Source organism: Phalacrocorax aristotelis, chromosome 2 (genome assembly GCF_949628215.1).
Source record: "Phalacrocorax aristotelis chromosome 2, bGulAri2.1, whole genome shotgun sequence".
Classification (NCBI taxonomy): Eukaryota; Metazoa; Chordata; class Aves; order Suliformes; family Phalacrocoracidae; genus Phalacrocorax; species Phalacrocorax aristotelis.
The window spans coordinates 36,039,332-36,183,510 of record NC_134277.1 but is presented as its reverse complement, the minus strand read 5'-3'; the positions used below and the strand labels follow the sequence as shown (position 1 = coordinate 36,183,510).

General features: G+C 40.3%; 4 protein-coding genes across 11 annotated transcripts; 1 reads left to right on the top strand and 3 right to left on the bottom strand.

Moving 5' to 3' along the window:
• Positions 1-24,597: 24,597 nt before the first annotated feature.
• Positions 24,598-66,758, bottom strand: STK31 (serine/threonine kinase 31). The gene is made up of 23 exons (XM_075083045.1): positions 66,649-66,758; positions 66,512-66,564; positions 65,005-65,103; positions 63,954-64,028; positions 63,031-63,189; positions 60,962-61,317; positions 58,951-59,119; positions 56,808-56,923; positions 55,830-55,989; positions 50,077-50,199; positions 44,230-44,409; positions 41,593-41,712; positions 40,413-40,532; positions 39,795-39,926; positions 38,651-38,752; positions 37,625-37,705; positions 37,139-37,264; positions 36,311-36,436; positions 35,982-36,068; positions 34,521-34,670; positions 33,324-33,449; positions 31,261-31,329; positions 24,598-26,614 (listed from the first exon to the last, which is right to left on the bottom strand). Exons 1-23 carry the CDS (start codon positions 66,674-66,676, stop codon positions 26,396-26,398), a joined length of 2,976 nt encoding a protein of 991 aa, XP_074939146.1. The 5' UTR covers positions 66,677-66,758; the 3' UTR covers positions 24,598-26,395.
• A 4,340-nt stretch (positions 66,759-71,098) lies between these two features.
• FAM221A (family with sequence similarity 221 member A) lies at positions 71,099-80,725 on the bottom strand. The gene is made up of 7 exons (XM_075083043.1): positions 80,581-80,725; positions 78,228-78,401; positions 77,568-77,758; positions 74,754-74,960; positions 73,815-73,925; positions 73,073-73,161; positions 71,099-71,326 (listed from the first exon to the last, which is right to left on the bottom strand). Exons 1-7 carry the CDS (start codon positions 80,634-80,636, stop codon positions 71,270-71,272), a joined length of 885 nt encoding a protein of 294 aa, XP_074939144.1. The 5' UTR covers positions 80,637-80,725; the 3' UTR covers positions 71,099-71,269.
• A 1,473-nt stretch (positions 80,726-82,198) lies between these two features.
• CCDC126 (coiled-coil domain containing 126) lies at positions 82,199-105,189 on the bottom strand. Of its 4 annotated transcripts, XR_012658924.1 has the most exons (7): positions 105,090-105,189; positions 94,114-94,252; positions 93,081-93,484; positions 89,490-90,667; positions 87,468-87,532; positions 86,497-86,564; positions 82,199-83,030 (listed from the first exon to the last, which is right to left on the bottom strand). XR_012658924.1 is itself a non-coding variant. In XM_075083041.1 (4 exons), exons 3-4 carry the CDS (start codon positions 93,316-93,318, stop codon positions 90,486-90,488), a joined length of 420 nt encoding a protein of 139 aa, XP_074939142.1. In that variant the 5' UTR covers positions 93,319-93,484; positions 94,114-94,247; positions 105,090-105,162; the 3' UTR covers positions 89,038-90,485. The 4 variants fall into 4 exon arrangements, 3 of the variants coding, with proteins under 3 accessions (XP_074939142.1, XP_074939141.1, XP_074939143.1); XM_075083041.1 differs by lacking the exons at positions 82,199-83,030; positions 86,497-86,564; positions 87,468-87,532 and having other exon boundaries at positions 89,038-90,667; positions 94,114-94,247; positions 105,090-105,162; XM_075083040.1 differs by lacking the exons at positions 82,199-83,030; positions 86,497-86,564; positions 87,468-87,532; positions 105,090-105,189 and adding an exon at positions 100,666-101,402 and having other exon boundaries at positions 89,038-90,667.
• A 9,414-nt stretch (positions 105,190-114,603) lies between these two features.
• Positions 114,604-141,191, top strand: TRA2A (transformer 2 alpha homolog). 5 transcript variants are annotated; one of them, XM_075083037.1, is made up of 9 exons: positions 114,742-115,007; positions 123,646-123,957; positions 124,237-124,370; positions 126,028-126,199; positions 129,239-129,427; positions 138,510-138,625; positions 139,134-139,241; positions 139,963-140,030; positions 140,204-141,191. In XM_075083037.1, the coding sequence occupies exons 4-9, from the start codon at positions 126,167-126,169 to the stop codon at positions 140,212-140,214; spliced, it is 525 nt and encodes a 174-aa protein (XP_074939138.1). In that variant the 5' UTR covers positions 114,742-115,007; positions 123,646-123,957; positions 124,237-124,370; positions 126,028-126,166; the 3' UTR covers positions 140,215-141,191. The 5 variants fall into 5 exon arrangements, with proteins under 5 accessions (XP_074939136.1, XP_074939138.1, XP_074939137.1 ...); XM_075083039.1 differs by having other exon boundaries at positions 114,783-115,007; positions 126,100-126,199; XM_075083038.1 differs by lacking the exon at positions 114,742-115,007 and adding an exon at positions 121,464-121,591.
• The last annotated feature ends 2,988 nt before the right edge of the window (positions 141,192-144,179 follow it).

Genomic DNA, 144,179 nt, shown 5'->3' with positions numbered 1-144,179 from the left:
TACCCACAGAGCTTATGCTGTCCATGGAGAAGACTGAGAGGAGCAGTATCAGACACAATTTGCCTGAAAATTGCTTTCCATTGCAATAAGCTGCACCACACAAAGATATTTACTGATGGAGTGCAGTGGGAAATCTGAGCTGTCAAAGGGCTGAGCAAGGCTCACCCAGACAACCTCTCATCCATGTACATGGTCACTTCTTTAACGTAAGGATTTTACATGACCTCTGCCTCTCCTGATGAAAGCAACATCTCTATCCAGAAAGCAGGACCCTTGTTTATATTCATCAAGATTTCAGAAACAAAAATACATGTCTGAGCAATTATCCTTGGAGAGAAAGCAACAGCAAAACTGGAATGCATTAGCCATAAATGAGGCAATTAAGTCTAACCTTTGCTAACCTGGCAGGTCAATGGTACGAACAGTATACCAGGAGTTATTTGGGTCCTATAGATGCCCTTTAAAAAGCCAATTATCTGGAAATGAGTGACTCGGTCAGATGACAATATAGCAGTCCTTCAGAAGTGCTGGGAGGGTGGCGGGGGGGGTCTCTCCACCTGACCCACATGCAGCTTTCCAGTATAATTGAACCGCTCTCACTGTTCAGAGGAAGGCAAAGGTTTCTTTCAGTGGAAGGTCTTTGGAATTAAATACACTACCTCTTACCAGGGAACGGTAGGGCTTGCTTGCTTGGATGCTATGTCGACATATGAGTAGGTTTTTAAGAGGTATGAAAAAAAGTACAAAAGCAAAACAAAACAGAGAGGGGATGCAGCAAGACATATAAGACTGCCAATTCTTTCAAAAATGCCAGGATGAGATGAAACACAAATAACTAAGCTTGAGTTACTGAAAAAAAAAAAGAAAACACTGAAATGGCTGTCTGGGCACATACACAGACCGCAGTTACAAGCAGGTAGGACAGGCATGTCCATGCTCGGACAAGTTGGGAGGGGAAAAGGAGGGCATTGACTTCAGTTTGGCTTTCAAAACTAAAATACCCATCTACATGCTATTTTAGAAAGAGCCAGCACATCAGTCCCACCCCAGGGACTTCTCCAGGTGACATGACATGGCTGGCCTCACAGCAGGTGTCTTAATCAAGGGGTTCCAGGCCCAAACATAGATTTGGGTTCAGTTATTTTGCCTTGGCTCTAGTTTTTTTTTAAAGTCTGTGAAACAAACTAAACCTAGGGAAATGTTATGAATGATCGTTCCACTACAGCCCTGACCCAAAACTACACCACCCCTCTCAGACTCAGCAAGACAGAATGAGGAAAACCTGAAACAAAGGCAAAGAAGGGCATTTACCTGCCATCTTATAACCTATCTACTGCTCCCTCTTCTCTCTGCTGTCTGACTTACTTCCATCTTGCCCCATTGCCTTGAAGATCCATCCCATTTGTCCTTCACTTCCCTTTTCCAGCATCCCTAAGCAGCAGACTCTATAAAAGTGCACCAGAATGACCATGAAACGCACGCACCAGCAGAAAAGGAACAGGACAAGAATCACTACCTGCATCCCCTGCCAGCAGGAAGCAAAACCCTGGAGGATGAGCCAAAGCCTTGCAGAGAGAGCTTCCTAAAGCTCAGTCTTCAGGGTGGCCTGGCAAAATGCTCTGGAAGGCAGATCTCTCAATATTACATCTGTGAATCAAGATAAGCCCTAGGGCCCACCCAGGCAAGCACTATTTCCACTGGACTGATGAGGCTGCTCACAGTCATAAGCACTACAGTTATTCACACCGTGGCTGCCCACCATCCTGCACCTTCCCAGCAACAAAGGGTTAACAGTCTATAGACTACGTTCTCCCCCAGGTATTCATCCTTGCTGCTCTGATTACATCACTGTAGCGTCTAAAAATCAGCACTATTTTTAACCATTGCAATACAAAAGGGATCTGCAAATGAGCAGGATAGATACTACCTGCAGGACATCGGCTACTCCAATGCAATACGCAAACACTGCAGGAACAGCAACACGCCTTCTGCATGTGTGCCATCGGGAACTACACTGCTGCTGTTCTCTGCTGTAGCACTGGGATGCAAACCAGCCAGGCCAGGGCACATATCCATAGGACACTGCTGCTGCTTGTTATGAGACAGGCCCTGGCTACCTGTATTACACACTGCTTTTGAGGACTCATCTTCTCCAGGCCATTTCTTTCCTGTTTGTACAGAATGACAGGCTGGTTCACACCAGCTGCAGTGACAAACAAGACTCATCACACAGGAAAAGCCTCTGGAACAAGAAAAGCATGATGCTGTCTGGGGCTAGGAAATTATGTACAAAAGCACTGTTGCTAGTGTAGGCTTCTGCCCTTGTGTGTACTTGTCTTCACAGGCCAGCAAGAGAGAATATGAAAATCCATAAAACATCAGCAGAGAGTAGGGAGCAATTGGAAAACATGAGATCATAAAACAGCAAAGTACTGCAAAATCATTAGGTGCTCAACTTTGACACACAGACTGTATGACTCCAGCTTTGGAAAACAAAACACAGCTATCACAGTACCCAAAGAAAGTAAAACAAGCAGAAAAATCAACCACATCCATCAGCTCTGTAACTATCCTATGCAGCCCTGCCCCTCAAAACCCTTTAATAAGCATTTATTAGTTTCTCACCCCAAATTCAGATTTACAACAGGAGACTATTTTCTCCCAGGAGTCCTTTACAGCATACTTCACTCACCCCCGAACAGCTACGGGTCTGTAACAGCAACTGTTACACAGGTGAGGGGAACACAAAGCATCTCCTGGGGTGTTGCACATGTAATGAGCTGGGATCTCTTAACAGAAGTAAATTTACAAATTTTATATTTATTACCGCTCTCAATATAAGCAACCGAAATGCACGGACCATTAGTTAAGCTGCTTTTTTGGTTGATTACTCTATATTATCAGAACTCCCTATGGTGATCTGACTACACATTACCCTATGTTTAATGGCAGTAACTGTTGGTGTACCTGATCTGACAATCATACAGCTTTATAGCCCCTTTTCTAAGAAAAAATATATCCAGAAAAAGTGACCCTGTGGTCCTTTCAATGAATCGTAAGACAAAGAGCACACTGAGCTCTTCTCGGCAACACCAGCCTCCTCTGTTATTAACTTCCCACTCAGTCCACTTAATGCATGCCCCACTGACACTGGACCTAGCAGCTTGTTTCTTAAAAGTGCTTAAACAAAGTCCTACCAATTCATCTCTGTTCCCATTGCTATTTTCTTCCATTTCATTTACTGCTTAGGTCTGTTTTTTCCACCCATTTATGTTATCACGGCGGTAGTTTTCATACACCTCAAGCCACCTCCTGTTCCATAATCACCAAGGTCTCAATGCTGCTACCGGTTCTGTGTTGACTCAGTCCTGCTGAGACCGCCTAGGATTGAGTCTGCTCACACTGCAGCCTGGACATGTGGTGCCATCAACTTATAATGGGAAAAGCATTAGTACGGAGGGTAAAAAAACCTAAGATCTCTACTTAGCACTTTCGAAATCAATAAGAGCTCTCACTCAGATCTGACCTTTAATCAAGCAATACAGGATAAGAAAGAAAAAAAACACCAAAGCCCTAAGATTACTAACAAGCAGTACTAGCAAATCTCAAAAGCCTACAAGATGCTCTTTGGAAAACAACAGAAAATGTGGAGGGTAGACCTAACCTAAGCATTTGGCATCACTATAGCACTGTGTTGCAAGCTCAGCAACTTTCTTATTTGCAGATGACACGTAGAGTCAGCTCCTTCTGCCATTTAAGCTTTACCCACTTCAAGGAACTGGCTGAAGCAGGAAACCTGAGATGAAAGGAAGAAGGTTCATGGGTTTTCCTTGGAAAATAAAAATTGTGTTTGATTCTACCTCAAATTAGTTGCTTCTTCAACACCTGGGAACAAATCCTGACCTCCTGAAGTCATGGCAAGGGTTTTACTGACAAGCACCATAAGGATGGCATTCATAGGGCTGTCTTTACACACATACTATCTAGTCTGAGATTTCTCCTCTTCCCTCTATTCTGCATCTGGTTCAGCTTTACTTCACATGGCAAAAGTAACCACAACAATTTAGACATGCAGTGGTCTTGTAGTTACACATTACTGTCCAGCCACAGTTCTCACTAGATACTGCATAGAGATAAGCTTGGTCTCTGCCTCTTCCAAAGACTAACTTTTCAGCCTTCATACCACTGCTTCCTGAAGACAATCTTTGTCCACAGCACATGCCTCCGCTCCTATTTTTGTGGTGCTTCATGTGATGTTCAGGACCTTGCAGACACTCAGCATCCTGTCTCTCTGCTGATTCTACCCACGCGCAACCAGTGCCTGCTGCCCCCCCTTTCAGAGCCTGCTCAGAGACATTGCTTCAGCACTGCTGTCCATCCAAAATTACAGTATCTTGTTTCACCATCTCAATTCCCTCAAAACATCCTCTATGCTATTTTTATTTACAGTTTACTATGAACATTTTTCTCCCATTTTATGCAGTTCCTTGGTCTGGCCACCAGATCTACGCTGACCATACTCTGGTTGCAGCCCTTACGAGCCCAAATCAGGTTTTTTCCTCCTCCTTTTAAAGGTTTAAAATATTTCTTTCTTGATAATTACATGTTGTTCCGAGTTGCTTTTGGCCAAAGACTCAAATAACATCTCAGAATCAACACATTGTAATATCGTAGCCTACCCCCTCTTTCCTAGCTTGTTAACAGGACTTCTCACCACTGCCCTTTCAGCGTGCCAACCCCATTCCCCACAGTAATTAATGCCCATTTGTCAAGTACTCCTGCTGCTTAAATCCCATTGAGGACCACGTTTGAAGTCAGTGCAAATGAATCCTTCAACTGCCAGAAGATGCATGGACACTTAGTGTTAAACACTCTCACAAGTGAACAGTTTTGACCTCTCCATGGAAATCCCTCAGCTTCAGGGGAACAGGTACCACACAGTCCTGTCACCTGAAAGTGTTAAACACATACAGAGATGGGTAGCAGGAGGTTCTTCAAGTACCAGGAGGGAGAAAATTGTTGCAAAGAGGAACAGCATCAAAAATAGAAAACACTTTATCTGAAAGACTCTTCATCAAAAGAAACCCTTAACAGCAATCCCCACAAATCACAATATTCCTTCAATATAATGTCCATGGTGACAATTAGACTGAAGGGAAATTCTTGATACACCATTTGAGTCTGGAATTGTGATAAAGCTTTTTTTTAGGTCTATGCTAAACCCAGGTTTTCTGCGTTCATACAGAAAAGGTAATCAAGGAATTACTTCTATTCATCTGTTTGGGTTATTCTTGCCTCACAGTGCTGGAACAGACACTGAACTCCCTAACCATTTTCCCCAACAAAATCAAATGATTGCAGTTTGTTTCCACACTCAAACCTGAAATAAAAAACAAGAATCCTTGTGCAATCTCTACAAAGCAACTGTTCTCAGAACAAGTTACAGTAATATGGACATTCTTAGGTGGAGACTCAGCAAACAAAAAAAGCAAGAATTATGATCTCCTTTTCTTTTTTATGTCCTGGAAAGGCAGCCCAAAGGGCATGTTTTCTTCACTGTAAGACTTCTTTTTATTTAGGACTTTTGTCAAAAAAATCAGGGATGACAGAAACGTTTCATGTTTTCTCCAAAACAACCCAGAAATACTGGGTAGGAAATAGGGTTATGAATGTTTAGCATCAACAGCTTTTCTTCCATTTGCCAGGATTTTAAGATAAATCTATTTTACAGACAACTTAGAAAAGAGAACAGTAAACAGTCTTAAAACAAAGAATCATACTGCCTCAGTTAAGCAGATTCATTTGCTTATAATGCATGATCCTACTAATACTATAGTCCTTCAGAAAAAATGGGGTAGGCAAGATAATTTTGTAATATGAATGCAAACAGAAGCAAAATTTCTAGATGACATTCTAATACATCTTAGAATAGTAACAAAAAGTACAACTCTCCTTCCCTTTTGCAAATGATTACATCAGTCACTTAGGAGCTGCAACATCATTTCTAAATGCCTTCTCTACCACAGAAGTTTCAATTAAATTAGTTATTAAACCCAATTAATTAAAGTTGCACGATTTCTATACACATGCACTTGTTTTTGTTCAAGGGAATCTTACTTGCTCACAGTCCTCTTTCTAATCAACCTAAGCAAAATCTATACATCAGAGTTGATAAAGCCTGTTGGAAGTTCAGGGATGAATTCCAAGTCATTTAGTTACAGTTAATTTGGAAAAACTTTCTCTGCCACATAAGGCCTACCCAAATTGCAATTTTCTCTTATCTGAGAATTGATCATTTGACTTGATGTTGGGGAGGGGTGAGAGGATACATCCCTTCACTCTACAGTATTAAATCACTAATTAATGTTTACCAGGTAACTTCTAAAGTGAGGAAAATGAGAACTTCGATGATAACAACTTGTCAAAGCTGAAGGAAATCCTCCTGTCACACAAAATGGCCGCAGCTGTTTAGCCAACACCATGAGCTCCCACGATCTGCTCCACACAAGGCCTAACACGAAGAGGTTTGCCGTAGTTTTGACTCACCTTCCCTCTCTTCCTACTCACATCCCACTAGCTTTTCTAAGTGTTTTGCATTTGGTTATTCCACTCAACAGTTCCTTCATGTTTATCTTGTGTCTCCTACATTCATTCCTTATCACCTTAAAATCTTCTCCTGTCCTTCTCTCCCTTATGTCTCCTACCTTCTCCCAGTTCACTCCCTGCTTTTTCCTCTCCAAGTCCATTCCCAGGCACCTGTAAATGTGACTGCTCAGCAGTCAAGCAAAAAGGGAAAACCCAGGCATCAAGGAAACCTTATTGCCTAGGCCTAACCTGAAATAGACTGACACAGGAGTAATTAGAATGCAATTTTATGTAATAAGATGATTTATTCATTATTACAAGGCAGGGATAAAAGCTTACAGCTGATGAGAGAAGCAGGTTTGTTACAGCTGTCAGTTCCACCAGCAAAAAGTATTAGTCATTTAATTTTCTTTTTTTTTAAAGCACCAAAACCATCCTATAATTACATGTGTGTGCCCTTCCTTACAGAAGGCGGCTTTGCAGAGTTCTTTATTTTCATAATGAAACAGCAACAATTAAAGTGTCATGAGATGACTGGTCTGTCAGTGAGTTTGATTGACCCATGTATTACCAAAAACCTTATTTAAAAAAATATATAATAGTAAGATATTGGACTCAAAATACCTATCTACTCCTCTATAGTAGGAAGGCTAATAAGCATCAGGCACTTCAAGCACACTCTTAGCTAAGAGATCTACACAAAAATTCATAGGGCTTCTTTTCAAGGACAGCTGAATTAACAGGAGTCAGCTCTCATTTCTTTCCTGCTTTCAAAGCAATTTCAGCACACAAGTCTGAGTACCGACATCTGAAGCACTTCTGACATTGGCCTTCCAACCAATACTTGTTATTCCCCGCAAAAGATCACCATGAGTAACATCTGCACCATTCATGGCAATGTGGAAGAGAATGAGAACCTCAAGGCTTTGGTTCATCATTTCACACAGTAGACACAAAGCCTGAGTCTCTGTAGAAAGTACAGAGCACTCTGCTTTATTTCTCAGAGATTGTGACAGGAGAGCATGCTTCCCCCTTTGCAGTATCTCCTAGGTAGAATTCACGTTGGATTGCAGCACTCAAAGCCTGTCCCATTCGTATCTGATGGACATCAACGGGAACACTTAGACCTCACCAAAACCATACCTGAACACAAACCCAGCACTTAGTGGGACTGAACTGGCAAGAAAAACGGGGAGAGAGGACCCTTGCCCATCTGCTCTCTGAGGACTTTGTGCTCTTCAGAATGTGAAATTATGGACTAAGCACCAAAGAAGGGTGCTGATCGCATAAATGCTGGTGATGGTTCACTTTAAGCAAGATTCTCAACCTCTATGACCCAGACCCTGCTCCTGCTATTCACCACCCAGCAGTGGAGGGATCATGAGCACCACCATTGCACTATTAGGGTTTTTTTTGTTTGGTTTTACATGTCAGACCTCAGTAATTATACTAGCATGCATAGCCCTGTTAATATTTCAGACAGTGAGATTAAACCCCTAAGACCCAACTTGTTATAGAAAGGAAGGCAACTGGCGATTTGTGGTATCAACTAAGGCCAGTAGAAAGACATCATACACTGAACAGAGTGAGGCTTCAGACCAAAAAAAAATGAGGTGTGACAACAGGAAGGTCCCCTGGGAAACAAGGAAAACCAAGGAAGACTATGTACTGTCCATGGATTTCTCAGTGCAAGAAGACCAAGTTGGTAACCCCATCTTGGATGGTTTTTGGACTGCAGTGATGCCTGAGCTAGGTAAATTGCTAAGAACATAATCTCATCTTCAAAAGAAGAGTGTGAAGTCTAACTTTATCTGCAGAGCAGGTGCTGTGTTTGCAAGAATAGCTGTGATAGGTAGGTTATATCTAAAAAAAATCTGTAAAGAACTTAAAACACCTCCTTGATTTTGTTTAAAACAGCTCAGATGATTATTGAGTTCTGTCACTAGACATGCTTTCTTCATGCTCCTTTTGAGAAAGGAAGGTGTCAGAAACACTTTTAAAAAACATACTAACATCTTCCCAGTGTTACAAATCCCATTCATAGCAGCCTGTCCTGCAAGGACACCTCATTCCTCACTGGAAGGAAATAGTCCACCACTGTAACATACTGACCTTGCGACACTATTCAAGCAGGAGGTACACACAACAGTGGAAGGGGTGTGTGCCTCTATTTAAACTGCATAAGCACTGCATAGAAAGAAATAATGAGAACTAGTCATACAGCACAGAAGACACTCTGTTCTGTACTTTATGAGAAAGCATCAATTACAGAAGGGAAGGCAGCAGTATAACATGGGAATAGACCCAAGCTTTGCACAGGCTACAGTGAGTGATGTGACCAATAGCTCAGCCAGGCTACAGGGAAGAGATTTCTCAGAAAAATTCCCACTCACTTCCATTTGGACCTACATTTCATTGTGACTAACTCTACACTCATCACTTCGGACAGCACATCCAATGCACTCTTACAGTGCATTGTACAAATGGAAAAGTGTTCATTCATGTAGCTCATCACAAGCTTTGTCCTGAAACAAGTTACACTTCCTAGAGATTCATCCAGGCACGTCCTAAAACCCCCTGCCAATGGATAGCTGACATTTCCCTTGCAGCAGCTGTGTCAGGTGTCTTCCACTCTGCTGTGCAGACTCTACACCAGTCTCCCAGTTACAATTAGAAGAGTGGCTCCTTCTCAGTAAATAGGTGATGAGATTTTAACTTTAAAATAATAGCAGGTCTGCCCTCCGTTTCAACAGCACAGCTACTTGCTTACACTCTCTAACTAGCTTTAATCTCTCATTTTTCCTCCCCATTTGCTTGGTTTTAGCTTACAGTGACACACCTTTCTAGGCAATTCCCAAATACATTTCCTAGTTCCTACATTCTTCTCCAAAAACCTCTACTTGACACTAAGTCTCACAATGTGCTGGCCGGGTCAGAATACTACCATCCAGAAGTGATTATACATGGCCCATACACAAACACACCCACATTCCCATCCCTCAAATACTAAATTACAAGTTCTGTACCTTAATTTCACTTTCAGATCCTCCTTAGCACACGCTCTTCACCTTCTAGAGAGGAAAGCACGAAGGATGCGTGCAGGCTGGAAGAGTGGAAAGGCTGAGGCTCTTCACCTGAGAACACTAGCTGACAGCTGTAGAAAACATACTACAGAAAATACAAGTGGGAAGGATCTGCTCCACTGTCTCAGCAGACAGTAAAGGATGGATGGATTCAAACTCGAAAGCTAGAACCTCAGAAGCTATAAAAAGCAGACAACTTTTTCCATCTAATCTCAGCTTTTACCAAAGATAACTGAAACTAGATATAGAACTACACACAATTCCTCGTGATATGGAAACCAGGAATTCAGTGCCTGCAGTTACCATAACTCCTGAATAAGTTTCATTAGGATGCCATGGGATTCCCATTCCATAAGCAGTTATGACTTTGGGGTTTTTGCTCTTTCCTTTAAGACAAGGGCTCTAGATTCAAGGTTTATCACCTGAGAGTTGCGTGTCTCAACTGGAAGCCACTGTGTTTCCACTGTTTGGTACAGAAATAAGATACGCCTTCAAAGCTGTCCCTTTGGCAAAAGCATTCTGCTTCCCAAAATATTTCAGAAACAATCGTCTGCTCTATGAGGTGCAAAGCATCTGGCTTCTAAGTCAGCAGGTTCTATGGCAATAAACTGACAAAACAAGTCATCTCCAGGGTCAGCAGTGCTGGTGCCTTTTTGCACACTTGACGGTGTCATAACTAAGGACAAATGGAGAGTTTACAGCAGCCTTCACCATGTTAGCCTGAAGGTACAGATGCATGAGTCATAAACAGGCTCTCTCAGGAAAACATCAGTAAAAACATTTCTGCTTTCTATATAAAAAGCACCGCTGTTTAAAGGTTTAAGGTGCTGATACACACCTGAAGAAGTGACAGAATGCTGCACTGAGGGTGTACTGTAAGAAACAGAAAAGATACTCTGCAAACCTTTGTGCCAAAACATTCAAAAGTCAAAATAAAAAACAACAAAAGTAGGACCATGTCATGCTGGTTCCATAAACAAATTAATAAAGAGAATTAAGTGATACACACCTTTGGAGAGACTTGGTTTATTAGAAATCTTTGCTCCAGAGTAGTGATATAGCCTGAAAATTTTATCTTCACTTCTCTCACAGGTAGAAGGAACCAGCGTGAAAGCAAACACTGTTCTTAAAGCAAACAGGTGACATGCTGAATTACACTGAGAATGGACAGCCTCCTCCAGCCAGCAGGCAAAAGTACTGTACAGTTACTGATTCAACTGCACAGAGGTACTTGTACAGCAGGAAAGTGACTGCCCGGAATGAGGCAGTGTCAAGAGGCTCCTCTCAGGCTCCGGCCTTTGTTATGCCACAGAATAAGTTCACACATTAAAACCTTCTGCTCTGATTTTTTCTAAACCAGATTAAACAAATGGGTAACAAACAGTAAGCAAAGGGAGAAGGAAGACTGAAAACAAGAGATATGTGACTGCAGGGTCTTACTGTGTATAAAGCAATAGCAGCTCCAGACTGGACCTAAAATGCACACAAGAACGCCATCACCTGTAGCTGCTGCTCAGTCTGGCCATTAGCCTGATTTCTCACTGATATGACAGAAAAATGTTACTGTAAATCTCTGCACTCGGATCCATTACAAACACCCAAACCTCCCACTGGAACGCCTACATCAGTGCCCATACATCATCCTTTGTCATTCAGGTGACAAAATAGCTTCCCTTCAGTTTAACTACTTCAAGTATTTTCAGACGCCTCCATCATAGCCTGCAGTTACCAAGATCACACCACGTGCACATGCAAAGTACTTACACATCCACAGAGCTCTGCAGGTGCACAGCAGCATTCAAACACCTTGTCCTAGGCATCTCATCAGAGATCTTCCCTTTACTGGGGCAGGGGTAGAGGGACCTGCCTGTGCCAGCTGAAAGACCATCGCCAGCAGATTGAGGGAGGTGATCCGTCCCCTCTGCTCAGCACCGCTGAGTTCTGTGGAGCACTGTGTCCAGTTCTTGACTCTCCAGTACAAAAAGGACATGGACATACTGGAGTGAGTGCAGCAAAGAGTAACAAAGATGGCTACACGGACTTGCGAATTGGCCACATGAAGACAGGCTGAAAGCTCAGCCTATAGACCAGAAGGCTCAGGTGTGATCTTATCAAAGTGTTTAAGTATCCGATGAGAGACTGTAAAGAAGATTGACCAGACTCTTCTCACTGGTGTCCAGCGAAAGGATAAGAAAGAAAGGACACAAACTGAAATACAGGAAATTCCATTTAAACATAAGAAAAATCTTTTTTTAACTGCCACTAAAGCAAGGTTAATAATGAATGTAGCCCATTTGTGAATATACACTTTGCAAAGGTGGTCAAAACCTTATCAGAGGAGAGGTTTGCAGTGTCCATCCTTGGAGACATTCAACACCCGACTGGACAAGGTCCTGAGCAACCTGCTGTAGCTGATAGTGCTTTGGGTGGGAGGTAGGGCTAGACAATCTCCAGAGGCCCCTTCCAACATCATCCACTCTGTGATTCTGTGATATGCTGGCTCTTAAGTGTCTGTTGTCAGCCCAATATTCAACCAAGCAAGCAGCACCTAAGTCAGGGAGAGTAAGCACATAGACTGATACACAGGCGAAATCACTTTGTCACAAACCTCTTTTTTTTTTAATTCTTTTTTCCTTTTCATAGCATGTGTGCATCATATATCTGTCTACCCGCATACTTGTGACAGTTGTGAGGTCTGCTTTGGCATGCCCCAAGTTGTTTACATCATCTTGGGGAATATTAAATTAAAATGTCCGCTTTCAGATTAGATACATTTAAGTGCCTTTCTATATCTTTGTCAGCAGCAGAGTTAGGAGACGAAGATCTTGGATGCGAACAGGCTTTGCCCTAACATTTACTGACTCCCAAAGAAGTGTAACTAAGTTGAGTCACAGCACACAAAAGAAGTGAATGCAAGCGCACGTGCACACACATACACTGGTTTTTTAATCATCACTCCCAGGTTGCACCTATTTCACACAGCAATACTTCAATAAAGTATGGGGATGCAAACCCTTCCTCCTGCCTGAAAATCAACAACTACAAATACAGTTTCCACTGGGCTTTTTACACTTTTGTTATAGAAAAAGTTTTAAAGGCTTCAGCATCTGAAGAAATTGAATCTCTGACAAACGTTGCAGGTAAACCATGGACCAGAATGGTAAGCTAAAGCCCTGATGCTGCAATGAGAATGTTCTGCATCCTTTAAATGACCTGTTAAAGAAAGTAAGGTTTGAGCAGACACCTGAACATGAACAGAGAACCCTTCTGTGCCACTAGCTAGCATATGAAGTGATGCAGCCTGGTAAAGCTGCACTCAGAGGAAAAACACCCAAAAGACATGCAGTGGGGGCAACGTATTCAATGCAGAGAAAGACAAGATTAAGCAACACAAGGATGCGCGATTTGCAGATTGAAAATCAGATGGAGATAATCACTACGTTAGTGAAACTGGAACAACTCTTTTTCCTTCAAGGGGCAGAATGTTCCTTGGCATGGAAGAAACTGCATGGATGATGTGAACTGATTTATTAACTTCATCTGAAAAGGACACTGAAACTTATCCAAAATATGTCCATGCCAACACCAACTCCTTTCACACCCATAGATGGTCAAGGGACACACATCAAATCTAAGTGGTGTTAATGAATTAACCTAATCTGCAGAACACACTGACACTGATCTCTCGATGATCACTTTCTATGCCAGTATGGAACAGTTTTAATGGGAAAAGACAAACCTTGAAATTAAAAAGGCATCAGTAATAAATGGAAACTCCTTCCAAACGAACTCATTCCCAATGCATTTGGATATTTTGGCATGGTACTGCAATATGAAACTCGGCATCTCACTCTGGAATTCAGAGGAATTTTCTCCTTCTTTCCACATTTAAACCAACCCAGGAAAAGAATACTGAAAATGTTAAAAAAAACCCCAACCCACTGTCAAAACATCAGCAACTTTCTACATCATTTTAAGTGATTTAAGGTGAGATTATACACCTAACAAATTCTGACAGGGAGACCCTTCCACTTCTACTGCCAAGGTTCAGAGTTACGTATCACAGTTTGGAGAAGTTCTCCACAAGCAATGGGCTCACTTGTATTGAAGGGAAGTTTGGCTTCCAGCAATCATTTGCATTGCACTTTGCTACCTACAGTTAGCACTTCTTCACATTTAGTCATCGTCACACTTCAGATATTTACTGCCATACAGCTTAGTCCTGGCCCTCAGTACTGCAGTCCAATAAAATGCAAGAAGGTAGATCTTGGCAACTGTTGTTTGTCAGGCCTATTGCAGGAACACCAACTCTCAAGAATTTCTCCAGACACTGAAGAAAAATTCTACTTCAGATCCAGGTCCACTGTACCTATGTGAAACTCCGAAGAAACCAAAACTGAGCCTACCATAGAGATGTGCTACAGCTCTCCCTGGAAGCGGAGTGGCCTCTATTCTGCAGCAAAAACCTTAGTAGTATGTACTTGCAAGGACTGCACTCCTGTTCCCTTTAACTTTGTCACTGGTCCATTAAGCTGCAGTTTCTCAAAGAGCAAACTCCCAGGAATCTGGCCCAAATTAAAAGTAGCTTCATGTTTCCTTCTTCCCTTTGATTTTCGATGCATTTCTTCAAATGCTTGGCTTATCACAAAAGATCTTTTTTCGCACCGTGTAATAATCCAGACCTCCTCTCTGTGCCTGATGAAGGCTATCTTATGTCAACACATACCCCATCATAACAGTTAGATCAGTGGTAACTTCAGAGAAGGAGGCTTTCAGCGCCCTGCCTCTCACTCCAAACACATAATTTTCCTTCTGTTTTCCATTAATGGCATATAAATTTCCATCACCATTTCAGTTAAACGTTTTTTAAGAAGACTACAAGAAACTTTAGAATAATATAATTTCAGCTTTAGTTCCCACCAAGAACCACTGGATGACTAACAAAAAGCCACCTAATTCACATGACACACGGCCCAGATATTGCCCAGATAAGTCTATGCCAGACCTACATCTTTCCTATATATTCAGGAGAAATTTATTTTAATATTTTCCAGGAAACAAAAGAATCTTCCTAGTGAATATGTAATTTGGGAATTACTACAGCAGCCATATATTAATGCTATAGCCTAAAAGAAAACACACATGCTTTCATCCATACTGTTCCACTCTGGGTAAGCAACACAACATGCATACCACTCTTGTGAAGAAATCAAAACAATCCAAACACCTTTATCCTCAACCAACATTACACGTCCTAGGCCAACACTTTGATTTAAAAAGCAGAAGAACAGAAGCTAGCTAGGCATTAGAACTTCTCATCACACAGGAGTTCAAAGCTTTGAGTTCACAGCAAAGGAAACAGTGCTACTAGTCCAAGTTCACCAAACCGCTCAAGACAGCTGTTTCAATCCACCCCCTCTCAACAAAGCATTTAGACACAGACTTAAGCACTTTCTTGATGCAAAATCTTTCTGATGAGGTAGGAAAATATAGCACATTCAGAATGCAAGAGCTGGGAGACATCGGAGAGATTATTCTATACCCTGAGCTCACTGACTGCAGTGGACTTAGAGCTGTGGCACATACTCTTAACTAAACCCATCACAATTTCCAGGGTCACGTCATATGACTGAAAACACTTCCAAGATAAACACTGCTCTGACTGCAGTGAACAGAAGAACGCTCATTGCCAAGACTGTCTAAACAAGTGAACTGTGAGAGAAGAGACACTTCAGTTTCTATGTGAGGTGGGTTTCCTTACCTTCTCCTGCTTCAGGATTCCCCCTCAACCTTTGATTTTCAGGCTTCCTGAGAAAGAGGCTAATAGCAAAAATTCACTATGAGCTAACGGTCTAAGACATTCTGTGAACTGAACGTCTTCTGGAATGCTTCGCACATGGCTCCCTTCAAAAAACAAGTCTGCTTGCATCATATTCTATGTGTTATTACTTTTTTAATACTACTCCTACCAGGGGCAGCTGAACAAAATGCAGGAGGTACATTTCTCAGAAGTTCACCTCTTTCTGCTGCGTATTCCCCTGCCTAAAGGCAACTGTGACTAGATGATCATAACTATCTCTGCAGCAAGGTACACCAAACAAGCACAGCAGATGGGAAATGAACAGCAGATGACGACCTGCATAGAAAGAGATCCTGTTGTCATCATCAGGTACGATTTGTAAAATAAACTGAAGAGATATAAAAACCAGATAGGATTTTGGTAACCTCTCCCAAGGGACAAAGTCAGTCCCACTTTGAAGCAATTTTTTTGGGAGGCAGGGAGGTCCCATATGAATACTGATGTAAATGCAGCCTCCTGCCCAGCCTGATGACAATTTACCAGCAGGCGGTGTGTCATCTGGCAATTCTTCCCCTATGGCAGATTAGACATATAGGCAGTATACTCTAAATAGAATGTTTCCCGACAGGATGAGACATCCGTGGGTGTTTTCAGCCTTGTATCCAAACAAAGCTCAGTATCTTACTAATCATATATCCATAAAATTCTGTCCACAAAAGAGTGCTACTGCTTGCAGCAATGCATTTGACAACTAGCTAAGGACAACTGGCCTCCATATAAAATAAATTAAAATGCTTTAAAATTGATTTAGAGATGTACCAAACAAGACTTTACAATTGATAAAGCCTTTGCTGAAGTCATCCTTGCAGGCAGAACCTATTACTTTGAGTGCTGCAGGTCTCTGCAAATGTCAAACTGCCTCTGGTACAGAGCCATTCATGTGCGCAGCTTCCAATAAAGAGAAAAGGCCAGTTTAAGCTTCCTAGGGCTGGAACTGCAGATGCATCTCGATTGCATGCAGTTAACCTAGGTCTCCTTTCCCACCATCTGCAAAAGAGATTCTGACCAGGTTTCTACCTTTTAATTTACCCAATTCAAGGTACTCCAAGTTCACAATTTTTTTCTTGATGAAACCAACCTATGTAACAGTGACGGCTTAAGGCAAAGTGATATGTTTTAAACAAACAAAAAAAAAAAAAACCAAAGACAGAGCCAAGAAGAACACAGAAAGACTTATCTAGCCCATCTTCCACCCCACAGTATTTATGCATATCTATGTCATTCCTGCCAGACAGTTGCCTTATCTTACTACAATACTAGAGGCTTCAAGCCTCCCTAAGCCATACATTCCAGTGTTTAACTATGGTGAATTAGAATGTTTCTTTCCCTCATGCCTAACCTTAACTTACTTTGCTGTAAAAAACATTAGTCCCCAAAGGGCAGAAGTAGTAATAACTCCATTTTGTTCATCTCTGTTCTAGGCTTTTACCTCTTTGAAGATTTAAACCCACCCTTTCTTTACCCAAGTCTTTTTTATAGCTCATAGATCTGGGTTTGTAAGCCTCTGACCTTCTCATACTCTTCCCTGCACCGTCTCTGATGGCCTCGTACTCTTCTTTCATACGTGATGTCCAAGTCTGGAAAGAGTACCTCAGCCAAGAAAAAAGGTATCAAGGAATCCCCATTACTTTTCAGTAGAGACAAATAGTAGCATTGAGTCACTGGAGATTAAGTCTCAAAAAATCCTGTCTTCTCCAGTTGACTTACTCTGAAGTTGCTTGGCATTTAACTTGCTAAAGCTAGCTTAACCTACTTTTGAGGCTACTAGGATGATTAGTGCATGGTCAAAAGGCATAATTTTGCCTATTCTTTAGAAGCGACGCAATCCTGCACAGCAACTTATGCAAATGAAAGTGAGTTACCATACTAAGATTTTATTTATCAAAACAATGGAAAAGGCATAGATATTAAACTGCGGCTGACAATTAAGGGATCAGAATTAACACAGCTATTCTAATGGCTCAGTTGAACCACTTATTCACAGAGCCCTCAGGAAAGAGGCATGAGTGAATGAAATGAAAGCTGGGAAGCAGAAATGCTAGAGGAATCTAATACAAACACCAGAATGCATCCACGTATTCGTATGTGTACAGAATAGTCTCATCTTTCCTAAACACTGGCAGACGTGGCAGAATGGGAGCCTGCAAGCATCTTCTAAAAACAAGGCTTGTTTCAGTGAAAAGTGCCACCTCTCAGCAGCACACTATGATTATATTGTTACTTTGTCAAGCCTGTGCCTAGAGCCAATAGTGCAGCACTTATAAGCTTATATGACATTTACCTTAGCATAAGCTCAGAAGCTTAACAAAAACCGAGGATGCTGACTTTTATAATGAACTACCATTGGTACAAAGATGTTGGTCATATATTTATATGCCCATAACTTGTTTGTCCTCACTGCACTGGTTCCTGAAAAAAAAAAAAAGAACACTACTAGAGCAAAATCATTCTCCTGAATAATGCAAGTTCTTATTTAGTAATGTATCTCTACCTACCTATCTATCTGAAGACTGATCGTTTCTGTAGAGCTTTTCAAACTTCAAAATGAAATTAGCAGGTGGCAGGTACTGTGGCTGGCACAGCACCTGAAAACAGGGGACACTCCAAAACAAATCAAACCACTTGAGGATTTTAAACTGAAAGTGAACCCACGGAGAGTAGTGAGACAATTACATTTTCTCTAATTAAATTTGAGACATCAACCATTCAAGAGCCTGAGAGTACTTCTGTAGTAGCACTGACTTAACATTAAGCAAATGCTGATTGCTTCCTGCTCAAGTCAGCCCAGGATAGCTCTGTGAGTGCCTGTGCACTGATCTATGGTTGTAGGTCACCTTTTGCAAATGAACAAATGCACTTCAAAACAATTTGAACAAAGTTCAGATTTTAGGTTGAGGTAGCGGTCATTTGATAATCTGAATGGCTTAATCAGCAAGTGCTCCACTGAAGCACGGGAAATTGTTTCACAGATTTAAGAGGTCAGAGGGAGAGATTTACTACGTATACACAGGAACAATCAAACCTGCATTCTCTCCTACCACTGGGGTGAGACAAGACAATTCTGCCACCTTACTGTTGAGCTGTTTATCTGATGACACACTAAAAAAAGAAATGAATAGACTTATGAATCATAAAATGGTGCTAACTGCAGCGGATGATGAAATTAATGACTCAGGCTACTAAGATTACCATGTTCCAAATTATACTACTTGCATTTCTTTTATGTATTCCTTTGCAGCTAGTATAATTTGTAGTTACCATCAATTAAATGACAGTCATAAATGGAGCTTCTAAAAGATAAAAATGAATCGTGATGCTGAGCCAAAAAGCAAATAAAAATGTCAAAAGATTAACTTTATAAATACCCTGAGGCATAGTATTAAGATATCAACACAACATGCTGGTCTGTCAGTAGGCTCTGTCTAGAAAAATGTTTTACATTTTCAACGAACCAAGTTCAGCATTTTGGCCCTTCTGACAGCACTGACAGGTTGTTTCCTGCCACTGTGTTCTTGCAAAGGACAGAAGCAGTAACTTCTGGTAGAGTTAGGACCGTCAGAAATTAAAACTGACATCTATGCTTTGAAATAGCATATGGGTGGTATGTATAGACACTATCAAGTATTCTTCAGACATACTGTTTAGAACAAGTTCCAGTGCACATTTCTTAAGCTTCCTGTGAAAACCTCCCTTCTTTTAAAGACTTTCACTGAAACACAAACACCCACGAAGGAAAAAGTGACATTCAAAAGCCAAGTCATTGGTATCCAGTATCTCCTTCAGTTCCCCACACCACTTCTGTCTCCAGCAGAGGGAGCGGATGACTATAAATAGGAGCAAGGGTTTTGATCCTATCTTTAAAGATTAGCTGCTTTCCTAGTAAAACAGTGGGACAACATGCAGCATACATCCAGATGAGGCTGGAAGTCTATTATTAAGTTGGAGGAAAAAAGGCTGCTCTGTGACAAATCACTACAGCATACCCAAATGATCAGTCTCACAGTTTATGCACAATAGGAGTCACATTACTTGCAAATGGCACCATGAAGTAAATAACAGTGTCTCAAAGAGAACACCAGCACCAAACCATTCTCACCATCTACAACAATGATGTTTGTAGAGGCAACATAAGGAATTAAGTACTGAAATACAAAGGCTGTTGACTCATAGTGACTGAACTATGACGCCCTGATAGCAAAAGACATCCTAAGAATTTAACAGCTTGGCAGATATATCACTGTAATACAACAAAGTCAAGTTCTGGTTAACAAAATATTTCAAAAGATATTAGGAAAAGGCCATTAATGTAAATATACTGTCGTACAACAACAACAACGTTGAGATGTTTCTTTCTTTCATGTGAGGTGTTGGAAACTGCAGCCCTAGCTGTGCCTGCAAGCCACACACACACTTTCTCCTGCTCCCTGAGCATCCTACATGACCACACACAAATGGCAGAACCTGCCCAAAAAAGCCTCAGTTTTTCAGTGCTCTCTAGTATTAAAAGGAGGAGCAGCCGCCTCTGGAAAGGCAATGACTGTGCATGTCCTTTCCAGAGGAGAAGTTCACACACCATCCTAGTCAAAAAAACTTGCATATGCGCTGTGTGAAACCATTGCAAAACGATGGCACACAAGAACTGTGGGAGGCTTGCCTCTCCCTCACTCCCTCGACAGAAGTTATTACTATCAAGAAATATCTTGCATGGATAACAGCTGGTAGAGTTGAGCAGCCCTGTGGAGAAGGTCTTAGGGATACTGGCAGATGAAAAACTGGGACATGAGCTGGCAATGTGTGCTTGCAGCCCAGAAAGCCAACCGTATCCTGGGCCACATAAGAAGAAGCAAGGCCAGCAGGTCGAGGGAGGTGATTCTGCCCCTTTACTCCACTCTGATGAGACCACACCTGGAGTACTGCATTCAGCTCTGGAGTTCTCAGCATAAGACAGACCTGTTGGAGTGGATTCAGAGAAGGGCCACAAAAATGATCAGAAGGATGGAGCACCTCTCCTGTGAAGAAAGGCTGAGAGAGTTGGGGTTGTTCAGCCAGGAGAAGAGAAGACTCCAGGGAGACCTTATTGCAGCCTTCCAGTACTTAAGAGAGGGCTTATAAGAAAGGTGGGGACAGACTTTTTGCAGGTCATGTTGCGATAGGAGAAGGGATAATGGTTTTAAACTAAAGGAGGGTAGATTCAGACTAGATATAAAGAAGAATTTTTTTTGCAATGAGGGTGGTGACACACTGGAACAGGTTGCCCAGAGAGGTGGTAGGTGCCTCATTCCTGGCAACATTCAAGGTCAGGTTGGGCAGGGCTCTGAGCAACCTGATCTAGTTGAAGATTTCTCTGCTCACTGCAGGGGGGTTGGACTAGATGACCTTTAATGGTCCCTTCCAACCCAAACCATTCTATGATTCTATGATAATTTGAAACTTATCCAGATGCTACGAAATTCAAGATGCAAGTACAAGATTTGATCTTTTCACCACAAAATTTACACAAAGGTACAGAGAAACCAGGTAGCCACAGTAGCCAATCCTTGGGCCAACGGAGAAGCTGAAAACAGACATACAAAATGTTCCAATTATGTTTAAATAAAAAAAGAAAGAAAACAAAAAAAAACCCCAACTTTACAGAAGAAAGGTGACAGCTGGAAGAACAAATGAACAGCTCCACCTCTTGCTGACAAGGACAGAGGATAAAAATTACAGGCAGATTGACGAGCTTACGACAACTGCACACCCGGAACATGAACATTGGCAACAACCAGCCTGCAAAAGAGGTTGGCATTGCTTTTGTAGAATCACAATTTTGACAGTTATCTTAAATTAGGAGAAGGAAGAAGAGTTGCTATGGAACAGATCTGCATTTCCCAACAGCAGACTTCAAACATTAAACAAAGTCCTATTGGGCGGGGGGGGTAGTTTTTCAAATAAAAACACTTCCAATTCCAGCAGCCTCCACCTGCATCTCCTGATATTGAGGTCAGCAGGCTTCCACTTCACAGTATTCATCCAGCTGTCATCACAGTAACTGGACCAAAGCATCTTCAATCTATTTACTCTAAAGGAATTCTCCTGGTTTCTCTCCTGAGGAAGACTGAATCAATTCTGTAAACTGGAAGTGAGATACATGAAGAAATCCTCTGAGTTGTGCTGTCTATACACACTTATATTGTACTTGACTTTTACGCTACACAAAGCTTCACAGGTTTGTTCAGTGTTTCAGCAGGTAGGACCTGCACAGGTTGCAATTTACCACAGTTCATGCAAACACAGCATAAAAATTTGAAGTCTGCTAGTTACCACTTAAAAGCCTTCTACTGAACCTCAACACACCCAGAAGACCATCTACTGGGTAAACAGCTCTTTTATTCTCCTTCAAGAGAATATATTTCTTTTCCCGTCAACCCTATTCCCACCTTGACAGGGCAAGGTGGGCGAGCGGGCAATAACTTAACCTGTGACAAGGTACGTAAAGTAACACCATGAAGAACTCACAGATTTTCAGGTTCTGGTAACACCACAACAGACTGCCTTTGAGAGCAACCGAGAAACCTTATTACCAGAGCGAGGACAGGGAACAGAAGTTCCCAGGAAGTAGGTTAGAAAGAGAAGCTGCAGCAGCACAGCTAGGACTTGGTGAGTGACAGAGAGGACATTATAAATGTTCCCTCAGCCCTTGAGTCCAACTACATGCAACCATGTACTGATTGCAGGGCCATAACATCTGGGAGAACAGACAATCCAAGATACACCTGGAAAGGGCAAAACCTGCTGTTGAGTCATCTAGAGGAATGATATCTTGCATCTCAAAGCCCCATGGCTCACATCCACCATCATCTTCCACTTCAAACAAAGACTCTTTCTCCAGAGCTGTCAAGTCTGCCAGTATTCAGCGTACTGATGCCAGGTGCTACAGCTCTTGGCTTCGCTGAAACACCAGGCCATCAAGTTGAAAAAGGAGATCATAAAGAAGCCAGAGGGCTGCTAAACTGACAGATTAAAATCATAATACCATACTCAGGATACCAAAAACTTCTGGTCCACACTAGCACTGTTGAGATGAGACAGAACAGATCCAGTCTGCTTGACCATGCTATCAGTTGTAAAGATTGCAGGCAAGTTGAACAGCTGGGAGTTTGCAACTGAAGAAACACATCAGGGAGTTTTGGCAAGCTTTCCCAGCTCTGCTGTACAGCAAGTGGAAGGGGGTCCCACCCATAGGCCACAGGCAGCTAACTAGCTACTGGCAACACAGTGGGGAAAAAAACACAAACCAACATCGCTTCTACACACAGCAGGGTAAATCTTGTTTCTCCCCATTTATTGGTAACACGCAGCTGTAACACGCAGATGCCAGACAAAAGGGATAATAAAATATATTTAAAAATGCATTCCAGTTCCAATGGTTTTAACTTACTGAAGATGTTTCTACATAGTGTGATCTTGATGTACTGCAGGCCCTGAATCTAAAGCTGCCAAAACCCAATTCCAACACCTGAGCCCATGTGCCCCAAGTACAGTGCAGGCTGGCACTGACAGAACAGAATTTCATGTTGTAATAGCAGATCCATCCACAACCCTAAAGCACAGGACAATCTGACAGTTGTTTTCAGTCTATCTAGCCATGGTGTGCCCGCTGTGAAAAACGCCTGTTTCAAGACAAGTGCTGCAGGAGCTGCAAGTGAAGTGTGGCACAGTGCATAATCTTAGTGCCTGTCAGCACACAGCCAGAAATCTCAGGAAAGTTTTCACCAGCATTTTAAATCATATGAATGAAGAAGATCTGGCTCTCAAACATCAACCATGGTCTAGAAAGCCATCAACTTGCAGGCTACTAGACTCCTGTTTTAAAATTGGGGTGAATTCATACCAATTTCCTTATGAGCTGGGGAAATGAAGTGACTGTGGAGGAAATAAATCTTTGCCCATTCAGGGGAAGTCCTTGAGGCAGTTGCCTATGAAGGAATATAATTTGACCTGCAGGTTGTACAAATTCGCAGCCACCATCAGGAAAACCATTGTTAAAATAAGAGCGAGTGCTGGTAAGGACAGACCACCTATAAGCAGAAAGCTATTTTGATGTGCAAAAATCCCCACCCTTCTCTAAACTACACAGGCAGAAGTGCTAAATACTAATGAAGATTAAGAGGTAGTAAATACAACAGCAGGAGTCTCCAGAAGTGAGCAAACAAAGGAGGAGTAGTTCCCACAGCTCCACCCAAACCATGGAGATAAGGAATGCTGATATTCTACCAATCTGCTGAAAGAAGCCCTCTTCCCAAAGAAAACCAGCTCTACCCCAGGTCTGCAGGCTAGGTTAGGTAGTGCCAGAGGAAATGGTTGGTTGCAGGTGCCTGAAGAAAGCATTTCCTCTTTGGTGACTTTGTGACCAGATCTACAGCCTAGAAGGTGATTGCACTAGCTGACTTGGGTATGATGTCCTGAGCAAAAGCTAAGATTGATGCTGACATGGCTGGTGGACACCGAGGTGAGGAGTGCACAGAGAACACAAATCTAAACAAGTAACAAAGGTAACAGTCCTCACGAAAGGAAGGTGTCAGCACCAAGACTTAGAAGTGCAGGCTTACCATTAGGGGACATAAGATATGAATGTCTTGGGCCCATAATAGCAACTGAACTCCTCACTTCCCCCAGAAGTAATACTCAGCCCCTGAAGGTCCTCCACCAATCTGGTCTGTGCAAGGACACTGCTCAAAATCACAGAATGCTGACACAAAGGAACAGCATTGCTTAGTTTGGGCTTCTTGAAAGCAGCAGCGAATAAGGAGACAGACCATTCCTACAGGATCATTTCAACCTCCCTTCTCTATACTCCAAGTACCCATCTTCTAGCCAGAAGAGAGGCAGTTGAAAAAGGTGTGTGTCAAACTAAACAGCAGGCAGTCCATTACCACAGATTAGTATTCAGCTTTGGCAGGACAGCTGTGCAACATGACCCTAAATCAACCTATTTTCTTGAGGCCTCCGGCAAGAAAGAAATGAAAAGAAAACCAGAGCTACAAAATTACCATAGAAAAGGTCAAAGTAGAAACAAACAGAACTGGTGACACTAAGACTATAATCAACATTTAATTGAAATGGAAAGGCTGTCTCATAGCCTGACACTCATATGTACCAAAAGGTTTCAAAAGTTTTATTGCAGTTTAAAAAAAAAAATGCATCCCATGTGCTAGGTTCCACATGTAAAAAACATAATACTCACAGCTGGTAAAGATATTTTGAAGACACTGCAATTTTTTTAATCAAGCATACACAGAGACTTCTGGTTTCAGAAAACCTAGAAGGTTAGCAATTTGGAGATTTAAGTAGTACACTTGCGGTTGCATGGACTCTGTAGCAGGAAAACTGGGCAGAAATTTATTCTAATGTACATGACAGCACAACACAAACCATCAGGTTAGTCTTCCAACCTCCATTCAGTGTTTAACATTGATTAAAATTGAAGTTAGCCTTTTATTAACAGTGAAAGACTGCGATCAGTATTTGGAAAGCAATCCACAAAACCACTAAACTGTTTATTTTCATTGACAAAAACCAAGGTAGTATTCTTCTGTGATTTCTGTAATGAAAATATTTACCACACTAACCAAAAATTCTACATTTTTAATGAAGGTTTTGCTATCACTGGTTATATACACATTACAGAATTAAAAAATCATTATCATTTAATGAAAAAGGGATGAAGCATGCTATTCCATACAAAAAACTTATTGGTTTAAGTACAGAAAAATCAAGTCTAATATCAGAGGTGGATCTGCCAAGGTGGTATCTTCTATCCACTGTGGACTGTAATGTTGTACCTGAGGGCTCCCCAGTTTCCCTGGTGCTGCTTCTTGCCCATTACATACTGTATCTTTACATTCTTCATCCAACAACATGCAGCTTCAAATATTCCTCTACAAAATACTAGTCTGCCAACAGCACTGTCCAAGAGCAACACCCAGAGGCTAAATATATTGCTACAGCAACTCTGCATATTTTGACCTGTTTCTTTCTAAGAAGAAAGGAAAACCTTCATAAAGATAAGCAACAATTTCCTGTAAAAATAAAGAGCTGACAAAATTCTTTCAACGGTAATGTTAACAACAAAGGGTTGCAGGCAAACAAACCTGCTCATGAAAATCACACCTCTATAGCTATTGTGAACAATATTCCAGAACAGATGATATATGGACACACTTACGCAGAGCAAATAAGCAGTAGTTTTTGCAAATGCATGTGTATTTTATTTTGGTTCACAGCAGCACTGCAAAGGAACAACTAGAAGGAAGCCTGCTCTCAAGAAATCCAATTGCATTTTTCAAACACAGAAAGACAGAAAAGAGGCAGGCCACTCTCCTATTCCTTTACCAGTTGTCAAAGCAGTACTTTTTCTTTTTTTTCTTAAATCTTGAAGGCAGTTGCTGTAGGAACAACTTGGCTATGCAATAACAAAACATCTCCAGTAAAAAGGTAACACCCTAGAGCATCTTTAAGAGGAACATGTTATCTGGAATCACAGCAAGAAGAGAGAGAGAAAACTGGATACAAAAACAAGTCACAGAAGCTTCATCTTAAAGATCTCTGGCATCTAACAAGACTATCCTCTGTAAATTTAAAACCTACCTAACGGACAAAGAAAAAGGCTGACAAACTAAGAACGCAATCAGTAACACCACCATACCTGAACACTTATTTAGAATAAAAGGTACTTAAAAGAAAACACAGTGAAGATGGTGTAATCACAAAACGTGACTGCACCTACCAAACCTTTTATATATTGAGATTTCAGATCAGGGCAATGATTTCTAAACCAAACAAAACTAGAAGTCTCAGTCAAGCACCTGATGGGAAAGTTCCTCATCTATTGAGTAGGGCTTGCTCCACTCTCCTCAGTTAATCTCATTTTTTCTTCATCTGTCTTCTCAGAATCATGTTCTTCATGTGGGTCATGCTCTTCAGCTGGTTGTGGTGAAACTGGAATTGCATCAACTACAAGGAAGCAATCATCCCTCAGCACCTGCTCAGCTGTCAGTCTGTTACTGCAGAACAAATTCCGGAGAAGAGATTTAACTTTATCATCCTACAAACAGAGGGAGAAGGACTTCATCAGTAAGCAAAACAAACTCAATTACAAATAACAACCAAGTATTTGATGAACACATCTTGTAAGTGTTTAGGGCCCAAAGCCCTCACAAAAGGTTGTGCCATAGCATTCCCAATGGTCAGCAACACTTGACAGTCATAGTACTCATTGACAGCAAAATAACAGCAAGCCTTCAGCATCAGGTCTGCCAACCTGGTGCCAGCAGATTTCACAGAAGAGCGTGAGTTGGTATATTTTAAAATACCAATTCACTGTACTACTATAAATCAGAGAAATACTCAAGTTGGTCTTTCTACTGAGAAGGAACAGAACAGGTTCTACATTCTACAACTTCATCTTTTAACTTTTGTCATATTGCTTTATCTAGCTATAAGAGCACAGGGGAAAAAAAAAGAAAACTGAAGTAATCAGCTCTAAATCAACAGGAGCTCTTTTGCTATTAACCCATCACTTACACTTAGGCTCTTCGGATTTATCAGAAGGGATTACGTGCCTAAATTCTTACCACATTAACCGAACTAAACTCCATACACGAAACATAAAAACACAGCTGCTACACATATGCATAAACATCAGGGAGGAAGAGCACACACTGGATTTGGACAAGAGGACTGCATGAAAGACAATCTCAAATGCTGATCTAGAGATCTAGATTACTAAAACTCATCAGGAACAGAGTCTCTCCATAAGAAGGCTTGCTTGTTCACCGTCTCCAAGCCAGCAACACCTCTGACCAGGGCCAATAAAACAGCAAAGCACTAGACACCCGTACACCTCTCACCTATCTCCATTTCACCCAGACAGAAAAATAACTGTGACACAAAGGAATCATAGAATCATAAAATGGTTTGGGTTGGAAGAGACCTTAGAGATCATCTAGTTCCAACTCCCCTGACATGGACAGAGACACCTTCCATTAGATCAGTTTGCTCAAAGCCCCATCCAACATGGCCTTGAACGCTTCAGGGATGGGGCATCCACACATAGTCAAAAACTTGAAGACAGAAACAAGCAGACAATTTCCAACTCTTCTACTAATCATCAGAGTGACTCTGGAGAATTAAACACTCACCAAATAATCTGAAATCTGGGTGAAAAGATGAGATCTGAAAACTGTTGATCTTACAGGCATGAAGGATTGTTAAATGCTTATAAAACATTTTAAATGCTCAAAGGAAAATCTCTAGTTAAGAAGATCCAAACATGTGCAATGAAATACAGGAGTGAACCATGACTACACAATTCCTCTGCAAAATTCAAAGTGAAGAAAATCTGAGCATTTAAAAAGCTTGAAAAGCTTTGTACTTGTATATTTGCATTTCATGATACTATCAAATGTCTGTCAATAACAAATATCCCCTCCTCACCATCTTCTCACACTAAGGAAACTGAAAATTGATTCCACAAGGAATATTGCTGTAGGACAATATTTCATCATGTTTACTCCCTTTAGTTGTGTTTGTTCTTATTTACTTTTTTTAAAATATGCAAAACTGTATTCTGAAACACACTGAACACTAAAGCTTGGCATGGCGAAATGAGTGACTACAAGATCTTTGCTTTTCCTCAACAGCTAGCTAACATTAATATATTTGTTTTAAAGCTTAACATTATTTTCCTGTGGCAATATTACATTGCTGAAAACAACAAAAATTTTACTAGTTGCAAGTGTGCAGTTCCTCTGGGCACGAGACTGAGATGGAAGGGAAATTACCAGCCTGTCAAGAGCCTGCAGATGGGCATGGAGATTAATTCTGAATAAGCTGATTATAGATAAAGCACTTAAAAGCAAAATAGATTTTCCCCAAGAACTGGGACAAGGATTAACAGCCAGAGGTCTAAAAGATTCCCCAAGAAACAGCTGACAGATATTTCTTAGTATTACATTTCTTAGTAAAACCCTCATATGTGTTCTTGTGCACTGCAGGCAGCACACATTGCTTTCCAGCAGGCTTTGGTGGTTGGTGCACATGCATGCACATGCATCCAAGATGAATCCTTAGAAACTGCTAACAATGATATATTGATTAGGATTGTATCACCTGACAAGGTTAAAACCAAATGCTGCTTCTTTTCACCAGGGAAAAAGTTAAAGAATCTCACTCTATATAAAAGCTGTAAAATGAATTAATGCCTGCTAAGAACAATAATGGCAGAATTCGTTAACTGTCCTTGAGATACAGGCAGCTGTTTGCACTTCAGAAGTTACCGGCTACAGAAGAACACAGAAGTACAACACCCTGAAAGTGGCCATTCAAACTTTTATTTACATATTTCAGACCTTATTTGTAAAACATTATCACAGCAGATATTTTATGGAAAACAGAAGGGAACCAACTACTATTTTTTAATGTCCCAAGAAATCTTTTCTACTTCCTTGGACAATTATGTTCCCCTCATGTATGAGAGAAAGTTAGGGTTTTCAGTATCTAAAGATTATTACACATAATCCTGAATGACGCACTGGGCAGACAGTTCTGTACAATTTTCGTGGAATACACTTAAAACCCCTACTTAGCCCTAATGGTGAATCATGAAGTACTGAATCTTTTTTCATTTAGTACTGCGCATTTCATGATATTCATTTAATTTTCAGTAAGAAAGCAAGCAACTAAAATGAGAGATAAGAAACACTATTTACAGGATCACCTCCCTGCTCAAATGCTGCATATTTTTTTCTTTTATTTTCCATGGTAGCGTCACACTAGAAATAGTTTTGCAGAGGGCTTTGGTAGACAGTCCTGTACTTTATCAGTAATGCTTCCATCACTGGAGGACACTCTTGAAGTGAAGTTATTAGAAGACATACGGTAGAGGAGAAGAGACATCTTCTAAAACAAGCTTATTTACAGTACAGTGTTATGTGGTGATACACAAGCTACTCTGCCTGGACACTAGAACCACTAGAGCTGTGTTGTCTTGGTACAGTACCATGACAGTTTCTTAACATAAACACAGTAAACAGGATACACTAAGCTCAGTATGAACACAACTCTAGCAAGTCTAGACCAGTTGTAAACCCATGCTTTCCTAGGTATCTCTGCAAAGCAGGCAAATCATTAATGCACAAGTATAACCAACAAAGCGGGATTTATTATTAGGGTTTCTTTTGCCCTTGACAAAACAACCCAGATTTATCTGACCAACAGCAACTCCACTGCTTTGTTTTCTACCTTTCCCTTTAAAGTATTTTTCTACTTTTCTGGAATATATGGTTATATATATATAACCTCTAACTCTTCCCTATATTCCATAGAAAATTCTACCCATAGCCTAAGACTTCACTTAAAAGCCAAAGTCACCTGCTTGCAGGCTTTTTAATAACAGTCTAAGGCTTGATTTAAGGAGTTTCATGGCCTTCTCCAATCTAGATGAAGCAGTAAGCTCTCAAAGTAAGATCAACAGAATAAGAACGATATGAGAAGTAGTCCATACAGATTAAAAAATACGAGCGTAATCCACTCAAGGGACATGGAAGGGACACAGGACAAGAACCAAGCAGTCAGTAACTACACAAGCAGAAGTACAGCAAAAAGTATGAAGCAGAAACTAGTCTGGGAAGGCCAGTAATTTGAAAAAGGTCCATAAACCTCCCAGTGAATTTCTTTAAGCTGTATATGGTGGCACGTCTTCTGTTATTCCAACTTTTGTAAGGAGGAAAAGGAATCACCTGTAGCAAGGGCAGAAGAGGTTGAAAGCAGGCAAGAAAAAAGGTCTTTACTCTTGGCCAGAAGACTGAAAGCTTATGGGAAAGCAAGTTACACAAGAAAATAAGCCCAAGGAAAGACAGGTGCTCAGGTAACTAAGGCACACAGAGAGAAGGGCAAAAATTATCTGCTTATGATTAACATCCAAGACATGGTAAGTTAGCGAAGGATTGACTTCGAAGTGGAGACCTAAATTGGGGAACATGAAGGCACACAGTCTACTTATTCTCAAAGAGTCACTAAGACACTGGGCAAGGATAAGTTTCAAAAAAAGGACTGAAAACAGAGTTCAGGGTGACAACAGTTGCTGGCACAGAGTAGACAGAGAACAAGAGTTAGTGGTAGAAAGAATGAAAGCAGTAACACAAATTCCTGTCATGCAGGGTCCACTTATATCTCTGCATTTGTTTCAGAGGCATAGGAAAGTTTACGTTTCACACAAAAAACTCCCACAGAATAAAGGGCACAATACACTTTTACAACTGCATTTAAGTGATTAAACTGGAAGTTGGCTGTTTTATTAACACTCAAGCATCGTACAATCATTATACAGGAAGGCAGATGAACAAAGTCAACTTCCCTGACTTCAAAAGTTGACAGGTTCCTAATTCAAATACCTACTTTGAGGCTGAATCTCAAGACTTATTCCCCAAGTCTGTAACTTGGTGCAATTCAATTAACAACTTCTGTGAAGTTACTCCTTCTGAGCTCAGAGTTAAATATTAAGAAAACTCTGGGGTTTTCTACCTTCTCAAACATAATTTTATTTGTGCATGCTATTCAGAAATAACCAATTAAGAACATTTTTCTCAACCCAGCACTTAAAATCAAATATTTGCCTTAAAAAAAAATCCTATTGATTAACCACCTCTAAACAAGAGCAGTCTAATCTTCCCCATCTGAAAATAAACATACCATGACAACCACATCCACATCAGGCGTTCCATCTTCTTTTATGCCAAACTCGTGGTTTTGAATGCAAAGCTGTAAATTAAAAGATACATAGTGCATAACACTGGTGATTTTTTTCCTTTTAGTTTAACAAAACCAAATATCAGTCAAGGAGATGCCAGGTTTCAAGTGAAAATGGATTGTTATGGAAAAATGGCAGGGAAAGGCTTTTTTCCTAATTTCACAGTAGGGAAAAGCACGCAAAGGGCCTAAGTTCCCCTTACACAGAGGGGAAAAAATTTAGTGTCAGAAGAAACTTTCAGAGGTCAAAAGAAATAGACTTTTAAAAATATGACTCTAAGTTTGTGCCCAAGCTGTACATTTAATTATATAATCCTCTTTAAGAAATGCTACGGGGTAAGTGCACTCCAACAAACGTGAACCCTGTACCCATAAACAAAGTAAAATTTCCCCAGTCTTTACTACTGCCTAGAACCATGCCTGAGTACAGCATTTTTCAAAACTCTGCCTGCAGGTTAAGCTGAAAATGGTTCTATTCTGAACAATTACAAAGACAGCAAAAGGAAGCATGTGTTTAGTCAGTGCTGGGCTCTTGTGAGATAGGTCAGCAGAGAATTCGGAAAACCACTGTCTCAGTTTTAGACATGACACTGCTGTTTAATGAGGGAGAGCACAATTTCAGATGCCCAATGTGAAACTGGCAATTGTTGAACATAGTACTAACACTTGAGCTAAAATTTTTCATCAAGTGATCAATACAACACCAAGTCTGATATGGACATTAGTTATAAAGGGATTAACCTGAAATTCAGTTGACAAATTTGGATGAGGTTTCAAAAGAATGCTGATCTTGCTGCATCCCAGATGTCCTCTTTAAGAGCCAGTCATTAATAGAATTGCTTTTGCATTTGGGGTTTTTTTACCGTTGGTTGGGGTTTTTTGTGGGTTTTTTTTTTTTTTTAACTCACTTCTACTTGTAAAAACCTTTTTTATAAAACAGATTAAGATCTGAATGGTGGTACTGAAAGTGTTTAACCAAACTGTACCACAGTAATGTATTATAAACATCTGTGATATTAAACTACACTTTAGTTCATCTATCTCAGTAGAAAAAATACTTAATTTTAAGCTACTGCTTCCTGAATTAGGAATAAAACATAACAAAGAGTGACTTTTATATGAACCAGCTTCATCTTCTCAGCAGAGATAACTGACAGTGGTTACCTATCAACTTGCAGTTTACAACTCTGTTACGAAGTGTTTTTAAGATGCTACGGCACAGAAGAGATTACTGAAGCCATCACTGCGCAGCTGATGGAACTGCCAGTGTTTCCCAGGAAGACCCCCATGTACCTGGAGCTCCAACTGGTACTCAGTGAACCAGTTCTAATATACTGAGTGCTCACGCAAAATCACTGCCTGGGAGCATCAACACTTGCTGGGCAGCTTGTGGCTTTTCAAGTCTGGGGGATTTTAAGTTTTCCTATTCAGAACACACGGCACTGACACCCTGAGTTGGGGAGGCAGCAATACAGCAACATAAGACAAAAAGGAGATGGAGGAGATGCTGTGCAACGTAACACCTAACACAGGAAAGTAGATTGTTTTCTCCTCCCTGACGTGACACACACTACGGAACAAAACACTTATCTAAGCACTGTTGCCAGCAACAAAACATATGACAGTCCCATCCTTGCCTTCATCTTTCCTCTCTTTTGATTTCTGTAATTCCTCAGGGGCAAGGTCACAGAAAGAGAAGAAAAAGACTCATAAGGAATGAATGGGAAGTGTAGTAAGAACCAACAATCCACAGCATGAGGAACAAAGCACACTTTTGGTTCATATTATTATACAAATTACATTGTGTATTTTACAGAAAAAAAAATACTGTCTTCTGCCCATAATCATAACTCCATTCATTCTACACTCACCACTCGGTTGAAAATATGGTACGTATTTTGCCAAAACAGTTCAAATAAGAAGTTGGAGATAACACTTATTGCTCTTTATAAGCCTGCTAAAGTTCCAAAATATTACTAGAAACTCTCCCACAAGCCATAACCTACCCAGAACAGGAGGCAGCCATAAGCATACATGTCAGAGGCTGGAGAAGCTGGCTGTCCCATTTTCAGTTCAGGAGAAACTAAGCTCAGGGTACTGATAACCATAGTGTTTGCAGCAGCGCGTTGTTCCTATGGGGGAAAAAAAAAAATATGTACCCATAATTTCAAGCAAGACCAACGGCACTTTGAAGCAGATGTATCTCCTTCTCTCTTTTAATGCATTAGACAACTTTCCATAGAGTTCTGTGCTGACCCAGACTGAAATGTAAAATCCTCCTTTACTAATTAAAAAAAAGTGGTGCGTAAAGGAAAAGAGATAACACATATCTATCATCTGTAATTGTAACAGAAGAATAGGGATGGCAGATTTTACTCCATACTAAAACTATTAAAGCTCATAAGGTAGTAAAGAATACAAATTGCAAAACTTCTCAAATTAGGAAAAAAATCAGAAATATTAAAAAACATTAAGCACCATTTTGGAGAACTTTAGTTCTAAAGCACAGTTCTGCCAGTTTTCTTATTTTTTCTTCTCTGCCTTTCCAGTCTTCACCTGAAACTAGCTGCTTCCTCCCTCCTGGTTTCCAGCATATTGTAGGACTGTCTACTGTCAAAATAAAAGCTAGACCCTGAGTTTCTATTCCCCTCCATGGCAGCAGCCAGCACCAGCTACAGCCAGATGGGAAAAGATTAGTCTCCAGATTGCCAAGAGCACTCGGTAACACATCAGTTACTATCTCCACTCATGCATTTGTGATCATGCAGAAAGAACAAGCACTGAGCAGTACTGACACCCCTATAGAGAAGGCACAAAGTGTATCCAGGCTGTGAACCATGGGTAGAACTTTCCTGCTTTATCACACAAGCTGCTCATTTCAGCACAGCCCGTACCTGCAGGGAAGAGTAAAGAGAGGGATAGTCTTCCTCACCTCTTGCAATTTTCACAATGATACCATCTGCACTGAGTATGACCTTTCAGAAAATTCAGCTGTCACACCCAGTAATCTTTTTTTTCCCCTCCAAAATTAGACTGTGTTTACAAAAATTTTATCAAGACTCACTGCCCAGCCCTATTCAGAATATGACACAGAAGTCTCACTGCTAAGCACAATGTGTATCAATAAATCTTTTAAATTGCAAACACAGTTGTCTGGTTTAATATGTAATTATGACAAAGTCGCTGAAGGATTTTCTTTTTACCTCTGATTTTGTGAAATCAAAGTCTCCAACAATTCCTTGTTTTCGATTCAGAGCAAAAACATTATTTCCATGCAGAGATCCATGTACTATATTAGCTCCATGCAACGTCTGTAGACCTCGGGCCACTCCTTTCATCACTTTTAATGCCTCCTAATGATTTAATTTGGGTATTTATTACAAAGATAGACATGGAAAAAACAAAGCACAGTATCAAGTAAGTTTCTATCCAGAACTAAGGTTTGTACACATTCAAAGTTCATGCTAATCCTGTTTTATGAAGTATGGATTAATTTCCAGTAAGATTATTATGACTGGCACAGCCAGGCGGGGGGGGAAGAAATGCAGTGATATGTTAATCAGTGACTAACATGAAAAAATATGCGGTGAGGGGGGAACCCAAAAACCAACCAACCTTGGACCTTTACAAGTAGGTCCAAGTCAGCAAACAGAAGCTTCAAGTCATCAAACAGAACTAGAGAAAAGACTGGCCTGGCTTCTAGCAACTGCTTCTTTGAGAAGGGATGATGATGTGGTTTAGCCCCAGTTGGCAACCAAGTACCACAGAGCCACTCGCTTACCCTCCCCACAAAGTGGGATGGGGGAGAGAATCAGAAGAGCAAAAGTAAGAAAACTCATCAGTTGAGATAAGAACAGTTTAATAATTGAAATAAAATAATAACAACAAATTGTAGTGAAAAGGAAAACAACAAAAAAAGAGAGGAACAAAACTCAGGAAAAAACAAGTGATGCAACTGCTCACCATCCTCTGACCTATGCCCAGTCTCCAAGCAGCCATCGCTGCTCCCCAGCCAACTCCCCCCAGTTCATACACTGAGCATGACATCGTCATATGGTATGGAAGAGCCCTTTGGCCAGTTGGGGTCAGCTGTCCTGGATGTGCCCCTCTCAGCTTCTCACTGGCAAGGCATGGGAAGCTGAAAAGGCCTTGAGTTAGTATAAGCACTAGAAACAACCAAAATATCAGTGTGTGTGTTACCAACGTTATTCTCATGCTAAATCCAAAACACAGCACTGTAGCAGCTATTAGGAAGAAAATTAACTCTATCTCAGCCAAAACCAGGACAGATGACTATCCAAATGGCCTATACCCTGTGCGGGAGGAGGGAAAGAAAAAGGAGGGAGATGAAATGGGGGGGGGGGAATTACACACGCACAGGAGCCTCCTATAAACTTAAATACAGAAATGTGTACCCCATAGCACCTAACATGTTCAACTCCAGCTGCATCCATGCAAAATCTCTTCTAGAAAGTTACAAACTGCCTGACCAAGCTAAGAATGCTAATCAGGCTATCCTGTACAACTTTGTACAATCACTATCAGCCACCAAAGGAAATACACTGGTGAAACACCATCAGCACCATAAGATACAGCAAAACAATAAGATTTAAGTTCAAAAACACACAAAATAAAATGCTGATAGTCTAAGTAGTTATACTTACTTCTAAAGTTAAAGGTGTATCAGCCTGTAAAGCTCCCAGACTTGCTCTTGGGTAGTACGGGACCATTAAATATACCAAAGGATCAGACTTCAACAACAACAAAAGGAAAAATATATTGTTTCAAAGATCAAGAATATGAGGAAGTTTAACAAGCACTAGATGTGTGATAGATCAATTCACTATGTTTACGAAGTAGACAGTTTATCTAAACTCAGAAAGGAAATATTTTTCGGATTCAATGATCCAACTTAAATATGTTAAAGCTTTAAGGTCCAACTACAAGTCTCTTAGCTTAAACCAGAAATCAAAATCATCAATCTGAATCTTGCCTTGCAGAAAAGAAGGAACAACAGTTGTAACAATCCAGATTTCTCCTTCTGCTGATCCCAAGCTCTGTGATACTTGGCAACCCTTTCTATCACTTTGGCTTCTGAGGTTATATCTACAGAGTATCCCTTAAAAACAAAACACATACAAGCATTAGGAGTAATAGGTTGGGTAACATTATTGCATTAAACTTTTCTTTTTAATTGAAGAAATGCATATTGTTAGATGCTATCAATTAACTTCCTCCTCTACTTAACACAAAATTCAATTACAACTCTCATAGACTGTTCCCGTATTTTCTTATTATATCTTGGAAAGTCTGTACCAACAAAACAGGGAGCATGCCTCTAATTTAAGATTTAAATAAGCCAAGTCAAAAGCAAGAAGAATATTTACAACTATGCCTCTAGTAATACTACATCCCCTGGTTTCCCAGCTGCTAGCAGATTGACAAAGAAGCAGAGCAAGGGAAAAGCAGCAGTGAAACCATCAGGAAGACAAACCAGCACCTGCAAAAAGAGACACAAGTAATGAACAGGAAAAAAGGTCCAGCAGATACCAGAAAGAACAGACAGTAGAGGGGAAGCACAGTTCACTATAGCAGTCCTCAGAAGAAGTGAAAAAAACCAAAACAGTAAGGAACACGGAAGCAATCCAAAAGGAAAATAATGCTTTATGCTCTACAGGCCCTGACAAAAAAAAACCTGCCATCAGAAAAGGGCTGTTAAACACAGGGATATGAAAGGAACAGCAGAGTTCATTCAGAATCAGCATGTTAATAAGCCAAGGCCTCACCTGCAGTGGTAACTGAAAGCCAGTGCCAACATTACCTTTAAAAGAACCTTCTGGCCCTGAATTTCTGAACACACTAAAGGTCGCTTCGTGCTCAGTTCCTTCATGGGCTCAGCATCCAAAAGATCTCGCTCCAGGCTGTGTGTCAGAAGTCCACCAGAGTTCTGAAGCACATCCACACACAGATATCCAGGGTAAGCGCACAGCATTTAACAGCTGGTAAGATTCAGAGGCTTCGACTGCCTGCCCTCTTCCTCAATCAACATAGCAAAGCACAAACCAGCTGTAACTTTTTATTGTGTCCCAGCATCTGTTACCAAGAGGCTGAACACGAAGAAGCAGCTAATGAAATGCATCCCTTGAACATCGCCCAGAAGAGGGCGAGAAAGAAGACGACCAGAACAAACAATGCTCAGGGTATCTGTCCCCCAAATGGACAGCGACTGAGCAGAGCATCGTTGGTGCAAAGCCTTGATAGTGCCCAACACAGTAACTGACGGCACATTCAGACAGTCTCTGCTTACCATATAGTTTAGAATTCCTGCTTCTGGATAAAGAAGCGGTAACTCAGGGAACCATTTCTGTACCAAATATGTAAGCTTCTCCTAAACAAAAGAAAAAAGGCCCACAGCTTCAGGTCTCTAGTTTCTGACATATATAAATGTACACTAACATTTGCGATGTATAACTAGGACACTCAAACGTACATTGACCATGACAGTACCTTCTCCAACAACATCATCCAAAGTAATAGACAACCACACGCCACATGAATACAGCAGTTCAATATTGACAGATTTCTGAAAGCCTGGAGGGTGGGTAGTGTTAAGGCCCCAAACAGCTCATGCATTATCATGGAAAACATTTCATGTTTTCCACAAGAGGCTTTAGTAGGCCTAAACAAAGGAAAACACCTTCACTACAGGTAAGTGGAAGAAGATAGAAATCTAGTAGTAACACAGACCAGACCAGCATCTCATGCATCTCCAGACCACGCATAGCTGTAACACTGCAAAGTAACTATTACACACAAATGCTACGTCTGCAGAGGTAGGTATACCACCACCACAAATCCTGGTGCCCCTCTACTCACTCACAAGGCAATGGTTTCCAATTCTTCCCTCCACACAGAGGACTTAAGGGAAAGGGGGATCTCCACTTCAGGATAAAATCCTGTTTTAGCCCAGTCATAAGGAAACAGTCCCCCTTCTTGCAAGAAATACAGTCTTTCTTCAGCAACTGAGCTTACACTTTCACCTGCAGCTCTTCTGGATTGAGAACTACAGCTCACATTTTTCTTCCTCACCTCAGCCGCTTATGGCAGGGGGAAGGGGGAGAAGGTCTGAAGAAACTATGTTCAAATAGAGATAAAACTGATCAGCCTCCATGCCTTCTCCCACACGTTTCACCAAAAGAGGGCCATCTTAACATTCAACACTATAAAAATAACTTTTTTTTTTTAACTTACCTAAGGTACACATTAAAGCAACTGAAACACAGATGTGCCTGATACAGGTTTGTTTTAGTTGCCTAAGTAGTTTAATACTTACATATTCTTCTTGTTCCTTGGATACCTCCTGAAGAACCCTATTTCGCAGATCAGCGATTTCCTCTTTTATTCCTGTCATTTTAAACTCACTGTAATCATCAGACTGCATTAGGAATAACAAAGTTAGTGTATAATTCTCATTCTGCTATTATACCAAACAACAGTAGCCTACTATATAAGGATTAAAAAACAGCTTCCATATCAGAGTTGAATGTATTCTCAAATGCATATTTTACTCAGTCTCCTTCCTGGAAATCCAAGAGAACCTCTTAAAACCTAATCACTGAGAAAGATGTTCCCTTTATTTGACAGACAAAATGTTCTAGCCCTTTGCCTACTTGTTTCCTAAGTCAAAGAGCACTTTTTAAAATTAGCTGATCACATATAATCATAACAGCAACATCATTCATCTACCAGCAATGCCAGGTTCCATAATTCATTCACTCTTTTCTCCCATAAGCAGGCACTTTTCTCATGTCACCTCGTTATTCAAGAATCCTTTCCCAATGGGTTTCATTAGTATGTCTCATTTTAAATCCTTCTTGGAAGCTTACTCCCCTTTACAATGCTTACAGAGGGACAAATGCAGATTCTTTTTTCCCTTAAGCATCACCAGAATAATAAATGTATGATCAAACAAACAGCACTGAAGCTGGAGTAATATTTACATTCTTTGGACTTCTCAGAGGGGTAGTGGGGAACCCTGAAAACTAGAACAGATGTTGACTTCTGTCACCAAAGGGGAGGTACACGCATTACTAGAAGTAAAAACTTGAAGTAATCACACAACCAGCACAGTAAAAAGAGCTGGACAAAACTGTTCACGTTGTGAACAGCAACTGTTAGAACAGCGACCATCACCAGAGGGACATAGTTAAAAGCACAGTGCCATGGCTGGGGACTGAAACAGAAAAGTGGCTATGTACCGATGATCGATTTTTTTTTTAAAAAAAAAAAAAAAGCCTTTGAGGCTTGGTCTCAGAAGCCTGTAAAACTTCCACAGTTAAAGGCAAAAATCAGGTCAGAAAACAGAAACTGTTCTATATAATTACCACTTACTTGGGACAAAATTAATGTTTCTAAACCAATTTAAAAAAAAAAAAAAACAACATACAAAACACACCAACACTGCAACATTTTCATACTTCCTCAAAGTTGTTCTTTTCAACCAGCTTCCACCTTAACTGGGCCTTTAAGCTTTTCACAGTTTTCTTAATGGATAGTAAGTTGTTAATATTGGGTCTTCTATTCAGCCATTCCTCTGTCTGTTTTTTGAACTAGGAGGAAAAGAAAAGAAAAAAACAAACCACTCAAAGTGTCCAAGCATTCTATTTTAATATGCTTTAATCCAATGCATTAGAGAAACTGCCTGAAGTCTATTTGAATTCAGCTTTTCAGGGTCTTTCCCCACAGAAGAGGGTTTTTATTGTGTTTCATTTTAACTACATTAACAATCTTCTGGAAAACCAACATTCTACTAAGAGCTTCATCCCCTTAAATTAGATACTACCCATTTGTAATGAATCCAGAGATTCCAGCTTCTACTGCTTTATTTTTTAAAATAAGTATCTTTTTATTTAACTGAAATGAAGCACTGGCATAGGTAATGCACCAGTGCAATTCTCAAGTTTTAACCCAACCAATCTCTCATCTCCAATATACTCCCAGAATTTCCTTATAAAAAGATAAGAGGACATCTTTCAAAAAGAAACTAGGTCAGAAAGGGTTACAGTGTGACAGAAATAAATAAGGCATAAACTCACCTCAACACTGGCCAAGTATCTGTTCTGTATGACAGTGATCATACTTTGCTCCTGACGAATGTTATGTACAACTTTATTGTAAGCATTCATAATTATTCCCTTCTCTGCCTCATCATGCTCCTGGGATTGAATTACACAGAGGGAGATTGAAGACTGAAAGTCATTCTTCATTCGTACACACTGTTTAAGTTGTAAAACTTTTACTGACAAATTCCATTGTTAATGGAAAAAATAATTTATCAGATTTTTCTCTCTCCCCTTTTAGAATCTCTTCTAGAAAAGTTAGCAAGTCTAAGCATTCATCCAATAGTTTCAATAGAATAAAACTGACTGGCACTTCCATGCAGAAGTCCAATTTCATATTCCACAGGCTATGAAAGAATTCAGCATGGTTAAATATATACGAAGCATTAAAGCATACAACCATTCTTCCAAAACAGAGTCACTGGTTCTGTCACAGAGAGGTGTCACAAGCACACTACACCACTGTTTTTTTTTAGGATGATGCTACATTAGAGGACAGGTTTAACCTTTGCTGACAGAACCATTCTCTGGCACAGTAGTGACTCTCATTGCAGATACAATGCAAGTACCTCAATCAAAGAATTAGCAAAAGAGAATAGAGGAAATGCTTATCAGAAAAGGTAAATAACTGGGGAAAAGGCTCACACAAGCATAGAAGACGACTACCAGTAAGGCAAGAAAACTCATCCCATGCAAAATTAAAGTGATGAAAACCTATTCATCCCTTAAGACTGGAAACAGTAAATTTATCCATACGCATTCACCCAGGGAGGCAAACCCATTATTTTAAACAGAAACCTACTTTTCATCACCTGTTTTCAATACAAGCACCAAAACTCAGTACAGCTCAGAGAAAGTTTCTCTGCACATAGAGAGGGTAGAACCAGTGTTCCCAGTATTTTTTAGTTAAGCCAGTCATACATACATCTAAGTTCCTGTAACCCAAAGCTGTCTGTTCCCTGGAAAACACATTCTCTTCTCTCTGGGGAGCAACTTGAGTGACTTTATCACATTTCCACAAAAAAAAAAAAAAAAAAAAGATGCTGCCTTGCAGTGAATAATCTCATCTGACACATTTAAAAAATCTTTAAACTGAAATAAAAAGATGTATAAAATGCATAGAAGTCATGACACAGTAGGCATGATTAGAACTTACATTTAAGTCAGTATCCAGTTCTTCACAAATGGCCAACTCTACCTTTTCGAGAATTTCATCTGCATTGCCAACCACTTCCTCTAAATCTGAACATGCTTCTGCTGACATCAGGTCAAAACACTGCAAAGGTGGGGGGGGGATATCAGCCTTGGAATTGACAGTAGATTAGCAAGCAGACAGCAAAAACAAGCAACAAATACAATGTTATAGAACTACTGGAAATCTAATCAGGACTTGTGTCAGATCTTACCTTTAACTGCCTCAGACTTGACCGTTACAATGATTTCTAGAACTAATAGAGTTAAGATTCACCAGGCAAGAAGGAAGTTGATCTGGTTTTATTCTCCTAATCTCATTTTGATTTTTACCAAAAATTAAACAGTAAAAGAATTTCAATCCTTCTCCTACTGATTTTTATGCCAAAAACCAACATGTGTGTTGCCCACACAGTGATATACAAGATGCTCAATATGGCAGTTTCACTATCAAGTGGGCTTTTCATTCCTATACTGTACTACCTGACATAAAGACTCATCTGGGATCTATTTCAGTTTATCAAGTGTGAAATAAGGTTAAAGATTTCACCAAGAAACCCCAAGCATTTTCATAGAAGTTGGAAATAACCTAGCTTCAAGATATAAGATACAGAAGGTGCCAGAGGACAATCTGTAGAGATCAGCTTATGATTACATGGAAAGTTCTTATCAGCAAAGTTTTGTTACATCTGCAGAAGAAGAGATATTACACTGGCAACCAGAACTAAAATGAAATATGGTCCTGTATTTAACATGCATAATACACAGTCATAATAGAAACCTGCAAACTCTACATCCCTCATTTACTTATCAACCATGTGTATTCCACTAAAGATTGTGAAAATATTTTATTGCCTTAACCTTAAAGGAACTAAAAATAAAAACTTTAACAGTGCAAGTTCAAACAGTATGTTACTGCCCGAAGTCCGGAGCTGCATACTGGAAAGAAGCCATCCAGCATCTGAAAGTTTCCTTGTCTGTCATTGACCCTTTTGCTATTGTAGATTCTGGTCTATGCACATTAATCTTGTGTAGCATTCAGAAAGAGAGGACAAGGAGTATCTCTTTAAAATAAGGGGAGGGGAACATTTCGAAGAAATACTTGCTTTACATGATTGCTCACACTTTTTTTAGAAAAGGAGCTAGAAGTTAAATTGCAACAGAATAATTGCATATCAAAAGATGAAATTATTAAGATGGATAAATGAAAATGTCTTCCTGGGTCTACCTACCAGTGCTTTACCAACATATGCCAAAAGTCTGTATACTTCCTGTGTCTCTAAACTGTTTGCAGGAAAGTTCAGATTTGAAACAGGTAAATCAAAGTCCATCATTACACTAACAAACTTTAGTCACTTTCATATATGCAGAATAGCACCCTAAATTGCATCCAGCAATCACAGAAACCCACCTGCAGGTTTGTTTGCCCCTTCTAATAACTGACATGATTATAAACATCTGCAAGTAATTATATTCATTAACTGCACATGACATGCACCAAGTCTACACTGCTGCTGAACAGCATTTATTGTCAGGTCAAGGAACACTTATTCTTAACAGCATCTGGCCACAGTAAATGCTCTGGGTACAATGAAATGCAAGGGCAGAAAACCTATTCACTATGAAAGGGCACGACCCTTGTGGATTATGTACAATTCACATGGACAGAAAGGTTATGCTGACACAAACTGAGAACATTTACACACGAGTGCAACAAGAAGGGAATGAAGGAAGCTGGGCCTACAGGAATGGAGGGAGAGCAGCTTACAGTCTTCCCAGAAGATTAAGAATCCTAAACTGAGCAAGGACATAGATAGTAACCACAAAGACAGGAAAGCCACAAAGCTACCTCCCTACTTTGCAGTTTCTTTACAAGCAGAACTCAATGGATGGTAGCCTACTTCCACCATCCATCTCCTTCTAAGATAAATAACACACACAACTTCAATGCTCCAAACCTACAACTCAGACAGAGACACACAGCATCAGAATGGTATTCCAGAAATATTGCAGGACATGCAAATAGAAGTGGACAATTCATTTGCATAAATTCTCCACACTCAGCATTTCAATGAGGAAAAAAATTCTATTATATATTTGTCTGCAACTAGATCATATTTGTCTGTATCTAGATCATGCCAAGTCAGACCAGCTTCTTATTTGCAGTGATCTTTCATCCCCTCTTTCAGCAGCATTTATGAACTAAAACGTTTTAAAATCTGAAGCCTTTCTATCCAAAGGCCACTTGAAAGGATTAATTAAAGCATTTCAGTCACACAATGAACAGACAGAGCACACCCATACAAAAGTTACACTTGCATAAAAGTACTGATCTTTATATAAAGGATGTCCCTTCATAAGAAAGCATGAACTCTGGCTCACCACAAAGGTACACTAAGAATAAAGGTAAATTAACACTCCGTTCCTCAACGCATTACCTTTCCCTCTGTATTGAGGCACTGTCATTGAGTGCCGCTGTCATATGCACAATCTCGCTGCCATAGGTAGTTGACCCTACTAATGCCTACTCCTCACAAGCTTGGTTAGACAGTGTCATACTTCATCTTTTTCACCAACAGGAAAGACTGACTGTTCACCTTACCTTTAAGATGCCACTGAACCAGCCAGCAAGAATTTGCAGAGCTGCATCCGTTTCATTTCTGACAGAAATTAATTTCTTCATTTTAGCACTCTTCCACTTAAAGAACTCTAGAAATACCTCCTCAGAGTGACCTGTTTCAGAACCTTGACCATACACCTTCTCCAGAGAAGCAGACAGTTCCTGTGCATCAAGTGAATCAAACAAACAGATTTGCAAACCAGAAGAATTTTGTGACAGTATAGTACCTATAAAAATCAAGACATTTAACACAGAGAAAGTTAGCACTACCTGCTGGCATAAAATTATTTCTACTATAAAGGCCTCTTTCTACATCCAGTGAAGTATATTTTATAGTCCACTTTCCTCTCAGATCTAGTGGCAGTATGTCTACCAGAAACTGCAATACAGAAAAGGATCACACAGAGATCAGGGAGTCTGATTTCTCCCTTCAAAACATGGAAGGAAAAGAGCCCACAAAAAGCTTAACTGCTCATAAGAAGTTGTTTGTATTCTAGTTTCTTCTTCCCTATGGACTAGACTTTGAAGTCATACTCATCAGGATAAAGAACAAAATGGGGTTCATTTTATAATGCTCCTCACAGAATTGCTCAAATTCAGAAAACAAAGTGAACTTGTACTAAGAAACAAGGTGAGTGGCCAGACACCCAAGGAATGCTTCTGGACTGATCCCTCCCTTCAAAAGTCACTAGTCAAATCTCTTCTGATGCACCTTTGTTGTCAGACTGGTTCCTAGATGGAACAGCAATTTCCTATGTGTCTGACCCATGAAGGCCTCTGAAATGAGTTTTACAGCCTGGGAACTTCTATTTCCATCTAAAAGGCAAGTATTCTGCAAATATATGAAGCACAGTATTCTGCAAATATATGAAGTCTTTTTGACTTGTATTGGAAAACAAACTGAAATTCTACCTGTAAGGGAAAGGCATCGATGCTAAAGCCCAGGGCAAACAGAAATCACTTTTAAACAAAGGGCAGTCTGTCAAATGACCTGAAGAACAAGCGGGGTCAGGGGGGAATGTATGAGCCAATTACCAGTGGAGACAACATCCTGACAGAAAACAGCCTTCCTTGCACCTGGGTGGAAAGTCCCATGTTGAAAAATACTTAAGAGCTACACTGGTGTTTGCAGGCAATTTACTGTAGTTTGAAAGAGGAAATTCTCCCTCAACAGTGGGATTTGACTGAATAAACCTGTGCTTGTGTAATAAATAGCATCCCTCAGCTTTCAAAATCCATCATTTTACCTATCCACATCATTCCCAACAAGATGACTAAAGAAACCCTGAGAAAGGCTGCTGACAGTTTGCTTATATATAGCATTTCACTTTTTTTCTCTTCTCAGATCCCAGATCATTTGAGTTAAATATCACACACCTTCCCAAACAACATCTAGGTCATATAGATGAAGAAAACCACCAAAACACCTCTCCTCTTGAGGGAGGTTTTCATTTTGCATCCTTTCAGACTCAACAGCCTATACTATGGAAAAAGCAATATGACAGAACTTGAAGTCACTTGTCAGGACCCTTTCAGACACTGGAAACATAGAGGTCATATAAGCAACGAAATATAACCTGAAGTGAAACAGATTGCCTGACACTACCACCACAGGCCAGAACGCGGCGGCAGTGAACTCCCTGTGCTGAGGGCTGCAGGTACTGTGGAAATGAGAAAGTGAACTTGACCAATTTTGTAGACCTACACATGATGATGCCACAGCCAGGCCCCAGCTCCACAGACACAGTACAGCAGAAGTTCAAACTGGGGCCAAAAGCACAAGAATTTCCTCATGTAACAACTAACTAAAGACAATGACCACAAAAATCTCAGAAGAAAACAAAAAACCCACCATGACCACACACACAACCAAAAAAAAAACCCAAACAAAAAAAATCACACCACCAAACAGTATCTTAAGAAATTCTAAGACTGATTTTAAAATAATAATTACTATAATGAACAGCACTCATTTAGTACAACAGATTATTTAAAACTGCAATTGCCAGCTGAGCCGGGTCACATGAGCTTTGTACAAATATGCTTCTCTATAAGCAAATACAAAAAGTAGGTTGTGCTAAATTTACCAAAGCTATTTAAAACACTCAAGTGCACAACATATTTTTCTCACATTCTTTTTTGAAAAGCTGGATTTTAATATACCAGGATACACATGGACAGAAAATGGCATAGCAAGGGAGAAGCCAGGTTCAAATGGAACAGTCTGAAGGAGGAAGAAAAAAAAAAAATCAGCCCATTTAACAGCAGCCAAAAGTGGGTAATAGAATGGAGAAAAGTGCTCAGTAACAGTTTCATATCCAACCTCTCATCCTGTTTACAGAAATAGGAGCACTAGCTACATCAGAGGAGCATCTGCATGCATTCCATCAGACTGTCCTCAAGGAAAGAATCCAGTAAGTTACATCCTATTTCGACCCATTTATTTTTCATACTATAAACATACTTCCCTAAAACATCAGCAGCTTCACCGGCATATGGATACAGAAACAGGCTCCAGAAGAATAACAAGTCACCATATTAAGATGGCTCAGTGGCCTACATGCACTTGTCCCAGTCACAATCTCTAAGCACTGTAACTCAAAGGGAGCAAAGAACAAGCTACTAAATGCTATGCATGGGGCAGAGGAAACAAGCTGTCCTGGTTTCAGGTGGGATAGAGTTAATTTTCTTCCTAGTAGCTGCTATAGTGTTGTGTTTTGGATTTAGCATGAGAATAACATTGGTAACACACACACTGATATTTTAGTCATTGCTAGGTAGTGTTTACACTACATCAAGGCCTTTTCAGCTTCCCATGCCCTGCCATGTACACAGGAAGCTGGGAGGGGGCACATCCAGGACAGCTGACCCCAACTGGCCAAAGGGGTATTGCATACCATATGACGATGTCATGCTCCCTGTATAAACCAGGGGCAGTTGGCTGGGGGACAGCAATCGCTGCTCGGGGACAGGCTGGGCATCAGTCAGTGGGTGGTGAGCGGTTACATCACTTGTTTTTTCCTGGGTTTTGTTCCTATCTCTCTCATTGCCTTCCTTTTCATTACCATTTATTATTATTATTTTATTTCAATTATTAAACTGTTCCTATCTCAACCAATGAGTTTTCTTACTTTTGCTCTTCAGATTCTCTCCCCCATCCCACTTTGTGGGGTTGGGAAGGCAAGTGAGCAGCTGTGTGGTGCTTGGTTGCTGACTGGGGCTAAACCACAGCACATGCTTACAGACAGCTAATACACAACAGCTGACAACTGCTCAGATGATACCCTAGCTTGCTTTAGAGTAACTTAGGTGTATGCCCACACTCTCAGCCTTCCTCTTTCATAATGCAGCATTATCCTTGAAAAGCATGGAGCTCACCAACTGTTTATTTCAGTCCTGGCCAGTTGGAGCCAGCTGTGGCTGAAGACGAATTTTTCTATAGTTCAGGCCAACAACAGCTCACTGGAAGGTATAAAACACAAGACAGAAGAGATGTGTGATCCAGAAGAGAGGGTTGCAATATACAGCCTCAGCGAGAGGGGCATTAGCTCCCACACTCCTGTTCTTCTGAGACATTGGAAAACTACTTGTTTCTCCAGGACAGCACAGGGTGACCTCTTCAACACTATAAAATTGCAACCAAGATTCTCACTGATATTTGGCAAAAACTTATTTCCATTTCCTTACTTGGGAAAAGTATTTCGATCTTCTTCAAGGCAATCCTAACTATAAATACAGGCTACGTGGAGAATGGATTGAAAGCAGCCCTAAGGAGAAGGAATTGGGGATGTTGGTTGATGAGAAGCTCAGCATGACCCAGCAATGTGCACTTGCAGCCCACAAGGCCAACCGTATCCTGGGCTGCATCAAAAGAAGTGTGACCAGCAGGTCAAGGGAGGTGATTCTGCCCCTTTACTCCACTCTGGTGAGATCCCACCTGGAGTACTGCATTCAGCACTGGGGCCCCCAACATAAGAAGGACACAGACCTGTTGGAGCCAGTTCAGAGAAGGGCCACAAAAATGATCACAGGGCTGGAGCACCTCTCCTGTGAAGGCAGGCTAAGAGAGTTGGGGTCGTTCATCCTGGAGAAGAGCAGGCTCCAGGGAGACCTTATAGCAGCCTTCCAGTATCTGAAGGGTGCCTACAAGAAAGCTGGAGAGAGACTTTTTACAAGGGCATGTAGTGACAGGACAAGGGCTAATGGCTTTACACTGAAAGAGGATAGATTTAGATTAGCTATAAGGAAGAAATTCTTCACTCTGAGGGTGGTGAGGCACTGGAACAGGTTGCCCAGAGAAGTTGTGGGTACCCCATCCCTGGAAGTGTTCATGGCCAGGTTGGATGGGGCTTTGAGTAATCTGGTCTAGTGGAAGGTGTCCCTGTCCATGGCAGGGGGGTTGGAAGCAGATGATCTTTAAGGTCCCTTCCAACCCAAACCATTTTATGATTCTATCATTTTAGCTCCTAACACAAGAGAGGACCATCAACACAGTTAAGCTAAAGCCCAAAATTCACTTAACACACCTAGCAGCATTCCAGCACCCCTTCAAATATTTTCAAAAAAACTTAGAATTTCACTGCAGTACAGCTATCTAGAAGATGCTTAATGCCTACCACCTAGTGGATTAGCACAGCATAATCTTTAAACCAACACCAGAAAAAAAACCAAAACACCCCACCCTGAAAACAAACAAACAAACAAAAAAAAACCAAACCAAACCAACTGCAAAAGAGAAAAGCCCCACACAACACCACAACTTTCCTCTGGCTGAAGGAGCAGGATCCGCACAGGGCCTCCAATGACAGAAATGCTACCCATCCAATATCTTTTCTAATTAGACACCAATAGCTGTATCAGACTAGAAATAAAAAATAAGTGTATCAAAACATTTTTTGAATGGCATTGAAAAATAATTCAACTAGAAACTAAGTAATTCCACAAAAATTTGAATGCTTCAGTTTATTATTGCTGCTCCAACATTATACAAACTTATGTGCAGCCTGTAGTCCTGGTGATTTTTCATAAGAACCCAATCTCATACACATGTGGTCTAATACATCTCTGGAATTTGTACAGGCAAGATGTCAAACTACCGTCAACCTTTTTCCCCTCTCCATACATACCTGCACAGTCAAAATAAAAGCAAGTAATATTTCTAATAACAAAGGCCTGAAAGACTAGCTTGGTAATATTTCTATTGGTAAAGTCCTCTTCAAAAGTTCTTACTGCCTCTACAGAGCTTATTTCCCTGTCTGCTTCCCTCACTTTCTGTTGTTGGTTTGGGTGGGAGGGACAGAGGTTTTGGCATAAACAGGTGCTTCTGTAGTGTTTAACTCTCACCTTCAGAGAAAAAAAAAAAAAGGCACTTTAAATATTTTACACTTCGCTACACTAGTCCATCCTACACAGCCATCTTAACAGAAAGGGCTAGGAAAGCGTATAATCCAACCACAAAACCCACTGCCAAAATTTGCAAGATAACTTTTTAATTGTAGGTTCTCTCATTAACATCTGCCTTCTACTAAGTATTCCATGCTTTGTGAAGTCTATTAGTCATCAAACACAGTACCATAAAAGAAAAGCTATTGCTCAAATCCAGCATCTAGATAACAATTTCCCTCCAGAAACAATGCATCTAGGAGACCAGGAACACAAGTAACACTGAGAACTACAGCTGTCAGATGTACAACTTATCTCAGAAGTGTTACCTAAAGCTTCATCTGCTGCTGCCAAGGTCTCCAACTACAAAACGTTTAACATTTAAGAAACACTATCCACAGGTTCTCAGTGTTTCAGAATCAAGACTGGCAAAAGCAACCTCCTTACCTGCAACGTTCTTGAGCGCTCAGAGAGAGGCAAGTGATCCACTTCCAAAATTAATTCTTCCGCTGCTGAATACAAGTTCTGCTGCACCTCATCTCTCTTGCTGATCAATGCATCCCTTTCATCCTATGCAGAAGGAAAAGCAAGTCAGCAACTCGCACCCAGGTACCACATACACAACATGTTAAGTGATACAAAAAAAGCATTCATCCCTGCAGAGTATGAAGAGTACAATACATGCCTATCTAGGAATGAGTGAGAAGGCAAATTTTGTTTTTAACCTCTACTCCTATGACATGACCACCATGCACAAATACAGCATCCTATTACAGTGTAAAAATATGACTATATTATCAGACCACTAAAGAAACAGTTTCTGCATGCTGTTGGTAACAGTGGGAGTCCTAACTGGCACTGCAAACTTAAAATGTCCTAGTTGCCCTGCAATTTTTTATTGTATTACAGAAATTATAATGTGGATTTTCCACACTTCTGTACATGCCAAGTTCCATCCACAAAGTCAGATGCAAAAGATTTCTTTCCAGAGAAGAGTACTCCAGAATAAAAAAAATCCTTTTACCAACTTTTTCCTTGTCTTCTAGCAGGAAGGAGAGGTGACCTGTAAACTCCCTTCTGATTATCTGCAGGAAGATCATTAAACTACAGATAATTTTCTAGAAATGAAAAAAGTTTCCTTTGGATGACTGACAGGATTAGTTCTGCTAATGAGAGAGGAACTGCACATTCATATCGGACAAGGTACTTAACAGACTTACCAGAACCAAACCTTTCAAAAACGGATGAAGCAAGTTACGCAGAAACATGTTTGCAGTGTTCTTTTCACAGCGATTTAACCCAAAATGCCCAGAGAAATATGAATATATATATGAACATGGAAGACCAAACTACTGCTTTACAGACCTGCTGTAAAGATTTGCTATTCCCTTCTACATCCATCTCCAAAAATAAAAAGTAAGTAAAATTACTCAAGTAGCTATTACACACTGTCCTGACACACATTCCCTTCCCCACCCCGGGGAAAAAACAATCTTGGGAAGTCTAGTGTGGAAGGCAATTAGTAAAGAAACAGGAAACACAAGAGCTAACCATGGTAACTAATACCAGTTTCACATGGGGCCAAAGAACAGTCAAATGAACACCTCCTACTGACAAGCAATACATAATATATCTGTAATACACAAATGTATACAAAGACACAGGTTCTCAGAGTTTTTACATTTCGTGTATCCAGTGAAAGCTTAGAAGTTGACTTAATCAGGAGTTTGTAAGTATCCACAGAAGACAGACTAGAAGCCGTTTGTCTGTAACGGACAAGGACAGAATGGGATCCAACGGTTGGAAATTGAAAGACAGACAAACTCCAAGTAAAACTAAAACCCCAAGTTGCAGCATACACTGCTTTAAAACTTAGATTAGCAATTGAACAGATGTAATTCACCTAGACATTAGAGGGCTGAATAATAAAAATCAGCTGATCAAGGGGTCAGCACTACTACCTTCCTAACTGGACACAGGTTTTACATCAAATTCTATGATTAGTTTTGAACTTTTTTTTTAAGCATTTCCACTCCAGAAGAACCATCTTTGTTATTTTCATACACGCCATACCCCAGTACTACTTCAGTTCACTGATTATCTTCTTATGTTTCCAAGACATAGGTTACATAAATACCTTATTAAGAACAAATGCTCCAGTTGCTCATCTTCATTTTTGGGACTGTATCCAGGCGAGACCCGGTTAAACCAGCACAAACCAAGAAATCATAGACAACGAAAACTAAAATAATACCATTTAATCTGCACTCAAACTTTATTGGGTTTACTTAGGCCTGTGATATTTGTTTAAGATGCATCAGGTTTCCCCCAAACAAAGCAAGATGTTCACTCCCAAGAGCTTACAAACAGGGCTTGTGACAGTAAGAGAGGGCATCAGCACCCCAGGGAGGTTAAAGGAAAAGCGCATTGCTTAGCCAACTGAATAGCAAGATTAAACTTTGTAAAACTAATTTTGACAGCTAAGTGGACAGATTAAGCAGAGTTAAACAGCCTACTATAGTTTAATAGCCAGCCATTTCATCCGTTTGGGCTTCCTCCACACACATGTACCTCATTTTAACTGAGCAAGAACCAAAAGTTAGTGACATCAACATCCTCAGCTTCACTATCAAAAATATTTGTTAGCCTATCTAGTCAGTATAATTTAAGTAGGGATGTCAGCCAGAGTAACAAGTGCACCCTTTTACTGTGTGCACCCTGGACATTTCTTGTATTTGAAAATACAGTAGCCAAGGTTCTGTGGTATGTTACAGCACACGAAACAGATCTTTAAAAACCAAAATGATTCTCAGAAAAAAAAAAGTCACTACACTGCATATTAAAACAGGACAACATTTGTCGTACCATAGCTCTAGCATGATGCAACCAAAACCCTTTTTTTACACCCTTCATTTACCAAAGTCTTCAAAATACTTAAGACAAGTTCCACAAGATCCTTGAGGTGTCCTGCTTCCAGCTGATACCAATTCATCTTGAAAACTAAATTAATTCTTCAGGGAGCTCTACATTTCCACACACATTCCCACTTGCATACCTTTTGCAGCACTCAGGGATACCTGACATCTAGCAGAACTCACATCTTTATTTTTCCCCATTTAAAATACCAGAGACACTACCGTGACAAACTTCCCCTCTTCAGATAGCAAGAATTCTTTTTTTTCCAGTGGCATGCTCTTGAAAAGTCCGAAAGTTTCAAGCCACCTTTCATTTACACCTTAGCTTAGGCAACCAGGAACAATGTCAGAATGGGGTGGACAGGGGGAACCAGAGGGGCACTGTTGATTTCTGAACAAAACTAGTTTTTAGGCCATGTGCGGGGCCACACCTTGTCAACACAAAACAGGCGGCCACACAAACACATGTGCAGCTACAGAAGCAGCAGAGTGCTGTAAGTTCATTTCAACAGTATTTCAAATATTTTGGCAGTGTAATTCACTATAACACATCATGCAGACATGACTTCGCTGTTAGCCATTCACAACTGAAACAGATAACAATGTCCAGACTGTCTAACATATTCCAACAAATCAGGCCATCAGAAAAGCCTCAAGCACTCTTCAGGGATTAAACCTCTTTTCATTATGTTTCTCATGGAAGAATGCTGCTTGCTGGCATTCGCAACTGTGGAATAATTGCTGGAGGCAACTTAGAAATTAAACTTATGTTTTTAGAGAAGGTACAGCGTGGAAGAAGCTTCCAGGGTAGACTACAGCTGACATGCGAGAAATCCGTTCCACAGAAGTTCCCTAGGCCCGTAACCTTAGATGCCAGCAATGCCAGGAGAACTTGCGGTACTGACTCTACGAGGCATTGTCCAGAGGGTGGAGCGGTGTAGAGGCACCGTGGCCAGGCGCTGTGATAAATGGGAACTCGAGGTACCATAGAGCTGGTACGCTGCACATTTGCCACCCTGAGCCAACTGCCTGTCATGCTTTTGACAAAATGCAGTCTTTCGGTGAACTTTGCTCATTATAATATAATACCAAACCACACCTCCATCCCAAAAGCTACCCGCCTCTAAAGTGCGACCACCCCTCACTGGGCATGTGCTTTGAATTTTTCTAGTCTACGCCTTTAAAAGCAAAGCGAGGAAATTTTATACCAATTATAATAAAGGTGTGTATGACTAGAGTCACTCAAGCTCCACCTGACAGGTAAAAAAAAAGTATAAAATAGTTTAAGAGAAAGAGGGTGTTAGGGAAGATACCATCATGTACAACTCTGACTTCTGGGGCCAGTCAACAGGCTGAGCCTCTCTTCCCCCCAACTGGGAGGCCTTTGGGTAAGAACTTGAACACTTGGTTATACCAAGTGTTTCCCCAGGAAAACTTAGAAGCCTCTACATAGAGTCACTTCATATTTGTTTAACACACTTGTAGCCTAGCAGTGTTACTCATTTTCTTGGTATTTATGTGTGCCTTGTAATCAGCAAATTTATCACTGGTAATCCAAAGAACCTGTGTATCAGTTGCTTTAATAAATCATACTATTCATTAATATAGCCACGATAGTTCTCATTGAACATGACCAGCCTTAAAACATTAAATTGGGCATCTGCCAAATTAGTTACTAACAACAAATACTCTGATGGGTGGTTACATGTACAATCCTTAGAAAATAACCTGTTGACCAAGGCCAAGACTAAGACTGGACTTAGCCGCACCTAGACTCCTCTTGGAGAAGGAGTTTAGAAAGCAAGGGGGTCCTGTCTGAACCTCATGACTCAATGGGAGGGCGTCCCCCTAGCCACTCCTCAGACTCCTACTATTAATGCAACAGCAACTCAAAAAAAAAAAAAATCCCCGAAAAACAACCCCCACATGCTGCCACCTGACTGACAACAAAGTACCCATCTCCTCTATTGAATAAACACTTTGAGACTCCCCAGTCACACCACAGTGTCTCCATCTGTCCTAACTCTTGTCCACATTAACAGTTTTCTTTCTCGCTATCCCAAGCCCAACTGAGTCAAAGCAAAACTGGACAAGGGACGTGAAAACAAGTTATAAGATGGCTTTGCTTTACTTGTCTGCCGATGTTCAACAAGGCTTACGGACCTGCTTGAGGTCAACCATCCCATGTAATCTCCAGAAAATTGCAACTGCTACTATTTCACATGGGATTAGGAATTCACCCACGGAAAGCTTGTGCAAGTGAATCCCTAAGCAGCCTTGGCTCCTGTGTACCTCACAGTCTAGCTTTCTTCTACACATTGCTCCCCTACACAAGATGCGACACTAAAATGTCAACTGCTTATTACTGCCTATCTTAATGCTGTCAAGTTTAAATATTTGACTTTCTTTTGTTTACTAAAATCTATTTCTTTTCACCTAGCAATCAAATGTATGCCGTGCCATAGATGTTTTAATACCTTTCCCTGCACAAGCAACAACAGAACTCACTGGGGTTCACCTCAAGGTTCATTATTTTCTAGTCCATTTCACGAGCTGTTAAATTCAGTGTAACACAGCCATACTGCTTAACCAGGCAGGCTTAAAATGTTTTAGGTTATACTTGGAAATAGTCAGAACACATTTGCTGTCATTCTCCCTGACACACAACTACCACCCCTCCCCTGCCTTACCACAACGCCTGCCACAGACCAGGGAACCTTCCGTTCCCAAAAGCAGCACCGCTGCACATGAGAGAGAGTACATAACCATCCTTATCAACACAGCCATGTCTAGTACCCAGGCAGACTTTTTCAGATCTGTGGTTGCAGAGAAGTTGCACTAGATGGCAGCTTTCCTCTATACAAGTCTACCTTCCTATACAACATCATTTGCATACTGCTCTCCCTACGCCTCCCCATACAAGGGATGCATTTATTAAGCAGTGGCATGCTGCTTTAACAAAAGGTTTTAAAGACAGATACTGCAGCTGCACAGCTGAAGCAGTTTCTAACTATTACAGAACAGAAACCTTTTAGCTACAGTGTTCTGATTTCCTTATACTTCTTTACAAAATCAAGAGTGTCAAAAAGTCTAGGTTTAACACAAAAAATAACACTGCACAAATAATGTCAGTTGTGGCAAAGGTAGCAAAGCCTCTGATGTTACCTAGCAAAGGACAGATGTTTCTGTGCTGTGCTCATGCTGCCCAGCTACACTTATAAGGCTAAAATAACCTGTCCGTAGCTGTCAAATTATAGCTCAAGAAAAAAAAAAATTCCAGCCTACCACATTTCTGCATAACTGAATCCTCTCTTGAGCCAAGTCATACTCTGTCCAAATCTTCTGCAATTTTTCCAAGGAACACGGAACAGTGAGACATCCTTCTGTAACTATTTTTATGGCTTGTGAGAGCTGCTCCCCAAAACGACTGTTCTTATTTGTGTGCCTAAGTTGTAAGGAGGAAACAATATTTTATCAGGATTTTTTTTCCAGAACTTAAGCAGTTTAAAAATCAATGCTATTCAGACCCCTTGAACATACAAATTTTGAGATAGCACCTGCCATGTTAACAACCTAGTTTCTTTCAAAAGGCAGCAGCAGCAATTGGTCTCATTCAGCTATTACATCTTTTTTTGAGGAAGAACCACCAAGAATACATTCACTTTACCTCAGCATTGACAAGGCTATACATGGAAATCCTCTCCTGCTTTTCATTTCCCTTTTGACCTACTTCTTCCCTATATTTTTTTAACTCGTTTTCCACAAACAGACACACCAATATATCTATTCCTTCTTAAAGGAGCCAACAGTCATTTCTATTTCAAGTCTTCTTCCCACTGCAGTTTTGTCCCTTCTTTTAAAACGAGAAGGGCAATTTACAATACCCTGTCACAGCAATACGGATACCCAAGGAACTCTGACTACCCAGTTACTTTTAACAACTAGCTGCATTTACTAATCAGCGTCTTGCTTAAAGATGGAATTGAAAGCTCTTCTTGCAATAGCTACAGTAAAGGAACAGAAGTGAACCAAAGTCATCTGATAAACATTGAGAAGAAGCAGGCAATGCAAATTCCAATGCAAGCTTCCAAAAAGCTCAGGTTTCAGCCTTGCTTTTGGGAAATACTCCCCTCTGCTTACAGCACTACATTTTTCTTAGAAAACTAACATAAAAGAACTTTTGAGAAACAAAAAAGTATGCATGACTTCAAGAGGTAAACAGGGCAATGATAAATAAGACTATTTTAGAAAAAAAATACATACCTTACTTCTTTCAATGTCTTCACCTTAGCAGCCAAACTTCTCATTTTCGTTCCAATGTAAGTACGTAGAGTTTCCTCACAAATTTCAGCAGTCTTCCTGGATGCTTCCTTCTCTTTCTGAATTATTTATCATTTTTGGAGCAGTGTTTCAACAAAGAGAGTTATAAATAGATCAACAGCCACAACAGCCAGCCAGGGTTACTAACATGCAGACTGTAATTTAGACTTTTGAAAACTAGAGATAAACACACACATGCACGCGTACACGCACACACAGAGTTGCCCCTCTTCAAAACACTAACAAAATGCCTAGGAAGACATATAAACCAATGAGAAAAATTTTATTTTCTTTAATAGCTTCTTAAAGGTTGATGGTTCATTTCCTTCCTCTCATTTCAGTAATGATGCATTCAAGTGTAATTCTTCAATTACTCCCCATTTGTTAACAAGTTTTCAGACAACATGGAATTTTTTCTTCCTTGCTAAAAAATTCCTACCCATTTGTTCGGGAAATCAAGTCCAGGACCTCATTAAACTCCTTACTCTTGTCACTATTGCACCCCAAAATGGTGCAGCAAAACAAGAACTCTCACTGTACATACAACTTCCTACAAGGAGTATTCTTAAAGACAAAATAAGAAATATTCTTGACCCAAAAAAAGCCCACACACCACATCAGGCTATATTCCTCAAGGGGCAACCTAAATTTAAAAGCTCTTGCTCTCATACCACAGAGATGCTTTTATAAACTCCACTATAGGTAACGAAACACAGACTTTTAAAGTTGTTAGCCTTTCAGACTTGGTAAATATTATATAAAAAAAACAAAACAAAACAAAACCACCAAACAAAAAAACAAACATAGAAGGATTTAAATAGTTATGTATTTGCAGACAAGCATCCAAAGTCTCATGACTGCAGGGTGTTTTTTTTAAGTACTCCTCAAAGCCACCACCACGCATCACCCTTCTAGAACAAATCATTGCCTACCGTACTGTTTTTAGCAGGCAGCAAATATTTTCTTACTTAGAAGAATATCCACAACCTTTTCTTTTAAAGCAGTTTACTTGCATTCAACACAAATGAGTAACTAATTTGCAGAAAACAGTTTTTTTTAAAAAAAAAAAAATCACACTATAGGTAAGAAATGCTTCTAAGAATTCCTTGCATTCAAGTATTTTTTTTTAGCTGCAGACATGTATTCTGCTGCTTCTTAATTTAGTTGTGCACTTCTGTGCAAAACATCGTATCTTCAGTTGATGGAGAATCTCTGCAATGACAGGTTAGTATATGCAGAAACACAAGTGTTCTAGGTAGAGGTAACTCAGCAGCAAAGCTGGTTATGAGTAGTTTTATTCCTCAAGAAAGAAAAAGGAAACAGCTTTGTGCATGTTCAGGTTTGGGGATGCCAAAGGGATTCACACAATAGCAGATTTTCCTTTCGTATCTGTAGAGGTAAGAGTGTAAGAGTTTGCACAACATTCTTCTGAATTCATGCAAATGTAACATCCTTTCATACAATCTCTTCTTAGTACTGCTGTTTATCACACTTAAAACCATTCACAGCATTTTTAAGCCTATCAGTAACTATTACTAAGTACTGTGCTTCTCAGATAGTGCTAGGAACTTCCCCTGGAAAGAAACATAAGCATCTTTTCTATTAAGCAGCAATTAAGGAAATAATTATTTTTATCCAGTTCTAAAATTCCACAGCTGCTACAACTCTAGGATGCTTAGGAATTTTCAGCACAACAAACAGAAAGCTGTTTTTCCCTCCAGAGTGAGTGAAAAAAAGGCAAGGATTACATCCTTATACACAACACATGTTTTCCATCACAAAGTACAAAACTCCACGTTGAAGCTGAACACCTACATCCAAACCAGCTGCTGCATCAAGCGTGGTGGCAAGCCAGTATGTACACCAAGGAGAGCTGGGGTCCAGCCTGGACTGCAAAATGCAGGCTCACACACATTGACAGCATCTCCCTGCACCATGGCAAGACAAGTCTTCACTCAACCAGTTTAATCCTTCCGTATGCCAAACGGCAGCATTACTGGACCACAGTATGATGAAACCTTAAGGCAGAAGCATTGTCAGAAACACTCAACGAGAAGAGAAGCATCCTCTCTGCATTTCCACATACCTGAAGTTCACGTTTCAGCTGTTGAACCTTCAGTTCTAGTTCCTTCTGCCTTTGGAAGAGATCTACATTCTCCCTTCTGACAACTTCTTTGTCTTTGGACAGCCTCTGATCTGGTCTTATTTGTGCCACGGTAGTGTCTGGCACTGAGGTAGAAGCTAGCATTTTTTCCCTTTTAAAAAATAATTACAAGTCAGTAATGAAAAAAAAAACACTATAGAAGACTATAGACTACAGAAGCAACTACACAACCATGCTTTACTTCTTCAGAATTTGTATCCTCTTCACGCCAGCCTGTAAAGACTGTTACATAACACCGAGAGGAAAAAAACAATACATCATTTGAAGACAACCTGTTATATGTTTTCACAGTCACTAACTGGAAAGTCTTTCCCATCCAAAAAACATCTTACAATACCACACTGCAGATTCAGAAAAGTCAAGGTCCATTGTAATACAAGTCTTCTATCTCCTAAACAAGCCAAAGCACTTAAGGTCAGTGGTTTGGATCTATACCCTAAAAGTTATTTTTGTAACAAAGACGACTGATGTGAAGCGATCTGTCTCAGAGTACGGTGACAGTACAGTACAGTACCAGTGTCCACTAGACACCGCATCAGCTTCATCCTCACCTGCACGGCTTTGGTTACACCCTAGCTTCTCTCTTTCTCAATTTCCTCTGCAGGCATACCACCCCAAAAATGCCTGCAACGTGCAAAAAGTTAGAGGACACCAGACCATACATCAATGGAATAGAGAATCTGCTGGCTACTCAGGCCAGTCAGGATAGCTCTGTACACAAAAGTGTCTCCACGCTGCATGCCACAAAAAAAAAGATTTAAAAGGGCTATTTATTTTTAAAAATCAGATTCAGACCCTATCTGTAATTCAAAAAACAGGGCAGATCAGAGTATCAAAACAAGTCAGGATGAGGCACTTTACTATAAATGGAGACTTTTTTGAAGAGCACCTCACTTCATATTAGTATTTGTTAACAGCATAGACTTGCCTAAACAATCTAATTGTAAAACAGATTTGGATACCATGCTTGTCTGTGGAAGGGTGTGCCCTCAGGTGACTCATTCAAATGTTCAAGAAGCTAAATTATGGAACATTAGAAAATTCTAAACAAGTGTTTTTGGAGAACATCACTTATTACACCATCTCAACTTTCTGAATGCCAAGTACCATCTTTCCCACCCACAAACATTCTTCTCAGCAGCCTGTTGCCATGGCAATCCTAGCAACTGTAGGAAAAATTTCTTTAAAAAAAGGTTTCTGACAACAACTGTAACTGCCAACTTAGCACCACCTCTTGTCAATGTAATTACAAGTTGCAGAGACGCTGTTATCCCCTAAAGCTTACTTCAAACTGTGATCGCTGGCTTTATGTTTTGTAAGCACACACTGTTACATTCCTACACAAACAAGTCACCAAAACATGTTTGTCCTGCTAGGTAAGTGTACTTTTACATTCCACATTTGTGTCCCGTGAGTCTTTAATAGAGGTAAATAAGTCGGGGATAGCTGAAAAAGTCTCAAGGACAAGCCTATGGCAATTACAGATGCTACAATATCATTGCATTGCCTATCACTGCAAAACCTGCTAAAGGCCTAATGTCCTCCAACCTTCGGTTTCATCTAAGCTTTCTGGTATCTTCTCTGCTTACTAGCTGCTATGGCTTCCTTCTTTTTCAAAATCTGTTCTTGAACATAAGAACAGTCTGTCTCTGGAAATCAAATGAGGAAGAACGAGGTATCCAACCAGCAACATCACCAGCAAACAGCTGTCTACAGATTAATGCCCTAATTCCCACCACCACAGCGCGCACACAGACTCATACATACTTCGCTTCCATTGAGCACCAGTATTACTTGATGCTGGAAGGACAGAAATTGAATTCTGTATTTTAGATATTCACTTCCCCTTCCATTTTCTCATATACCCACATCCCAGCAAGTAAGCTACTCAGATCACTCATACAAAGTTTTCTATGACACCCCATTGCCTTACTTTGGGGCAAACGTACGGCTTGCAGTAAAATTCTGATTCTTTACGCTGGCAGCTACTTGGTCAAAGCGCCCTTTTGGGATGCTGTACGTCGCATGATCAGACCTATTTACCCACAGTGGAACTGAAACTTTTATCTTCCGATGCTGATTTTGCATGACATCTATTTTTCTCTCTTCCACATCTTTAGTGTTAACTGGAGTTGTGCACTTTTCAGCAAGCCCAGCCTTGACCACCTCTTCTCCAATATCTATATTTTCATATTCTGCCTGGGCGATAATGGTACCATCTTCGTGCTTGGCTTTGTGACGTATTTTTATTTCCTTTTCAAAAACTAGGCTGCTCAAGAACTTCTTCCCCTGTAAAATAAAATTACAAGTTGCATACCGGACACTGAATAATTTTATCTGATATCAGCCATGTTTCTTCTAAGAAAAAGAGGACATGTTCAAGACCAAAACCCAAAGAGCTGCACAGGTAAAGCTTATGTTTAATACATTTACTCTGAAACAATGCTGTATCTGTACAACTACAGCTGCAGCTGATCTAATCACCGTCAATGCCACACTGGACTTCAACACCAAGAGTTTTCTCTCAATGTTCAGCTTTGAAGAATTCAGTATCATTTAAGTGACAGAACTCCAAAGTTCCATCAACTCTCAATAGAGGTTGTCAAGCAGGTTATCCAAGTCTTTTAGAGGATATTAGGCTAACTATTTAACAGTGTTATACAAAATAAAATGAGAAGATATTTTAATTATTACATTAACAACCTTTCAGTAAGCAGTCCAGAAGTTTAAACAGAACATACACATAATTATTCATTTGTTGCTATCCTCCTCATGGGAATCTACCTCATGGAAATCTACCTCACTGAAACTACTCATTTAGCTGCCAGAATTGGCAGCTACCAGTTTCATCAGTAACATCAAAGAAAAACAGCTTTGAAAGACTGGGGAATGCACTCAAAACCCTTACAAGGCATCTGAGAGAAAGTTCTCTCTTATTAACAGGGGTTTTTTTCTTTTTGTCCCACCACTTCCAAGAACAAGCTGGGTTTGCTGAAAATTAATAATGGAAGGGGTAGGAACAGGAAAGCTACACAGAGCGAGCAAATAAAGCTTTATCTCAAGCAACAAGAACTGGTTTAAAAAAAGGAAACAAAAAAAAAAAAAGGCCAAAAGATGAGACAACACACAAACAAAACAAAACCCCAGGGAACTGAGAACAGAGATTTTCACCTGTCTTAAGTCATCACACTAAGCAATGTCAACAGGACCACAGGGACAAGACCATACACAAGGGCCCTCAGGATCTCCTCTAAATGATAGAGGAATACGACAAGGCAAGCAGGGCAACCGCTTCCTGTTGCCTCCTTGGGCAGCTGCTACTCCCAGGCCACCAGCTGGCAAAGCACAGGCAGTGCCAGTGACAAGCCCTGAAGAAGTGTGCCATCAAGACTGTAAGTGGTGTCCTGGAAAGGGAAACTGCCACTAGTAAAACTCAACCAATGGTCACCAGTGCCATTCAGGAGGGCCCAAAGCTTCTACCAGTCCTGTTGGCATCAGCTCCTGAGCCTTTCGTGTTCATTGCTGGCCAGAGATGACCTACTACCACTCACATTCACCTGCCGTTCCCTCTCCTGACCAAAAGTTTGTACAGTACCCAGGCACATGGCATTCAAGCAGCTCACAGACATAAGTGAATTTATCACAGGTTCGGTGACCAAGGGGAGTATTTTCTCCTCTGAAGGGAAAGAAACAGAGGTCCTTTGTTTCCTCAGTGTCAGAAAGAACTCGGGTCAGTCAGAAATAGACCTGAGGCTCTGAAGATGGCAAAAGCATACTCTAAAAATCACTTCCCAGCACAACCTGAATTGTTTCTGACAAAACCATTTTAGTCTCTAGAGTACGTTCTGATCTGTTGCCCTGAAGACAGTCCTCCACAGCATGCCCTGCCTTCACAGTTAAACACCCAGCTCTCAGAAGAGTCCTCCTGGTGACACTGTGCTGATATTTGGCAGCATCTGCTAGAGATCCCGTCATCTGAATGCTTCAGAATCTGTTACTCACCTGGTCAAACATGTTTAAGTTCTGATCATTTGGTATCTGCAGCCCCCAGAGTCTGTACTTCTTGGCTACACTCGGACATTGCAAGTTTGGTGGAATTTCAACTATGTCTGATCTATTCAGAACCTCAGAATTTCCATAGTCGATGTACAATACCTGACACTGCAACAATAATATAAAATATAAATCAGCATAGGTTACATAAACTTCCTACAGAAATATGCACTGACAACTCCTACAATATAAGCATTTTAACACAAGTGCACGTTGCAGAGATCGGAATCTTATGTACTAAGACATCCTTCAGAGGGAGGAACTGAGTCAGAGAAATCTCTTATGCTGGCACCTGTCTAAAAGCTTAGGAATAAAACTTGAAGTAACAGAACAGATCTTTGCTGGCAAGTTGTTTTTTTTTTTTTTCCTCTAAGGGCTACAATTAAGAAGCAGAAGTCTTCCTTCAATAGACAGATATGCAACCTAATGTTTCCATGCCAGCCAGCATGTCTAGAAAATATCATTTTAAATGGGAACTATTAGCCTTCTGTATCAGTCACCTAATGCTGATTAACAACTCTTTCAGGTCATTTGCATCCGTGCTAACAAGTCACACTAAGGCTGTCATTTTCACCACTCAGAAGTTTTGAGATTAAATTACATTGCTTAATATCAACTACCACTCACGAATCTCTTTAACGAAAAGATACAAACAGCACTTCACAAGTAGGTCATGTTTTGCCAGCCTTTTCATCAGCATTTTTCAAAACTACAGGTCACTTGAATTTGTGTGCCACATGTATATTCACTGTGGGATATTCACTGTGCATATATTCACACAGCAAGTTTCAAAAGGAGGAGTTGCATTTATTCCTATCATCCTGCATGTAGAACTGATATACAATTAAAGGCTTTACAAAAATGGTTCCTGCCTTTTCATTGTTGATCACTTGCTGCACCATACATCTGTACCAACACCTATCTTCAGAAAAACAGCCACCATAAATCTGTAAATTAGGAAAAAAAGATCAAGAACAGCATTCTGAAAATACAAGCATACTTCAGAATGATAATGCATTACAAATATGATTTTCACATTCTCCTATAATTATCCCAACAGCAGTATGAGAACAAAGTAATGTATTTGATATCCCATCTCTCATAATGATATATGCTAATGCTTCAAAAAACTTAATCCTCTACTCCAGAAACAATAGCTCAAAGAAAATTTTGCAACTAGAAAAACACCAACATTTTACACAGCAGAGTCCCATGACTTTTCTGTTAATGTGTTGTTACACTTTATTGACACTGACAACTTAGTAAGCCCAACAAAGGAACAGGCCAGTCACACCACAAATGTGCTGGGTTTGCTGTTGTTACATTTTCTTCCTTTTCAAGGGGAATGTAGAAGGCCATTTACCTGCACACACAAACAGTTCAGACAAATCATTTTACTTAAACTTTACTTTGCAATAAGCCATCAGTAGGCCACGCACAAAAACAAAAGCTGCCATCACTCTTTGTATGCTTGTCATAGAACTGCTATTAAATATATCATTGTTATCTTATGAGTACTTTGTCCAGCACGTTTAACATTGCACATTTTTGTAAGATCTTCTGTACTTCTGGAGATGAAGCAATGAAACACTTTTCTGAAAAAGCACTGCTCTCTTGTTCAAGATAACCCATAATATATGCTGGACAACGAAAGAGAATTCAGCATTCTGTATATTACCTTCTTGTATTATTTCTTGAGTGTTAAGAAAACCCCTATGGTTGCATAATTTAACTGAAGTCTGAAGTGCGGAAAGATTTAAAGCTGCTAACACAAAATAAGCATTTTCTTTGGGGAAGCCAGCAGTTCTTAAAAAGAACTTAATATAACCATAGCATAATCAAAGATCAAGAAAATGGTTGCATAGAATTAAGGCTTTTACATCCAGGTGAAAAACAAACTCCACGTATGCACAACCTACTTACCTTACTAAAATCAGGTTTGCCAAAAACTGCATCAGCCCGAGGACAAGCTTCTGCCAGCGCACAACTTAATTTCAAGAGGTCATTACATCTATTGACATTCTAAGAATTGTAGAGGGAAGGTGTAAGTTATTAACTGTCACTTTTAATAGATGCTTGATGGCTTATAACACCCAAAAATTAAATCAAAACAGTTGTGCTGCTGTTGAGACAAGTAATACCCCACCTTAAGCTTTCAACCTTCATGATTTTAGTTGCATTTGTAAGCCTGCTCTCATTTTCTTCCAAAAATTAATGAAACTGATCAGGGGCAGGTAATACACCCCGGAGAAACAGTTTGCAATGAACATTTTTAACAGTTTAATTACCAGCTCAGAAAGCAGTATGCAGATCTTGTGTATCAATTCTTCCTCACAAATTTTAGTATGTATTTGGTGTTCTTTTTCTTTCCCTCCTTAATACAAGGAGACAACAGCTCTGGCATACTCCCTGTGCTCTTTACATGCAAGTCTTGGGTTTTGGTTTGGTTGAGAGAAGGAGCATCTTTTCAGTTACAACCTGGTACCTGAGCCACTGTAAAACTGGGTCAATTCCAGTAATATGACATTTATTAGACAACATTCTGCTCATAATTCAAAGGAAAGGATCCACAGCTCAGAGCAGGAAAGAAAACCCTAGTGCAACTAAACATTTGGTTAACCTGAGAAGTACACTCCTAACTTTTTTACCCTACAATATTTAAAATGTGACTAAGTCTCAGAATGCCAGGGTAAGAATCTAAAGGACAATTACCTATGACTATTACATCTAAAAATTCCCTTTATTGGAACAAGCCACTCCATAAACAGAATGAGTATTTGGTCCCCCTCCCCAAATTCCTATTAGGGACATGACAAGCAGCATTACCTCCTCCAACTGGCTCAAAGCTACACAGGTGTTGATTAACATGCACATACCAGTTAGCCAGCAGACCCTGCATTAATGGAAATACTCATTTTTCTGTTTGGGTTTTTTTTTTTTTTTACTTTTTCTCACTCTCCCCGTCCAACACCCTCCTGCCCATCTACACAAAACCTGACAGGACCTAGTGTCTTTGAACCATCTCCATGTCAAGCTTCACTGAAATTGCCCCACGTGCTCAGCTGTTAGAAGGGAGGGGATCCACCCCCAGCAAGGCTTCAACTGCCTCCTACAGTATTCTTCAGTCAGCAGCAAATATTCTAACCTAAATTTCTTTTTTTTCTGGCATATGGTCTACCAAATATTCAAGAAAACCCAGCTACAATTCAAATGGATGAATGAACAATTCTTTTTGACATTTCAGAAAAGAATAACTGATTTCAGTTTCAAAGGGCACAATAATACTTGCAATTCTGAAATCTAAAGTTAACTTTTTTTTTCCCAACATCAAATGCTATTGTTTATTCTCACTTCTACAGAAACTTGCTGGGGCGGGGGGGAAGATAATATTAAACACCTCAGTTAAAATCAAATAGTTCTTTGAATTCACCTGTGCCCAAAATGTTACAGCATCTTCAACATGACAGCCCACAACATCTTCAACTTGAGGGGAAAGAAAATAAGAAAATTAATTATTCTCAAGTGTAAATTATGCATTTGTTTGTTTCAAAAGCCAGCTCACGTTACCTTTGTCGTACTCTATGTCTCCATCCATGACAACAGACTCTGAAACACCACAAGATGGCTATAGTTAAAAGACAAATTAAGGTATTCTTCCTGGGCCCGCTGGCGCGGGGAGGCACACGCCACCTCGCCCCTGCCCTGAACGCCTCACGGCTTCACCGCTCGGTGTGCTCCTGCTCCCCTATCGCCTCACTCCCGCGCCTCTCCTCAGGCCTTCTCCCTGCCAAGACAGAGGCACCCCTTTCTTTAGTGAAAGAGCCATAAGGCTGGAACAGCCGCCACTTCCCGCCAGAAGAGCTGGGCCCCCTCCTCACCGCGCAGCCCCGCGCCCCGGGAGCCCCCCGAGGGCCGCCTGCCGGCCTCCCCACGACGGAGCGCCCCGGCGCTACCTCAGGCCGCCAGGCCACCACACGTGTTCCCGCCGCCGCCGCCTGCCCCGCGCATGCGGCCACCCGCCCGGCCCCGGCAGGTCCTTCCCCGCCCCGGGCAGCGGCTGTGCTCCCTTCCCTTTCTTTCCTTTCCCTTCCCTTCCCTCCTTCAGCGTGAGGCGGCAGCACCGGCGGGAGCTGCCCTCCCTGTGTCTCCGCAGTGAAGGGCAACACCTCACCCGAGCCCCAGCAACCCGACCCGGCGCGGGGGCAGCGGATGCTCTGGAGAGCTTGTGGGCACCAGGCTTTTTCTACAGGTCCATAACTTGTATGCCCAGATGCCGCCTTCACCACATGAAAGGGTGGCCATCAGTGCATGCTGATCCTGGTTTGGAAGCATAAGCAAAGCAGCAGCAGGGAGGCTCCTGCACAGAAGACATCCTCTCCTCCAGCCTTGACGTACCCTTTGAACGTGCTCATCCCATTGCCCTCGTGTGACGCATCAGTGCACGTCTTTTGGTTTCATGTACAGCAATGTGAAATTTTCCTGTCTCACTTAAGATGAGAATGACGACTGATGAAGCCATTAGCAAGGTCGGGGTGCCAGTGTTACACAGGTGGTGTGTTATGGTTGAGTCTGGGACTTCCCCTGGGAGATAACTGAAGGAGCACATGGGCTCAGCGCCCAGCCAGGGCCCACCGGCACACATACAGTGAATGTAAAATTCGAGCTAAAACCAGTGTAAAGCACAGAAGACAAATAGTAAGGGCTCCAAAGCAAGAGTAGCCTTCTAGATAATAGTATCTTTTGTTACAAAAAAAAAAAACAAAACAGCTACACCTGCGCAATGTCTTTTAGACTGGAAAACCTTTGTTGTTTTCAAATATATTTGTGCTAAGAAAAAATGCTATCACTATCTGCAAAGTTTTCTCTTTCCTCAGGCTACATGACTACAGCAAAAATGCCACTAGGGAGTCCAGGGAGATGCAGACACAAGACCTGCAAACCGTTTAATATGCACAACGTGCTGTAACAGCACTGACAACTTGACAAAGTAATTCTGCACGGATGCCGTTACTGGCTGTGAATTCACACGTTGCATTCCCCTTCCTCCCAAACCTAAGACAGACACATTTTCTCTTTCGTATCAGAGAAGCATAGAACAGGAAGGAGCCACTTGCCCTCTGCTTGGGATCACTGACCAGTCTCTGCTATCATAAATAACCAAGGTACATCAAAGCCTTTCCACAGAATAATTAAAACTAGTGAAAAATATTATGTTCTGCGCTCTAGGCATGTTATAATAGTGGCAAAATATTGTTTTGAAAGCCAGCTATTTAAAAAATAATAGTTTAAGCATTGCCTAAGACCTACGCAATTAGGCTTTACCAGCTCAGAGCACCCTGTGTACAATAAACCATTCCTCCCGTGACAGATTCCTTGGATTAGAGTCAGAAACGGTTAATGAGTCTACCTAATGACAGATATACACCCACAAATAAATCACGCAGATGAACTCATAAGTTATTCGTCCCATGATATTATGTTCAAAGTTCACGACTGCTCTCAGGAAAAAAAACCATCAGCACAAGCACATGTCTGAGCTCTTTATTTAATGACCACTGTTAATGGCAACATAGTGGCATTTGGTCTGTGCTTTTACCTGTACAAAAATTTTCTTAATAGACAGATTTTTCAATAGAATTGGAGGTTGCAGTTTTGATCCTACAAAGTTATGATTTTTTAAAGATAAAAATAATACTAATTCCGTTTAAATGGAAATTTCACTTAAGACATGGCAACAGCGTCCAGTTTTCACAGCCAGCAACATTGTGAGATCTATTGTAGCTGTTTTTTCATGTATAGATATGAATGAAAATTCAGCAAAAAAAGTACTACATGAGTACCAAGAAGTCAAAAGTACACCTACTCGTAAGGAAAGTGAGTTTCTTTTACTTGGACATCATCAACATGGGTGAAAAGTGGTCAGAACTCCTAAGCAATATTTAATGCAGTTGATATTTTTATGGTCCCACCTAAAAGTCGTTTTCCAACTCAAAAGAAATAGCACAAAATAAATGTAATAACTTTTTTGTATCATTTAAGTGGACATTTTAAATAAGCTTAGGTACAGAATAAAATTTTTAAAAATTTACTTTGTTAAAACCAGTTCATGATGCACACAGCAGTTTAGTATGACTGAATTTGGCAAAGCAAACATTTAAAACTGACAAGTATTTTTCACTAAAAATGTCAATAAAAGCACAATACATTATTTCCTAAAAGTAAAAAGTTATCAGTATAAAAAGAATAACAAAATACAAGGTTTTTTGTAACTATTAAAACCTCTGTCTATAACAATATTTTGCTGTGAGAAGTCTCATCTCTGAAATACACACATACATTTCTGGAACAGCATTCCCTAATGAGTATAGGCACAGGGATAAATAAAAAAGTAGAATAAACTCCCACAATTAAGCCTGTAATAATCTCTCTGAAGACTGAAATATTTTTTCTATATTTTTATTTACCTTTTTTTACCAATGTTATTTACATTTGTTCATTTCTTGTAATTCTATTGTGAAATCCCCATTTACTTATGAGACTAGAGTATCTGTAGAAATGATTGCTTAGTAGGACCAGAAGAGGGAGCTCAAATTAGTATTTTTATTTATTAAGTTAAAGCAGTATGTTCCAGTGTAGAATTTAAAGCTGAAGGTACTTTTAGAACATTCATTAGACACTTTGATATATTCTGCACTTAAATTACAGTAACAGATTAACCCCTCTGATTGGCATCTGTAGTAATGGCAGTACAGCTCGCAGTTAAGGTAAAGGGCCTTTTTCAATCTTTGAACTTGGGCAATGTAATTCCCTTCTCACTCGGATACCAGCCGCCTCCAACAGTCGTTGTACAACCAGCGTGCACTCGCAAGAACTCTCCTTCCCTCCCACAGCTGATACCTGAACAAAAAAGCAAGTTGTCCTGCAGCGAGTTCATTCAACGTCACCACTTTTCCTTGCCGATCAGGCCCAGAGAGGCATCGGGCATAGAGGGGTGTTCTCTCAGATGTAGATCAAAGCTTTGTAAGCTTCTCCCAACTCTTGCTATAAAGCCTCAGTACACACATACCACCGGAGAAGTCTTCAGTCCAAGAGACATCTTCAAGTATCTTTAAGGACAAACCAACTTAGACCCCTCTGTTTTCAAAGGAGACTAAAAAGTTAGCTCTGGCTTTGCTTTTGCCTCCTAAACTGCAGCCTCTGCCAGTTATTCTGTACCAAGTTCTTGCTGTGCTGTTCGCAGATTTAAACCACCACAAAAAGTTATCAAATTTTAAATATTCCTGTCCCCTGCCTTTAACACAACATATGCTGCCACAGCTGTGAATATGGACAAAGACTACAAAAGCACATCTCCCTTCTTGAGGGACTCAGTCTGTGTTGGATTGGACATGATGAAAGAGTATCTGTTGAATAAGTAAGCTTTTATCAAACACTATCTAATTATTTGCTTACGTGCAATAAATAGGATATCCGCTTCCACTTCATTTTTTTCCAAAGTTTAGTGTAATAGAATCTCTGTTTAGGACAGTATCAGACAAACAGAATTGGGAGAATGGTACCGCTACAGAAGCATAGAAGCAGGATCCCTTCAAGTAGCTAGTAAGTATGTGTAGAAATGGATTTACATGTGTCCAGAACTTTACACTAAAAAATACGTATATGTTGGCAAGAACAGAGCCTAGAGAAGCATATGGCTGAATTATTAGTAAAGGTGCTGAAATCAGCAGAAAGGAAAAAACCAGATTTAAATGAAACATTAAAATGTCAATATTAACAGAACAAATCCCACCAAGTCAAAATCCATGAACATGATGAATTCTAAGGACTCTACAAATAAAGTGGGTCATAAAAGTCTAAGAATAGGGCATATATTTTCTTTGCCCTACTACAATGTAATACTTAAATGCATGCTTATTCTCTCAGATCTTAAAAAGCAGTTCTGTGAATCTCTAAATATGATTTTCCATTCTCAAAGGAATATCTATTTAACAATTCTGGAGATTAGAAACGCATTTATTGAAGTACCAATTTTATTACAACAAGATAATTAACAATTAATTTCAGCAATAGACCAAAACAGCAGAACAAAGAAATAAAGACATAAAATCATGCAGGTAGGCATAGCAAAAAATACTCTTCAGTACAACAATTAAGACTCTGCCATATAATGAATATTCCATCATTAATCTCATGGCTTCTTTGATGGCACTGGACTTTTCTCTTTCTGTTTAGCAGCCTTTTTCAGCTGTAACAAAAAGAAATACCAACAGTGTTTCAAGCATTAATTTGCAAGTCCAATTTTAAGCCTCTACATCCAGTCATAAATTTACCAGGGTGATACATGCAATGGAGAGAGCTGCAGATCATTATTACCCTGACCTAGCATTGCTTACTTTTGCATCAGAGGACAACGGAGCACTGCCATAGCTCTGCAGCTGCTCTCCTATTCAAACCAGGGCTGCCTTTATCACTGATAACGGCAGTCTAGGTATTTATGTATCCCTCAAGGTCAGACTGCCTCACAAATATTCACTGTTTTATCTTTATGTCAGTGAAAGATAAGAAGTTTTATTACAGACATGGAACAGACACAGTCCTACTAACCAGCATGCACAAAATCACACAGGAATTTTGTTGATGAGGTAGATGCTAAACCTCCCCCTCGGTGTCTCCTCACTGACCCACAAGACCACATCTTCCTCTCGTAAGATTTTTCTACACAATAGGCTCTTATAGCATGGTATGATTTACCAACACACATACATTTACCTCTGCCATTTTGTAATAAGACTACTAATCCAAACAAATCTATCTGTTGTTTTTAGAAGCAACAGTTGTTCTCAAGTATTGTTACTTTACTGGACGTACCTCTATTTAGAGCAATTATATAAAAGGGATGTATGGACTTTTGCATCTCATCTAACGTAAGATATTATGTGGCTATCAAAAATGCAAGGAAAAATAAAATAATATTTTTAACATGCTTTTTTCCCCACAAAACAAGTGTTAAAAGGAAGCAAGGCCCCAGTCCTGATTTGTATGTCTACAAATGAACTCACTGCTAAACAATCCTGTTGTTGGTCTACACAGAAACTAATTTTAAAACATTTTTCCATATTTGTATCTGAAATTCCTACTACCTTTTGCAAACAAAACAAAATCTTAGGGGGAAAAGGAAACGTAGCAATTTGGATCTGATACTAACATGTTTTCCCCTATAACCTGATACTATATTTGTAATATCTTACCATATTCTATGATGATTTCCAAAATAAAGAAAATTATTTAAAATTTTACAAAGCTAGAACAGTTTTCTCATTAAAACACACCTTGTTGCAAGCAGCAAGCATAACAGCAGTTAAGATTGTAAAAGTTAATTATGCAACATTGCCTTACAAAAGAATTCATAAACAGTCAAGACGTACTTCCAGTGGAGACAGTGGAGCTAAGGAGCTAATATGGGGAAAAAAATAAGTATTTAAGCATCTAAGTAACCTACACTGCAGGGCATTCAAATTTACTATAGAGTCAATGGGGTAGAGAAGGCACCTCTAAGGGGGTGATTCACATCATCTAAGAAAGATGCACCTGATTTAGCCCAATTACACAGACATTCATAAGGAAAAGATCATAAAGTTTTATAAATGCGGTAGCAAGTGCACATTCCTGAATCTCACAGGTGACTTCCTGTGCATCTGATTTGTTGTTTCTTTTTGTCACATAGTAAAATATTTTGTTTTTCCATAATGGAGAGTTACCTCAATAAAAATCTGCCCAGTTAAGATAAATAGCATCCCAGACATGACTGACCTCTGAAGTCCTGCAATAGCTCATAATTGTATTTAGAACTTTATTTTAAGAAGCTAGTGTTTTCTCAGGAAAATAACAAATGATATAATGCATTTATATGCCACTTAAATAATACATTTATCTTTTTTAGACATCCTCTTGTGAAAATATATTTGAATAAGCAATAAATGTAGTAACTTGCCTGTTCTTGATAACATTTTTCAAAGTAAGCCATGTCATCATCTTCTGAATGCTTTCCATGAGAAACTTGCCTTGTGCCACTAGAACCACCTGAAGAAATAAACAACAACAACTTTTTTCATTAATGATGCTTGCTAGTCTAGTAGCTATGTGTACATTTGGTGAAACACATTTAAAATGAGAACTCGCCTTTAAAGGCAAGTAACAAACCCCAGCAATTGGGACCAAAAAGTAACCTCATTAGTCTAGGCTAGCAGCTATTATAAATAGTCTTGGAGGAGTTCAACAGTTACATTAATTGCTAGATTTTTATACTAAATAAGGGACACAAAATAAGCATAACTAATGCATGCAGAATTCTGCGCAGACTTTCTGGCAGAAGGCAGTTTCACAGGATTGCGCTGGATATGTACAATCCATTCAATATTACAAGCTTCTAGTAGGAATTAAAAATTTAAAAACTGTTCCAATGAATAAGTGACACTATTAATGGGGAAGATAATAAGTGCTAGAAAGAGATCATTAAAGTTAAAAAGCACATCATGACCAAAAGTAACAGCAGTAACTAAACAGTTATTCTAAGTACTTCAAGAACATGAATGTTGTACTAACTTTTCACATAACAAGGCTTCAATACTCATTTTAACTTTGATGCTGTAAGCATCCTTCAACTCATAAATAAAACCAATTAATTTTATATTAAATACTTTTTGTGAAACAGTATTATCCTACTAATATAGCACCTGCTATCTGCGAGATGGTTTGAGCAGAACTAGAAGGTTCCTGAAATTCTTTTAGAAATGGATGATCCATGCTGGTGACAGGGGATTCTAAAAGTTCAGCAGAAGGAGCCCCTGTTAGAAAATAAGTTGAATGAAAATATAAATTAACTTCACAAGATATATTAAACACATACATGATGGGGGCAAACCACGGCTACAGATTAATATCTACAACAATCAGTGCAGACCCCAAAAACTCGAGTTTACAAAAGCAAAAAAGGCTTCAGAATAAATGAAAAGCTTTGTTTCTTTAATTAGGATGGCTATGCTATTGTTTCTAAGCTTCAGACAAATCCAGGAAACCAAATCAGAATTTTAAAGAGAAATAGTGAGTGCATGGCAATAATAAAGAAAACAGTATTTCAGGACAGAATGTGTCCATTACTAAATGACACAAAATCACAGAGCAGCAGAGTTATCAAGGCCAACTAACGTGCCTGTCAAAATAAAGTTCTACAAATTACCTCTTTTTTTTATGCTGAACAGCTATTAACCGTTGAGTTTGGGGGGAAAAAAATGCTATAACTGTATAACCAAGAAATACCTGGGAAGTATTAGGCTAAAGGATTAATGTAAATATAACATGGAAGTATTAAGAGAAATACAGAAGTTACAGAGTTCTTTCTAAAAGATATGCTCCACTTCAGCTGGAAGCTACTGGGCTGAACACCAGAATTACTGATAACGATTTTTTTTTATCAATTCACTACAGGAAGTTGGACAAGATGGTCATAGAGGTCGCTTCACACCTAAGGACTGCTGGGAAAAAAAAAATCTGTCTTAAGTCCTACTCTGTTGGTCTGGTTTGCCTTTGAACTTTGAAAGTCTATGTTGAATTACTACTTTTCAAAACTAGTCAGTTGGAGAATTAAAATTTCACCTCAGGTCAGCTGCACTTACCTATTCCACTGTCATCGAGTCTCATGTAGCCTTCTGCTAGTGAACTAAAACCAGTCAGCCCTCCCATAGCAGCAAAAGGAACATCCTGCCCCACCGGCTTTCCTTGGGCTAAGCGCTCCTGTTTAGTTTCCACAACTGTTCCATGTGCGTATGTTGGCTGACCACATGCACAGGTAAAGCAACTATGAAAGCCTGAACACTTGGAACCTAATTAACAAATAAATAAGTGTAATAAGTGAGATGATAATGGAATTTATACTTCATTGCAGACAAAACAGTGTTGCCCTAAACTGATCTTGTAAAAAACTAGAGTTCCTTCACTGCAAAAGCATCCAGCTATGCTTTCTATTTGGAAGCACGTAAGTGATTTGGGGCAAAGCAATCAGCTATCTTTGCTGAAACCTTTTACAGCCTCTCTTCATCATGATATGAAAATGCTGTATAAAACAGGACAAAGGATGAATGTGGGGGTTAGATCATCTGGGTCATCCAGCCTTAGGGTCTCATTCAGTACCTCTGAGGATGGAGATTCCACCTCTCTTGAGCAGCCTGGAAGACCAATGCTGGTCTTCCCTTGGAGCAGGCATTTCTTTCCTAATATCTAACTGGATTTCCTATGTTGCAACTTGTGTCCATTGCCATTAGTAACACCCTTCTCTATCCTTCCCCTGACAAAAAAATAAAAAGAGAAAAAATTCTGTCACTGGGTAAAGAAGACAACCTCGTCAGTGTTTTGGCAGTATTATCTCCAAAGGTATACACCACGCATCAATATTGCATGGCCAGAAAACTTCAAATAGTAATTTAAATGTCTTTTAAAATTAGCAAAATTATCTGGGTAGCAAACAGAGGCTGTGGGAACAGCAAAATAGCTTCTATATAAGAGTACCATTAGACTGACTTTCAGGGGTTTTTAAGCTTACGTGGCCACAGGATGTAACTGAAATAGTTATACAAATGACATGTGACATTCAGAAACACAGAGTGAAGTGAAGTGATATATCTGCCCTAGCTACAGTTAAGACTGTCTTCAAAGCCCTGCTGGAGCAACGATGTGAACAAGAAATTAAGGAACTGATTTTGCAGATGTTTCATTATACAAATTACCCTGCTTCCGACTCCCAGTTACAGTTCATTTTGCAGAGCACCAAGAAAGATTTTTTTTTAAAAGCCTTGTGTAATATGTTCAAGGATCACATTCTTGAAAATGTTGAAGGCTTTTTCGTATCATTTTGGGCACTCCTCAGTAATAGTGCTCTTACTCTGTGTTTGGGTACAGAATAAAGTATATACGATACATAAAGTGCAACAGCAATATTTTTTCAATTATAAAGAGGGTACACCTCTAATTTATCCGTCACATTATATTTATACAGCACTGGGATAGACTAATACCAGTATATTAAAACAACACAAGTCCAGAATAGAAGCAAGTCTTGGCACTTCTCTGTGTAATCTCTGAACCCCTCAGAAGTGTCAAGGTATTTTTGAGAAATACTAGAAAAGTGTAAAATGCAAATTATTATTAAAAACACCGTGTTCTAAGGATTCAGTCTGAATCATCCAATTGCACATTTAAGACTTCCGCATTACTTAGAGCAAATTCTTGAAAGGCTGTCATATAAACATTTTATGTTTTATTCTGTGGGATCTGATGCTCATCCAGCAAAAGCTGTTTATGATTTTCCCTGTACAAATTAGACAGACTTCAAGAAAGAAATTTACTAACAGTACAGAACAAATAAATCTTCAGCTTACATAATTTGAGGTTTCAAACTAAAACATCTTTATGCATTATTTAGTTTCTATGGTTAATAATTACTGCTGTTTCATTTCAAGCAAAAACTTCCTCTTAACGCCTTCTCAAACCTTTTGCTTGAAACTCCATTCCCATCTGCACTTCTGGACCCACAATCTGTATGCTCGGGAACTGCTTTGTTAGCATGCTAACAATAGCACTATTTGGGAACAGAGCGCTACTTCCTATTGAGTTGAGAAAAGATATAAAAATACACTAACGTTATATGCAACCAGGCAATAGAGGAACAGAGATCAACACTTCTCTCTCTCAAACTACCAAGTTCAAGTAGAAAAGTCATGCGGCATGCAGCAGTGGAAATGACAAACTGCAAATGGGGTGCTTTCATAGTGCCCAACTTCAGGTGGCTGTCTCCATATGTACCTAACCAAATCATTCAGAAACTTACGCTCTTTCACAGAACTTGGGGAAGCTAAGGATGTTGTTCTAAACCCTCCTGTGTAAAAGGGGATGCCTTCCTTCCCATTTCCCATCCTTCTACAAGGACCAAAATATACATCAGTGGCAAGCACAGCACATACCTTGAGCCTTGAGAAAAGGAGGCTTCAGCCTTGAGAAAAGGAGGCTCAGAGGGGATCTCATCACCGTGTGCCAGTACTAAAGGGGTAGCTAGAAAGAAGATGGAGACTCCCTTTTTATAAGGAGTCACGTGGAGAGGACAAGGCGGAACGGACACAAGTTGCTTTTGGGGAGATTCCAATTGGACACAAGAGGAAAATTTTTCACAGTGAGGACAGTCAACCATTGGAATAGTCTCCCCAGGGGAGTGGTTGACTCGGCCACGGTGGACACCTTCAAGAGCTGGCTGGACAGGGTGCTGGGCCATCTTCTCTAGACTGCGCTCTTCTTAGAAAGGTTGGACTAGATGATTCCTGAGGTCCCTTCCAACCTGGGATTCTGTGATACCTAATACTCTGGGCAGAATACAGATCCCTAACACACTGTTCCTGTTTAGTTTCCTAGCAAAGAATGCTGCAAGTCCATCAATAACTTACAAGAGTCACACGAAAATCCAGGTGCTGCACTGTGCTGATCAGCGAAGTGTTTGCATCTACAACGGATGGGCTGTGTGCCATTTAGAGGGACATAGTGATAGGACTGGCACAGACAACGACTCACTCTACAAGGCACACAAATAGGACGGTCTTTGGGAATCACTTCATAGTCCGTTTTGTGTTGTTTGTACCTAAAACATGCAAAAATAATAACTTCTATAACTTTGTTAGTATTTATCAGAAAACTGCCTGAAAGGCTTCCAATTTATCTTAAAAATTCTGTTTTGAAGTATCTTTAATTATATCAATTACTGTTAATTTTCCATTAAATGCATAATATCAGGTGCTTTTACATCCATTCATTACATAACAATCACAAATCCTTATGCTTCATTTTGACAGCACTATCAGAATCAATCTGATCTATAATAACTCATGCCTTAGAGTTTAATTTATTGAAGACTACAAAATCATTCTGGTCTCAAAAAAATTGTATTGAGATTTAGATTTAAGGACAGTTCTTATGATTTAAAACCTAATTTCCTCAACCCTTAGACCTTGAATTAACTCGCCTATACTGTACTGTAATGTATCTGGAAACATTTTACATTTTCCCAATTTAAAAAATACAACAGTTCAAAAAAATGAAGAGATTCCTACCGGTGAGTACAAAAGCACAGCGTCTCTGGTCCCACAAGCTTACAGTCCATGCCAGTTGGTGACCTCCAGCTCACGTACAACCTGTTCTGTAATCGAACTGGTAGTACTTTTCTTTTGTATTCCTCATATTCCTCGGGGGTAAAGAGCTTTCCTCCGTCATCAGCACCTACAATTCTGTAAGCATGCCATTTAAAAAACCCATAAGAAAATGAAGACAATAAAAGTAGGTTTCTCAAGATATTTTTTCAAATAATATGTAACAACACTTTTGCTGTAAATGCAAAAAAAATCTTATCTTTCATAAGACTGTTGTAGTGATATACATTTAACAGAACTATAGCTGACTTTTAGAGAAATTTTGTGAATAACGCTGTTTAAAAAAATTTGCTCTGACTGAGTGAAAACCAGGGTTGTAAGAGAGAAGGAAAAAATTAATAAAGCAAACTACCAAGCGCCTTTTTTCATACAGTGGAAAAAACAGTGGGCATCAAAGGTGTGTAACCAGGCAGCTCTGCCTCAGACTTCTTGAATGACCTCTGGCAAGTCACTTCACCCATCTGTACTTCACCTAACTGTACTGAAATTTCAACAGGTTACCTAATCTTAGTCCAGTCGGAGTAAGATTATTCAACTACAGGTAGGGAACTGCACTGCCATCGAAGGAACAAACCACACATCCAAGCTGTCTTCTACTTTGCAAGAAGACTGTCCTAGTTTCTGTGCATAAAGTTGACAGCAGCTGTATCCCACACCTTGGACAGGCCCATCTGTTTAAGCTATCTCTATGTTCAAATTCAGAGTCACCAAATAGCTGGAACTCCAGAGCACCATCCAAATTCTACATTTATGGAGACAGCTGAAGACACTAAGTAAAATCTGTAAAATATAATTTAGACTTAATTGCAGCACTTAACTAGGCTAAAGGTTAGTTTATTAATGTCTGTAAATATTTCAGTTATTATTTGTTGAGTGTGCTAAAACATACTGAATGAGTGATTCTTTGTGAAATATTCTGTGGATTTGTACGTTGCCAGTACTGTACAGCACCAGAATAATGTGTCAACACATCACTGTCATTTGCATGTCAATCCAGCTGACACCCACTGAATCGGTGCATAACTATTTAAGAAATACCATGCCTACTACCTCTTGATATTTTACTCAATGCTTGCCAAAGCTAAATTAAGACCACATTTCACTAGAATGACTGAGCTTGTGTTTATTTTTTGCTCAAGATCAACTCTTCAAGAGCAGTGACGAGATTAGCAAGGGCACACAGGAGCACGGCCTCCCAAAAGGCCACGCGTTCACACACGGCAAAGCACAATTCATGATGTACGAAGGTCCGTGTTTCCCAAAAGTGTAGCGCAGTTGGCAGAGTACCCTCTTACACCACATCACGCGGACGGGCTGCCAGGCAGGTGGCCACACAGGCTTGGTGTCATGGTTTTAGCTGGGATAGTGTTAGTTTTCTTCACTGCAGCTGGCACAGTGCTGTGCTTTGCACTTAGTACGAAAACAATGTTGAGATAACACACCGATGTTTTAGCTGTTGCTGGATAGTGCTTGTACTAGTCAAGGACATGTCTAGCTTCCCATGCTCTGCCAGGTGCACAAGAAGCCGGGAGGGGAGGGGGCACAGCTGAGAGAGCGGATTCAAACTGACCCAAGGGATATTCCATATCATGTAATGTCAGGCACAGTATGTTACCTGGGAAGAGCTGGTGGGGGGCGGGGAGGGTGGTGAGCGGTTGTATCGTTTGTGTTTCTGGTTTTTTTTCCCCCTTTTTATTTTATTATCATTATTTTTATTATTATCATCATAATATTATTATAATAATTATTTTATTGTAATTGTTAAACTGTTCTTATCTCAACCCACAAGTGTTTTTTTTTTTTCCTTTTGCTCTTCCCATTCTCTCCCCCACCCCGCAGGCGTGGGGGGAGGGAGCGAGCGGCGGCGTGTTCGGTTGCTGGCTGGGGCCGAACCACGACACCTGGACATGAGCGACGACCAGTTACTTCACTCGCAGAGGGCCAGCGTCGTCCGCAGGCCCTCACGCCGCCAAGGCACGCCGGGCTGGTGCCGCCGAGGCCTGGCTCGTAACCGCGGCCGCTCCAGGCCAGGGAGATGCGCCCTCCCCGCGGAGAGCAGCTCTCGGGCACCTTCACATAGTCGGGGCCCCTCCGATTTCACCGATAAACGGCGGGCGGGGAGGACTGTGACACAACGATGCCGCCGCAGACCCCAGAGAGGCAGCTTCAGAGCGGCGTCCGGCCCCCGCTCCAGCGGCTCCCACCCCACCGCGCCGCCCTGCTCCCCTCGGCGGCGGCCGCCCGGCCCCGCGCTCACCGCCGGTACTCCGCGTACTCCTCCAGGGCCGCCGCCTCCGCCCGCAGCCGCTCCATGGCCTTGGGCCGCCGGCGGGCAGGGCGCCCGGAGCGCTGGGCGTGGAGGGAGGACGGGGAGAGGCAGGCCAGAAGCGGGCTGCGGGCGGGGGGCGAGCGGAGGAGCACATACCGCGCCTGCGGGCGGCCGAGGGACGCACCTGTGAGGACAAGGCCTATCCCAGCGTATGTGGGCACGGGCAACCCCGCGCCAGGGCACGCGTGGGGCGCAGGCTGCCTCCGCGGGGCGGCGGCGGCGGTCACCCCTCGCACGCTGATACAAGACTCGGAGAAGAGACCATCAGAGAACTGCAGTGCTTGGGCATGGACACAGGTGTACGTGCAGGTGCGGTGCCTCAGAAAGGGCACTGACACAGCCGACAAAACCAACCACCCCACAAGTCACGTCCACCTCAAACCCTCCCTTCTTTTGCCCCTGCACTCTCGTTGTCCTGAGTGGCTGTTACTATTTAGACCTTACCTAAACACGTTTCTGGTGGGTAGTTGAGGGGTATTTCTGTCTGGTCACTGACTCCATGGCAGGTGTAAGGGAGGGAAGCCTCAGGAATGCTCAGGCTGGAGATGGGGAGAGCTCAGGACCTCCTCTCACAAGGGGAGCCTGCATTGGATCCCTTTATGTACACCTTGAAACCACTCCTTTGCTGCCCTGCGACTGCATGCCCAGTACAGAGCATCTACTACAGGAGGTATGTTGCAGGCATAGGAATACTTCTACAGCATCCTGGCAAAGTACAAAGTACAGTTGTATTCTTTGTCTACAAAAACTTCCTCCAGCCTACCTGACTTAAGAGCTGTACTGCATGCACTCAGGAAGCACAGAGGTGATGATCTCTAATTGCTCTTAGCTGACACCGCTGCATTGAGAAAAGGCTGGTTTATGGGTCCTGTGTAATAATATGCCAGTGCTTCTGCACGGCACAGTCTACGTAAGCCTTGTTTTTCTCTGCAAGGGAGCATATATTTCTTCTGCTACTACATGTTAGCTCAGAGGCACAAGTTTTCAACAAAAGTAAATTAAGCATGTTAGCACTATGATTCTAGTAGTAGAGTGAATTTCCTCATTTTAGTTACTCCTTTTTCCTGTACATACAGAGCAAACTTACGCTACAGTACCACGTCCATCTTCCTAGAAGGCAAGTGGACTACCATCATTTCAGTCCCACAGGGAATAATTAGCCTACTCAGCTTACTCGGGCTCCAGTTGCTGCCACAGCCTTGTTTAACTTTCAAATTCCTCAAATTAAAGCTAAAGAAACCATGTAAGTTACTAATATTCACAAGTTCCATGCTCCAGCCAATAAACATCCCATTTGCTTCCCATTCTGCTGTTGTGTACTGTAAACAAATATAAGGTCCTGGGAATGTACTATGTAAAAGAAATGCTAACAATATCATGTATGTCTAGGCTTTCATTCCTTATTCAAGCATTATCATGAAAGTCAACAATACTTTTCTGCTTATTAGGGGTAAAAGGACAGAGTGTGGCTGGTAACTACGTTGATGAGCTATACCCAAGTTGACTACTGCCAGGTGACAAGTCTTCCTTTGTTGTGGATTATGTGTTCAGTTTTGCAAAGTTTATTAGGAAGAGGTAACATCTTTTAGTAGCTCAACTGATACAATGGGAAAAACATACAAGCCTTATGGCAAACAAGTCTTTCTTCAGCTTTAGCTTCAACAGACAAGGTCCTACTGCAGAAGAAAGGTTCTTTGGTTTTTACAGATTCAGTTGATGGCAAAGATGCTAGCAAAAAGAAAAGCACTAATTCAAATGTTAAATTATTTTCCTGTCTCAAAATTCTAGCGTTCAGTTTGTTAACTAAACAAAAAATATACACCAAAGAGAAGTTATAGTATTTGTGTAACGCTTACTTGAAAAGACATGCCTGAAAACACAGTTTTGGCATAAACATGACCCTTTCTCCATGTTTTTTCTCTGTTCCAAACATTTTTAATTTCTAGTTTGAGTAAAATGAAGCAACTGTAAAGAAATCCAGTCCAAATATTTACTTTTCAATAAACAGCTTAAATATTTAACATTTTGAGTCAGGTCTAAAGAACATAAACAGCGTAAGATGCAATGCACATTTCATTATTGATGTTTAGCATAATACATTATATTACTTATTCCATAATGTATACATTTAGCAAAGAAACTACCTCCCCTGGATTTCCCACCACCACATGCCAAGCCTTCAGAAGATCTTGAATCTCCGAGTTACCTCAGTAGGTAAGTGTATCCCTATGAAGAGTTTCATTCTTAGTGAATGAAGGAATCTACAGAGAATGTGAAGAATGTGGCCCAGTTACAGCACCAAGGAACTCAGCTGTGAAACTTCAGAGCAGAGGCAGTCCCTATCTGTGTGTTTTGGAGAGAATCTAGAGCTGTTGATCCTAAAAATAAAAATAATTTTTAAAGGTTAAAAAAAACCCCAGACTCTTGCCATTTATCTAGAACAGCTTGCAAGATTTATTTCATCTAGAACATGAAAGCTGCCTCCTAATATAATAAAATCTTGCTTCAAACTCACTGATGTTCTTTGAAGGCTTTTCCATTATGAAATATAATACATGTATTGTTCATAGGTCAAGACAAAAGGAGGCCAACTTGGGGAAACACTTGTAACCAAAGATGGTTCTTAGACTGGCAACCTGCACTTCCCAGTTCCTCTTAATGTGCCACAAACAATGCCACCATGTTGAAACAACTCCACCAAGGTGTTTGAGGGCTGTAGTAAATAGACCACAGGCTGCTATTTCTGATATTGCACTACCTGTGTAAATTGCCTGCTTTCTCTTGACACAAACATACTGGTCACATAGTGACTGAATACGTGAGCAAAAGACATTGTATGCTTTTCTTAACTGAGCTTTAGGAAATTGATATTTAAATTGTGCTCTCCATGTTAGCATAAGCTATGAGCCCTCAGACTGTCAAAATAAGACCCAGGAGGGTAGGCTTTTTCCATACAATAAAATGACAGTTGCCCGACAAAAAAGGTACAGCCATTTAATGAAATCTCCAGATTATTTTGCACTGGGCAAGCCACCAGCAACAAAGCAGAAGGCGAAGAAAGATGTCACAAGGACCAAGGCAGTGTTTTACCAAAACATCCCCCAGAGAGATGAAACAACAGGGAGACCCTCAGGTTTCCAGCAGCATCTAAATAAGGTGGTAGGGCATATGGTCTGGGCATTTGTCCTGTGGCTATGCCACATGTATAAGAAATTTAGCAGAGCGGCCAGCACTGCAATACAACACGCATGTTCTGTCATACTGAGATCTGAACATGAACAGGTCCCTTGTAACAGCAGAAAAGATATGGGAGCAAGTAATCACTGACTCAATACATCTTCAAGTAAGCTAGCGGAGGAAAATAAAACCACACAAAAAAGTCAGGATTGTTTCTCCAGGGAAAAGAAAATTCATCCTGTGACCAAAACTTCAAAAAGCAAACAGATGGGGAAGGGGGACCTTCAAAGCAGGACAAGCAGCTCTGCAGAAAGCAAATTTGAATATACTGAGGAACACTACTGCACAGGAGCTGCACAAAACTGAAGATCTTTGAGATACCCATTTCACAGGTGCCAGAGATCCCAGCACTGCCAGTAAAATGGGGGGAGAGGTCTGGCAAGCCTGGTTCACACATAATGAGCAGAGCTCCAATGTCATGGGTTGGTGTACCTTATCTGTACAAGGTCTTTGTTAAAAACAGTGAGGGTTTGGAGAGCAGAGCTATGTGTCTGAATTAGGCAGCTTTTGGTGAGGGCTACAAATGTTTGTCTATATTGTACTTTAATATCAGATTACCTGTGAACAGTCAGTGTGAAGGTGTTGAGAGTAGGAAATCAAAAGTAATTATTTGTGGGGCACCTGTCCTGTGAACTACCTCCCACCTTAAAAATTGAGGATTTATTCCCAGATTTGATCACAGGAAGTGTCCTCTGCAATAGACAGTATTCAGCTTATTAGCACCCTAGCATCTGCTTGGATCCAAATTTGTATTCATAGACTTATTTGAGAATAGATATAAAAGGTAAAAGACTTTGTAATTAAGAAAGGGAGTTCTTAGCTAACAATAGTATTTCAGCACCTACTGTTTTACTGTCATTAGCATGAATATTGGAATATATTTTGAAGTCAGAAAACCCTCTCCTGTCTCCCATCCCTTCTAAGAGATTGCTAATGAACATCCAAAATAAAATTTGTTAAAGACTGAGTCAAACCAGATTTGCCATGGTGAACTTATCAAATAATTTTGAATAGCAGAAGAAAAAAGGAAAAAAAGGCTTTCTGCTACTGTAAAGAGGCTGTGCTACAAGGTAAGTAAAAGGAACAGAAATCCAGATGGCATGTTTCACCTCCTATGGCTGTGATGTGGCATACGCATTGTGCTGGCCCAAGATCTCTGAACACAAAGTGGGTCGAACATATGGACACTCACTTACAGTACAGCTCTGTGAGACCTAAGGTGCTGCCTACACATCAAAGGCAACAGCTTAATGCTGCATAGGGTGTTGACAGTCTCTCTCGACACCCTCTGTTAACAATAAAATGTGTGACCCCTTACATTTTTTAAAATCCTTACAAGTTTGACAAGTGATTTAAAATTCATCTCAGGGAAATACCTATGTAAATTGGCCACTTTATTAATGTAAGAATAAATAATTTAAATAACTGCTTTAATATTTTAGACCTCAACTTATCATTTTGAAGTAGTAGTTAGTCATTCTAGTCCTATGCATTTGGTCAATTACTATCTCTAATTAGATATCCTGGAAATGAATTGAAGCTGCATAAAGAATAAAGGAAACAGTTTCCATCAAATTGTTTCCTCCCTCCACGTTTGTTATCAATATTCTGATATACTTAAAAGCAAGTGTAAGCAGAACTCATTATAAACTTCTAACCTTGCCCATACTTTATGCTACAATATAATTAGTTTCTGTATTATTAGCCCTAGTTTACAAGCATTTTAAAATGTCAGGATGTTTCTCTTCAGTTTTGCGGAGAAAACAGAACACGATTAGACATCTACTGAACAGAATGAGTCGGTGAATGCCGCAGGGAATATGCAAGCTCATGTGCACACAAGGGTCAATTAATAATGAAAGGTTTTTGCTGGAGGTACTGCCAAACATAGTTGGGAAATTTGTAGTAATTAAGATCACTTACAGATAAGATAATTCCGTAGCCTGTGATGCCACTGGTACTTAAATGATGTGATTTCTTACATGTATGTAATGGGAGGGTTTTCTTCTTTAACTTGGGCCTCATTTTAATAACCTAAATGGTATTTTTAAACAGATACAAATGCATGTGTGCATCAACCCAGACAAACTGCCATTTAGTGAAGTACCAATCCAGTAAGTCTTATTCCACAAGAAACATTGCAAAAGCCTAATTCACCTTCTTAGCTGCTACGAAAAGAAGTCTCCCATTTCACTCTTACTTTTGAAAAAGTATTTTACATACTACCAAACACATCAAATCAAATCCCACAGATTGCAGACAGCGTAGTTTTATGAAGCACAAACTAACGAAAGGACAGCATCCCAGGTAAGGAGGTTATATTTGAATTAATTGTTAAATATTTAATAGAAACCCTACATGACCTTTAAAAAAAACCACACCAATTAAGTAAAAATTTTTCAGAGATTTAGCTTGTTCCATTAGTTTGAGTATTCTGAGGAGGTATTTTTCTAAAAGGTTTTTTAGAAAATGTAATAAACTGGGATCTTAAATTTTATGTAGCCAATTTTCTAAATAAACTTCTTGTGGAGGTTCCCAAATTTACTCTGCTTCTGCATTCCCACAATCCAAGGCCGCAACAGCAGCAATCACCCCCAGAATACGTACCTGCACAGGAAGCGGCTGGTCACTTAGGCACACGCACACATCACAGATACGATGCAGTTTGGAAAGCTCTGCATTACAAATATTTGCAATTAGAATTTAGATCTATCTAGCCAGCCTCTTTAAATGATTGTGTTAATAAAAACAAGTACTTAGCAGTTACTTGGACAAGGTGTGCAATATGTTAGGCATATCACTGGATGCCAAGGATACTGGTGTTTCACCTCACTGATTACAAGAACCTCTACATCCTTGTGCCATGTTTCTGTATTTTTAAAATTATTTCATTAAAAACAGATCAGCAAACTTCTGTGATCCTAGCAGTGGATAAACAGCTTGTTAAGAGCCATCTCAGTGGAAGATCTGCCTGTCTGTCCATCCATTCATCCCAAAGGTCTTCAATGTGGAACCACTCGGCACTTTTTCTTCACACACAATCGTGAGACAATGCTTGGATATCTTTATTACATTAATGTTACTATGGTGCGATTAAAAAAATACTTATTCAGATGAAGAAAGCCACAAAAAGAACTACAGAATCAAGACAATCTTCCCTAAGAAAGATGTTTGACTGCCAGGTATTTGGTTATATAACTCCAGAACCGTATTGAGACCTGTGGTGCTTCTAGCTGTTGAGACAGCCATCAATATACTCTTTTCTTTCCATTTTATTTCACTAGAACTTTTATTTGGGAGTGGATCTTGGACATTTTTTTCTACCTACATTGAACAGTCATTCGCAGGCACAGAAGTACTACCAATTACCTAGTGAAATCAGCTGGTAAACACTCATGAGGAAAATTACAGCTGGGAAAATTCAAGTCTGGTAATTTACCAAAAGATTTAAAAAACAAAAACAAAACAAACACCACCACCCTAAATCAGGAGTTTTTTTACATATGTCCCCATGCCCTCTAAAGAAAAAGAAACGGAAAGAAATCCAAAACCCCATTCAGCCTAAGAGAACAACCAACCTTAAGGAGATTCAGTATTTCACAAAACTTGAAGCAGGTCACTTTAGGGGCACTTGTAATGTCATCTGAAATGGGAAATACATAGCTGCATCATAAAAACTGTAGCACAGCAGAAGTACTATTTAAATGTTCCTTAAAAAAATAATTTTTAAAAATGTCTGGCAACACAGCCAAATGCTGTGATACTATCAAGCATTTTGGACCTGAGGTGAGTTGCAGGCTTTCTCTTCCTTCTTTTTCGCAAGCCCTTGGGTTCTTTACACAACCTCCTGCCATTGGAGGGCTCCCACACCTCTCCAAATATCCTATAGAGGAGGCTGCAAGGGTAGAACATGCAGATGTTTCCTTGCTACTGCGATTGGTAGAAAAGGCAGCTGAGACCCTCCCGTTATCCCTTCCTCACCCTCTTTTCCTTAGTCTGCACGCTTGAAGTTTAGTTTTGCCACTCTGAAAAGTGCTGTCGTCTCAGCAAAAAGGATGAAGCTCAGCTTCCACCCTCTGCGCTGATGGAGCACAGAAATCATGGTCGTACTATGCTAGACAGTTGGTGAAGGGAGAACATAAGTCAGAGGCACAGCATGGTGATACAGCACAGAACAAGACTGGCCATGAAAAGAGGGGCAAGACACATCACAGACACTGACGTATTGCTGTATTAACCCCTAATCATGCTAGCTTCATGTAAAATTAGATGTAGGATGCTATTAGAGTATTTTTTACTTGCTTCTTGATAAACAGTTGTTTCAACTACATTCATGAACAGAACATTTGTGCCATAAGAAATAGGTAGCTCACAGTTCTCCCTATATATTTGTCAAGTACAGACTAATTCCAGTGAGCCTCTGTACTACTGAAACCTGAGAGAAAAGCAACTATTTGCTAATAGCAGCATGAACTACTAAGAGGAGTACGTAACAGCATTTAAGTTTGTAATCAGTCTCCAAAATCTCCGCATAAAACAAGCTGCATGTGCACGTAGTGACAAATATTCACCTCGCAACTTCTGTTATTCACTTTGCAACTTTTGTTATGCTGTTTAACAATGCTCAATAGCTTTAAGACTTCGCATACCCTTACAAGAAAAAAGTCACTTTGCATACGCATACAAAACCTCTCATATTACTGTTTATAGCACAAAGGGACACCACCTACCATGGTTTTGGTTGGTACCAATCAAGTACTCAGGGAATAAAAAGCATGCATAGATAGACAGACAGATAGAAAAACTTATCTTTACATTGTCAACAGAGACTTGCAGATTCAAAAGAAGTTATGCATCTGTCTTCACTCTTAAAGATTGAAATCTTCACCATTAAAGATCTAAACCAGTAATTTTATTTTCATTTCTTTCTCCCCTCTCCTCTAACTTGGGGGAAGTTTCAGAGCATTAGAATTTCAAGAACAAAAGAACTCAGTGATTGAGCAGGAAGAATACCAGAGAGGCTACTACTAAGCTTCAGACACATGCAATTTTCCAAACCAGAAATACCCAGAGTATATGTACCAAGAATTACAAGACTGTAAAAAAAGAAAAAAGAAAAAAAGAAAAAAGAACAGGAGCCTTTACAAGTACAATTAAAAATTTATTTTTCTCTTTCTGCATTGAAGTGAGTACAGGTTTACACACATGACAGAAAAAAAAAATCATCTGGATACTAAGGTTGTAAGTGTATTTTTCCTTTATAACAGTCCAGAATATCAGCAGAGAAATAGAAGAAAAGAAAAAACACTTAACTTTGGACGGTATATCATCCAGCACCTCCGGTTTTACTGGTGGGTTTTTTTTCCTTAATTCCTTAGACCAGCCCCACCCACCCCCAAAAAACCCACTCACAGCACACTTTCGGCAAAAGTCCCTGAACATACCCCTCCCTTCCCTCCCCAAACATTCAGTACATTTTAAAAAATAGGCTCAGTGGCACTTTCTCTTTAATATGACTTCAGTAACATTTTGAAATACAGTGCATCCCCACTGCAATTCACTTTGCTGTAAGGCTAACTTAGGCATAAGGCAAACATTACCTTAGCTCTGAAATATTCCATGATAAGACACCCTTAGCACATATATCTGTGTTAAATGCAGAGATGCCTTGTTTCCCTTCATTGCTGTTCCTCCTGATCAAAAAAGCAATTCAGGGAGATGGTGTGCTATACTCATCACAAATTACAAGGTACTAAAAAGTTAAAAAGAAACAGCAATGAATAAAAATAAACAGTATTCACATATCCAAAACTTATTTCCATCACTTAAATTATCTGCAATTACAAAATACATACACTTAAATATCTTTGTAAGAAATAATCATCTAACATATCACAGATTACAGCTTACTTTTGATAATCTAACTGCCCTAACTCTGGCATAAAGATACACCTGGACAGTGTTACTACCTAGGATGTTTTCCTATTATAATTAATTTTCTTAAATATACAGTAAATTCTCTCTAGCTATTCTGACAGATAGTGCAAATAAAGACATTCTTTGGGTCACAATTTTAAAATATTACTGCCAATGCTATCCTTAATTTAAGATCATTTTAGTAAATAAGTAGCAAAATATTATAAGTATACGCATTTTCTAACATCTGTTTAACAATGCGTTTTCCTCAGTTACCTCAGCTTAACGCAGATCACAAAAAATGAGTAAGCTACAACACTGCTCACCTATCCAAAAGATATGTTATATTTATGCTTAAATAAATATATTTAGAAACCTACCTATAAGTTCCCCATCGCTTTCCATTTATTGTTATTACCCAATGGCATACTACATCAAATCATATCAAAATACCTTTAAAGACAACAAAGATCACTTCAGAAGTACTGCTCAAAGGCAATGAAATGTTTTGAGAACCTATGGACATGGACATATGTTAGGCGTATAGAGATCCAGCACATTGTATAATAGAATAGTTTATGCTTTTTAGAGTCAGCTACTGCTTTGCCCGAGCCAGAGATAAAAAGCTTATCTTAAATATTACCTATCACAGATGTAGCAACACAAAGTGGCCCTGTTTGCTATCTAATGTTGCTTGCTGGTTTTACACGTTTATTTGAAGTTACTGGCACCTGATTGCTAGTTCCATTAGTAGTATTTGTTGCTGAGCCATTGACAACGATGTAATCAACTTTGTTTTCCAATTTCACGAGGCGTTGTAAGATGTCATCCAGAAGAACAGCAATTGTTCTCTTAAGGTCAGCTGAAGACAATGGAAAAAACAAATTAGGTTTTATTATTTACCATGTGTGGAAAAGAACCACTATTTCAACGTATTCACATCTTAAGACTGGCTATCCTTCCTACTGTATTTTTAGGGAAAGAATGCAGATTAGTATACAACTATAAAATTAAACAGCTGCATGATTTTTCTTTAATACCATTTCTTTGTTATTTTAGGCAAGGAAGACACCACCATAACAATGAACCGCGAATGAAGCCACTTAACTATTCAAGTGTGAGAACAAAAAGACTAGTTGGAGCATTAGACTAGTGACTATTTGAAGGCAATATTTCAAATTTCATCCAGACAACAGTACTGGAATACCCAGCTATGACACCTTTTAGCCCTGGACAGCAACAAATTTATTTAAATACTTTCCAACATTAAAAAAGGTACTCAATAGCTTTCCTCTAAACAGATCTATCCCACAGAAACATTGCTATGAGAAAGTATCTTTACACTTCTTACATAAGCTATAAAGCAGGAAAAAATTCCATATATTTAGGCCTGTATTGATTGAAAACAAGAGAAAGGACAGTAAAAAAATTCCCATGTCCTGGAACACAAAAACAGTAACAGACCTTTCAACAAAACTGATTACACTGTTGTCAATGTTCATATCACTATCTTCTCTCAAATTTGGAAAAAATGAACGCACTTATAAGGTTTTACAAGGTGTTAAGGTCCCTCCAACACACACAGATGCAGACACACACAGACACTCTCTCTCTCCCCGCCCTCCAATCAGTTCTTAGCTAACCAGAAAAATGGGGGAGGAAAGAGTAACTCTGATAAAATGAAAACACTAGTAATAATTAAAAAAAAAAAACCAACACACCAACCACCTCAGGTCAGTCCCTCCCTCTAAAATTAACTAGTTGTTTAATAATGTCATCCTTGGGGGGGGGGGAGGCAGAAATTGCTTTACAATTCAAGCCAGAGCAGGGTCTGCTGTCAATGGCACATTGTGGGTCATGTACTCTATAGTATCATTCCATGCTCAACAGTCTGAGGGAAGGAATTGTCTACTCAAGTTGTAACTCTGATGATCAGCTGTAGATCAAGAGCTGACTTAATTTTATTAAACTTCAGACAAAACCTCAGAAGGCAAATCTCATCTGTAAATACACTCTAAGAGTGATAGAGCAGTAGAAAGCTGCAGTACACAAGGGTTTTTTAAAACAAATTACACAGAAAAGTAATTACACAGTAAAGGCAGGAAATCCTTGAAGGCAAAAAAAAAAAAAAAAAAGGGAGTCAAGGAAAAGGGGGAGAAAAGAAAAAGTTGTCTCTTACTGTGGTAAAAATGTTAACTTAATGAATGAAAGAATTAAAAGGCTAAGACGTTTTGATACTGTCCTCCTCTTGAGTTGCTTCCTGCTCACCCTGTCATCACAGACTTGCCTCCTTGCTCCTGAGCATCAGCGAAGAGTTCAGACACATTTTTACTGTTTGTACTCTTACCAAGTGCCTGTAAAGGGCATCCTACAATGGGTAGAGCCCATCCTTTCAAGGACTCCTTAAGAAGGGGATCAAAGTACATTAATATAAATCTTCACATAGATATATATTTTTTTACATATTTCTTTTTAAGCCTTGTACTACCCTTATCTTCACAGATACACTTTTCCCTCATGACAGAACACAGGTACTTTCTTCAAACCTAATCCCTAAGGGATTAACTACAGTTTATTGCAGCCTTCCCTCAAGAGAAGCTATGAAGGACCAAAGAGTTAAAATTATTAAGACATTTTTACAGCTTTGCTAAGAAGATTGCAAAACTACAGTCTCAAACCTATCTTTTCTGTATTTCAGAAGACAGGCACAGGCTTTACTAATACACTGCCAGTGAGCTTTTTCATCAAGTTAATAGGTAAATCAGACAGAGAGACAGGATGCAAGTATCAAAGCTCTAGAGACAACAGACCTTCTTTATCTCTAACGGCTACTTCTAAAGGAAGGGGAGATCCTGCTAAATTCATAATTGCCTTGCAGTCTCAAGACCACAAACTCAACTAGTAGGTTGTTTTCTGATGCTTTTTTACTACTTAAATAGAAGAAAGTCAAAGAAATAAGAACCAAAAGTTAACAATCAGGCACAAGAAGAATCTGGAATGTTGAAGTGACGTAATCTAAAACTTCGTACCCAAATCAAGCATATTAGTCCTGTAAGCAACAGCAGTCATATACCTGGAGATATCTAAGAAATTCCTGGAAAACAAAAATCTCATGTCTCATGCTTGATTTTATACCACATCTCAATCTTCAACTTCACTGAATAAACTAAAATCAAAGCAGTTAATACAGAGAGGTTTTTCTCTTAAAAAAGTGTAACTCATCTTTTTCCTGAAAACTGTAATTTGAGGAACTAGTATGGTTTTTTCCCTCTTACCATATCCTGCCATAGAGGCTCCACCGCCACCATTCATTAAATTTTTATTTTCTTCTGCCAGTGCTTTGACATATCTTTTACTTAGATCTAGTATCTGTCCACGCAGCTCGGCACTACTTTGTCGTCTTGGATACTGGAAAGTGTAGCGTAGCAACATCAAACCCCAAATAATTCCGAAAACTAGTAAAAACATACTCAGTTTCTGGGACATATTTTTTCTTGAAAATGTTAGAAACATTTCTGATGAAGGCCACAGGTGTGTCTTAATTTCAGAATAAGTAATTGAACTTGGCTTTGTAAAATTGTATCACATATTAAATAAAAATAAGATTTCTATGAAGTGAAAAATTTTCTGTCTGTATCGTCTTGAATACATCTTCTCATGTTTTGGTTGGTCTTGATTCCTGAAATTTGCAAAATATCACATGGTTATTCAAAACTGCTACAGTTCTTGAGATCAAGGACAAATATCAGTTTCCAAATGCGATGTCATTGCATAACCTAGCAAATAGTGGTGGATTTATATCTGCTTAGAAGTGCAGTCATCTTTCTGTCTCCTCTCTTCCTCTTATTTTTACCAATTTTTATTCTCCAAAAATCAAAACTTCTATGCTTCTACAAATCACCTTAAGTATCTTAAATACCGTAATTTGAACTGACATCAAACCAAATGCATTTAAAACAAAATGCAAGATCTAGAAGAGACTTGTGAAACACTTATACACAACATTTTGATGAGTTATACACATTTACCTACACACAACAAAAAGGTCTTGTGAAATTATTCACTTGATTCTTATTCCTCACTTAGAAGCACACAGCAAGTATGAGCAGATAAAATACAGAACAAAGATTTTTGGTTGGTTAGTTGGTTTGAAGTTGGGCATCATCCTCTTCTGGTTTTGTATAGCATTAAGAATTTTTTGTATGTTTGTCTTTGTGTCTTGCTAATAAAGAAAGAAATAAAACCAAAATGAACTGACACATTGTACCCACTTTAGCATTTTACTACCACTTTAAAAAAAAGTCTTACCATAGCAGGCAATTCTGATCCCTCAATAGATTAAGGCTTCAGGAAAAAAAACAAATGGTAGGAAAGCTTCAGCAGTTAAACAGCAAGTGTCCAGACAGTTTGAAGCAATGTAAGCCAGACATCTTCAGGGAGCTCTGTACTGGGGAGAAAAAAAATTAAATAAAACAACATGCAGGACTAGAGAGACCTTCATTTTCATGTGGAGTTGTTGAAGTTGAGGGCTTCAATCCACATGCTTTTAAAACAGAAATACATTTTTAAACTGAACTTGAAGCAATTCTTAGGGAAAAACATAGAATCCATTTCCATTTTATTATAAATGCATACACTTGGATGCCCAATAACTGATTTCAACATACTTTTTTAAAAAGTCGTGGTAAAACTCTCACTGAAACGCTTCCCTCCTCTTGTGTCATAAGACAGTGACAGCAGATGTTTCAGATTCACCATATATATATACACATACATATATTTACATATGTATCATTCTCTTCTTCTTTTTTCCCCCTCAAACACATCCGATCTTTTCAGTCTCTTTACATGTATATGCCTCCTTGTATTTCTCATTTTTCAGCCACCTCTGAAACTTCTCCAATTATTCAATACTTTTTTGAGAGGGAGTTTCTATTATTTAACATAATCTGGATAAAGCTGCTCATTTTACATAATAGCTGTTTCCTTGTTATTCCCATTCTTCCCCACACATTACCTGACATGAGCACTTTTCAGACTGAAGTTACACATTTAAGAGAGTTCCCAACAAGACTTTATATCATGGGACGTAGGTTTCTGTTTTTATTAGAATTTGAGACTGAATTTCTTATCCTGCTAAGCAGTCATCTAAACAACTCCGCCTCCAGAGTATTTTTCATTGCCTCTGCTGACCAGTTCAACTGTCCTTACACCGACGCACCACAGTCTGCTGCAAACACAAGTGTCACTGCCAGCAGGGTTCTGAGTTGTGCTTGCCGCTTACCCTTCACTTTGCTCTTCAGAGAAGCCTCTCAACAGGCAGGCCAACGTGACTGATTAGAGAGGCAAATTTTCAAAGTGCTCTAAAATCAACATGCGTATCTAAATTATTCTGGAAACGATCAACCCAAGGCAGGGGCAATATCAGGTCTTGGACACCCAAGTTCCTGTAAAGTAACAAATTCATATGTGTAAAATGCCCTACAGTAACAGCCAGTACGTAAAACCTTACTTTTGATGTTGGGTGACTGATGTAAGTGGCAATTGCAAGTCATTGAATGAGGGAGGAATAGCTTATTTCACCTTATCTGTGGGATATGACAATGCATATGGAGAGATAGCCACCATGCAATAATTTGAAATCCCACTGTAAATTCAGTGGGGTGTACTTTGTTCAAAGAATGTGCTTATCCCCAAAAAAACCTGTTTTTAAGACACAAGTTTGTCTTAAATATGTTAAGAGAGAAAACAATAAAAACATATATTCTACAGTGTCAGCATGAATATTTGGAATTGTGTGGTTAAAGATTTCCTGAAACAGATCGTCCCTAAACATTAGCTAACCAAACCTTCTTTTCCCTAGCTCTCTGCCAAATCCATGGCTCCGCACTCAGACTTTAAAGCATAAACTGCACCTACATCATTATGCATCTACATAATCCCTGAATAGTATCAAATGTGACAGAAAACATTTACATATGAGGTCCAGGAACAGGGTATTCACATGATGGCTCAGAAGACCAAACAGTATCTCTCAGGGAGAGACCACAAGTTTCAACCCCCATTCCCAAAAGTCTACGTTTTAAATTATTAAAAAAATATTGTCTGAAAATAACAGATAGCTCCTGCAGAATTTAAATTAAGTTCATCTCTCCACAGATCTCCAACCATATCTCATCCTGAAGCATTTAGACAATATCACTACAGAGCACTGGAGTGGAAATAACTCTGCCATCACACTGTACATAAGACCACAAGCCAGGGTAAGAGTCCTAGCCAAGAGGAACAGATTGAATAAACTCCCGCCAAGGAGCAGTAGGAATTGCAGACTGGGTCTTTGCCATGTATATTTGATTGAGAGTACACACGCTGACTACTAACGGAAACCAAGGACTTAACCTGCTGGGCAAATGGCATAACACCCAAATACTGACACTGGGCAAAGGAACTGGGAGTAAGGTGTACCAAAATGAAGGGAACTGTTTGTACTTGTCGCTTTTCCTGTGCATTTTTAAAGGCCGTTTCCCCATAATGAATTCCAGTGTAACTTCAAAGCTCTGGAGATTTGGTCTCCTCTTTCTTCCTGAAGCACGCACTTCTAGTGACACGTAACACACTCCCTGCAAGTCCCTGCCAAGTTCACAGTGTGGAGTAACAACAACAACAAAAAAAGGCAACTTAATATCCATGTGATTTGCAAGTAGGAATAAAGGATATCGAAGCAGCAGGTGTACATATTAGGAAGAAAATAGCACAATAAGTAAAATGGATGTATTAGAATTTTCTTTTATCTCTTGTTGCCTTGAAGGCTCAGCACTTCTCTACGTGAACATTATAGTTCAAACAAAACTTGTCCTCACAATGGCCCTTTGTTTTCAGTGATTCAGAGGTAATACCCCGTGAGATAACAGCATACATGTAAGAAGGAACACTGTCTCTGGTCATCTTTCTTATCCTTCATTCTCTCAACTCCTCCTTACCCACAACTCCCTGAGTGGGGGTAAAAGGAAGCTGAGACTTCCTTCTTCACGCTGACTTAGCCTGGGTAGGAACCCAGGCTTACCACTCTCCCAACTGCAGGTGAAGGGCTTTTATGGCAATGGAGATCAAAACACTGCCGAGAGCAACAGGAAAAAAGTGCACATCAGAGCTATGCCTCATTGGAATCCCTACCATCCCTAAGCATAGAGACTGAGACAAAAGGAAGGCAACCATGAAGATGAGGGAGTACAGCCAGGCCAAAATATAAAAATCTGAGGAGGGAAAGGGGAAAAAACCACAACAACCCAAACCAACCCCACCAAAAAAAAAACCCCACACCCACCCCCCACAAAAAAAAACGCCAAACCCAACCCCAAAAGCCCCAAACCAACCCAAATCAAACAAACAAAAACCTTGACCTGACTGTGCAGACAAAATGGCAATCCAAGAAAAGAGTATATTCCAGATAATCCTTTCACTAGGCAGCCTGCAGTGACTGATTCAAGTGGCAATTTTTCAAAGTTCTTTAAAATCAACATGCACATCTAAATTGTTCTGAAAATGACCAGCCCAAGCCAGGGGCAACATTTGAACTTGGAACTACAAGCAATTCCTGAACAGAGGATCTGAGACTAGGTTTGCCTTTCACAGACGTATAAAGAGTTTGATTTTCTTCACTGTTGCCACTCCTGGTTTCCAAGAAATGTATTGCTAAAGTCTGCCAGTGTGGATTTAACATTGTCCAGTGGTACCACAACAAACACACATACATCTGGCAATGAAAGCAATGAACTAGGGCACTCATCCTCTCCAAAATAAAATCATGTCTCTATCCTCTGTGTTCCAACACCACTCATATATAAATTATATCGAGTGCATGAATCAAAAGGAACAAGGGCCAAAGAAAAAGCATCAGAAAATCCATTACACGTTCTGTAATAAAGCAAAGTTCTAGTATCTCTGATGCTACTTAACTAAAGAGTAGCATTGGACTTCAGTGTGAATACTGACCCTTCTCCATGGAAACCAGCCCACACTTATAAAAGATCATACTTGAATTTCATTGCAAAGTCTTCCTCAGATTCTGCTTTACTTATTCCCAGCAAAACCCAGAGACTATATTCATATACAACACAAAAAAATGCAACAATCTAAGGCAAAGGAATGCCTCATACACCCTCTGAAACAATCTCAGGGTATCATGAAAACAAGGCATACACAAATCCTTAAAAGGTTACAACACACCTTACAGCACTGTCAGTTCCGCTAGCCTGTCAGCTCATGAAAGACTGGTACATACTCCTCATCATTTTTCTAGTCCAAGAGATCCCAGCCTTCCTAAATCACTAGAAGTGGTAATCAGCATCAGCAGGGCAAATTTAAAACTGTGCTGCAGAGATGGTGTGCACCTTCTAGTTTTGAAAAATGTACAGGACAGGTGAAGATGATTATTTAAGTGCGCAAAAGAAAGCAGCAAGCCCATCAGGTGGTTTTGGTACTTATTAGTAAACAGCTTTAGCAAAAAAATAACAAAACACAGTCAACAAGAGGTGAAGAATAGAGAAAACTGAAGCCTGAGAATCCCATTCCGTTCTAGGATCAGAAAGACTTCAAGGATAAAGCCAAGAAAAATGCACTGAAAATAGTATTCTTAACATACAGTCCAATAAAGTTACCTTTTTTGTTATATATTTTGAAAGACAGAATGCCAAATACTGAGGGAGTAGTTCCTCAGTGATACCCTACAGACCTATATAAGCGTCTAATGAACTATTAAACTATTAAATTAAGAAAGTAGCCTTGATAAATGGGAATTTTACTCAATCTATTACTTAATACCATAATATTTATCTGTTCCTCACTGCCAGATTATGATCAACAATATGACATAGTAAACTCAAAAGCAAGTCTGGCTTTGCCACCAATTATTAACTATATAAACACAAGAGAGTAAAAAAAATGCCAGATATAGTCATAGGAGACTGCATCCAACTACAAACAGAAGAAGGGGGAAAAAAATTGTAACAGAACAGACAACAGACAGAAATTAGGACAGTAGAAAGAAAAGCTGACCTCAATAATGACTATAAAATAATTGTCCAGTACAAAATTAGAATTTATTACAATCTCAGTGGGAGTGAAACAAGTTTATGAAATTAAGGATTTTAAATTAACATACTAAAATTATGTCTATATGAGAAATTTCTATTATATTCACAGCAGCAAACATCTCTCAGTACAGTGAGGGTACTGTATTAGTAAAATAAGATGTGCTGTAAACAGGCATGATGATACCTCACTGCAATAGCCAACAAACATTTCAGGAAGACAAAAATCACAGGCCATTACAGATTACCAGTAAATGTTTCCAGTTATATCAGCTCTATCCTATTAGTTTTCTTTTTTTGCATCTATTTAGAGTGTGCTCCCCAGCCTATTTACCTCTGTGACCTCCAGAACCTTACCTTTTTCTGATTTTCCAACAGAAAACTTTGAGCCTCATGGTCACTCAGCTGACAGGCATTGCGCTGACCATTCTGAGGGCAGACAGGCTAGTTCTGTGTTACTTGGAAACCTGTCGACACAGTCGCTGTGCAACAACGACAAAGGGAAGTCTAAAGAATGACTGACACACACACAAAAAGCATTGAACATATTCACTGATTTTAAACAAGGACAATGAAATAAGCACCTAGAAGCCCAGGAGCTATATGCCGAGACTTTCTGGAACACCAAAAAATGATGATTGCATTCTGGTAATTTGCGGTCTTAGATGGCTACTGGATTGGCAGTAGAAGAATCTGCATGAGGTGTAAGCTGACGAACGGGTGCCCAAAGAAGTTAGGGGTATCCTGTTACACAGGACCATTGCTCCTGGCCATACACAGAAACTTCAGTTCTCTGTTCCTACACATAACACAAACGCCCTGTAACAAATCATCCTACCCATATCACTCATATTTAAAACTGGTGCCCAAGGAAGAATCACATTCCTCATATTCTTAAGAGCACATGAGTTCTTGGAAAGATGTCAGTAAAACCATATTCCTGTACTGGCACATCCATACTGGTGACTTTTGCAGACCAACACTGCCCTTTGATTCCCAGGTTGATTAATCAGGTTCAGACAGCTGCACAGCACCATAAAAGAGAACAATATTCTACTCGGAAGCAAACAATTAATGGTAATGTGTGTCCCCAGACAGGTTAAACCATGTTTGAGCTGGTCTTTGACGAGATCAACCCTCAACATGTTAAGTATTCCTATTATTGTTGCTGTAAAATTTGGTCAACAGCAAAGTATCACCAGCAGAAAAGGAAGAGAAGGATACCCCATGGACAAAACCTCAGCAATGCCTGACAAAACAGATCCCACCAAAATGCTATGCCTGTGTACTGATGAGACTTGAGGGTCTTTCAAGACTGCATCATAGATCAGTTGATAGAAAACATACATTAATACCTGCTAGGCTCAAGTGAAAAGAACACTATACAACATGCTGCCATCTTAAGAATAGGTAAGATGGCATATTTCTGGAAAAAAAACAAAAAGGCTACACTATAAGCATGGAGGCTGCTGTACTGCAGGTGTTAGCAGTTCTGTACCACTTTTAGAATTCACCGCCAAAGGAGTCTGCCTAGTGCTTGGTGTCTTTTCCAGGATATCTATCTTTATACCTTCTCCCACAGCATATGTTCCTTCATTCCCTGCCTCTGCACGCTCCAGACTTGCAATCACCAAGGAAGACTGGGGGAGGGGAATCATCCCTTTGCCTTATTGCTACCTGTTTTTTGGAGAATACCTTTAACAGATATTCCAAGTTAAATCATAGAAAGACAAGAGTTTTAAGGGAATAGCAAAAATGGGTAAGTACATACCAAGAATACCTATTCTTCTACAGTGCTGCAACAAATAAAGAAGAAAAATGTCCTTGTGTGCTCCAGCCAGTCCCTGTCTCTCAATGCAGCCAAAGGATATATAGGACAACAAAAGTCACAGCTCACCAAGCAGGCAGATATTGTTGCTGCTGAGACTACCTCAAACATATCTTAAACCAGGAAGAGTTTTACCTCCTACAGGCTTCTAAAAACAGCACACAACTATTTTGTTTGCTAGCTAGACTTCAAGTTGAAAGCAAAAACATATTGCTTTAGACTTGAAACCCACGCATCAAGTTTACAGTGTCTCTGGTATAAAATCATCTGAGTGCCCAAACACTAGATTACCTTCTGTATTTCAGTATTTTAGAAATACTGTTGACTTGTTTCTATTTTGAATGCATATAATCCTAATTGCATTGTTTTTATTTTATACTTTCTGCCAACAAATGTTTTTATTGTGCGTTATGTCTAAGGAATCTGCTGAAGTACTTTTTGGTACCTATTAAAGTGTCCTGACTTTTTTTTCAGTGCCCCCTCCCCCCTTTATTTTGCCTACTACTGTCAGTGAATGCTTTTAAAATAAACCAACTATTTAAAAACAGAAATTCTTTGTTCCTTGCCTGTGGGCAGTCAGCCAAGATTCAAGATTTTGAGAGGGGAAATGACTTGGCAAGGGTTGTAAAGAAAATTCAAGAAAGCACATATCAATGGGGACAGTATATTATACTTGTTGAAGTTCCCCTCCTCCCACTGGGTCCATCTAGGCCTCAAAACCTTTCTACATCTCTGTATCAGCTTCTTTAAAAAAAAAAATCTCAGCTTCATTCTGCCTGGGACACTGTGTTATTTCTTTATGCTGTATTGCTGCTTTATTCAGGCTGCAGTAAGACCCTTGCTCTTAAGAACTACCATTATGACAAAGCATGAGGTACCTTCTTAGCATCTCATTTCCTGATAAGATTGCCATTTTTTTCATAGCAGCTGAGCACTAGGCTGTCAAGTACTCCCTTGCAACATCCTAACTAGCACCCCTACTCCCTCGTGAAATTTCACAGCTGTGTTTGCACCACTCTTCCCAAAGCCCCTCTGACTCCAAAACTTCCTTCTGAGATGATGTTTAGCTGATTTTAGCTAGTATTACAGACAGCCATACCTGCAAGATCATGAATGTAGGCTACAGAGAAGAGAGGGATTTTCACTAAACATTTTAAAGAGAACTAAAAGGAAGGGGGTTGTGTCATTAAAGAGAACTAAAAGGGGAGGGGGGATTCAGCTAACAAATTCATGGCTGCAATGGTAGGGAGGCTGCCACCGGTCACACATGTACACACAGCGCAGCATTCACACAAACACTGTTCCCAAAGAACAGTAACAAAAAAAAGGCTTGTACCACTGGGGAGAGAGGAAGAATTTAACTTGCCTGGTTTTATTTCCATAAAGCTGCAGAATTCAGACTGACTATGGATGTGTGCAAGGTGTCCACCGAGAGTACCTTTCAGTGATAAAACTACAATACTTGACCAGGCCTCAGATTCACACTCCCTCCCAGGAAGCTGATCCAGTTGAAGATTTTAGAGAAATAGCACTGGAGGCAATGTTAAAGACAAGTTGTTCTCTTCTACAGTTTTTATTATTTTGAGATGGACTTGTCAGTTTATCTTAGCATAGCAAGGGTTATAACAGTCAGTATTTAATCATAGCACCACAGCGGTGAGCACTGCAAAATATTTTATTGTTAAAATTAAGTAGAAAGTACCCAGAAACTTAACTGGATTATACATATCATGATAGCCTCTTATTTCTTCATTATTATAGAAGAAACCAATTTCAGCAGAGTAAGTTTTTAAGTCCTCTTGTCTAGGCCCTGTTTTACATAGGCAGAGTACACATTTAGTTCTGAGCAATCTGAAATTTATCTTTCAAATTACACAGGCAAATAGTAATATAAATAATTTTTTGTAAAGTTGACAATAATAAAAAAATTTAGGAGACTATTAATAATGCTCAGTTGAGGAGACCCAGCCCACCTAATGGCACAAGTTTGCAATCACAAGTGAGAGCGCTTGTCAAATAATATCACATAAAGTATATTTTAGCAGTAAATTTGTACCAGCACAAGTCACATTCAAGTGACAGAGCTCCACAGTTTTTTCTTTTTGACAGCTACTGGAAACAGTTTAATGGCTATTTTTGACACTTACTAGTCTTCAGATATGTTAACTACATGGCTGACATTTTAAGCTGACATCATGCATTTATTTACTTACAGTTTGGGCAAGATGCAAGAACTAGTGCCATTAACTATTCTTGGAATAGGTACAAGTGATCATGAATGCAGGGGAAATATTTTACTTTTAGCAGTTAAATGATGTCCAATCCCCAAGCTAAATGACAATACGTGGTTAGCTAATACCATTACCTCCTTCAGGAATTTAAAAGCCAAAAGCAGAGACTGCAAAAGCTTTCAAAAAAAAAAAAAGACAGAAAGCAGCTTTATTTCCAACCGTAAAAGCTTTAGGAAAAAGACCTATTTACTAGACCAAAAGAATTCCAGCGTAATTGCTTAATCTTCTGCAGTTCTCAAGTACTTGAAGTGAATTATTAAACAATTTTATATTGTAACACATGAAATAAAAAAAAAAAAGAGGCCAGAATATTTTAGGCTTTATACACATGGGTATCTCCAGCAGTCAAAACGGGAACAAAGGTAGCAACAAGTTTTCACATTTGATCTAAAACCACAATCACTCCTCTCCTGACACTAGAGCAAGATGCTACTTAAAACATGTTATCATCTTTATATTGCCTCCTTTCTTTGATATTCTCAGAAGAGTGAAACAGCAATTCATGACACTTGCTCCAATATAAACACTGCATTACAACTAGAACAAATCACATGTATGCTTAGCTATTATGTTCAGCATGTTCACATTCTGAAAATAAAAAGTCACAATTCCTACAAAGCTCACTTTCCACAGCAAAAAACTGCCCCTCCCAATTCACTCACTGAGGGAGCAAAACGACAACAAAAAAAAAACCCTAGCTGTTAACCTGATCTAAACGGCACTAAAGAAATTACAACATGTCATAGGACAGAATGAAAATTCACTCTGCTTTGCGGCACACAAACACATAAATTACACTGCATTCTACTTGACAGTATCTTTTAGATGACAAGATCACTTAACCTAATTTACGGGATGCTACCATGCTAGATTAGGAAACTGAAAAGAAAGTTTATTAACAATGAATGATTAAAGTAGCTACAGAAATAAGGTAGATGTAATAGTATGTTGTAAAGATTTACAGAAATAAATTTAATGGAAGATTAAAAATGGAGTTAAAGTATCATCAGATGTTTCATATAAAAGCAATTTTATTATATTGTAATAAGGAAGCATTATTCCACAGCTCTTGCTGTCAGGAAGTTTCATATTTTATAACCTCCTAAAATTAGAACAAATGTTTTACCCGTTATTTTTTTAACGCAAACTTGTTAGTGCCAGAAGATCACTTTACCTAACATTATTAGGCATCTTGCCTTTGCTTGAGTGTGAATTAAACAAACATTTTTTCTTCTTCCTTCTAAGCTCCATCGCATCACTGTAAACGTGTTTTACCTCTCAAAGTTAGGTCCCTACAGTACAAGAAAGACGTCGATCTTGCAGAGTCACCGCAGTCATAGATTATGACAGGAAGGCCACTGCAAATGAGCAAGGAAACCAGAAAACCCTCATCTGCTTCCCTGCTTCCTCACCACCCAAGGACATGGTACGACAGCCCTGCATAAGCGGTTACCCACCCGAAGGGGAACGCTTCGCCGCGGCGGGCGGCAGAGCACCCCGCGCCCGAGTACCTGGAAGAGGGGCCCTGCCGTAACGCCGCCCGCAGCACCGAAGGGCCGCGCTGACACGGGCACCCCCGGCCCGCAGCTGCAGAGCAGGAGAGTGACCGACCCGCCCGCAGCACCGGGCGCCCCGCAGCCCAGCGGCGCCGCCCGCCGCGGAAGGACAAACGGGGCAAGGCGGTAAAGCCGCCAGAGGCACAAGCGCCGGCGGGGAGGCAGAGCACGGCCGAAGCCAGGAGGAAGATAACCCCGTCCCGAAGTAGGGGGCAAGCCTGATGGGAAGAAGACGGTGGGGCGCTCCGGCAAGACGAAAGCCCGGCTTTGCCCGGCAGCCGCGGCGGGACTACGGCCACCCGGCTGACCGCCTCGCCACCCCGGGCCGAGCCGGGCGCTTCCCCCCCGCCGCCCGGCGGGGCCGACCCGTCTCCCCTCAGGGGCTTCCGGGCCGCCCCCACCCTCACGCCGCTCCCGTTCATCCGCAGGCCCTTCCTCGCCCCTTGTTGCGCCCCGCTCCGTTCCGCCGCGGGAGGAGGCAGCAGCCCCTCGGCGAGACCCCCCGGCACCCCCACGCTACCTCCGCTCCCGGCCCGCACCGCCTTACAACCGCCGCTTCCGCCGCGCGCCACCCGAGGCCCCGCCCCGGCCGAGAGGGCTGCCGCAAGCGCTGTGCGGGGCGCATGTGCGGCCGGGCGCCTGCTCCCCACCCCCCCCCGCTCCCGCCCGTTGGGGTGGCGCGAGGGAGAAGCGGGAAGCGGTGTCGGCCCTGAGGGGACCGCGGAGGGCTGTGTAGGGGCTGGGAGGGCAGGGCATCATCGCACGCCCTTTCTCGAAACACCCTCTGTCGGGCTCCAAATAGGAACCTCCGGGAAAGCTGGGAAGCTGTGTGGCCCCGGCCGTCAGTTCCCACTGATGTCCTCAAGTAAAGATTACCTCCAGAAGTACAAAACCGGGAAAGGTATCTTTTCTGCCCTCTAACGGCGTAAGTCGGTTTTTCACAGTGGCCTCAGGAATGGGTGCTGTCCCTCACGTCCGGTGCAGGGACAGTTTGCCCTCACCCGTACTCTCGTTCCTGCAACGCGCAGCTGCACAAGCCGGACTGTTCGTGGCTCGGACAGTATTTAGACTCCCACCGTGACAGTCCCGTAAATAAAATCCACTGTGGATATACGACTGTGTTAGCAAGTTACCTCAGAATCTTCCTGCAAGGTGATAGTTAAAGGAAGTTGGTATCAGTTACCTAAAGGTGAATGTAAGGGCACTTTCAACAGCTGCACAGTTGCTAGCATTCAGGAGTATCTTGTTCACCCCACCTCGATCCTTTCAGGATTGTTCCTACCCAGACAAGCTGAGGTATTGGTTACAGGTCAGATGTTGCAGGTGGGTGTAGGGGAAGGTTCTGTTAGCAACGTTGCATCCTCTGTAAAACAAACACGGTTACAACGAGCGTTGTCCTGGCAGCTTGCTGATCCCGCCACGGCTCCACCTCCCCATCGGTACTCCCGCTCCTGCACCACACTGCAGTTTTCCCTCCCTTCCAGCACGCATCAGAGGCTACCTGGCCCCTGTCTGGTCTTCAACCTTCTCTGCACGAATGAGACGCAGGAAAAAAATCACAATTTAAATCCGCTGCTTTAATAGAAAAAGGGATGTTGATATAACAGAGGGATTAGGGGCCTAGACCTATGTAGATAGGCAAAGCTGCTGGCAGGTGGTACCTTGTCAACCTGTGAATCAGTTGCATGTAAAACTTCTCTAATGTCAACAAGTTCACAGTCCCTTATTTCAGAGTCTTGTAAAACATATTTTGGAAAAGTTGGTGGGTTATTTTCATGTTGGTCTGGAAAATATAGGTGTTCACCTGAGAGTTCATTTGAATTTAAGAAAATTAGGCAATTGTTGAACTGAATAGAAGGCTGTATTCCCACAGAGAATTCAGAAGCAGCTGCATTAAAGGAATGATATATTTATCTGATTATGCAATCCATCCCATGGGCAAAAGTCTTTTGCTAAATTTTACAACGTTGAATGAGGACAGGCAAACAAATAAAAACTGAAATATTTGATAAGTAAGCTCTTGAGTGAACAGATTGACTGTATATTGTGCAGCACCAATAAAATTGTTGCTGGAAGTGTTTTCTAAAGCAGAATCAATTCATCAGTTTCTGTGGGTATTTTCTGGTGAAGATTTCCTCTTGAAAAGATAAAAAACAGATGGTCTGAAACGGACTTCACATAACAAACATACTACAGCTATTTACTGCCATTTATTACTGTACTATTTGCCCAGTGATTAATCCTTTATTTTCACAGATGTGCAGTGAACAGCTGTAATGTCTTTGCAAATACAATTTATACAGTATTTAGAGTTTACTAGGGAGAGAAAGGGAAATCTGTCAACGGTGTAATCATAGGAAGATTTGCTTGTGGAAGTCACAAAATCGTATTAAGAAATCTGTCTCCATTATAAACGTACCCTTGGTTGACAGGATCTCTCAAATATTAATAACGTTCTTAATTCCGAAGGCCTCGTGCATTTGGTCATCTTTCATGAATGTGCATCTCACATATTATGTGATACTTTTTCCCCTTATCCAAGATGTGTGGTAAAAACTATATCACAAAAGAATATCAAGCACCATGTTTCTCCCCAGTGACATATGAAAATCAAATCTTCACAGTGTTTACATGGTCCTCATATTTGTGGGTAATAATATTTGCAGGATCATTTAAAGGGACAGATAAAAGACCGGGATTGCAGGAGTAAAAACTTGCTATACTGCTGTGTTCTGTATTATTTTTCAAAATCCAAAACAGCAAAAATAGGTTGCTGCTGCAACATCATCTTTGTTCCTTTCACATGCCATTCACTATCTGTAGACTGTCCTGACATTAATTTGCATAGCTACTGCTCTGTCCTTTTCAAATATGTATTAAGAATTTCCTCTCTCATTATATGTTTAAACTGCTTAATAGTAACGGCTAGAGAAGGGCACTTGATGAATATGCTTGGTGATCAGAGTACCTGCTGCCTTACTCAACCAGTTAATCCTCTAATCTATATATGTACCTAAGAATATAATCAACCTTATACTTTCCTTACCACCTATTTTCCTCTCTTCCTGATCCCTCACCAGTAGGTTATTCCCTTTAACTGTAGGGAATGGGCCTGATCTGGGCCGATCTTTCCCCAAAAAGTGCATTTTTCCCCCAAATTGTGAATACCATATACTCACTACTGCATTAAAGCTTAACAGTATATTGCAACAGTATATTAATATTGCTTAAAAAACTCCATAAGGCATGACTGAAGTATGTGTAGTTGTGTCATCTTAGTGTAGCCTTTGGCCATCTCGACCTGTTTTCTGTGTTTGAGCCATCTTCCCTTTAGCAGAGAGGTTCCCAAACACGCAGATCAACTTTGCGGTCTTACCAACTAATCAACAGTGAAAGTTGAAACGTAACGTCAAATAATTATTGTCTTTACGCTCCAGGAAACTATGATGAAGTTGTAGAGAACAATGAAGGCAGAAGACTTACGGAAAAAATGGTGCAGAGAACTTGTAGCTTTCAATTTAAAATGTAAACTTGATTAGACTTTAAAAATACGTATTTGTACCTGTGAGTGCTATTTTTATTTTAAGTTAAATTTTAGGATCACAGCATTGAAAAAGTCCTGCTGGAATAATGCAGACATCTTGAATATGTGCATTAATTTTAGTGTAACTCTCAGGAGTTGCAATCACAATGAGGGCTTGTCATGGTTTTAGCTGGGATAGAGTTAATTTTCTTCACTGCAGCTGGCACAGTGCTGTGCTTTGAACTTAGCATGAAAAAAATGTTGAGATAACACACAGATGTTTGGGCTGTTGCTGGGTAGTGCTTGTACTAGTCAAGGACATTTCTAGCTTCCCATGCTCTGCCAGGTGCACAAGAAGCCGGGAGGGGAGGGGGCACAGCTGAGAGAGCGGATTCAAACTGACCAAAGGGATATTCCATATCATGTAATGTCAGGCACAGTATGTTAACTGGGAGGGGCTGGCTGGGGGGGGGAAGGCAGCAATCGCGGCTCGGGGACGGGCAGCGTCAGTCAGTGGGTGGTGAGCGGTTGTATCGTTTGTGTTTCTGTGGTTTCTTTTTCCCTTTTTTTTTCCTTCCTTTTCCATTTTATTATACTAACATTTTTGTCATTATAATAATAATAATTATTATTATTTTATTGTAATTATTAAACTGTGCTTATCTCAACCCACAAGTTCTTTTGCTCTTCCAATTCTCTTCCCCATCCCACAGGGGTGGGGGGAGTGAGCGAGCGGCTGCGTGGTGTTCAGTTGCCAGCTAAGGCTGAACCACGACAGTCCATTTTGGTGCTCAACATGCGGCACGAAGGGTTTGAGATAATAACAGTTGCTGGTCACAGCATTGATTCATCTGCTCTCAGTATTAGTTTGTCCAGTCTTTACCATGCTGATTGTAAAGTATATGTTAAAAATTGCTGTTGGTTTTTGTAGTTTGCTGTGCTCTGCAGTGATTAGAGATGTTTTGCCTAGGAGATTTGTTATTAAAACACTGGCCTTGACCATTATCGGCTATTTAGGTCTTGCATGGAAGCCATTGCTGTATTTCGGCTACCACCTCATGAAGACAATTAACAATTATGCCTCCTCCTCTGAGAGTTCTTTTATAGAGGAAATACAGAACGGCACCTTAGCTACTATCTTATATAATGTCTCCTCCTTCATTACAACAACTTTTCAGTATCTTGAACATCCTTGGGTAGTCAAGATACATCTGTTGGTATTGCTTGGGCAGATGGTGTCAGTTCTGTCTAAGGTTAATAAGCAAGTTAAGAATATAATCCGAAGATTTGCCCCAAGACTCGATAGCTATGCATGGCAGGGTATGTGGGATAGTATGGGCAAATGCCTAAGGCGGTGGGCACACCCGGTGACGTGGGACTTCACCCCTGAACAAGTGCAGAATCCTGAAAAATCAGTAGAACATTTGGAAAAAGTATGTTGTCACCCTGGCAATTCCAGAGAGATACAAATCACTGCAATGTGCTGGGGCCTGGCTCATGCCTATCGAGCCCTATTTAACACTACTCAGTACCCCCAAGGGGAAGAGAAGGTCTCTGGACCTAAAAAGACAAAGACAAGGAAAGCAACAAGCACTGTGGCCACCCAAACCCCCACGACAGACACTGCAGCTACTCCAACCCCAGTGACAAGTGTTGCAGCTAAACCAGAGGACCAACCAGTGCCAGTATCAGTCACCCCTATACTCAAGAAGAAATCTTGGCAGAGAAAGTCAATTTGTTTAGAAAGAGATTATGAGGAACCAGGGCCATCACAAGAAGAGGAGGAGGAAGAGGAAGAATGTGTACAAGAAATGGAAACTACCCGATCCCTATCCTTGAGTGAGTTGCAGGATATATGGAAAGATTTCAGGCGTCATTCAGGTGAGTATGTTATCACCTGGCTGCTCCGATGCTGGGATAATCGGGCCAGTAGTCTGGAATTAGAGGGGAAGGAAGCCAAACAACTGGGATCCCTCTCTAGGGAAGGGGGCATTGATAAAGTAATTGGAAAAGGAACACAAGCCCTCAGCCTCTGGAGGCGACTCCTGTCCGGAGTGAGAGAAAGGTACCCCTTCAAAGAAGGTATTGTATTTCGCCTAGGAAAATGGATGACCATGGAGAAAGGCATCCAGTATCTAAGGGAATATCACCAGAGGAGGAGGTGACACGTGCTGAAGAAGCCCCACTGTATAACAAACTGCCAGAAAATGAGAAGCAATACGCCCTGTTCACTGATGGGTCCTGTCGTCTTTTGGGAAAGCACCGGAGATGGAAGGCTGCTGTATGGAGTCCTACACGACAAGTAGCAGAAACTGCTGAAGGAGAAGGTGAATCGAGCCAGTTTGCAGAGGTAAAGGCCATCCAGCTGGCCTTAGACATTGCTGAACAGGAAAAGTGGCCAGTGCTGTATCTCTATACTGACTCCTGGATGGTGGCAAATGCCCTGTGGGGCTGGCTACAGCAGTGGAAGCAAAGCAACTGGCAGCGTAGAGGTAAACCAATCTGGGCTGCCACATTGTGGCAAGATATTGCTGCCTGGGCAGAGAACCTGGTTGTGAAAGTACGTCATGTGGATGCTCATGTCCCCAAAAGCCGGGCCACTGAAGAACATCGAAACAACCAGCAGGTAGATCAGGCTGCTAAGATTGAAGTGGCTCTGGACTGGCAACATAAGGGTGAACTATTTTTACCTCGATGGGCCCATGACACCTCAGGCCATCAAGGGAGAGATGCAACATACAGGTGGGCTCGTGATCGAGGGGTGGACTTGACCATGGACGCTATTGCACAGGTTATCCACGAATGTGAAACGTGCGCTGCAATCAAGCAAGCGAAGTGGGTAAAGCCTCTGTGGTATGGGGGACGATGGCTGAAGTATAAATATGGGGAGGCCTGGCAAATTGACTATATCACACTCCCACAGACCCGCCAAGGCAAGCGCCATGTGCTTACAATGGTGGAAGCAACCACCGGCTGGCTGGAAACATATACTGTGCCCCATGCCACTGCCCGGAACACTATCCTGGGTTTCGACAAGCAAGTCCTGTGGCGACATGGCACCCCAGAGAGAATTGAGTCAGACAATGGGACTCATTTCCAAAACAACCTCATAGACACCTGGACCAAAGAGCACGGTATTGAGTGGGTGTATCACATCCCCTATCATGCCCCAGCCTCTGGGAAAATCGAAAGATACAATGGACTATTAAAGACTACACTGAGAGCAATGGGAGGTGGAACATTTAAACACCGGGACTGGGATATACATTTAACAAAGGCCACCTGGTTAGTCAACACAAGGGGATCTGCCCAGCGAGCTGGCCCTGCCCTATCAGAATCCTTACGTACTGTGGAAGGGGATGGAGTCCCTGTAGTGCACGTAAAAAATATGTTGCGCAAAACAGTCTGGGTTATTCCTGCCTCAGGCAAAGGCAAACCCACTCATGGGATTGTGTTTGCTCGAGGACCTGGGTGCACTTGGTAGGTGATGCGGGAGGATGGAGGAGTCCAGTGTGTACTTCAAGGGGATTTGATTTTGGGTGAAAACTGCCAATGAACTGAATAATATGCTGTTAATTGCTATATAATGTTGTATGTCATCACTATTATAGTTGCTATATGCCATATCAATGGTATCATGGTGGAAATCTCCCAATTAATAATAATAAAAAATGAACTTTCAATTGAACCAAGCAAAGTGCAGCAGTGAGAGAGCAAGAACTAACAGTGCAGCGGTGATGGAACGAGGACTGACTTCAGCGTGCAATAATCCAAAGACCACACACAGCACCTCTCTGAAAGACTCTTACAACAGATGAAACCCGAAGTCATGGACTAAATGAACTCAATGGACATTTCACAGAATTTTTACAGGGGTGGTCCATAGACTAGGGGAATGATAAATCTGATATTCTGTTAAAGGATGAGAAGGCGGGTAGGGATTATTGAAATTGTATTGGATAGTATGGGACCTGAGTATGATGTAAATGATATGGAATAAGGGGTGGATACTGTCATGGTTTTAGCTGGGATAGTGTTAGTTTTCTTCACTGCAGCTGGCACAGTGCTGTGCTTTGAACTTAGCATGAAAAAAATGTTGAGATAACACACAGATGTTTGGGCTGTTGCTGGGTAGTGCTTGTACTAGTCAAGGACATTTCTAGCTTCCCATGCTCTGCCAGGTGCACAAGAAGCCGGGAGGGGAGGGGGCACAGCTGAGAGAGCGGATTCAAACTGACCAAAGGGATATTCCATATCATGTAATGTCAGGCACAGTATGTTAACTGGGAGGGGCTGGCTGGGGGGGGGAAGGCAGCAATCACGGCTCAGGGACGGGTAGTGTCAGTCGGTGGGTGGGGTGAGCGGTTGTATCGTTTGTGTTTCTGTGGGGTTTTTTTCTTTCTTTTTCCTTCCTTTTCCATTTTATTATATTAACATTTTTGTCATTATAATAATAATAATTATTATTTTATTGTAATTATTAAACTGTGCTTATCTCAACCCACAAGTTCTTTTGCTCTTCCAATTCTCTTCCCCATCCCACAGGGGTGGGGGGGAGTGGGCGAGCGGCTGCGTGGTGTTCAGTTGCCAGCTAAGGCTGAACCACGACAGGGCTATAGCCAGATCTGATCTACGTACATGTTAACAAAAAGCATATTCCTGTCCTACATTCTCCTGACCTTTTCCCTCCCTTCCCTGCTTGGGATTTTTTTTAGTGTAATTTTTTAATGTATTTTCAATGGGTTCTTCATCTTCCATTTTTTCAGGATCCGCCTTACAGTGGAAGACCGATGAGCATTTTCATCTCAGAATTTAAGCATGCCCTTCATGCTTGTTCCCTTTTGCTCCTGGAGATAGACTGTAGGCAGCATCAGCCAGGATCAGAATCAGATTACGCCAGAACAGTATGTGATCTTGCAGTAGAATAAGTGTTTTATTAATAAAGTTACACTTGAAAAGGGAGATGAGCAAATCTATCTACTGGACCCAAATGGAGTACAGCTGGTATAAAAAAGAGATTATGAGATGGATTCAGAATTGCTTTTGGAAAGTGAGACATCAGCAGAGGCAAAACTCAGGCCAGCCTCCTAGGAACAAAAATTTAACTGTAATTAAACAAGAACTGGCTAAGGAGTTGGCTAAAGTTTTTGAAGTAAGTGACATGCAAGAAACTTTCAGCCAAAGTGAAGTATTTTGCAAGCCTAGAGGACAAGGAAGATCTCTCCCCAATGTCTCCTTTACCATCATGAGCTAATTCACTCTTTACTTGATTATTTACTTCTGATTCACCCAGCAAAAAGCAGAAAGGCTGGCATGTACAGTTCCAGCCTGCCATTTACAATAGATGCAAGAAATAATCAAGATCATATGAACCATTTCTGTAACAACGAGCCTATGCCAAGGCTCTGATAGAACCTCAAGCCGTGGGTCAAGCTTCGTGTGGATGAGCAGCCTGACTGTGGCTCATCCGCCGGGACACCTCGCCCATGGGGCTGTGCTGCCACACCTTTGATGTCTAGGGAAACATCTCTTGCTTGTGAATCACCCTCTGAGCACCTCATTCCTGTTCGGGAATCCTCACTCACACAAGCACTCGGGATGGTCATTCCTTGGTTACAACCATGGTGAACTGAAGATAATGAGCATCAACCAGCACAGGAATTTGGGCAGAACAGCTTCTCAGCCACAAAGGGAAACTCTTTGTCCCTGAAGGAGCACATGGAAGATACAGAGTTGGGGCAGAAGCAGCAGCTGAGCTTTCTGCTACCATTATGAGCAAGAGCCTGGGAAGGGGGGGGAAGGGGGGGACGGGCACTACTTGGGGAAAGGGCAATCTTCACCTGCTCTCCTGGCTTCCTGGCACAGGCAGAGCAAGCCTAGCTGTTTTGTCATCTTTGGAAAACTTCTGACCAAAGGAACTACCTATTTGGCCTTGGTGCTGAGTCTCTACTGCCTGCCAGGTATTCCCTGCTGTAGTTCTGGTGCATACTGGTAGAGGAAGCACCAAAAACATGCAGGATACAGAGGAGAAACAGGGAAGCCCTTGCAATGCAGCTGAGCAGAAAGATAAGCCTTCCAGCAAAATCCTTGTTAAACGGGAATTCTCAGGACTGCAAGTGGAAATTTATGCCTTTGTTTCTAGAAGCATTCAAAACTAAACCACATGGATTCACTTTCAAATTTGTACAATAAAAGCAACCTTCCAGCCTTGCATGTTGAACAACCTTTTGCCATAACCGCCACGGATAACAGGGACCTAAACGTATTAACTTTAGACATCCCTTCCTGCAGCGCAGCAGCAGAACCCCACAGAACGCACCGGGGCGGGGCGAAGACGAGCAGCAAGGTTGTTTTTCACGACGTGCAGGAGCAGCAGCAGCAGCCGCCTTACGGAGCGAGACCGCCTTTGTACGCGGGGCGGTGGCTGCCGCACACCGGGCGGGGCGGGGCGGGGCGGGGCGGGGCGGCCCGCTCGCTCCCGCGGTGGCGCGCCCCCGAGATACCCTGGAGAGAGAGAGAGAAAGAGATCCCGCCGGCAAGGAGCGCGAAAGGTGGGGGGGGCGGGACGGGTCTGCGCATGCGCGGCGTACCCCCGCGAAGCCTGTCGCAGGCGCGCTCGCTGTCCCGCCGGCGGCGCTTCCTTTGTGACAGGCGGGCCGAGGCGGGCTCCGCCCCCCGCGGGGTGTCGGGCGCAGACGGAGCGGAGGCGCCATTTTGCGCTGCTGCGGGAGACGGTTTGGGAGGCTCTGGCGGGAGGGAGGTGGTGGCGGTAGCGATAATAATAACAGCAACAATAATAGCGGTAGCGGCCGCGGGTACAGTTGCTGCTCGGGACTAGCGTCCCCGTTCACCCAGCCCCGTGGCCAGGACTCTGCCGACATGAGCGACGTGGAGGAGAACAACTTCGAGGGGAGGGTGAGTGGCCGTCCCTGCCCGGGCCGTGCTGAGGGGGTGACCCAACCCGGGGGGGGGGGGGGGAACGGGAGGGTGTGGGGGGGGCGCTCTTCTTCCTCAGGCCCGGCAGGAGTGGGGGCAACGCGGATTGTCTCTAAAATGGCTCCTTCAGGCGCCCAAGTCTTGACTGGGCCGTGGGCGACTCGCCCCCCTCTCCTCTCCCAGCCTCCCTCCTTTTTGTTAACGACGCGGCGCTGAGGAACTGGCCCGGCGCGGAGCTGAACTCCGCTGCCTTAACCCTCGCACGCTTCCCTCTCCCATCGCGTCCCTCTGTCCCAACCCCCCCGCCAGGGTGTGGGGCCTGGCTCTGCGAGTTCGCCCCAACCCTGCCCGCCCAGGTTTTCCTTTTAAGAACAGGGCTCAGGGCCGTGCCGCAGCCTTGCGTTTCTCCCAGCTTTATTTTTTTAACTTGCTGTGATCCTGAGCCGTCCTGCTGTCTGGCCCTCTGTTGCCTGCCGGGTCGCGGCCCCGGGCCGTCCTCCCATCCGTGGGCAGTGGCGGCCGGGCTTCCCGGCCGCGTCTGGGCCGGCGCCGTCCCGCGCGGTGCAGCCGGGGCCTCCGCCCGCCCGAGAGAGGAGGGACCGGCTCCTTTTGTGAGAGGTGCGCTGCCTCTCCTGGCTGCTGGCCCCTAAACAGGACCTTCCCTGGGCCGGGCTTCCTGAAGCCATTGGGGAGGTATGGCCTTGTTAAACCGTTGAAACTCATTGATCATGCAGCCGAAGACTTTCAACAAGCTACTCTGGTTTTGTAACCTTGTTAGGCCTGTTTCTTCTCTCTGATTGCTCAGGTTTTTCATGTGCACGAATACTGGACCCTTCCATTTTCAATGTTTGTTTTTGTGTTGTTTTTTTCTTCCTTAGTGATGATCAGGGCAAGCAGGAACTAGAAGCTCCTTGAAGCAGGAATGAGATATGTGCTTTGTCCTCACTCCATCACTATTCTTTTTAATTTTTCAGTGTTTTGGTTTTTTTTTTTTGTCCATTCTTTAAGAGATGCTTTAGAGGAACACCTGAGCATCCTTTTGGTGACTTTCTCTGATGAACCAGTGACAGCAGCCTTGCAATTATATAGGATTACTGCCTGAGGAAAGAAGCAATGAAATTTTGGAAGGCCAGTGTCATATTCCAATAATTATTTTTACACAAATATTGTTACCCTCTGTGGTGTTAGTAAAACAAAAAAAAGCCCCCAAGTTCTCTAGGCTGAGTGTGCTGTACCTGGCTGTGCAGTGACTGCTGCTGGTTCCTCAGGTGAGGTGAACAAAATCTGTTCTCGTGTTTATTTTTTGGACAAAGTGGCTATATGGCTAATCTCTGAAAGGAAAAACAACTAAGTCTGAGAAAATTGAGCAACAAGTATACTTCCGTTTATTTTTTTTTTTAATTTTTAGGTCAATTTCCCATTTTCCAGTAAGATTTATATTTTTACCAATTATTTTCTTGTCTGTATTCCTACTGTACTGCTTATTGTTAGGAAATATTTGTGTTAGGCTCATCCACAGAACATTTGTATTAGGTTCCTTGATGGACCTATTGTTCGTGTTACAAAGCTGATATAGCTGTGTGGTTTCGGTATATCTGCACGCCTTCTGCCACATGTAGAAGTAAACTAATGTTTTGAGAGTATGTGAAGTCTGAAGAGTCCTACGTAGCAGTTTCTGTGACTGCTACTTCTTAGCTGGCTTGGGTATTTTGTGGTGGAAACTTTACTGTTGGAAAGAGCTACTGACTGTGTTGAGTCTTCATTTGGAAAACTATTCTTTTCTATCCCTAACACTAGGATTTCTCAATCTGGTGTGTGGCAGTGTCTTGTCTGCTGGTATTTTTTTTATAACTGAACATAACGGCAGGTACTTGCTTCACTTTGTTTAGGTTTTCTACTAATGAAGAACACTTGTAAGCCATTCATTTTTTTCTTCAGTAATACTTCTTTTGTTGTCGATGCTACTAAAATACTTGAAATAGGAAACTTAAATTCAGGATGTAACATTTTCACTGAAAGTCCTCAGAGCCATAAAATTAAGCATGGGTAACTTTGGGGCTTTAGTGTTTAGTCTGCTATTCCCAATTGGATAGAGCATTATTACACACTGAATGTCCTGGTGCTTCAGTTTGCAATACGCAGGCACATGGAACTGAGAGAGCGTGGCATAACTTTTCAGTGGGAGAAAGACTGCAGAACGGGGAAAAGTTTGTAAAGAACCTCTTGTCCTGGAAACAGCCACAAAGAAGTCGTCTGTGTACCCTTTCAAAACAACTAAATGCCAAAGGAGTAAGGGAGTTTAAGTAAAGTTTAAGTCCTCTTATATTCTATCCATGTAGTTGCATATTGTCCCAAAAGCACTTCAGTGAAAGTTATTGCAAGTAGTGACGAAGTCTGATACCAAGATGAAGGTGCTTATTGATAGGTATGAAGTTTTGTCTTAAAGAGAGATTAATTAGCACGCATTTTCCTGTTTTGCTACCTACTTTGTGAAGAAAAAATGTTAATATATAAATAATGATAATTGACTGAAGTTTTTTCGTTTTCCCACAACCTTGGTTTTTTTTTACAAAAACACCCTTGTTTTTAGCGGCATTAAGATACTGTCCATGTATATGCTTTGCCCATCGTTTATGATTTTAACATCATAATGTTAATTTGAACAGGAAATTTAGAATAATGGAAATAACTTTCCAATGAGATTGCACAATTTGTGCTATATAAAACTTGCATTTCTGAAGTGTTGGGTAAAGTCATTGTAGAGATTTTATATTTTATTCTTGAGCTCACTCATTTCTTTATTGACTTTTTTAAAGCAACTGTTAATCAAATATGCTCAGGCTTATTAATAATCTGCTCTGGTTTTGTGTCATTTTGTTTCAACTTAAGCAAGTTCTGTATTAAGAATGTGGCTGGTTGAGCAGAAGAAATCCTCCCCCTCAAGCAAGCACGGTGATTTAATGGAAAGAAATTGACAGAAGAATTAGAAATATAGTGGATGTGCTAGAGCTAGGGTAATGGACATTAAGAAGAAAAAAAAAGATTTTAAGTCATGCTGCTTATCCACTTTGGAAAAGTCATAGGATTTTGTCACCATTGAATGTTCTTTGTGAGCAGTTAGACAAATGAGGGTTTTTTATTTCTATTGCTGGCAGATGACAGGCAACTCTTATGTCCACTCATATTTGTTATTTTTAATAACAGATTGTTCATTTGGTGTGCATTTTGTGATGCAACATTATTAAAATGTTTCCCAGAGCAGTGAACAAGTTGGAGTCTGAACAAACCTGCACTTCAGAAGCTGCGCTTGAAACTTTGATCAGCTATTTTTTTGAGCTTCTGATAATGTTTGATTTCTGTAATATTAAAGGTTTAGTAGTTTTGTACCAGTGTTAACGTGCTGCTTTTCTAAATAGATAAAACTTTATATCAGAACAAAGATAGAATGCCATTTTAGAACTCCACATCGGTTGTCTTCCTTCATTCTAATGAGATGCTCTTCCTCCTCTGTGCAGAATCTGACAGTGATCTCAGTCTAACAAAGCACTTGAAGAAATATATGGTTTTGCATGTGAGCCATCTTGTTGGAGGAAGTGTGCATAGTTCAAATGTATGCAAGTGGCTTTTGGTTAGCTTAACTGTGAATGCGTCTTTTATTTGCTTCATGAAGCTTGTATGCAAAATATTTAACTTCATATGTGTTCTAATGTTAGTTGTCTAAATCTGATCAACTTTCAGATCATTTCTTTGGAGAAAAAAAAAAAAAACAAAACACAACAAACGGGGGGGGTGTGGGGGAAGAGTCAGTTTTGCAATCTGCCATCTCTGTGGAAAGGAAGGCATGTTGCTTTCCATACCCTTTGAAATACAGGCATGATGGTCTGCTTATGCTCAGGAATTCTGCATTTGCTTGGAGAGTGCTGTGATCACCCTGTGATTTCTAATGGTCAGTGTGGGAAAGGAGACTTTCTGGAAGTAATTTTTTTTCTTAATCAGACTTAAAATTCTAGACTGTTCTGGACCATGTCAGCTGGGAAAGCTGCTGCTCTTGAAAACAAATTCTGTTTTCTATCTTCCGTATGTGATAAAGGAGTGACTACAGAACCCTTCCTGAAGAGGCATATTTTTAAGCCTCAGTGAGAAGATTAATTGTAATTTCAAAAAGTTGAGTACTTAAGCTTCTTCTCCCGTCCCCTTTTTAATCAGAGCAGTATCACTAAGAAATACATGGAGTTTGCTGATGTTGGTAACTGAAAATATACATGTTTTCAAGATAGCACAACTCATGAGTTGCTTTTTATACAGAAGCTTATTAGGTATACTATTGAAATATTTATAGATGAACAGCTAAGGGATCAGTTTGATTTTTAGTATGGAGAGACAAAACATAGTATGAAGCAAAAATTACTGAACTCTTGTGAGTTTCAGGGAAAGTTGGTATATTCCTGTTAAAATATAATCTTGTCTGTTCTCAAATGAGATGTCACTAAGTTGAGAGTTTTATCCAGTGTATGTAGGCTGCTGCTAAATTTCTGATTCTTTTTTGACTGTTTATATTTTTCTGTCCCCTTAATAAAATTTGACTTCATTTATTTTTTGAGTTTGGGCAGGAGTTTTTAGCAGGATTTTTGTAAAGTCTGAACTATGATTTTGCAGGGTTAATGGTGTTGCTAGATTATTTGTTGTCCTGTCCTTTTTTCATCCCATGTGTACTACTACTTAACCAGGGCAAACATTTCAACTGAAATTTTTGTGTGATTTATTGATTTTTTTTCTTCCCATGCTTTGCTATAGAAAGCCTAATTTAAGCTTATTTAGTTCTTTTTATTAAGTGTCTTGCTTTAAATTTTGATAGCCCTTCTGTCACACTTTGAAATGGTAAAATGTGAAGTGAGGTAAGGCATAACAAGTTCAGGACAGAAGGGTGGTGTAAACGAAAAATTTTGTCTTTTTCTTTTTCCCTCGTGTTCTTTCTCATACCCTCTCATGATAGGTGGAGAATTGAAAGAATACTTTGTAAAGACTTTTGCAGTTCTGCTTTGCATAGAAGTGTTTCAAATGCTTTTAAAATAGTAATTATATTGGAAAGTAGCATTTCTTTTAAAGGATGTGAGGAAGATAAAGGGTAGATATAACTTGCATCAATTATGTGGTTTAAGCAGTTGTACCAGTATGGATCAAATGCATTGACATGATGGACATCTTGCTCAGCTGGATCATCTGAAGTCCTTGATAATTGTTCAATGACTGGGTTTATGTGGTCATGAGGTAATTGGGGGGGCGGGGAGGAAGATATCCTTTCTCTACCAGTTTGCTTCGTATTGCTCTTTCTGGGAAAGAAAAAGCGGAAAGGATGAAAAATACTCTTCGGTGCTCTCTTTAAATGCTTCTAGCTGTACATCATCTTATCCAGAGAATCAGTAACTGAAGCTGCACTTTCTAGATTTTGTTTACCTACAATAATTTCTTTGGCTCCAAGTTCCACTTCTTGATGAATCATTAATCCCAATTCCTGGCATGCACTTGAGGAAGCCACCACATCTGATTCTGAGGAAGCACACAGTTACAACTGAGACTTTTTTTTTTAGTTATTATTTTAGGTGGGGTTTTTTGGTGTGGTTTTTGTTTTTGTGGGGGGGTTGTTTTGATTTTTCAGTTTTGCCCTGGGAAAAGTGTTATTGACAGATGTAGTAATTGTTTTTAAAGGCAAGGTCTGATCTGAAGAATATTAGGAAGTTAGCTGACTTGTCTCTTCTACAGGCTGTAGTGACAGCAAATCTAGATAGTTTGACATGGTCACAATGAGTATCTGCCTATAAGTTTGTAAGAGTGAAAGTAGTGACTGGACAGTTGTATAATAAAGCCAAAGGCATTAAAATACACGCTGTTATTATAAAGCAGTTGTGGGATGAGAAGCTGAGTTTAAGAAATACAGCCTTATCTGTGGCCCTTCAATGACTGAGGATCTTCAGAACAGAAAGATAAAAAAATGTTGAAGATACAGAGAGAAATGTTAGTCTTTCTCTCTCAAGCAATATTTAAGTTGATTTCTGTGATAATGATGGAGCTAAGATCAGAATGTATAGATTGCTTAAAGACTAGTACAGAATTGAGATATTTTAGTGCTTTGGATAATAGAGGTGTCTATCTCATTAAAGATGACATGCTGAGAAAGAGTGTTAACTGATTTTCTAATTCATATTGCAGAATGGATAGAAATTGTTTATGGAGAACAATTGGGTTGGTCTATGACACAGACTAAGATACAGCTTGCTAACTATTTCCTTATAGTAGGAAGCAGAGGAGGAAAATTCTTTAAAGGCTCCCTTTGTGACTCCATGAAGCTTTGAATCTCTTAATCCCTGCCTGTAGTCTTGCTGATACTCTTATTAGATACTTTTTCAGCATCATCCTTAAGTCCTTAAACTCTTGCAGATTATTGCGATTCCCGTAGTCTCTCCTTTTGAAGCACTATAGGAGATTTAACTAGGTGATCTATGTTGCATCAGAAGATGAGATGTAATTGCCTGCCAATGACAGACACAGTATGCAACTGCTAACAGGTAATCTCTCTTTAGCTGCAGTTTACATCTATAGTTCCTTTGTTTGAGGAAGTTTTAAATGTGTGAGAACTTACGCTGTTGCCTCTGTCACTCCAATTTTAAGGTCATGTTTGTGAGTGCAGCCCCTAAAGGGCTTAAACAGATAGTTCCAAAAGGACCTGACCGACATGAAATGTTGTAACATTTGCTTTTGGCAACTTAATACAGATTTGTTGTCATAACTGATGCTATTAGAAACTCTATGGGCGGTGTCATAAGATGCTTCAGTTGAATAGATAAGGACACTAAGCTAACTTTTACATTGTATGGGAGTGATTGGTTTCTTGGTATTTTTGGCACCTCCCAACACCTCTAGATTGTGCAGTATCTGGTTGGGGGCGGGGGAGGGAGGTTGGTTGGTTGGTTTGTCTGTTCAAGTTTCCAAAATTCTTGTTCAAGAATTGATCTTTCAAATGTAAAAAGTATGGACAACACAGTATCCGCATGGAGTGACTGAGGAGGGTGAATACTTTATCTTTTTATCGAAGGATGTTTTCTAAATCTGAATGATGTCACAATAAATGTTTTTCTATATTGTTGGTCACTTTTACTAGGGAGGGAAGTGGAAATAATTCCTGGATAAATTGGTAATTGTTGCAGGGGATGAAGTGTAAAAGGAAGAATTAAGGAGGCTATCAAACTATGAAGAGTACAAAAACAGGCGAGATCGTTAAAAAGCAAGACAAAAACACCAAATAAAATTTGGTAATGTTTAAGTGCACATACATCCTTTTATTTCAGTGAAAGTCGTGCAGCTAGATCAGCAGATAGCCAGCTTAATAAGGGTAACCTGTAATGCCGTCCTGATTACATGCTCCATGTGTCACAGCCAAGCTTCGAATTTGGCCTTCATTGATAAGTTTGGCAGGCCTATCATCCCAATAAATGACATTCTCCATGTGTCCCTTTTCCTTTTTACCGAGGTAAGGGTGAAAGGTAGTATAGCTGTAATACTTGTTAGTGAGGAGTCTTTCAGGTTCCATTTCTGGTGGATTTATTGTATTGAAATGTGAGGACAGCATCCTTTGAAAAGAACTTCTTCAGTCCAAAGTATTGAAGAATTTAACTGCAAAAGAAAATGCAAATCTGGACATAGGCAGAGTATGAATCAAATTGAGCAAAACATTGTGAGGACAGGCAGGAGGAGAAATGATGCAAATCAGCATGAAATGTAATGCTTATGGGAGGAGAACTTGCTATGTATTCTTTTCATTAAGAATTTTGCAACATTTTTGTGAAGTTAGAGATGTATATAGCATGCTATTTTGTAGGTTTTTTTTTTATAGCTGAGCTCCCTAGAAATGCTGTACGCTATAAAACATAAGGAAGTCCTAACCAGCTCTTTGTTTGCTTGTTTTCCTAGTTTTTCTCTTGTGTGTATTACCATGCAAGAAAAAAACCCTAATGTCTTTACCTTTATTGGATTGCTTTGAACTCTTACTATCATACATCTTGTTTTATATTGATTAAGTTGTATGCAAGGAAAACAAGATAACAACGAGGAAGAAAAATAACTTACGTTGCATATATCGATATGCATGTATTATGTGAGTAAGTATATGCATAGATAGGTTTTGACTGGAAATCTTCTTTGGCCATTCTGTCAAACTGAGAGTGTCTTAGTAATAATGTGTAGGAGTAGAATTTGGGATATTTGATACTGAGAAGTATATAGTTATTGTTTTAGGGGGGAAATCACAGTTACTGATATCGATACTTTACTATATTTGTGCTAACTAGTTTTTAGTGCATCTTTGTATCTTACAAAAATCTGAAAGGGGAGGAGGGTAGCTTTGAAAATACAGTAAAACTCTGAGAACTCAGTAAGCTCATTGTTAGAACGTAGACACTTATACAGTTTTAAAGATTTTTTTTTAAAAAAAAAAGTTGTTTTATAAAATAGTTTCTTGCACTTTACCTGCTGGCTTTTCAATTTGGTAGATAACATCTGAACTCCAGCAGAGTTTTATAATCCCCACGTGCTTAAATATACTAAATGTTCTTTTTCCATTAAGGTTAATGTTCGTGAAGAGATTGAAGAGTTTTTTCCAAGAATGTGGAAGATAAATCAAGATAAAAGAAGGCTAATGAAAAGTATTAAAGATCAGAAAATTAAAATTGAATGGGGGAAAAAATTGAACAGAAGATTGGTCAGATAGAAGCACTTGAATATTTTTTTAAGGCTATAATGAATTGTTTGAATTGGGGAAGAATACACGAAGTATGAAAAATGAAAAACTCAATGAAGAATGAAGAAAAGTAGAAAGCAAGAGTGAAGTAGAATTAAAAGAATCTGGAAGAATGAATGGGTCCTAGGTTAAGTAAATGTATGGTTTATGTTCCAGTGTCTGTATGATCAAGTTGTAGATGAATTTGCATGATTACTTAGTTAATAGAGAATTGGTGATCTGGTTCAAGCAGGGACCTATTTGAGGAAAGCATACAATATTAACAGTGGGTTAGCAAAATGAAATTTGTTTTGGAGGGTATTGCCTAACCATTTGTTTTTCAGGAGCAATCAATATAATAGAATTACTGTACTTTAAATGTTAGGAGTTAGGCATTTATACAACCAATACCACTTTTAATACTGTCTTTTTTGTTAGGAGTCTCGCTCCCAGTCAAAATCTCCAGCTGGGAGTCCTGCTCGTGTAAAATCGGAGAGCAGGTCAGGATCTCGCAGTCCATCGAGGGCTTCCAAACATTCTGAATCGCATTCAAGGTCAAGATCAAAATCAAGGTATGTCCAGGAAGTATTTCATGTTAATTCAGTGTTACTGCTTCTGCCGGTTCTTTTGGTACATTGATGAGATTTCTTTTCCCCTTGTAAAAATTATAAACCTTTTGGGATGTATTAACGGCGCTATGTTAATTTGCATGTTGGTAGTTGTGTAGGTCGACAAAGTTGGGGAAAGATTCCATGAGTATGAATATGCACGGGTATGACTAGAGAAACTAATATAAATAGAAGTAATGTAGAAGTCACGATTAAAATTTGTAGGTTTATATCTTCCAGAAGAGAGAGAAGGGGTTGCATCTCAATTCAGAAGGGATTACATCTCAATTCTGTAAAAGCTCCTACCTCCTTCCTGCAAAGTCTATGTTGTGGGGAACTCTTGTGTGGACATCTCCTTTAGGGGGGAAAAAAGAGAAAAGTCAAGTGAGAACTGCAGCAAAGGTAGTCTGGATTAGCTAAAAGGAGTAAGCTCTGTAACTCTTGGAAATGTTGGAAGATGCTTCTTGGGGAAGTTCTTGACATTCCTTCATTGGAGACTTTAAAAACAAAATCTGAAAACTCTGGGTTAAATTGGGTATGGATATATTCTTGATTTATGGGAGCTTTAAGATTCAAATTCGTTTTCTAATGCTGCACGTGTCCTTCACTGTCCTTTTCTTCCCAAGTGTGTGTGTGCAGAGGCAAAGTTTTATAGTTCTTAGCTGTGAGAGAGCTTGCTCAGAACAGAGGAGGAATGTGGTTTTTTTCTCTAAATATGTCATAAATATTACCTGGCTTATACTACCTATTTTCTCTATTCCCTTGTACCATCATACTAGTGAAAATGGGGAAACCTAGTGAATCCTTCTTTAATCAATGGAGAGAGAAACCAGAAAACAGCATTTGTAGCTCTGGAGGGGGGAAGAGGAATTGTACAGTATTATGTTGTTCCTCCCCAGTTCCTGGGAGAGATCAGTAATCCATCTTCCCTATTTATACACTTCATACCAGGGCAGCCAAAAAAGAGTTACAGTGCTCTGAATTCACAAAGTTCAGCCTACTGTTATAACTTCTTTTCTTGCAATGTTTAGCCAGATAACTAATTACCTGTTGTTAGGATATAATGCCTGTATGAAATCATGAAACTTGGATGGAACAATGCCTGTTTAAAACTGACATTATCATTGCATAGATGTCTGCAAATAAATGATTGAGGACTTAAGCAGGTGGTTTTTGGTTTTTTTGTTTTATTTTTTTGGTCTTGAATAATTTTCAAGCCTAGGTGAACTTCATTTATAGATACTGCAGCACTGTAGTGCTGCCAGATCTTTCAATTTTTCAGCCAAGACGGTATTTCAGTGTGGCATATCTGGTTTCTGTATCATTGTGCAAGTGTTAGTTATATATGCAGCCAAGCTGATAAAAGTTTAAACTACGAACTTCCTGAAAACTGTCATGAATATAATCCTCATTGTATGCCAGAAGCACTCTCACAAAGTTAAAAATGGTGCTACCAAGCAGGTTGTTAGAGATCTGTGCAATCTTTAGGTGTGCAAAGTAGAAGAAACGTAACTATTTTTGAGAGCCTCTTAGAAAAAGATTTTTCTCTAGGAAATATAAGGCTAACAATTCAATACGTATTGTGTGGATGACCTAACTAAAAGCTTTCTCTTTGTTGAAGATCCAGGTCCAGAAGACACTCGCACAGACGTTACACTCGTTCCAGATCCCATTCCCATTCTCATTCCCATAGGAGACGTTCTCGAAGCAGATCGTACACGCCAGAATACCGTCGTCGAAGGAGCCGTAGTCATTCTCCAATGTCCAACAGGAGAAGGCACACGGGCAGCAGAGTATGTCATGTTCATCAAGGCTGAGTATCAACAAAACAATTGCTGCTTACATCAGTGTAGTCCAGGTTACCTGCAGATTGAATTTGACCTGCACTCTTGTCACTGGAGGATATGGGAATTGGGGGGCAGGGAAGCAATCTCTGTCCTTACTTCTGGGCACTTATTTCTTGGGCCTGCAACTGGCAGGGCAGTTGTAAAAATGTGTTGAAAACCATGCCGTTGCAAGTCAGTATGGGCAGATAGAGTTACATCTGCTTCTGTCTGCTCTAGAAGTTGAACCCGTCTGATTTTCTTTTTGTTACAGTTCCAAGTATACGTACGCTTCACAAAAATGAGACCTTTTCTGGCATGCTTGCAACCTGACAGTATTGCTAATATAAGATTGACTAGAGCAGCCAAAGAAGAAAATTGAGTGCTTATTTGCTTGTAACATACAGCATATTATGTTGAAGGTTGCTTGTGATTTTATACCTCTGAGTAATTAATTTGGTTTAACTTGAAGAAATAAACCTATGTTAGGTGTAAATCTTAATAGACTAGAAAAATTTACAGTTATGAAAGGATCAGTAAGCCTCTCAATGTAAAGTATCTCTGTATGGACAGGAGGAAGTATAGGCACACCAACTAATACCTAGGATACTAATCTTACATCATTCTGAGAGACTTTTCCTAGTGGCCACCTTTATAATCCATTTTGGTGCCTTAGCTTCTGGTTCCACATCACTTCAGGCCGATCTAAATGAGTGCTGTTACACACAGCTCGGCCTCTCCCTTGGTGAGGGCCACAGTACTTTCCTGATCCTTTTAGTTTTAATCTGGTTTAGTTTCTCCAATTTTTTACTAATTCTGTCAAAGATGGGTGTAGTTTTTTTGCAGGCTTACTGTGGTGAAGCAGCTCACCAGGACCAGATAATACCAGTGTAAGGGAGAAGACAAGAGTCTGTGGAAAACGGCAAGACTCAGCAGTGCTTAAGTGTCGTTAAGGGCAGTGGCTTAAGCTGTTGTGAAGCAACGTTCGTAGTTCCACTTTTTGTGCATTGTTGCCAGTGTGTAATCATGATGTTGTAAATACAGAATCTAATGTCTTGGAAAAATTGGCATGAATAACTGAATTTCAAAAGGTTTAGCAGAATTTCTGGTGAAAGATGAATAAATCCACTTTACTACTGTAGGAAATATAAGAGTATTTTGCTCTGAAGAAGCCTTTTTGCCTTGGAAATGACTCTGTGAAACAAAACTTGTTTTCACAGTGAATTTCACATTAATTCTAAGGAGTAATTCTAGTAGTGTCAAAAAACTCAAATCAACCAGATTCGAATCCCCTAAAGTGAGGATCCTAGTGAGGTCCTAAAGACACCAGAACGATTGGTAGCAATTTTGCTACTTCTGATCTTGTAGAGAGAGCTTGAGTACCATGTTGATGGGAGACAGTACAAAATCCTAATGCAAAAGCTGTCATTTAGTCCTTCACAGTCAGTTCAGGCCTTCCAGTGGTGATGTAAATGTCACTTGTCGCTCAGGGTGTGTGGACTGATTCTCGGTACTTGCCTCAGAAAAGGTAGTAGGGTTTAAGTATAAGTGAGATGTAAAAAAAGGACACTACTGATACGTACTGTGTGGAGGGACTTGTCCAAACAATGATTTAAAAGACTGAGATATTTCATTAAGCTCACAAGAGTTTCAGTAATAAAAGGAGTATAGCTGTTAATGCCACTGAATTATCAGATCGAAATATGGATTAAAAAAGAAACCTAAACCAGTGTAATTAAAACTTTCAAATGACAAACTACCAATTTTTGTCGTCTTCAACTGTAATAAGGAATTTTAGAAGATTCATGTCTTGAAACACAAGTTTGAACTTTGGCAGATGGAAAGAAAGAATTTCAGATCGACGAGTAGTTACGGGCGTCTTACTTTCACAATGGATTCCTGAACAAAAGCTCTGAAAATAACATGACAGAAGAACTAAACCTGTTCATTCTTTGAATTAGGCTGAAAGGCAAGCTCTGATGTGTACATTGCTGTGCATCAGTGGCTTTGAAAATCTGAAACTGAAATACATATTTCAACTGTGACAACTTTCCAGTTATTATTTTAGCAGAAACATTAAATCCATTTGCCTGTTGCTGCTGTTTTAACTTGCTGCATGTAGTATAACAGGTGCCAGAAGCTTTATTGAAAAAAATGTTAATTTTGTTCACACTAATTCTTACACTGGAATTGGCATTAGATGAACTCGTGGCATGTAGAGAAACCTTGAGCCTAATAGAGAAATTGTACCTTGTACTATTGTATAATTCCCTATTTGACTTCCTTTAGTAGTAGATCTGTATCCCACATCATGTTAAAGAATCAAGAGTCTTGCTCTATAACAGTGTGCATGCTTTTGGATTACTTCACAGAACTGGCCTTCAGCACTTGCTGCTGTCTAGATGAAAGCAGCAAATTTACAAGTGGAGGGAGATAAACTTTAAAATACAAATATTGACTTTCAGTATAGTTGGACAGGAAATGTTGAGGGATGAGGAAGTTTTGGTAGAAGCTAAATTATAGTTCAACTGTCTGTGCTTAGGAGCTTAAATGCATTTAGCGTGTGCAGCTGGAGGCAGTGTGCACTCTTTAGCACCAGTGGTGACTGTGTGGGAAGGCTGAAGGTGAGAGCTGAGGCTGGCTGACCTGTTCTCAGTACAGACGTGAAGTACACAGACATGCCGCTTGTTGGTGATTCGAGTGTGAAGTACTAATAAAATAGGTTCCTGTTATTCTATAGCTTTTCTGTAATCAGAATGCTTAATTTTTATCACCTTGAGTTTTTCACCAACGTAAGTTTGTCTTTTTTTCTAAAATGCAAATCATGAAAGTAGTTGCTTTTTGAAAGCATCTTAAAATTGGCATGATAACTGCTGAAGTGGCAAGCTTTGTAATAAACTGTTTAGTTTTCCTTGGAATAAAAGTTTTTAATAATTGAGAAATTTTGATATGAGAATGTATAACTTATTTTTTATGAACGTAATTGGAGTTGAATGTTTGTCTTACCAGGCTAATCCAGATCCTAATACATGTCTTGGAGTGTTTGGTCTCAGTTTGTATACTACCGAGAGAGATTTGCGTGAAGTCTTTTCCCGTTATGGACCTTTGACTGGTGTCAATGTGGTTTATGATCAACGGACTGGACGATCAAGAGGATTTGCTTTCGTTTATTTTGAGAGAATTGATGATTCTAAAGAGGTAAATTCATGCGTTGCTACCTTTGACATGTGTGCTCTTTGCCTGTTGTCATCATAAATATATCTCTGTAAAACAAAAACGAAATTAACCCTGAAACATTTAGCGTGTATTCACTAGCAGGTTCTCACAGTGAGATTAAATTTAAATATTTTGTTCAAACAACATGGCACTTTTAAACAGATGAGCATTTTAGTTCAGTGTTCAGATGCTTGGGCAAATTCTCAGTATGAGCTGTCTGTATTTGCAGAATCACAGAATGGTAGGGGTTGGAAGGGACCTCTGGAGATCATCTTGTCCAACCCCCTGCTTGAGCAGGCACACCCAGAGCAGGGGGCACAGGAACACGTCCAGGCGGGTTTTGAATGTCTCCAGGGAAGGAGAGTCCACAACCTCCCTGGGCAGCCTGTTCCACTGCTCTGTCACCCTCACAGGAAAGAAGTTTTTTCTCATCCTGAGGTGGAACTTCCTGTGTTCCAACTTGTGCCCATCGCCCTTTGTCCTGTCATTGGGCACCACCGAAAAGAGCCTAGTCCCATCATCCTGACACCCACCCTTTAGATATTTATAGGTATTGATGAAATTCCCCCCTCAGTCTTCTCCAGGCTAAACACACCCGAGTCTCTCAGCCTTTCCTCATAAGGGAGATGCTCCAGTCCCCTGATCATCTTTGTAGCTCTCTGCTGGACTTGCTCAAGCAGTTCCTTGTCCTACTTAAACTGGGGGGCCCAAAACTGGACACAGTACTCCAGATGTGGCCTCACTAGGGTGGAATAGAGGCGGAGGATAACCTCCCTCAGTCTGCTGGCCACACTCCTTTTAATGCATCCCAGGATACCGTTGGCCTTCTTGGCCACAAGGGCACAGTGCTGACTCATGGTCAGCTTGTTGTCCACCAGCACTCCCACGTCCTTCTCAACAGAGCTGCTTTCCAGTAGTTCAGCCCCCCGCCTGTACTGGTGTGTGGGGTGGTTCCTCCCCAGGTGCAGGACCTTGCACTTGCTCTTGTTGAATTTCATGAGGTTCCCCTCAGCCCAGCTCTCCAGCCTCCAGGTCTCGTTGGATGAATCAAATCACTATTGAATCACTAATGAGCATTGTGCTTTGATTTTAGTCTGTTACTTCAATATGAAAGTAAATCTTTAGACAGACATAGAAGCCTCTTAGTATTTTTGAACTATTTGGAAAGCTGACTTTTCTAAGTAATTTTCTGTATCTATCAAAATTCTGAAGATTCAATTTACTTTCCATAGTGAGGTTTGTCTTGATATGTGCCTTGGTCAGTGACTTTGCTAGTTATACAGGTAGCTGTTTACAGCTGGACTGATTTCTTGTTAGTAAAATTGATATGTAAGGAAAGAATCAAAGGATATGAGCAGCAGCTTGTGTTATGGTTCACCACAGTAAGCAGTACTTTCTTCTACCTGTGTAAGGATACTGTGAACTTTACGACATTTACTGAAATTTGTAGATGAGATTGCTGTTAAAAGTAAAGATGCATCCTTCTTAAAAAAAATTCTTTTTTTCTTTAAGCCTGCACTGTGGGATTATCTCTTTCTTTTGGGCAAACTGAGTCACAGACTTCAAGCATTTTTTTAAATGGATTAATAGTCTTAGGCAGATGTTTCAGATTTGCTCTTTGATTCTGAGTATATTCATAATGCTTAGATATAACTGCTCTCGTGTAGCATTGAAGGGAGGGAGGGTGACAGCTGTGGAACCTACTATCAGTAGCTGAAAAAGGAAAACTCTGATGCTAGTTGATATTTTACTGAAAAAATGTTTCATGGGTGATTTGGTTGAACTAGACTCAGTTCTGGTCTTTGATTTCTGGTATGACCAACAGAGGAATCAGTTGATGGGAAGAGTAGGGTTTGTAAATGTATGTAATGTGTGGCTGTGCAGGTTATAGGGGTAAGTAAAAGGACGCAAAACTTCATTTAGTGTCTGTTCTGTATTTTCCCACTATCACTTGGACAGGTTCAGAGCGGAGTTAATGTATAGCTGTATATCCATCTTAAGTGGCCTACTGTCTTCTAACTTCTAGCCTTGTATTCGTTTGCGCTCTTGAGTTTGGTGGGATTTTGAAAACATGACTGTTTTGTAGAACAGTTAACATCCGAAACACTTGCAGAGTTTCCAACTTGGTATGTCTTTTAGAAGTGGGGCTTTTTTCCTAGTTGCCATGGGCAATGGTCATGCATGACACCATGCATTTCTTAAAATGTTCCGTGTAAATAGCATGAAGTAATTTGTTTAGTAGAAAGCTGTTTTGGCAGATACTACAAAACTGGAATGCAAAGAAAAAAAATAGGATATTACTTGCAGTCAGAAACACAGAAATAAAGATGAGCACCTTAAGCAGGAACTGAAATAAATGGGAATGTAATAAAACCAAATTTTTTTCTCCACAGCAGGCTAGTGCTTGAACGGGGGAAAGGACGCAAAACCTCCTAACACTTAGAATTTACATAACTGAAGTATTTTGGCAAAAAGGACAGGAGAAAAACTTGTTCATTTGACTTATTTCATGGGCCTTGAGGAGAGATTTGAAGATGGCAATAAGTGGCAGCTGGTGTAGAAAAAGGGGGTGTAGCTATAGGTGTGAAACTCTGTGACAGGCTCTGTAGGGGAACACTGGAGGACATGAAGTTTCTCTGTGTTGAAGATAGATCCAATCTGAAAAGTTGAGTATGCATAAAAGCAATGACACTTGAATTACTTTTGTTCTGAGTAAATACCTTTCCTCTTAAAATAAAAAAACCCAAGCAGAATAATTACTAAAAAAAAATACGGAAACAACCCCAAACCAAAACCCCAAACTCCCAACACCTTAAGCATCCAAATAAAGAGAATATAAAACTCTGGATGAGATGTTGAACTAAATTCCAGACGTTTTAAAGCAGTCATAGATGGATTAAATATGTGTAGAACTCTACAGAAAACCAAGAATTTCTCATCATCTTCAGTATTGTCCTTCCAAGAGGGGTAACGAGGGGAAGCTCCTCAGCTGACATGCTCTGAAACACTGTTAATACTAAAATTCACCACTAAATGAATTGAGTAGTTCTGTTTAAACTTTCATAACTTGGTTGAACATAGGTCAGTATCAGTATCCTGTGGATTCTGTTGCAGCTGAAATCCCTCAACATCTTCCTCATCACTGATTACTGCTCTTACAAATTGGATCAGTTGTTGAGCTGGCTAAAATGTTGCTGTGTGTCAAGAATCTGAAACCAAATGATACAATGTTTCTACTTCCATATGGTGGCAAAGACATTTGAATTGCCAGTTAGCTCCGTGTTGTGGAAATCCAGAGACAATGTAAAATAGCATTTGTAAAAGGTAGTGCTTTGCAATGTCCTAAAAATACCAAAGGGCCAGTAGTAAATTTTTATTTTCACTTAAGCTGTTTTAGATTTTCAGAACTTCAGATTGATTATGACACCATAGCAGCCCTGTTGTTGGCTGTTTGTGATCATCTTGGTTATAAAGAGAAGCAGAGATTTAACTTTTGATAACTACTAGGTAGAGCAGCTGTCAGAGCATCACAGTAGCTTCAGTCATTCCACCTTAACAGGACTGGGAAAGAAATGTTGGATGCACGTATCCATTCTGAAGGAGATTTCTTGTGGAATCTCTTCTGCTGTGTTTGAAACTTCTGAGATTGAGATGAAACATTACGGTCTGACAGAAAGTCCCTTTTCCATTAGATGTTTTTTATTACAATGGTCTAATGTTTGCAAGATAGCACTTGACTAGATTTTTACATTCCGATCCGTATTGAAGATGCTTGTGGACACTGTCTTTAGTTCAAAGTGTGATAGCAGACAATGAATGTTGAGGATTGATGGTGGCTTGTACAAAAAGCTGTGCTTTTTCAAAGTCTATTTGAAAAGCTAATGTTTTTTGCCTTGCTTCTGGAACAGAGAGTATTCTTTCTTACGGGTGTAATGGTTTTCATTTTTTGTGAAGTTATGTTGGTTTTCTTGGAGGAAAAAACTTAACTAAGTAATACTTGGTATTGCTTTTTTGCCTTGTGTGTTGCAGTGTCTTGTCTTATGTTGGCCACCCTTCTGCTAAGTCTTCAGAACCCCATGTACAACGTTATGCAAAGAGCAAGATCTGTAAATATCTGTTGAAGACTTGTTTCTCAAGATTGGGGTTCTTTCTTATGTGGTTCTCAGTATCGGCAACACTGGCACTAAGCCAGTGTTGTAATATTGCAGCTTCACAATATTTTTGCTAAACAATAGAGGATGTTCACCTGCCCATCATATTAGGTTTTTCTTCTGGTGTTTAGAGGAACACAAACTTGTATGTACTCAGATGCGAGGGGGGGAAAGTTGAGGGGGGGATTGATTTATCTCAGGGATAACAATATACTGAGAGGATTATGAGTAAAAGGTGCTGGCTGCTTTAGGGAGATGATTTTTACTACAGTTACCAGGGATTTCATAGGCCACTATCCAGCTTTTGAGCAACTCAGAATAGGAAGTATTAGGTGTTGTTTAAACTGAGGTGGCTATGAATATACAATGTGTGTGTACCAGGAACTCATCTGAGAAGCATTAGCTACAGAGCTGTTGGCAGTGTGGCATTTTCTGTTATCTGATGCTAGCTTTATGCTCTTTACAGTTCTGACCGTTTTTCAGAACTGTTTTCTAAAGTAGTGTTCATTAGCAATCAAGACAAACTTTATACAGACAAGCCGAACTATTAATACAATTTAGTTGCCAAAGACTGGAATAACAACAGGGTTTAGCATTTTAATTTGCAAGACATTTAATCTGTGGTACAAGCAGACCAGCTTAAAGTATCATTATTGACCAAAGCTTTTCCCATAGCTTGTTGAAGAAATGCTCTAAGTATTGTTTGTGCTATTAAAAGGGACCCTTGACACATCAGAAAAGAACACATGAAGGTCTCAGATGTTTGGAATTACAAGTTACAGACTTCTGGAGACTCTGAAATACCATGAATTGCTAATACTTGCAGAAACATACCCAGATACTCATGCTGGTTCTCTAAAATCCTATATTTCTTGATTCTGAAACTCCTTTAAAGAGAATACATTTAATCAATAGATGTTTAAGCTCAGAAAATTATATATAAAATATTATCATTGACAATATTCTAACAACATTTTTAAAAACTAACCCTCAAACTAGAGAATATAAATTTACTCTTGTTCAAAGGTGACATGGGCACTTGAATTCAACTTGGCAGTAAGTGTAAAGAGCTGGGTTTCTTAATTTCTTTTGTCATCCCATCAGATTTTGTATTATTTTTCAGACTGTCCTTTCAGATGTCCTTGTTAAATCCAGACCTGAACTAGTGATACCAGTATACTGGGGGGAGAAAAGCTAATATAGTATGTCTGTTCATCCCATGCTGTACCTGTGATACAGTGGAGATGTGGCATTAAATACAATATGGGAAGGACTTCAGGGAAAAAAACAACCAAACAAGAAACCCCAAAAAACCCACAGTGAGCAAAAAGACAGTAACTTATATAGTTATTTTTAAATTGTGAAAATACAGTTTCAAAATGAGTTGCCACATGTTTGACTCTTCAGCTGTCTCCAGTCTGCACTTCACTAACTTGTAGTGATGTCACATTATTGAAGTAATTCAAAGCAGTTAGACACAGTTGAAATGAAGGCTCGATGGTCTTTTGTACAATACAAATGGTATCTTGAACTCTGTAGTAGAACTATAAAGTGAGCATGACATCAGCTCTGCCAAGTCAAGTTCTCTCCCTCCCTTCTCCCCCTTTCCTCCCCACACCCTTCCCCCAGTGACCACAGTGCAGGTTCCAGAAATTTCCCACATTGTTTTCTTGTCCAGGCTGCACTTTGTGGCGTTATCCAGACTGAAAGATTATTTAATATCTTTCAGTGAATTCTTGATTGCTTAACTAATTCAGTCACCTGTGTAAGTTTGTGCAGATAATTAAAAGTTCAGTGTTCCCAAACTTGTTTTGTTCTGTTTTGAGCCACTGGAGGCTGTGATCCTGTAGTTTGGGAACTGCTCATTTTGTCAAACAAACACCTTACAGATAATAATTTGAAGTTTTGTTATTACGGACAGATTGCTATAGGTTTAAAACTGTAATCTAAGACTGGATTATTATCTGTGCCAATCCTAATCCTCATTCTCTGTGTTCTGACTGCAAACATCCAGAGGCATATTCTGGCCTACAAAGTAAATTTTGCCTTCAAATTTGCAACCAAAACCAATAATAAATATTTATAGGAATCCTCTTTGCTTGCTTGCTTACTGTTATCTTGCAAAAGCCATACAAGTCTTTTAACAATGTTCAGGTATTTGGAAGAAAGTCCAAGTTGAAATAAAACGGACAGTTGACAGTTAAAGGCTCCTAAGAGGGTATTGTGTCTTAAACCGCAATATAATTTGATTTTTCTCTTCAAAATGTTTCATTTGATGGTCTAGAAAAATACATTTCTATCTTTTAAATAGTATTTGAGAATGTCTTCTGCATTTTTAGAGCAAATGTGTAGTTTTTTCCCTTTGACGTTTAAATGTTGTTAACACAGCATTCATATGTACCCAAAACCAGCAAGAAAGCAAACGGAAATTTGTTTCAAATGACATGCTAGTCTATTAAAATTGTAAAATCCAAAATTTTATAATAAACTCTTTCAGTTTTTAAAGAAAACACAATATTGACAGTAATTAGAATCACTAATATGTTTTTACAGCCTTTGTACAAAATAAATACTGTTGTATCACTTGCCTGAAACCAGGTTTTCAAATAGGGCTTTTGGTCATACTGCAGCAGTTGTTAGCTAATAACGTCAACTTCAGTACTTTGTTTCAAAGGCTTGAGATGTGCACATTAAGAATGGTGCAGAGAATTTGAAAATGTCTTTGGAAGGAATTTACAGTTGCTAATGACTGAGTGATGCATACTATCAATTATTGTCAGGTTCGTAATGGCTAACTGTAGGTTTTGGCTTTTCTGCATTTGGGGGATGCAGTCAGAACTGTAAAAGGCTTTGTTATGTCTGTATATCTGCTAAATATTTCAGTTATTTTAAATTTTTTAGTTAGCAATTATTGCTGACCACTGTCAAAAGCTAAGAAAATTGAAGTTTTAATATTGGATAGGTCATTAGACGTTGTGACCAGGGTGGCTGAGTTTCATGCAGACTGGTAGCTATGAACTGATCTCTGTCCACTGAAATGTAACTCATTTCTTGGTACTTCCAAAACTATTGAGTCTCAGAATTAACTCTTCACCTGTCTTGCTTATATATTGCTTAAACCACAGGTGCCAGATGTTCTGGATTTGAGGTGGCTCCTTGTCAGCTAAGCTTATTATTCTGCAAGTTTTTGATCTGACATAAAAATTCCATGAAGCAAAATTCCTTACCCTTCAAGAAACTTGCGTATTGCTGCATTTCCAGAAAGATGCTTTTCAATATGAAGCTAATTTTTCAGCCAGCTATTTTTAAGTTTGCACACACATAGGTTCCTAGGATGTGTGCACAGATTTATTTTAATTTAGATCATCCTTGAGGAACAGGACTTTAAAAAAAGAAAATCTGAAGGCTAGGAAACTAAAGTTAATTATCATGTTCTATTCACAAAGCATACTTTAGTGTATGTTGAAAGACTTGAAATACTCTTTGGCTCTGCCTTGCAGTTAGCTAAATGTAGTTCTGACATTTTTATATGGGAACATAACTCACTAGGTGGCGATATAGTATAGATATAAACAGCATTATTAAAACACGAGCTAAGTGTAGTTGAATAGGTTAGTGATAATTCAGTCACTTCCAGTTTGGGGACGGTTAAATCATGTGGTGTCAGGTTTTTGTTTCCTCCTCCATAACTTGTATGTTAATTCAATAAGATTCTTGCTAGCTGCAAAAAGTTACTTTTCTGAATAGTTGTTTGTTTCATTATTTAAAGAAAAAGGAAGAAAAAAATGCTCTGCTTAGCGGCACCTTCATGTTTTGAGGTTGTGTATTTTTCCTCACAGTTAAATAACAGCAAAGTGATCTTGTTTAACTCAACGTTGTAACAGTGTCTTTTCTCCTCACATGAAAAATGAAAATAATATATATTGGGCTAAGTGCTGTGCTTAGTGTCATGAACTAGAGTGGTGTGTGCAAGTATTTCAGAGATCTTAGAGCAGCTGATAAAAGGATCAAAAAAATTTGCTTTGCTAATTTTAATAGCATATTTTTTTAAGTCCAGCATTAACTGTTAAATTCTTAAGGTGGTGGGTTGGTTGGTTTGTTTTTTCAGTTAGTGTTGCATTAATATAATTCTCAAAAGTACGCTGTGCTCCTTTGAAAAACTATTTTCATGATTTTGAGTTGTTAAAGGCCATTGTATTGATTCGTAAAGACTAGAGAAGCAGGGGCTAGAACACCCAGAGAGTATGTGCACGGGCTGCGGCGGGTCTGAAGGCACAGGCTTCTCGAGTGCAGACCCTTATGTGTATCGCTTTAGCGAGCTGCTATTGTGAGAGTGAGTGGGGAGGAAGGTTGTAATTAGGTATCCATGTAGGCTGAACCCGCCATTTTACTAAGCTCTGCTGGAGTAGGTCCTTGTAAGGGAGATGGCAGGAGGCTGGGAGAGCATGAAATGGCAGCCGACTAGCAGTAATCCGGCCATATGCACCCTACAGGAAGCCACTGTTTTGCACAGCTTTTGAATCCGCCCGTCCCCTCTGGGTCGGAGACGGCGGCAGGAAAGATGCAGTTTTCAGTAAAAGCTGTTTTGACTTTGAGTTTACCTTTCTGATGGGTAGGAGACAAAGTCTAGGGGAAGTGACTGCGTTAGTGGTTAGCACCGTGCTCTCTTAAGAAGGGATTGTGTTTCACGTTACTGTTACTCCTGCACCCCAGTGCGGTCCTGTAACACTGCCGGCAAATGGGCCAGGGGACAGAGATGAGCCGTTCGCCACAGTGGGGCACTAGTAACCACTCTAAATAAAACAAGATCAGGACTTGTTTTTCTGATGGAAAAGAATGTGTGGTGTACCTAGCCTTCCATAGTTACCAGTAAGTTGCGGGTTTCACATCCCTGTTCCTTGTCTCTCCTGCAGGCAATGGAGCATGCAAATGGTATGGAGCTGGATGGCCGGAGGATTCGGGTGGATTACTCAATCACCAAGAGAGCACATACACCCACCCCAGGCATCTACATGGGCAGGCCAACACAGTAAGGATTTCATGCATTTCCTGTAATGGGACTAAAATGGATTTAAACTGAGTGTGTGGAGTCTGGTTGAAGAAACAGAGCTACAGATACTTTCTGGAAATATTAAGAGTTAGGCCAATCATATTTAATCACAAAGTTATTAATACAAAGAATGCATTACTTGGTTCACATATACTATTAAATCCTACTGTAGTTTATTTATAAAAAATATGTAAGGAGGTATTTTTCAAGAATATCTATGCAGCACAGTCAGTCAATGCACCCTTAATTTACTGAAATACTGAGGTGCCTGTTTGCCTTTCATTTTGATGGGAATTGGGCTCAAATCCCTGGTGGGTTTTCCGCAGTTTTTTTAGAGGTCTTTTTCTTTAAATGTTTCATTGTTAGATTGTTTCATGGCATAGTCTTAAGTGTCTGATTTACAAGAAAGCTTTAAAAAAAGCTTTTAAATCTAAATCAAAATGAAGAGTAGATATCTAAAGTAATTTTTTTGCTTTTTCCCTAATAGCAGCGGAGGAGGTGGTGGTGGTGGAGCAGGTCGCCGCCGTGACTCATATTATGATAGGGGGTATGACAGAGGATATGACAGATATGAAGAATATGACTACAGATACAGGTACCTAATTTTTGTTTTATTTCTGTAGGAACAGTGAATTTGTTGGAAAAACTGAAAAATTAGGTGACAAAAAATATTACTCGGTTCATAGCAGGATTCTGCATACATGCTTGCTATGTGTTAGAACCTCTTTGTGTTAGGTTTTGTGATATTAAAGTAGTCATAATCTTCAGTGTTTATGTAATTTGGTTATACAGCAACAGTTGGGCAAGGGGTTAATTTTGCTACCTGAAGGTGGGGATACAGCATGTGCCCTACGCACCTGGTGGACAGATAGAAAGGGGGAACTCATTTTTCCATGCTGTATATAGAACTGGGGACAGCTGACACACAGTGCTGTTTAAAAAGGGGTTATTTGTAGATGGGATTTTTAATGCTTGACATTTCATAACCATCTCGCCATTTTTAAAGTTATCTTGTTTCAGAGAATGTTGTTCAACAAGAATTGCAGGCATCTGGAAAAGCACTTCATGTGTTTGCAAGGCTAGTGAGAGTTTATGAAATTCTTTGCCTGGGAATATCTTACAGTTTTAAACACATCAAATAGAAATATAAAAGCATTTGTTAAATAACTGTAAGCCACAGCCAAATAAAGCTGAAATCATTCATGCAGGCCAAGTCTTTCAGTGCTAAGGAAATGGTTGTGTTCTGTAGAAATGATGTGAATAAGGCTTCTTTCATAATGGATGTTGTTGGGTTTCTTTTTTAATTTCCTTTAAAGGAGACGATCGCCATCGCCTTATTATAGTCGATACCGATCACGATCAAGATCCCGTTCCTATAGTCCAAGTGAGTACATTCAAGTGAATAAATAGAATCTGGCTGGCATAAACCTTGTTGTTATTAGTATTAATTGATCAGTGGAAACTCTGAACGGGAGAGCAAAAAAGCCAGGCACATTAAAGCTGAGATTATATGAGTGCAGTTAATTTATAGCAATTGTCTTTTGGTTTTTTCCCCAGGGCGTTACTGAAGATCAGAAGAGTTACAGTTGAGGATGTGATTTTTAAATACGAAGTTCAGACCTTAGCTTCCCTACTGCTTTCCTTCCCCTCCTCCCTTCCTCGTCCTCCATCCAGCTCTTTTACAAATCTTTGGTTCATTTAGAATATACATGTTTTCAGTTGAAGTATTCCTGTTTTCCATCCCTCCTTATTGTAATACTCTTAAATATTGTAATTGTTGTAGTTTTTGTGTAGTAAAACATCTTAAGCAAAATGAAATAGAGAACCCAAAGTGCTGATACGTTTTGGAAGTCATTCCTATTTTGTTTTTAAAACAATTGGACTCCTGACTAATCAGAAGAGAGCATTGATATTTTTAAAGCTTGCATGTCATATGTAATATACACACTCAGATACTTTAATATAAACCTGCATTTCCAAGTAACTCCTTAATCTTTCTGTTAAAATGTTTACCTATTACTTTGATAAACAAGTAACAACTTTGAGCCTTTTCTGTAATGACAAATTTACTTAGATAGTCATGAACCAGAGGATTTTTTTAATTATTATTTTTGTCAGGTAGTCACTTTGAGTGTAGGCAGTTTGAACTAGGGCAAAATCGGGTATTTGACTGGGAAGATAGATCCTTGTACACTCAAAGTTAGAGCTGTGGTTTATAGATAAAGTTTCTGGATTGCTACACAGTGGATAATGTTTGAAGTTAAAACTGTAAAATTCTGGGGGGTTTTATTGTACTTGGTTGAATATTTCCCCTTAATCGGTGCAGGAGAGAAAATATTTATTGAACGTAGCAATTAGTTATATAATTTGCTGTTCATATGGAGGAAAAAAAAACAACAAACTCACCAACTTTTTGGTATTGCAATAATGATTAAGCAAATTCTGTTTCCGGTCGTTTTTGGAGTTTTGCAAGTATGGATGGAAAAACCTACAACTACATGTAAACCCTTTTTTTCCCCCCTTCAATAAAAGTTAATTCTACTGAGATGTGGTTTCTTGTCTTTTGTTCTGCATTTTGTGTCACCTTGGAATATAGGTTAAACAAGACTTGATGTTGCTGTATGGATAACGAAGTCAGCGTTTATCTGTCTTCTCAGGAGCCTTCTCTTCCCTGAGAAGAGCATGCGGTTGTACGGGATGGCTAAGCAGAGTGGGTCATCCAACTCCCTCTTGTGCCATCTTTGGCACTTGCTGGAGTCGTGGTGAGATGGTTTAAGGAGCAAAACAGAGTTGGCTTTGTTTGCATTTCTGGCAAGTTTTACCCTCTGAAGTAACTCGCCGTGTGGCTGGTTGATGTCCGTGTTGGCACAGCAAAAGGAATAGGACTACAAAGCCCTCACAGCAAAAATAATTTCTTCCTGATCGTCAGGGAGTGCCACCAGAAGAGTTTGTTGTAGTTCCAAGAGGGTAAGCATATGAAGTGTAGTTTTGTTAACTATTTCTGAATGTCAGTGCCAGGAACTATTAGCAAGTAATTAAAAGAAACAGTAACAGATATCCAACTGTTTTAAAAGCTTGGTACCATGTATGGTGTCAAAACAAGTTCTAACTTACTGGTTATTGCTCCATACTTTTTATCCATTGTTTGATCCATAAATTGCAGTTAAACTCTTTAATAAATGAAAGCAAAGGATCTGAAACACTGAAGTTAAATAACCTTCCAACTCTGATTTTACTGGTATGTATTCATGATCCAGACCAATTAGGACACATTAAGATTATTCTCTGTAAACCAAGTGCCAGAGTCTCAATGCGGAGAACTTTTGGTATTTTAAATTTTGGCCCTTTCAAAATTAAGGAGAGCAACGCGCAGAAATAGCAAGGCAACTGGGCGCAAAAGCATGGGACGTAGCTGCAGGGCTGGCTGGGGGAGGCATTCCAGCTCAGGGAATTACGATAAGGGCAAGTGAGAGGGAAGTGGCTCCTTCTTGCCAGGCTGCGATATTTGTGGCCTGGGATGGTCAGGGTTGAGCAGTTGTATTAGTCAGGTGGGGAGCAGATCTGCGACCTGGAAGCTAATGCCGGAAAGGAGCATCTTGATCCTTAGCTTGGAGACGGTTAGACCTCAGAACCAAACGATCATCCTGTTTGCCACGAGTCCCTGTGAAGTTGTAGGTGGCAACAGCGTTGTGTTACGTGGTGCGTTTTTGTGCTCCCTATTGACGGACGTGATACAGGCCATTTGAAGAACAGGTGAAAGTGGTAATTCTCAGTGTCCTGGATGTACACGTACGTGTAATGTGTGAATCATTGTTAGACTTAAATGGCCATTTCTAAAACTCTGTCCTGACATGGGAAGGATAGTCTGTAGCTGTTTCTCATTCATGTACTTTTAAAAAATTATTTTAACAGATAAGTTGGGCAGAGATCTCCACATTAGCGGCTTTCTGTAACTTCTGTGCCTTGCAGCCTCCCCAAGGGTGGGAGCCTCGTCCCTGCTTTGTTGTGAATGGGTTTAGGAATGCTGTTTGTATATGCTCCTGATTCTTTATGAAGTAAGATAGCCTGGGCAACTCTTACACTGTGTCTCTAAACACAGCTGGTTAAACAGATACGTACTTTCTCTAGTCATTTTTATATTTTCTTTAGATAAGGAATTATAAGCAGTCTGAACTCTGATTGAAAAGTTTTGCAGCAAAGTAAAAATTAGTCAAGGTAAGTAACAAAACTTAGTGTCGCTTTGTGCTTGTATTCAATAAGCTTAAATTCACAATTAAATTGTAGGGAATATTTAAATACTGACTTTAGACAAACCTGATGGTTCATCTAGGTTTTTCTGTAGCCTCAATTCTAGGCTTAGGATATAGAATGCAAGACAATACTTGCTCTTAAACGTACTGTGTTCCCAAATGCTTCAAAGAAGTGGCCACAAGAAGGTCACGACAGCTGCTGCACAGGGTAGCCCGAGACTGGGCGTAATGGAAAATTTGTACCCAATGGCAACAGTTAGAGACACACTGGTTTGCGTGTTGGGTCCAAATAACTTCTGAGTGTGTGTTGGTGTGTAAAGATGATGTGCATGAGGTGAAGTTTATTAAGGCTATTGTTTTGTCACTTGTCCTATATAACTATACTTCAAAGCTGTAATGACATTAAGCCTCCGGTCTTGCAGCGCTTACCAAACCGTTTGACTGTGGTGCTGCACAGTATGAAAGCGGTGTGACCTAGTCAGCTGAGGAACACGTTTTGGAAAGGCACGTTCCGTTGCACGGCTTCACAAGGGCAGAACACATCAGGCACGCTTACACCGCCACCGCCCCTTGCGATCGGTCTGCTCTGTTCAGCTGCTGCAGTCCTCAGAACTAATGTGAATTCTCTAGACTAGAGAAGGAAAGCAAGACTAGGATAAACATCTTCTATCGCTTCCTTAAAAAGCGACTTTCTTTTGGCCAGACAAATGGTGTGAACAAATTTTCCTCATGCACACAGTCAGCGCTCTTGTCTTTTAAAGAGCAGTGTAAAAGAGACGGCAGAATGCAGGCTTAAGTCACCCCACGTGCAGTACCTGCAGACATCGCAGTACCTGCAGACATAATTTCTTGTGTTGCTTACCTCCTACTTGTGCACAAAGTATTTCAGGTAGGGCTGCCTCGGTCTACAGACAGCTGAGGACTCTGATGTTAGGAGAGGAATGTTTTCTCTATCTCATATAGAGCTGTAAAGACAACACACCAAGTTTAGGTAAAAAGAGTCCAGACAGCACAAAAAATACCATCATCACTCTTCCTCAGCTTGGGTTAAACTTGTTATTAAAACTGGAACAAATGAGCCTTAATACTTTTCCTTCTACTGCTTTATATCTAAAAGATGGAACATTCATTAAAAAAAAACCCGGCAGATACACCAGTGGCCTAGAAAAGGCTGTGAGGCACTTAAGCAGCGATGAATTTCATGAGGAAGTGAGAGGCTGCCTTACACCGAAAGATTTCTTAACCCATGTGGTAGCAATGAGGGTTACATCTTTGGTATCTAA

Coding starts and splice junctions, on each gene's coding strand:
- TRA2A (XM_075083035.1), top strand. CDS start 114,972: ATGAGCGACGTGGAGGAGAACAACTTCGAGGGGAGG. Junction 126,200..129,238: donor GAAGGCACACGGGCAGCAGA/GTATGTCATGTT, acceptor TTGTCTTACCAG/GCTAATCCAGATCCTAATAC. Junction 139,242..139,962: donor GAATATGACTACAGATACAG/GTACCTAATTTT, acceptor TTTCCTTTAAAG/GAGACGATCGCCATCGCCTT.
- CCDC126 (XM_075083041.1), bottom strand. CDS start 93,318: ATGTTTCTAACATTTTCAAGAAAAAATATGTCCCAGAAACTGAGTATG. Junction 90,668..93,080: donor AGCCTCTATGGCAGGATATG/GTAAGAGGGAAA, acceptor CATTGTCTTCAG/CTGACCTTAAGAGAACAATT.
- FAM221A (XM_075083043.1), bottom strand. CDS start 80,636: ATGGAGCGGCTGCGGGCGGAGGCGGCGGCCCTGGAGGAGTACGCGGAG. Junction 77,759..78,227: donor CTGTGCTTTTGTACTCACCG/GTAGGAATCTCT, acceptor TGCATGTTTTAG/GTACAAACAACACAAAACGG. Junction 73,926..74,753: donor ACTCGATGACAGTGGAATAG/GTAAGTGCAGCT, acceptor ATTTTCTAACAG/GGGCTCCTTCTGCTGAACTT.
- STK31 (XM_075083045.1), bottom strand. CDS start 66,676: ATGGATGGAGACATAGAGTACGACAAAG. Junction 66,565..66,648: donor AGACATAGAGTACGACAAAG/GTAACGTGAGCT, acceptor TTTCCCCTCAAG/TTGAAGATGTTGTGGGCTGT. Junction 56,924..58,950: donor AGCTGAAACGTGAACTTCAG/GTATGTGGAAAT, acceptor TAAATAATTCAG/AAAGAGAAGGAAGCATCCAG.